The sequence below is a fragment of the Pelobates fuscus genome, chromosome 13 (genome assembly GCF_036172605.1).
Source record: "Pelobates fuscus isolate aPelFus1 chromosome 13, aPelFus1.pri, whole genome shotgun sequence".
NCBI classification, from domain to species: Eukaryota; Metazoa; Chordata; class Amphibia; order Anura; family Pelobatidae; genus Pelobates; species Pelobates fuscus.
In genome coordinates, this window is record NC_086329.1 from 7658645 (window position 1) to 7802823 (window position 144179).

Sequence of the window (144179 nt, forward strand, 5' to 3'; positions counted from 1 at the left end):
ACACAAATTTGTTTTGCATTTTTCACACACAAAGTCATATCACAGCGATGATATTGTCAGTGAAAGTGTGTTCAGCGAAGTCTCCCGAGTAAAACAGTTACCCTGTAACTTTCTATGACACCCTAATACCTGTTAATGGGGGGTAAATACAGTGCTAGCAAATTAAATTCTCTGCAATTTGGACTTTTGACCTGGGTTTGCAGGCAGGTCCCTCAATCAATAAAATAACTTAATTATGTAAAAATATTACACACGTAGAATTTAAATATATATTTGAAGTCTACATAAATATATATGTCCATATACCAAATTATGTATTTTATATACTAAGAATACTAAATATACATGTAATGTGCATATATATCAAAATACACTTATATATATATATATACTTGGGAAATAGTGATCGCAATATAATTTCATTCTATCTATGTATATATAAATAAATACAGTGTCCTTTGAAATAAACTCAAAAAAACAAAAGCACATGGGGTATACTAAAACATATAATTTTAAAAAGGCCAATTTCAATAAGATAAGGGAAGCTTTACAATATATTGACTGGCATCAACTCTTTAGTGAAAAGAACACTGAGGATAAATGGATCATCTTCCAACAAATATTTCCCAATGGTACATACTGAGAAATGTACCTTTCTAATAAGTATACTAAGCCACATTGGTTTTAATTTGTTTCTTTTAGAGAAGTAAAACAAGAGATTAAAAATAAGAAAAGGGCATTTAAAGCATTTAAATCAGACAAATCAGATGCATCTTATAAAAGATATAAGAAAGCAAATAATGCGTGCAAAAAGGCAATTAGACTTGCTAAACTTCAAAATGAAAAAATGCTAGCTAAAGAGAGAAAAAATGCTTTGGGGTTTGTTTTGAAGTACATAAATTCCAAAAAAACCAAAAATGAAAGTATAGGTACACTTAAAACTGAAACAGGGGTGTTAGTTATTTAGAATTCCTGCCTTTTCTTGGTCTTCATTAACTATTTCTCCTCCGTATATATTAAAGAAGAACCTATGGCAATAGATGTGCAAATGATTGCTACTAAAAAATTGCAGAATAATTGTAATTAGTTGCTGCAGCACATTGTCTTGAATTAACCAAAGAAAGTTAATATAAACAAAGCTCCAGGGCCTGACATTTCTACACTTAGTTCCTTAAGTACACGTGGATGGATACCAAGTGAACCTCTGTTTTTAATCTTTCAAGATTCTTTTCTTTCAGGAAGTGTTCCGTAGGATTGGAGGAAGGCAGATGTGGTTCCTATATTCAAAAAGGGTTCAAAATCCTTGCCTGGAAATTATAGACCTGTGAGCTTAATAACCTTTCAAATATTTTACCAGCCACAGAAGTTAAGGGATTATATTCAAGAATTCCTTGAGAAGAACATAATTTGACATGACCTGTGCTTCATAAAACCATGCTGATTTTTGCTGATACTCCTTCGTAGAACGCAATCAAGTTGGTTAAGTAGAAGTATAGATCAGGGTGTTGCAGTGGATGTGATCTATTTGGATTTTGCCAAGGCATTTGATACAGTTCCACACAATAGATTAGTGTTCAAACTCAAGGAAATCGGTCTCGATGAAAATGCTTGTTCTTGGGTAGAACATTGGCTTAAAAACAGAATACAAAGAGTTGTCGTTAATGGTAAATTTTCAAGCTGGACAGAGGTGGCAAGTGGTGTCCCTCAGGGGTCTGTTCTGGGACCCCTTCTATTTAACATTTTTATAAATGATCTTGAAGACAGCATTGAAAGTCATGTTTCAGTGTTTGCAGATGACGCTCACATTGTATTATTTTACAAAGTTTTGTAAGATATTACTTTGCTGCAGAAGGATTTAGATAGACTGGAGGACTGGGCACTCAAATGGCAGATGAAATTTAATGTTGAAAAATGCAAAGTTATGCACTTCGGCGTAAAGAATACACAAGCAACGTATACCCTTAATGGAAGCGAATTAGGGATAACAACACACAAAAAGGACTTGGGAATTGTTATAGACAACAAACTATGCAACAATGTGCAATGTCAATCAGCAGTGGCCAAGGCCAGTAAGGTATAGTCATGCATGAAAAAGGGCATTCATTCTCGGGACGAGAATATCATTTTGCCTCTCTATAAATCACTGGTAAGACCACATATTGAATATGCTGTGCAATTTTGGGCACCTGTTCTAAAGAAGGATATCATGGCACTAGAAAAAGTGCAGAGGCGGGCTACAAAATTAATAAAAGGAATGGAACATATCAGCTATGAAGAAAGGTTAACAAATGTAAACCTATTTAGTTTAGAAAAACGTCGCCTGAGAGGGGATATGATAACATTATACAAATATATTCGGGGCCAATACAAACCATTGTGTGGAAATCTATTCACAAACCGGACTTTACATAGGACACGAGGCCATGCGTTTAGACTAGAAGAAAGAAGATTTCGTCTAAGGCAAAGGAAAGGTTTTTTTACTGTGATAAAACCACTTCTTCAGGCAGAGAATTCCACATCCTGATTGTTCTTAGAGTCCATACAGATGTTCAAACAGCTACTAGATGCATACTTGCAAAGACAGAATATTCAAGGATATAATCTTTCAATGTAGGGTAATAACTGCTTGATTCAGGGATAAATCTGACTGCCATTCTGGGGTCAAGAAGGAATTTTTTGTCCTAGCTTGTTAAAAAAAATACCCAGTTTGAAGCACAATTTTGCGTTTTTTTTTGCCTTTTGGATCAACAGCAAAAAACAGGTGTGAGGAAGGCTGAACTTGATGGACGCAAGTCTCTTTTCAGCTATCTAACTATGTAATATATCTCATATATATATAAAAATACATTTAAAAAAATAACTAAATTACACACGTATATATACAAAAATACAAACATATAAAAATACACTTAAAATATATACAAATAATAAATTATAATTACATTTTTTAATATTAATATTATATGTTTTAAATTACTTGGACATATCATATATAGCATGATATATACAATATATCTATATGAAATTTTATTCTAATATCATGTGTGTGTATATATATTTTTATATATATATATATATATATATATAAATTTTATTTAATGATTTTACACTGCCTGCAGGGAGACTGCAGGGGCACTGTCTGTGCTGACAGGCAGGCAGACACATGGACACCTATTGGGACCATGTGGTCGCTCTGTTGAGCGATCACATGGCCACAGGGGTCCTAATTCGCCATAGGGAGACTGTCTGGGCTGCAGGCAGTCTCCCCACATCGGTAGCAGCGCCGATCGCCGCCAGTGGAATGACAGCGATTGGGTAAGTACATTATCATAACGGTGCAGTCACCGGTCCTCAGTTTTCCATACATGGTTCAGGACAAAGGGATTTTTCCAATGACATAAATGGAATGGTTCAGAACTAAAAGCAGTCGGTAAGGGGTTAAAGAAATATATTTTTAAAACTGTGTATATTGCAAATTATAGCAAAGTAATGTCTTAAGGTGATAACCTCAATGCAAATATTGTAAGTATTAACTTCTTGTATTTCCTCAGGTGCCTGTGTTATGGGCAGAGTGCAAGAACAGCCTCCCTCACTGCCCACAATACAGCAGCCTGCCTCCTGTCCCAACTTCTTACTCCTCCCTCAGTATGCTGTGTCCCAGCATCACACATTTTTGAGGCACACAGCCTCTCTGTGAGTCTATGGACTTTTAACGTACGACATATATTGTATAGAAGGTTTGATCACCAAATACATGTATTGATTTGAATATGTATATGCATAGACCAGGAATTAAATTTAGCTCATCATTGGACAATACAGTGTTAAGAGAAGAAGGTTATTACGGTAATAGGGCCTACCCAGCTGCACATTTCCATTAACCCTAAATCATTTTAATTTGTTCACAGCTTTGAGCTGTATAAAGGCTTCAACCATATGTAGATTGCAATAATATACACATGATCTTACTTTTTATTTATTTATTTATTTCATTTTACCTCATATTGGGAAATCTTGGAAGCCATGTGTATCTAAGAGAAGCCATAGAGGACCAAATAGATTACGTCCATAGATAAACTGGAAAACCCCACTTAACACATAGTTTGGGACAGTAAAATGAAATATATCAGCCTTTATCCTAAGGGGAACGATGCATTAAAGCCTCTTTTATCCGAGCACACAAGGAACAGCAGGTCTTTTTTCCTGATTTGGCTCATTATATAATGGCATATTTACAGATCTGACGACCATGTTTGAAACATCCCTAATCAAATCATGATCCGCTATCAGAAGTGGGTAATCATTTTGGTCTGTTTCCATCACAACATTGGTTGCAGATATTCCTCTAATGCAAATGTTGCATTTCTGATGTTCTTTCAGAGGGATTAACAGAGCTTTTTATGGGACTTCCAATTTCTCTCCAGGGACTTTGTGGAAGAAGAAATAAAGCATAACGATGTTTAAAAAAATAATGTGAGCAGTCATTGCTATTCAAGCCTTTGCACTTTGCTTTGAGTTTTCCAGTCCTCCAGCTCACTTATGAGCAATCATGGGGAATGTCCTTAAAAGGAAATCCACCATTTGTGTAATTACTCGTTACGTCATTGGGTATTTAATTCAAAGAAATGAATTTGGTTTGGACAAGAATCTCCTTTTTTCTCTTAAATACACCACAAACCACATATTGCTTTCTGAAGTCTTTGAGGAAAGTATTTACTGTGTTTCTTAAAACTCTTGTTATGCAGACAGGTTACTTATAAAAAAAAAAGGGGCTTTAGTTACAAGGACCTTATACAAGGCATTTGTAACCAACACCCGTCATCTTGAAATATACGGATACTTTTGGCATCTTTTAAAGTTCACTCTTCATGTCCAAGGCAAGAAATTGTCTTTCTATTTCTACCATGGGAGCATGGAGAAAAGATCATCTATAGTGTTTCCTTAACTTCACATTTGTTCCATAATCAATTATTTATTTTCCAGAGAATGTTTTAAAAAGCTTGGAAGCCAATGGGTCCTGTACAGTAATTTAAGGTTTTCTTTTTAATCAGCAGCTCTGGTCTAGGCAGAGAAGATCTGCACTGCTGACACTCCATTACAGCATTTGGTTTGGGAGTGTTTGTTGGCTCCTTAATCTTGTCATCCTGCGATTGCCCCGAATCTATGGTCAGCATGTCTGTAGATGTGAAAGGGTGGTTTCTGCCACTGACATTTGAAGCTTGTGTGAAGCTTCTGAGATTCGCCCTAAATGCATGTAGTAAATTTTCAGAAATTGAGCAATTACAGGATCTTGTTTCTTCTTCTCCTCTGAGAGAGACAAGAGTCAAGCCATTTGCCATGTGAGACAGGGGTACATAGAAATACACAAGTCCCTGATGAGAGAACTGTGACACTGACTGAAGTCATATGAGTTATTAAGTAGGATGTCCCTGAATAATCGAGACTTGGATGGTGTGATTTAATGACGGCTGAGGAGTCTCAAAAGGTGCACACCTCCATTCCCTTGAGGAATGGCCAGATAAGGACTAGTGAGACAAAGGACCTTTTTGGAGCAGACGTGCTCCTGAAATAATAGGACCCTTCTGAAAAGGGACATTGCTCCAGGAGTAAGTCTTTGTCCAGCCATGACTTACCTGGCATAGCTGCAGGCCTGGCACTAGCCATGACTAAATCAAAGACAGCACCTCTCCCAGTCCAATAGGGGCCTTAATCAAGCCTGACACCATATCTGATTAACTCTTTATCAACAAGAGTGCCAAAGGGATCCACAGCATTGCTGACTGTCCCTAGTGGCCCATTGATATTGGATAGGATGATTCCTGGTTTGACCCCAAAGGAGAAACTGGAAGAAACCATGGCTGCTTCCTGCCTCCAGAAGACCCTCGACTGTCATGGGGAGGAGTCAACTTGAGCACTACAGAGGCATGATCAGAAGAAGCAACAGCCTCAGAAGCTTGGCCACAATGCAAGGTCCACATTATCATGAAGACAGAATGTCCTCTCAAAGCTGGCCATCCATGGGGGATATGTATTTCATCCTATTCAGTTGCTCCTGGATCCCCACAGCAAGGCAGTGGATGCATTTTCCCAGTGAAATATTGATGGATTGCATACACTCCATTTAGATCTCTGGCAGCAACTGGCGGGGACTTCTGTTTAGGAAAACCAGTTCTCCCAGGAGTTATGTTTGGATAATCATGGTGAAGCTGGTCAGGACTTCAACCGGTATTAACTGAAGTGGTCTTGACTATGCCATTTTAGTTCACCTCTTGTAGAAGACCCAAGTCTGGATGTACTGTTGCCATCTCCTCCTTTTCAAGTAATCACAGGTGCAACTTATTGCACTGAGAGTTTCTCCACCCAAACTTGTTCCCTGCTTCTGCCATTTGCAAATGGCAGAAGCAGGGAACAAGTGCAAATGCAGGGTCAGGCAGACAACTGGAGGCCTGGAATGGCAAGGTGATATTTGGCATAGGATTCCATAATGAAATCCAGGCAGGATCCAACTTGGCTTAGATCATTGATCATTGAGGTAGTGGGTCTCAAAGACACATGTCCAAAGCCTGCCTGGAACTCCTATGGTCTCCAATGCCTGGAGTGCCCAGTAATGCAGGGGGACCCAGGAGGAAGGTCTGCAGACAATTGGTTGGGTGTACTGCTTGAGGTTGCATTGAGGGATCTGGCTTTGAACCAGACTGTCAATGGCCTGAATGGGGGATGAAAGCAAATAAACTGAGAGGGGGTTGGCCATCAAAGTCTACTCAAAGCCCAGAAACCAAAATGGTGATGGGCTTCAGCTCTACAGACTAAGAACCTGGAGCATTGTCCATCAGGAAAAAGGCATTATCATCATTGTGGAGAAGCCATACACAGGATGGCAGTATATTTTCACCTGGATGATACAGGACCCTGTCATGGTGGCTCTGTGTCTGCTAACAGAACAGATCCCCTGGATTGTGGACTGAGGACCTGAACTTAGTTCAGCCTCTACACCTGAACTGTCATCCTTGGAGGGCATCTGTGTGGATCTTGCATTCCTGCCAATCTCCTCAGGAAGAAATTTCTCAAAAAGCAAGGGGGACCCCGTAGCCCTTTCCAATGTGTTGAGGGTACGTGGGTTGATTACAGGACTGAAGTCTCCTAAGTCCCTAACTGGTGCAGAGCGGAGGTACATGTTGCCAATGACCCAGAATCCAATGTGGATGCCTTCATGGACCCAGGAGCAGTATAAATACTAGGAAAGATGACAAGACACTGTGGAAACTCTGGACAAGTTTGGAGATCCATGGATCTCCATAGATATCTGGTCCAGAAGAGCATCAGGCAGTGATAGCTGGCCCACAATGGCCTCCCACCAAGGGGGGAAATGAGACCCGATATGGGCAAGACATAAATAGGGAAAGACGTACACTTCAAATATCAGTGTGGATGATGTACTGGTATCGGACCATCTTCCAGGGATCTGTCCTAAGGTGCATCCACTAAGAGAAGGACTCCACAGGCAAGAGGCTGTGCCACCAGCAGAGCTCCCTTTGAAAGATGGAGCCTTTTTACCTCCAGGGCAGGTCGTCAGAATGTCGTGTCACTGAAGGAATTGAGGACCCTCTTGCACAATTCAACAAGGCACAACCGATGTATATGGAACAAGCCGTTTCCATCCCTCTAAAGCAGGGGTTCTCAACCCAGTCCTCAGGACCCCCTACCAGTCCAGGATTTTGGGATTAGAAAAAGGGAAAAAAAAAACACACCTTAGACACACCCAGGTAATCCCTAAACCCTGGACTGGTAGGGGGTCCTTGAGGACAAGGTTGAGAACCCCTGCTCTAAAGGCATCCCCAAAAATCAGCCCTTTGGAAGCAGCCCCTTTGTCTGGGTGATTAAGCATCCATCAAATCATCCCTTTCCTCTGCTGGGCAGCTTGCCATCCAGATGGGCCCATGCCTGGAGGAGAGGGCCATAAATGTAACTGCCTGCTACTCAACTCCCGAAGCAAGGTTCTGTATGAAACATTGGCATCTGGGTTTGTTAAAAAATTGTCAGGGAAGGGCAACGTTGTAGCAATCAGTTCGGTACTATAATTTTGTACCCATTAGTTATATGAACAATGGTTATTAGAAAGGTGACCGGGATTAAGTGGCGACACACACCAGGGGCCGGGTGGTCCAAACAGCCGACCACCCTACAAGCGGAGCATGTCCTTAATTAATCACCCAGAGAGTTGCGGTCTGCGGTTAACCGCAACCTAATTGACGGCCTCAGGGCATTTATGTTTGTGCCCCATCTCCCGAACTCAAAATACCGAAAGGTTCACGAACAAGGACCACCTATGGACTGGCATGTGGCCTCAATTAGAACATTGTTTTTTTGGCAGTTAACCGCAGGTTAAGTACCCCTTCCCAGCGGTCTCCGTTCGTCTCCCAAACAGCTGGGACAACCAGCAACATAGCAGGGATTCGTGCTAAACCCTAGCCATCTCAAGCCTGGGACAAAGTTACCTCGTTAGAATGTCTGTGGGTTCTGAGCATTCTTCGGGGCTACATGAATTGTGCGCTTAAGACCCGGTCTGAACGAAACTGTTAACCAAACAAAGTTAGTTAAAGAATGCATAATTCATTGTTTCATATATAACTTTGTGGGTTCTGTTTCATATATACCATTCATACAGTTTCATATATAACTTTGTGGGTTCTGAGCAATGTATGAATGGTAGTTAAAGAATGCATAATTCAATCTCCAAGCGCCCAAAATACCACATTCTTTACAACCTACAAAATAGGATAGAAATGAATCTTTAGAAATTGTCACCACCCAGCTTGGTTAACCAATAAGAACACAATTGTTTTGTCATAACCGTTGGATTCATTATCTCCACTTGCATTGTCCCTGTATCCCATCAGGTCCATAGGGGTCTGTCCCTGGACCTGAGATTTTGCATAAATACCGATACCTGTGTGCCATTAAAGCCAGTTCTTGCTTAATCTACAAATCGCAGCCTCGACTCGTTTTGTGGGCAAAAGGGTATCCTAGCTGTACTATAGCTAGTGAAATTATTCTACACTTTCTCTACATTAGGATTCTTATGGTCTATTAGCTGGAGCGGCTCTTCTGTCTCTGGATCCCGACTACCGAAGCGGTCCAGCTTCCAACTATCCTGGGAGTAACCGTAACAGGGTTCATTTGGCATTACAAGCAAAAAGACTGCTGCTCATGGGGATCTGCTTTGCATCAGCAGGCCACTGCCACCTTCATGACTAAATTCAGGAAAGAGCCTGGCACAGGGCCTACGGTCTGCCCAGGACAAGCTCTTGACATTGTCCCAGAGTTTGATATTCCTCATGGCACATAGATCCAGGTATGTTGGGGTAAGGGTTGCTTTGGCCCAAAGCTTTGCCCTGACCTCCTTATCCAAATGCCATATCCCATGTTACTGGATAAAGGGCAGTGGAGGGAGTAGCATAGGATTCTGCAAGGTGTGGTGTAAATACATTAAAAGGTGTTGAACCTTGGGTAATACACAGCCCAGACCCACAGAGCACCAACCTTTTGTAAATCTATGTGTCTGGTAACATAGATTAATTTGTGATACATTGATAGACGTTGCCTTCTAATAGTATTATATATTTATATATTAATCCCCTTCCCCACATGTTTGATCTCACCCACAGTTAGGCCTTCACATCTAGTAATGGCTCACTGCTGCAAGTTAAACAGTTCATCTCTCTCCTGACCATGTTATGGTCTGTTGCTTCCTTTTTCTTCCTTGGTGGATGAGAGTGTGCTAAAGCCCACTGAGGGTGTTGCAGATGAATCCTAGAGACACCACTGCTCATGCTGAGTCCATTTTTAGGGGGGCACAGGGTGGGCCAGGGACAAAAGTAAGGGGGGGGGGGCACATTCAACCCCGCCCCTGCCGCATGTTAAGCCCTGCCTCTGACACAGTGTGTTGTGTTTATTCTCCACCAGCGATTATTAAAAAACCAAAAACATTTCCTTTGGAATTTTTTTTCACATGTTGGCAACTATGACACTATCAGTAATTGTATAATATCCCTGGACACAGACAAGGACATTTTGCAGCACAGCTATCAGTCAGTGCTCCCCGTATAGTGCTGCTCTCTGTCTGTGTGTATAATATCCCAACAGATCTGTATTATACAGAGAACAGCACTATAGTAATATACAGATAGCTGGGACATGGGGTATATGCTCAATCTCTAGCCCTGTTACACACGTCTGGGAGCTGCTGTTGACAGGTACTAGTAGCCTAAAGTGCGCGGCAGCTCACACAGATGATTCACTGGTAAAGCGCACTCGCTGGCAGAGCCAAACTGAGAATCCAAAGCAGCCATGGAAAAAAATGTGTGCTTACAGTACAATATATACATATTGACTTGTAGAAATGGCATACAAGCTCACTGACATGCGCAAATAGGCTTACTGACAGACAAACTCATTTGTATAAACACAAGGCTCACTAGTGAGCTTGTGTGTGTCCCTGAACTTCTTTGTAAAGACAAGATCACTGACACAGAAGCTCACTGACACACAGAAGCAGTGTATTTAGTGAGCATATACCATCTTAACAGTGTTAAGGGCCCCCGGGCAAAGCAGTGCACTGGGGCCCTTCCTACACAACAATACACAGACTGCTGAGCCCATACACACAATTATTGATAGGGGCCATAAAATTTCTGATTGTGTTCTGACACAGCTCAAAATCTGGGCCGCCGGGGCCAGCCCCGAGTCCACCCACAAGGATGAAGTGTGTGTAGTGGATGCGGTATGTATAGTGGATGCAGATTGTACGTTTTGTGTAATGTATGTAATGTTTGTATAGTGAATGTAGTGTGTATAGTGAATTCACTCTGTATGCATGCATTAGATGCACACTACAAAAACACACACAAGCACACACTCTGTGTATGTAGTGAATGTAGGTGTGTGTAGTGCAGAGTAAGGATTCTGTGTGTTTGTGTGTGTGTTGTGAAATATACACACCAAAAAAAAAAAATACTCCCCTCCCCCCTATTTTAATTTTATTCCCACCTCCCTGGTTCTTACCGTGCCAGGGCGGGGGGAGTTCACATTCCCTGTTGGTCCAGTGGCATGGTGGAGGGAGCTAGCTGTAGTACATTGTGTGTGCTGCTGGGCCCCCTCTTCAGTCAGAGAGAAGCTGGAAAGGAAGACACACTCTCGCGAGACAGGCCTGCGTGCTGTGCGGAGCGTTGCCATAGTAACGAGCTCAGAGTGTGATGTAATTTGAGCGAGTTTCAAAAACGGAGAAAAATCTACCTTAAACGCATTTAGCAGCTGTCTGCGGTAGAAGGGGGTCTATCCAGCTTCGATTTGTTGTTTTTGTTTTTATTCTGCCACCCCATGCCTGGTGGAGAGCAGACATCAGAGATCTCCTGCGGAGGCCCCAAAACTTCCATCTGAGGCGCCATTTCAGGCCTCTGGAATACCACTCGTTTAGCGAGGCCTCTGAGTCTGAAGAAGATGACTATGGGTTGGTCTGCTCCCCACTCTAGTGCCACTCACCCACAAAATCAACTCTTACAGAGGAGAAGCTCAAGGATATGCTGGGAGAGCTGCGCCGCAACATAGCAGCCGTCATCAGCGCGTTCTGCGACAAGATCAGCAGAGTGGTGGCCCACCTGTAAAACTGTGCGGCGGAGATCAGACTGGTGGCAGTGGAGCAACGCCTCTGGGCCTTTTGCAGGGTGAGGAGTTAACACCAAGACTATATGGCAGCACTAGAGGACAAAAGACGCCGGAAGAACGTCAAAATCCATGGCATGCCAGATGCGGTAGAGATGAGCATTCTGCAGAAGAGGTGCAGTAGCTCTGCTCAAAACACTCTTCATGACCAAACCAGCACGCCAGCTATCCAGTGGCATCCCTTTGGCCTGTTTGTGGTCTGGAAATGCGAAAGCAGAGTAGGGGAAAGATGTCATCATCAGATTCCAGCAAGGCCAAGATCGCCAGACATTGAAATGGAAAGGAGACTTATTGCGCACAGCCACCATGAAAGGCCATTCCCTGACCTTTTCACCTGATTTCCAGTCCATGGTGGCCTTGGACAGAAGGTCCCTGCAACCCCTGACTGCCAGAGCTCCTTGCGCACAACATACCTTACCTCTGGGGCACACCCAGGAGCCTGATTATCCCCAGGGAAACTGGCAACCTAAAGATACAGGAAGCAACAGAAATCCCAGCTATCCTACAGCAGCTCACACTGAACGGGCAAGCACCTGGACAAACCAATCCTGACATGCCGACAACAACCACAGCCTGGAACCCCGCCACAGTGCGTCCTTTCGTACCGGCAGCCCAAAGAGGGGAAAAAGCATCCACTTCGGTGCCATGAACTCCTTGACATCAACAATGCCTAATGCTTTTGTGTTTGTGAAACATTAAAACGAAATTGTAATACATATGGCATACATGTAACATTACTCATAAGTTTCATTTTTTGAGTACAACCAAAGTTTATTTCCCCTCGATTGATCATACAGATACTGCTCCACTTCTCCTTGCTCCCCCCCTCACCCCTCTATATCTAACTGCGTAAATGCTTATATTACTGCCTCTGGAGTTTAATGGCTTCTGCCTGTGTCCCCCCTAGTAAACTAGGGGCTAGCTAGAGAGGCCTAACTCTGTAATCAAAGAGGCACCTGTCACACCCTGCCTCACACGCACCTGCGACATACTTAACTAGCGTGCAGCTCCTGCTTGAGTGTTGCAAGGTATCTAACTGTTTATAACTTGTACTAGTAGTAGCACATTTTATATATTATGGTGTTACTATGATACTGATGCCAACAACTGTTTCCCTTGTTTGAAAGAAAATACTTCCAGTCCAACATTCCTGTGAGCTTATTAACTAATAATATTTATTTTAGTTAAGCTCATTTGTCATGACAAATGAGCTTAAGTGCTACAGATTCTAAACCTGAGTATATTTGGTTAGCAATTACATAATTTAAACCTATTGTTCTAAATGCCAATAATCCCCCCCCCCCCCTTTATCGATTTGTTGGCACTATGAAATATAACTCTGTGTATGTTGGTGTTAATATGGTGTATTGCCATTTGTTTTGAAGAAAAAAAAAAGTGGTTGGAGGTAAATCCGACTAAGACCATAGCTACTCTACAGTTGCCAAAGTACTATTTATGCCCACGGTAGAATACGAAACTCTTGGCCCACTCTTCCCGTTTCACTGGTGTACAGGAGCAATTTATCATGTTGAAGTATCTCGGCATCTGGATTCCAACGAACCCACCAGAAATATAACGGCACACTTTCGCACCACTCACCACGCAGAAAATCAAATTAGATTTAAAAAGATGGGCCTACCCGCACATTACGTGGCACAGCCGCATAGCGGTACTTAAAATGAACATTCTCCCAAGGGTTCTTTACCTATTTCAGACCATACTGGTAGCATGACCGGCGATATTTTTCTCGACCCTGAAGTCGGCGGTTATTAAATTTATTCTGGATCTTTCCCCCCTCCATACATGTCACGATCTATTATGCATGCCCAGACACAGGGGGGGCCCAGCTCTGCCGGACTTTAAAAAATATCACCAAGCCACGACGCTACAGCGAATCCTGGAGTGGCACGAAACAACCAAACAATGGGTGATTTTAGATCGGGATGGGGACACAGCAAAACTAAAGGCAACGGTATGGAGGAGACGGGCAACAAGGGGCAGCAGGAGAAAAGACGAGGACCCCGTAGCACAAACACTACTCACATGGGAAAACCTCAGGGAGACACCACAAGTTTCCCCGACCCCCTGCCCTTTGCTGCCGATAACACACAATCCCAATATAGGGGGTGGACTGCCTGTGGAAGCCTGGACATTTCTCGGCGATGCAGACTACATCCCAATATGCAAAGTTACCCGGGAAGGCAACCTGAAGAAACTGGACACACTGTTGGGGAACCGACCACGGTCCCCAATGGCATAACTCGCTCCCACATAAGGAAAAACTACGAAGAGATCTAATAATGTTTTAGTTACAAATATCAAAAGACCAACGTGGCTTGAAGACCTCTGCTCCCGTGGCGCATCGCTTGGAAAATCTCTGTCTCGAACCTCTACCAATACTTGTTTTCTGAGGTGGAATTGGTCAATAACGCCTTCCGGCGACACTGGGAGAGGGCCATGGACAAAACATTCACACCGACACAATGGGACAAAGCCTTGATAGTGTGTAGTTCACCTCTGGATATGGCAACACAAAAGCTCCTCTAGTTCAAACTGCTCTCCTTGTGTAGCAATACCGGCATTCTATACCACATGATCTTTCCCACTACACCACCAACGTGCTGGAGATGCCAGGAAGATAGAGGGACTCATCTGAACATCTAGTGGGAATGCAGGCACATCGCCCCATACTGGAATCGGATCAAATCTGACGTTCAACTAATCTTCAGAGACGATATTGAATGGTCAGAGGAACTAGCCTTACTACACATTTCCTCACAACCATTGATTTGGCTGCGTTTAATAAGTGGCGCAGAATAGATTTTTTTGTATGTGGACACTCATCCTCAACTCTATGGATCCATTCCTCCCATGTGGGGATGTCTGCTTTTTTTCCAGTACACCGGTATATCAGGGCAGCTGAGGCACTTCAGGCAGAATTGACAGGCAGGGAAGCAAAATACGCAGAATCCTGGGCGCCATGGTTTACCTTCTGTGCGGGACCGTGGGGGGTTGGGGCCGGGGGACAGTGCAGCCCTTGCAACATACCCATACCATACATTGTGACCCGTAGCCACCCTCTGACACTAGTGGACACGAGCACTACACCTCACACACCGACCACAGCGGCTTAGTCAGATAGAACAAACAAAAAGACACCCGCGGAAGGTATACACACAAATAACTAGCCGGAACAAATTCAATCTGTTTTAATCCCCTAACACTACCCCTACACAGGCTATGCAACATGGTGACGGGACAGGAGATCCCCACACAATTCAGAAGCAGGACTTGGATCCCAATAAATCCACAGGTATGGGGGGACATAACAAGATGGGTCTAACACTCCCATAGCGGTCACGGCCAGATAGTTAGCTGTTATTGTCTTTTGCTGTATGGTTGAAGTCTTAGTATGGAGACTAGGTCATGTTGGCATACACCGAACATCTGACTGCGAAGGAAACACAAAACACAAGATTGTAGGGGTGATATTGGGTCAACCAACAAACGTATACGACAACCCCATATCTCCACACCCCTTACCTACACACAGCAAAACATTATTCCCCTTACAAGGAAACCTGGAACACACACACTCCATACTCCCACCAATACATGCAACCCACCAAGCAGCCCCCCTCACACATTGTCCCTGAAACACAACACCCTGGCAACATACGGACCAGCCAGGGAAATAGATAGGACGCTAGTTGGACCATTCGAGTCACAGGGGAAATCACGCAACATAGAAGGGGAGAAGTCTCGCCATGATAACCCAAGAGATAACCCTCACTGGAGTTGTCACGCTAAGTAAAAAGGCTGCAGTACGGACAGGGATACCACATACGGAAGATCATACAATAGGAGGGGATATTTAGTACACTCTAATTTGAATTATTATGGCCCATACTATTTTATTTTCTTCCTGTTGTGGAAATGAAATATTACCCTAATTTTAGATATTGAATAATACTGATTATAACTAAATGGAGTAAATCAGCATTTTACTAAGTTACTAAAATGACCACTAGATGTCACTCGGGAGTACCCCACCCATCGACCAAACACTCTCATTTCCAAGATGGTGCTGGAATCCAGGGGAGAACTTCATGACGACAGTAATGACATAAGTGGTTCATTCAAAGCACGTCCTACTGGGTGTGCCATCTTAACAGAATTTTACATCGTAAGCATTGTCAGAGATAACACTTACCCAATTACTGATTTATTTGTGCTTTATAAGGGGTCGCCTGCCCCTCTGAATAAACATTCCTCAAGTTCTTCATTAACCTGAAACTTGTGTCTGGTGTGAATTACTTCAGGGAGCGTGCACACATTGTTTCTTAATGTGGCCAGGGGCAGATACACAAAATCAATTTATTGATTGATTTCCACTTCACTTTCCTCTTATAATAGTTGTGTTATGGCCCAAAGGGGTCTGTTTATAGGTGGTGGTAGTGTGTTGGCATGGCACAAAACAACTCAACATGATACACCACACTCTCACACTTATCAACAAAAATTGAAGATATTAATGTCCATAAAAACCTTGAGGTTGCGAGTTTACAAACGATTAGTATGTCCACATTAATCTAGTTCTTGATGGACTTAATACTATGTGTAACCAATTAACACAACACAGCATTGCAATTTCTGTTGAGGAAAGCAGTTACAACTGAAAAATGATATTTGACGTAAACTGACATTGAAACTGTCTCAGAATGCAAGAATACAATGTAAGAACAGTATATATTCATAAAGTTTAGGCTCACAGGCCCATATTAATAACTAATAAAAACTATCTTATTCACACATTGAATAATCAAAGAGATTACATTCAAAGTACTACTTATGGGTTTTTACCTTGAGACTAGATTCATGTGATTCAACTTCAAACAAATTATTGGTTTACATTTATATATAAAACTCACCACTTAAAGACCAAGTGCCATCGGAGATTATTTTTCCCATAAATTGTATAGTGCTGCTGAATAAGCTCATGTGCCGGAACTTTAAATTCCTATAAGAAAATTAGGTTGTAATGGAGATACATTCATACAAACTTTTATGCACAAGCAATGGACACACAAAAGGTTTCAGCACTGTGAGTGCTCGGTGATTTCCCAGCCTATAGATACTAACCAACCAAGTGACATCAGTGCTGGATTCAGGTAAGACTCCACCTTATCCCAGGTTGCTGATGTCCTCATGCACTCTGGTCCCTGACATCAAACAAGAACCCCATACGAACTCACACATTGCATTAATGCTGACATGGCTAGTGTCTCAAAGTCAACCATCACCAATACTGCACCCAGAAGAGTCTCTAATGGCTTAGTAAAGGGGACTAAAGTGATCAATCAATGGTTGAGGTAGCCAAAACACTGTGGTTGTAGTCCTCTTATTAAATTCTGAATAGAAATATTCCCTCCTCTCATGCTTTGTACCTATAATGTTGTGACAAAGAAAACTGATATCTCTCTCTCTCTCATGATTATTTGATATCCAAACTTACATCAGGATATAAATCTAACTTACTTTTTGATCAGTTTAATTTCAAAAATCAAAATAGCGCTTTAGGGACTTATTGCTTTTAAACATTGATTTCATTTTTCACCAGGCAAGTACACGCGTGTGTGCGTGCGTGCGTGCGTGCGTGTAACCAGGGGGCTGCACGTACCTGAACATGTATAAAAATGGGTCCATAGCAGCACCCCATATATGTAATACACAAGATCCAGCGCACTCACCTACCCACTAAACTGCAACTTCAATGTTGACACATTAGGTGATCACACCATGACATTCTTTTATCTCGGCAATAAAATATAAGCCTGCCACATTATTAGATTTAAAAAATATATGCTCTTCTGTGTGTATACAAAGTATAGAAATAGTGGTAGCAAAGAAAGGGGAAGAAGTATGGGTTTACTGGATTTTAAACAAGAACAGAAAAATTTTCAATAAAATCAACTCGAATTTGATGTTTTTGCAATACAATTATTACCGATAGCTACAAGTGGCATGGTGGCATGGTGACAGGGACCCCGGAGTTCCAACACAAGGAAGCAGACTTGACACAGGGACCCTGGAGCACTTCACAACCAGTCACCAATAGAGTACCTAAGGCTTGACTGGGATCACAGTAGCCTGGTCCAGGGTGGAAAAGACCTCCAGTGTTTATATTCCTTTCCATCAGGAATGTGTTTATCGCCTCCAAGTGTCCAGGGCAATAGATATGTGTGCTCTGTCTAGTAGAGTAAGGTTATGCACCCTATTGTATGTAAATGAGGCTGTTAGTTGTCGTTTTAGAGTACTAACGTAAAGGAAGGGTGGGGTCAGACAATAGCAAGGGCTGATGGTAGATTGATGAGGGACAGGGCAGTTTGGCATCCCAGGGACCCTGCCAGACCACTTCAAACACCCTGCTGGGAAACAATAGGACTGAAAAAGGGGAAGAAGCACAGGCAAGCAATACATTAAACATACCCTACACCAATAGTGGGCACAGGGGGACCTAAACACAAAATTAATCTAGGGACCCACACATTTGTCTTCCGTGCCCAGTGTCAAATGCAATTAAATGTGGAAGATTTTTAATCACCTACATGTCAAGCCATTGACCAAATTATATTAGAAACATATTCTCTATTTACTTAAACACCAAATAATTTATTACAATAAAAGCATTGGACATTTTATTTGATTTTATTATGGACTGTCAACCAAGATTACGTCTGACTTGTATTTCCCGTATAACCGAATGTAAATATCCCTGACTTATTTCAGGAGCTGCTTTAGACAAATTAAAGGGACTTAGCCCCACACGTGAAAGAATAAGTTTACCTTTTAATTGTATGAATAGGGTGTTCAATTTCCATCTTAAGTGAATTGCTCAAAATGAAAATGTTCATATGTGCCCTTTCAGATAACTTCAAATTTAGACTAAATATAATTCACCTGATCATTCAGATCCCAGCAAAAAGAGAACCATTTCAATTTGCTATATCATATTTAAATCGCATTTTTTGTTACATCTTATTCCGAAGCAAACATTAAACATTAAATAACAATTTTTACACCCCAAAGGTGAACCCCAGATTGAAAGATTTGTCTTAATATTTTCGATTGAGTCATCATTTGCAATGAAGAAGTGGGAAGTCTCTACATGTTAAAAAAATACAAGATGCATCTGAAATATTTTTACATCCAAAAAATATTCTTTATTAATATAGATCATTAAAAATATATATAGGTAGAACATACATTTTAAGTGACATTGTGTATTCAGAATTCGGCCATGTGGGCTAAACAACAATCCCACAATTGAAACAAAGTAAAAAAATAAATTATAATGTTAGAAAACAAAACAAATTGCCATAGTACTATTGCCCAGGCCCACAAATCATATACATCTGAAATGGTTTAGGAGGGTGAATTAAAAAAACAAATAAAAAAATAAGTATGAAGCACTCAGACACTGAAAATCGTCACTTAAAGAATTCCACATATACTATTCAATACCCCAATATATATTTAGATATATTCTTTATATAGCTACAAATATCACCATATAAAAATGGTACATTATCTCTGTACATATACATTGATTCACATTCTGCAAGTCTGTCCAATACGCATGCTGTTGGATAGAAAGGACAGTCTTCAATAAATCTTTAATTGATCATTTCATACAATAGATGGGCACTGAAACGTATAGCCCCATATACTACCCTAATTCAGCCATCATTATCTTTGTTGTGCAACTATATACGGTTTGTCGTACACCCTGATCATTAATCATTTTTTCTCATTAGTGGATGTGCAGGATATTTAAAATCTCTATATAAATAGTAACTACATTTGAAAACAAAACCATTGGGACCTGGATAAGAAGTACATATTGCCTCTGATTAGTGTAAAAGGTTTATTCTTGAAATATTGGTTTGGTCAGATAAAAAGTGCTGCTATGATAAGCAGAGAACCAATTTTAGCAAGTTAGTGTGAAACAGCATGCAAGTTAGTAGTGTGTCTACTATCATCTCCTTTTAGCATTAATCACAGAATATTATACATTGTCTAGCTCATTTAAAATGCCAATGAAATAGATATTTTAGCATTAACCATTCTTACACAAATCTTTACACATTGTATGTAAAATTATAATTTGAATTCAGTTAATGCTCAATTTTTATAATTGCTTTGAGATTGCAGGGGCATAATCTATACATTCAATTCACTGCCGTTTAGGAATTAAAATAAAGTTTGAAACTACCCCAGTCAGAAACACAGTCTGTTGAGACTTATTTCCAGAGTGGTGTGGCTAGGACAGAATATACTAAATTCCTTGTGTCCGCATAGGCTGTATGACCGCGCTCTCACCTCCAGCTTACTAAATCTATGTCTTTGCATTACAAGATCCCACCCAATGCAGCTCAAAATACATGTATCTATTGGTCTTAATTAATACAAAGGCTGCAGGTAAAGACTTCTCCTGAGTTTCGCTCCACTCTGATAGCCTTCATTATATGCAGGGTTTTAATTGCATGGCAGAAACAATGGCAATAGGCGTTCTTGGCAGGTGGGCTTACATCTGTTTATTTAGTAACATCAGAATTACCTGCGCTTTAGCCCAAATCCCTAACAACCATTTAAATAAGAATAGGCAATTACATAACACAAAAAAGATAAACTAAATTTAACAAGGCACCACACTGCCTGCATATTAAATAAACCTGTCAACCAAAAGTAAAGCACCATATTTAAATATATAAAATCTCGACATAGTCATTAAAATAATGAGATTTATTTTTCAATTATCATTTGTAAAGATCAAACCAAATTATGAGTGCTAGGAATCTCTTTGAATAATGTAGCGTAGAATCAGGCTGCACTGATAGTATACGGATACTGCAATGTTGAATATTTGTTTAATGTCATGTAAATACTACTACAGTTAGCTAACACATTAATTTAATGGAAATGGAATGACTTGAATATCACAAATGTTTCATTGGAGAGCAGCACAGATGTAGAGCACATTGATTTAATATAATATCTGTAACTATTTTATAGTACTTGGTATACAAGTCCTGTGAGTTTGAGTTTATTTTAGGATATCTTCTTCTAACATGTTAAGGGATTAATGCTGACTTTGCTGGTATAGTAATAGGTAGGATGCACATTCAGTTTTAAGTTAGTATTTGTAATAATGTTGAATACAGGGGACTAAAGACAAGTCCTCAAATGCTGTCTTACACAACTCCTGTTACAAATATTTGTCTGCAAGAGTTAAAATATATTTAATTTTTACACATTCGCTTAGTTGAAGTTAACTAAGCAGTGCTCCACATAAAACGTTCCTTTTTAGGCCCTATAAATGATAAATTCAAGAATTGAAAAGCAGACTATGGTATTTAACACCCCAGTATCTATAAAAAGGAATGACTCCTCAACTGTGCAAAGCATGTTCCACAAGAACAATTCATTCTGGTGTTACATGGTGTTCAACTCACAATCTAAATTTGTGATCTTTCCATAAATGTCTTTAACATCCCCCTAAATGGAGAGCTAATTTTAGTGATTACTATGGTATTTCTTTGGTCATCATAATAAATTATTTGTGATATTGATGTGAAACTTGGCAATCTAGAGAATTGAAACTCCATTTATGCAGACTGCCAAAAGTGCAGGAGTAACAATGGAAAATTATTAATTTATTATACCAGAGCCCATATAATTAAGTGATTGATTTATGCATTTCAGAAAGTGGTTGGAAACCAACTATTGGTTCTGCCCATTATCAGGGATGGCATGATATTCAGCATAACAGGCACCCTTTGGGAGACAAATGAAAATACAAGGAAATAAGAAGGGACAGATGTTGTGGCGGAACCAACCTCGTCACTGGATAAGCCTGGTTGCTCGCCTGCTCCCTTTAACACTGTTCTTTTTCCCTGCAGAAAGGCTGGTTTGTGCCTTTCTGCAGACTGTTAAACATGGGGCCATAGTTAAAGTCACAAACACCGCTGAGCCACCGACCTCCCTTCTCCTACCTGCAGACAAATTATCCAAACACCGGTCCATTCGTTACTTTACTGTTTAAACCATGCTACCCCAGATATCCATGCCATGGAGCCCAGCCATATACTGAAAGACTGTATGAAATACTTTGTATGTATGTTAGCTTAGATCTACCAGATGGTGCTCAAATATCTGGGGATAGGAAGAATGTGTATGTTCTATGTGATATAAATGTAACAAAAGACAAAATTACATACTGTCTTTTATTGTCTGCCATGTGGTTAATGGAGTTTTGTCTCTGTCCTGGAGATAATTGGGAAGTAATGCATTGTGGGATCTGTTTAAATGTGTAAACTTGTGATTGGGACACAAAGAGTAAAAGGACCAGTTTCCCTAGAGGAATGTCCACCAGGTGGGACACCAGCATAAAAGCCAGGCAGATAGCCCCAGTAAATCAGTTCTGCTTGACCCTCAAACAAAGTGTCATCTCGTTCTTGGGGGGAATTGGATTGTATGCTGTTACAGTGCGACTGCCAGGAGTGTAAGCTGTTCGTATGGTTTTTCCTGTTTGGCTGTTTAACAGCATTCATGTGTTCAGGAGTTGGTGAATTTGTGTGTTTCCTGTTCGGGAGCTTGGTGCTTTCTGTTCATGAATTTGGTAGGGGAATAGCGCCTAAACCGATTTTAACCCCTTGTGTGCAGAAACAGTCCGTTTGTATGTTTATCATTCCCTAAGCAGGGTGGATTATATATATAAATACATATAGTCAATCCTTGGGTATATATATATATATATATATATATATATATATATATATATATATATATATATGTCATAGACACATTTGTGTAATTAATTATCATGTCTGTGTATGTTGCACAAGTGGACTATATAGATATCCACTCAGTGATTATAAATTACCAGTTTTGTGTGTGCGCATCTAGATAGTGATATATATATATATATATATATATATATATATATTTTCATTGCTGTGTGTAATATATATATAAAAATATTGTAGCCAGAGATTTGAAACGGTCACCAGCAAAACTAGGATTTTACAGGAGTCCTCATTTCATTTAGAATAGCGATGTTTATGAATGAATGATTAGTTGCTATGCCCGCTAATTAGCCAGAAATAACCCTTAAAGTCACACCAATAGAATCAAAGTATGGAAGTGACTCTGCACTTTGCTTGGAATGCAGTGTCCCTTTAAAACAAAACAGCCAATACAATAGGAAGCAATATATACTACATTATCGCAATGATCAGTGTAACAAAGTGCAGGGTTAAAGAGGAGGAGTTGCACACTGAAGGAGAAAAGATAAGTAAACTCACCTTTCTTACTCAATAATGCTATAGGGCCCTTGGCAACAGGTGCATGGTGACAAGGTTACAAATGTGTATTCCTATTTTCAAATCTTTGTAAAGGACCCCTATAGCACTAGCATTTGTGTCATGTACCATGAAAAGTCTGAGCAATCTTTCTCCATCTCTGCCACACCACTAATTGTTTCAGTTAAATTGGAAAAATGTACAAAATCATACCAATGTGCATTTACCAGGGGGATAATCCTTTTCTGCTGTTGAATGCATTAAATCAACTCCAGCATATCTTGTGTAATTTAATTTATAACTTCCCCTGATAAGCATGTTCATAGACATCTACAAAGGAATAGAATGGAAGGTCTTCATAGTTGAAAGCCATACCAGGTCCCTCTAAGGAAAAAGAAGAAAATGATATGCATCAGAAAAACCATTTACAAAAATAAAAAGTAGTCACATTTGTTTTAGTCCTTGACATGCAAAATTCACATCATCTATCACTATGCACAAAACAAATGTTAAAATATTTGTAAAGAAACATCATTGGTGTCGTTATTTGTAACTCATCGGAACATTGAAAGTATTACACGTTATCCAAGCATTGTAGAAACATATAAAACTGCAGTCATCCAAGCTGTCACTCTTAGCTGTGTATTTGTGATCAGAACATAAACTTTCCTACCTTTTGTGCTCAGGCACGAGCAGTACAAGATAAGGCTGCCGCTTTGAGGCTGCTAACACTACCGTGATAGGATCGTCTTCCCCGGGCGGACGGTGTATCGTGGATCTCACCAACTCCCTGAACATAAAACACAACACTTGATCTGTGTTTATTGTTATTTGAATATGTTGCATCCCAGTGCAGTAAATGGATAAATACATGGTCACACACAGCAGTCTCTGTTAAATATCACAGGAAATCTATGCATTGTATTATAGTTTCTCTACCTTCTGTTGTATGTTTCTGATTAAATCCCTCAGGTATGGCAAGTCCTTGGTGGGAATGTACTTCTCCAACATTTTGTCAAAGTCAGGATGTGACATGAGGAAATGAAGCATCTTTCGTCCAAAGAACCTGCAAGGAAACTACAAATATCAGAGGGAGAAGCAGATTGTAAGGTCTTGTAAATTGCAGAAATTCTCAGCTGGCAACAAACCTGGTCTCCTGGGCTCCATCCTGAGCAAACTTGGCTATAGCTGGTAGAGCACGATCTGTAATGTCCTTTATACCAGATAACATGCGTCCTGGTCCCATGCGCTCCACCAAATCACACATATGCTGGGCAGTGCACCTTTTAACTGCATTGTTCAAATGGCTGTGGGAAAATGAGGACTTTATTAGGATAGATCGTGATTGTTTTAAAGTCCAATGTTAACACAATTTTGTGAAAAAAAGGCAGATCTGTCTAGTTATTTATTTATAGATCTATATTCTTTTATTAGTTTTAAAGCACATAACACTATCTATAAGAGAATTAAGAAGATGATGCAGCTCAGAAGGCAGCCCAATCAACAAATCCAGGTCACTCTTGTATGGTAGGAAATAAAAAAAAGCAGAAAGGTAGGTGTAGAGCCGAGGGTGTATATATTAAAATAAAAAAAAAAAGAGAAGGAAAAGAACAAATATTTTGCATAATACACCATGTTGGAGAAAGGATAAAAAATATATTCATCTCCAACTTGAGCGTTTGGGCATACTACACTAAATATAAAAAAATAAAATAAAATGGTAAATATTTTATTTGTTTTCACAAGCATTGTTACATCAAGAACAAAAAGAGTTACATAGCTGAAAAGAGACTTGCGTCCAAGTTCAGCCTTCCTCACATTTGTTTTTTGATGTTGATCCAAAAGAAGGCAAAAAAAAAAACAGTTTGAAGCACTTCCAATTTTGCAACAAACTAGGTATATATTCCTTCTTGACCCCAAAATAGAATATTCAAGGATTTAATCTTTCAATGTAGGGTAATAACTGCTTGATCCAATGATAAATCTGACTGCTGTTTTTGCAAGTATGCATCTAGTAGCTGTTTAACCCCTTAAGGACCAAACTTCTGGAATAAAACATCTGTACGGACTCTGATAAAACCACCTCTTCAGGCAGACAATTCCACATCCTTATTGTTCTTACAGTAAAAAAAAACTTTTCTTTGCCTTAGCCCAATAAAGAATTTAAGATTACATCCAGGTGAGTAGATATAACAGTACAAAATGCTTCAAACTTAACAATATTAATAATGAATGGCAGCATATACTCACAAGTAATTGAGAATGACCATATCATAGTTGGGTTATTGCAGCAGCGATCTGTTAGTAAAATATCAGTAGTGGTAGGGGGGTTTTGGAAATACGCACTAGACCAACCCTAGAAACTAGACTTAAACCATGTACATCAGAGGGTCTGTTGGGGTCAGGGGGGAAGGGGGGGGGGATAGGGTGGAGCAGGTTATACTACACTACCAATTTTATATACTACCAACATTATATCCCTAGGCCAGTGTTCCACCCAAACGCTCAAGTTGGAGATGAACCTATTTTTATCCATTCTCCAACATGGTGTATTACATAAAATATTTGTTCTTTTCCTACTTGAGGGTATATATATATATACCCTCAAGTAGGAAAAGAACAAATATTTTATGTAATACACCATGTTGGAGAATGGATAAAAATAGGTTCATAGGTTCATATACAAATATAAATGGACACCCAAGGCACTACACCCATCTTCCTGTGCATTAAAACCTGATTTTCTTTAGATTGGGTTCTCTTACAGTAGCAATACACAATTGTAATATTTGAATTGGATTATTTTCATTAAAGAGAATAAGTTAGTTGGAATTACAAAATTGGATATGCACATTTATTTTCATTAGCTTGTCATCTCTTATCTAAATTTAATATTTAATAAATGTTTACATTTGTATGAATGGTAAAGACTTATACATTCTATTACATTCTTTTATAACAAGTACTGTAGATTATCCTTTGACATTCCAGACCTGAGTTCTGAAATGGAGTTTATATTCCATAGAACTGAATATCAAAAACTGCTATCACTACTTGTATATTTTATAACTCACCCGAGTCCTCCATTTAAAAGAGCTACAAGGGCGCGTACTGGAGTAACACTTTGCACCATGGCATCCAGGGCTTTATCTATGTCCTCTCGGATAAAAACATTTGGTTCTCCGGCTTTGCGTAAGAGAACCCTCACACCGTTCTCGAGTTCGTGATCCATGTTCTTCTTCAGGTGGGTAAACATATCCCCCAAGCAGGCAATTGCAACACGAGACACACTGGAGCGTAAATTTTTCACCTAAACAGTAAAGTGTGACTATTAGCATTTAGCCCTTAGTAATATTGCATAATAACAAAGTTGTTCCCAATGAATTCCTGAATATTATTCCTTAATAACCTTTCAAATACTTTCACAGGTCTATAATTTCCAGGCAAGGATTTTAAACCCTTTTTTAAATATAGGAACAACATCTGCCTTCCTCCAATCCTCCGGTGCAACACCTGAAACAAGTGAACCTCTGTATTTAATCTTTCAAGATTCTTTTAGTTCCCCACTTAGCTCCTTAAGTACTCATTGGTGAATATCGTCAGGCCCCGGAGCTTTATTTACATTAATTTTCTGCTGTAGCACCTTGTCTAAAGTCATCCAATCACAAGTTATGCAAATGATATCTGCAAGTTTTCTGCAGCAATCTCTTGCCATAGGATCTTCATTAATATATACTGAAGGAAAATAGCTAATGAAGACCAGGAAAAGGCAGAAATCTTAAAAAACTAACAGACCCATCTCTGTTTCCAGTGTACCTACACTTTCATTTTTTTTTATTTATTTTTTTTAGAATTGATGTACTTGATAGCCAAAGAATGCAAAATCAACCCCAAATTTTTTTTCAATTTCTCATTTAACCACTTTAAATGGCCGTTTCTTATAAGGAAGCAAATAATGCTTTAAAAATATCTTAGAGGCATCCTATATAATGAGATTGCCTTTTTGCAAGTATTTAAATTGGACAAATCATTGTTTTACATCTCTACTAAGCCACATTGGAACATCCAACAAATATTAGAAAGGTACATTTTTCAGTATGTACCATTCAGGTAATAAATATGAAAGAAACAAATGGAAACCATTTATCTTCAGTGCACTCACACTCAAAACAGTATTTACATGGTGAGTATCTGGACAAGACCACTCCTAAAGCTCATCCCACTGTTTCTGTACTGCCACTATATTAATGATTGTAATGCTAGATTTTTTTGCACAAAAATTCAATATTGTATTTCTAATTCTCTGCAAAATATGAATTTATTGTTAGGACTATAGTGAAATTGACCTCCATGTTTTCCTCACAGTATTTTGTGAAGAAAGCTGTACTGCCACTATAATAAGAAGATAAGGATGAAACACATACACTATAATTCCAGAGCTATGGTGTTTAACTTACTCGTAACTTCTTATCTAATGAATAATCTGTGATAACAGTGCAATAGAACATTTTATTGATTGTGTCTGAAAGGGGATACAAACCATGGAACAAAATTCCCTCACTCCTTGGATGCCCTTTCTATTCTTCCTTGGTCTTCCACAGGTGAAACATGTTGCCATGAGATTTACCTTACTAGAACCAAACACTTTTAAGCAGGGCTTAATGGTCACAATTATCATGGCAGATGATTTGAGTGCAGGGTCCTTTCCGTTTTCCATACCTTTGATATGTGTCGCTTTTGAGATATTCCCACTTATGGCCTGGCCATAGAATGATTTGAGAAAATAGAAAGCATTTTCTGACCCTCTTTTGGCATTCAAGGCTCAGTTGGACCTCTTCCTCCTTGTCCAACTCTCACCTATTAGTCTTTGAACATACAACATCACTCACATATGTGCGCATCTTCTGAGTTGCCTATTCGGATGACATCTTTCAAGTTGTGGATTGCAATCATCCAATTACACAGGCCAAATGTCCGGCCAAAGATATGTATGAAGATGTGCACCCCAGTCAAACTTTTATCCTACTATCCAACAGAATGAGGTATCTGTTGTAATAGGGCGTCAACCCTTGTCTAGGAAAGAAGAAAATGTAGATGCAGATTTAAGTCTGTGCACCAGCTTCGGAATCGACAGTCATGACGGATTCAAGGCGAGATTCTAATAAATTGTCAGCAAAGTAGGCAAAAGCAGAAATAAGACAGAAGGGATGATGAAGTGTGATGCCAGTGAGAACACCGAGAATACTTATAGCCCTCCTATTAGGTGCAAATTGCAATAAAGATTTGCTCTACATGTTCAAAGATAAAGAGATGAATGCACTAAAAGACCCAAAAACTGAATATCTTTTCTGAGGGAGCCTACAACATCTGACCTGCTCGAAAAAACAAGTTATTAAACGAGCACAATAGGATCATTAACTAGTTGGAATGTTTCATTTGCAGTTGACTTGATATGTGAGTCCGCCTTGATGCACATAAAAAGACTATTTTACATTGGAACATCCTGATAGATTCTGGTTGTTTAAATTCTTGCCGCTATAGTCAGACTGCAAATCTCAGGAATCTTATTGAGTTGGCTGCCTCTGTAATGTGTAGTCAAATCAGGAATTGGAAGATGATGATCTTCTTTTAAGGACTTTCATTTTAAATAGGTTACAAAAACAGGCATCTTTCAAGGCCAGCATTGCCCGATGGTCATGAGTGTGACTGTGAAAGTTGCATTCAATACCAGGTTTCTTATGGAGGCTATACGGTATACCCTCTTGGGAACCAGAACTGGACAAAATAAAAATAGGGAAAAAAAGCAAAAACTTTCACTTATTCCAACAGACTTAATTTGGGATGAAAAGAAGAATGAAAAGGTCAGAGGCAACAGAAGTTCCAAGGGTCATACTCAGAATTATGGATTCTGATTTAAATGTCATGTCATTTAATGACAAGATTTTTTTATTTTTTTTTTATAAGAGCCATACCAAAATTCCTAGGTTCTTCATACCCGTTCAATGCGTTTTCCTTTCACTTTTCTGGCGTCAAATAATATTTGAAGATTTCAATTTCAAACCTCAGATTAACAGCAGAAAAGTTTAATTTTGTAAGCCATTTCATTTTAAACCAAAGTAGGAGGTTTGGTCATCATACGGTCAGTTGTATTGTCTACTTTCTGAAACCCATGCATATGTTCTGTAACAGAAAGTTGATTCTTTGTCTCATAAGTTGACGAGATAGCAATATTTCGTGTCTTGGGGAAGAGCCTTCTAAACAAATGTCTCTCTTTCAAAAGGACAACCAAAGGTAATACAGCATCAAAGTCTGCGTTATGTGAATCTGCCGTCCATGAGTTGAGCCAAACAAATAAATTCAGTTCTCATTGCTTCAGAACCTCACAGTGGCAAATAAAGGACATTAGATCTTTCCATAATCCATCCACAAGACCATCTTCCCAGCAGCAGATTTTCAGTGCAAAGCTCCATCTGCAGTCATATATTCTGTGCTTTAGCAATGATCTATGGAAAACTCTTTTGCAGGAGGCTTCTGCCCATTCATCCATTGGGTCTTTCAGACCTGATACTTTAAAATAAACCACTATTGGCAGAGAGTTGAGAAGATTTGCCTACAGTGGAGGTAGGGATACTGCTGGCGCATTTCTCCTCATCCTGCATCTTTAACATTTATTTAAAGTGTTTGGAAATGAAGGTCCTTTTCTCAGGGTTTTTCCCTGCACCAATTCCAGGAGTTGGGAAAAGGGAAAGTAGTTCCCATTCTAGAGGGTTTATCTTCCTGCAGCATAGCTGAAACCACAGAAGATGACCTGACTTCTGCATTTGTCTGGGACCAAAATCAGTGCACTGGATTTTGCAGCAGTATCTTTACAGGATTGAAATGTCAAAGCAGAAGGAGATTGTAATTTTTTTCTTTTTCAGGAACGTGGCAGAACATTGGTTGCATGTCTTCTAGAGAGTGTGCTGTGCCACTTCCAGATGCTATTTTTGGATCAGGAGAGAATGCCCAACCCTGCACCGTAGTAAATCTTGCATGTTACAGATAGTCTTTAAAGCAATTGTTACAATATGTAGTTAAATAAAATGCCGATATTATTCTTGTTAATCTAATAGTGCCTCACCAGACAGAGGCCAACAAAATTAAAACCTCATCTCACAGACAGCAAGGGTGCTTCCCAGGATAGGTTCCTCATCCAAGCAATCCCCCCCTCCCCCCCATGTCTCCCCCCTTGGATTGCCAGCATTGATAAATGGTATAAACCTTTTTCTAGCACAGGCATAGGCAACATTCGGCACTTCAGATATTGTGGACCTCATCCCCCATAATGCTGGCAAAGCATCATGGGTGGTGTAGTCCAAAGCATCTGGAGTGCAGAAGGATGCCTATACCTGTCCTAGCATTTAGTGGCATTACAGAACCAATGGGATAAACTTTCTATATCCAGACAACCAAGTGCAAAAATACTTTAAGTCCGTTTTTATTGTAGCATTCCAGCTTATTCTTAAGATGTTTTGCTAAACGTTTAGATCTGATTTCACATATGACCCCAATTTTGGATTCCAACCAATATTTTAAGAATAGGTTACATTTACCAAAAATGGCCAATTCCTTCAAAGTGTCCATTGTAGATGAGTGAACAACATATCAAGTGAAATGGTAAAACCTATGGACCTAAATCTCGATGTGTCGTGGGCTAAAAGAGATTGCTTTGTCCCTTTTCATGGGAATTCTACCAGTTTTGTGACCGTATCTGTACATGTTATTAGAGTGATAACATTCACTCACCTCATTAGTGATAGCAATGCTAATGTCATGGAGTCTCTCAATAACCACATCAGAATGGAAGGCACACAGTGATCGAATTATACCCAGTCCTTCAATCTTCTTCTCCCTGTATAATGACATTAATATCAAACACTCACATCGGTTTATGTTCTCCAGATCTTCCACTAACATTGTGAATATAATGCATAAAGTGAAGCAGATACAGGTATTAGCCTGTGATAGAATAGATCCAATCTGTGCATCTTTGGACCATTATACAAATGGTGTATTCCACTTGTGTTTGCTCCTTCTCTTTCAGATTTACTTAGTTTTTGTAAACATACCCTTAATGATTAATATTTTACAGTTAGAGGGAGGTGTGTGGAGGGGGGGAATGGCACTTTTATTTTCCCAGTTGGCAGAGTTTAGGCTAAACTGACCCGTTTTAGTGAATAAACCCTACTTAAATAAACCCCACAATTTGTAAACTTATAATCCTACGTTAAAAGCTATGCTGCCTATGGCTGATGCTGGACTACAGAATTCTGATTGCTCACTTCCGAGTGTGAAAGTGTCCATATCATGTAGCACACATGTCCTATTACTGTGCGCAACCTTTGAATTGCTGACTTTGTGAATAATCCATAAGACTGTACAAGTGGATGCACAATACACAAACTTGTTCAATTTTGGAAAATGTACTCAGAAAATATGGCCTGGCCTGCAGCCTTACAGTTGTGTAACATACATTAAAGGCCATGAATGCAGCCTTGATGCACTGCTAACACGGAGTATGCATGTCAACAGAAATGTAGGCATTTGGCACCAGCTAACTATAAATGCAGCCTTTCATAATATCTCTATGCAAAGAAATTGGGTTTCCTGCTAGATTAAACTTATGTGAAAAATTTTAAGCACAAAAAAAACCCATATGTTGCACGAAGAAAATAAGTTGATAGAGGGTGTGGGATCTGCAATGAACACTACATCCCACAGGGCATAACTTGACATTTATTATCCATCACCAGGTAGAGGTTACACAACTATAAAATACAGGATTAGAGTAGGAGGTAGAAAAGGAAAGAAAAAAAATAAGATTTACCAGTCATCATCCTCTAAGAGTCTAAAAGCATCCGACATTGAGCTTTCAGGCCTGGCAAGCTCCTGTATTCCTACAGGATCCATTAACTCTGAAGTGCGGCTTGCTGATGATCTCTTGTCTTTATAATGGCTTCTTTGCACTGTAAAGATTCAGATAACACACTCATTTAAAATCCACAACAAAAGGTATTTTACTTCAGTGAGAGATCACCTGACTTGTTTGGGATTTAAACAATTTCCCTTCCAAGGTATGCCAGTAGTTTTACCTAATACAGTTACAGTCTAAATCCTAGTTACCTTGCCAGTTCTCCATTTAGGGGAATAAACAGTTTCCAAAAACATACAAATTAACTAAAAAACAAGCAGTGTTCAGCTTTATGAGTGAGCTTGCAAAGGTTATGCAAAAACTTTTCCAACTGAGCCATTCCAATCTTAAAAACTAAAATAAAATCAATTGAATAATTAAAAAATATATATTTTTAGCAAAACCAAAACCAAAAAAACAAACATATTGTTCTATATGCAGTTTGTTTGATCATCTATTTGATTAGCATAGGATGAAAGGACATAGAGAAAATGCATGAATGTTTAGGGAGGAAAAACATTTTGGTTTTATCCCCAGAGTAACTTGGCATTCCGTAGCCATTTCTGCAGGTCTTCTCCTTGTTGCTGTGGTAACCAGGCAGGTTAATTAACCGTTGTGGTTGCCTTAGGAAAGAAGATCGGCCTTCGTATTAAGTGTCATAGGTGCCCAAAAAGTATTGCCATTTCCCACCCCCCCCAAAGCTAATCTATGGGTGGCCAGCTTCGAGACTAGTCTTCCAGCCATCTCACCCTTTCTGATATGGGGCTGCCTGGTAAACTTTCAGCTGCTTTCTAGCAGAATTACAACCCCAGTAATGAGTACTACAACTCTAGTAGTGACACAATTTGACCCGTACTGATTAAAGCACTCATTGAAGGGACCATCCTTGCGCCAGAACTATATTAAGCTGTAATGATTGTACACCAGGAGGGACACATCTCTGAGCACCATTTTCAGTTTTGTGAAGATTAGACTTGTAGACAAATAAATATAATGGGGGCACCCCTATATATGTGAACCAGACACAAGGTATTATTGTTTATTCATAATCAAAGTTTATTACCAATACTTATCTATACCTAAAATCCATCAAAATACACATCCACAAACCAAAGGGAAAAATAACAATACACACCACACATAAAGTTAATGCTATAGTTTCCCAGTTTAGCGCTCTATTAAAGGGACACTATAGGCACCCAGACCACTTCAGCTCATTGCAGTGGTCTGGGTGCACTGCAGTTCCATGTTTACATTGCAGCACAAAGTTCAATAGGGACATTCTGCCTCCAGTGGCTGGCTACCACACAGCAGCCAGGAAGCGCCTCCAATGGCTAATGGACTTTGGATGCCTTCACCCAGAGCATGAGGACGTCCAGCATCAGTTATCCAGTGTCGGCAGTGTCTGATTTCCCCAACCAATAGCATTGATTCAATATATTTTGCAATATCTTTTATTATGGTTTTAATATAAAAATGCAATAAACAAGAAGACAAAATCAATGGGATATCTAATATAATTTGTATGCCTTTTCGCCCCTAATGGCCGTCATGTTTCCCCTATTAATATGGCTGTTACAAAAAAAATGCCATTCTTGTCTTAGTTTTCAGTATTGGTAAGTGGGAGATGACCAGCTTTGCTTTAGGACCGACTTTCGGCTGACCACTCCCCTTAGTGTTGACGTTGGCAGGTAAACCACGCCCACTGACATTTTGTTACGACTATTACCTATGGGAAATGTCCATCAAACCCCACAAGGCATTAAGGGGGTTAGTCATGCCAGCCAACGCCTCTTAGATGGCCAGTCTCTATTTTCCTGGTGTTGAGGTCAGCAGGTTAATCACGCCCACCAACGCCATGGTTACACTACAAGCCCCAAAATGCTTAACAGCCATTGAGCGCGACGCACAAATCGTGCGTGTCAAGTGTTTCGGCAATATGTTATTATTAACTTTTAATACAATGTTTTTATATTTGAGTTTTAAACGAGAGTTAGATAAGTTATATTGCTGTATTGAGACACTTTTATAGGTATTTTAAATATGTACAAATGCAGAAAGAAAAGTCCTGCGCTCAACTCCCATCACTACTGGGCGGCTGCAATGACTACAGTACACATCAGCCCCAATACATAGTAAAAACCAAAGAAAAACATGTTACTTGCGCTCTATCCTTTATCCCTATGTATTTTTAAAACAAATGGAGGTCTTTTAGTTACCTCCAATGGCCATGAGAGGATTGAGCCCACCTGCCACATCAAGGCAGACCCCCCTAGGTGGGTCCTAACTCTAACCATTCACCTTGCTTCCTTGAGCCTCTGGCAAAAAATCTCTAATGAGACAGAAAGGGGTATTTATTTATAGAGGCTCAAGGAAGCAAGGTGAATGGTTAGAGTTAGGACCCACCTAGGGGGGTCTGCCTTGATGTGGCAGGTGGGCTCAATCCTCTCATGGCCATTGGAGGTAACTAAAAGACCTCCATTTGTTTTAAAAATACATAGGGATAAAGGATAGTAAAAACCAAAGAAAAACATGTTACTTGCGCTCTATCCTTTATCCCTATGTATTTTTAAAACAAATGGAGGTCTTTTAGTTACCTCCAATGGCCATGAGAGGATTGAGCCCACCTGCCACATCAAGGCAGACCCCCCTAGGTGGGTCCTAACTCTAACCATTCACCTTGCTTCCTTGAGCCTCTGGCAAAAAATCTCTAATGAGACAGAAAGGGGTATTTATTTATAGAGGCTCAAGGAAGCAAGGTGAATGGTTAGAGTTAGGACCCACCTAGGGGGGTCTGCCTTGATGTGGCAGGTGGGCTCAATCCTCTCATGGCCATTGGAGGTAACTATCCCTATGTATTTTTAAAACAAATTGAGGTCTTTTAAAGGATAGAGCGCAAGTAACATGTTTTTCTTTGGTTTTTACTATGTATTGGGGCTGATGTGTACTGTAGTCATTGCAGCCGCCCAGTAGTGATGGGAGTTGAGCGCAGGACTTTTCTTTCTGCATTTGTACATATTTAAAATACCTATAAAAGTGTCTCAATACAGCAATATAACTTATCTAACTCTCGTTTTAATACAGACACTTTTATAGGTATTTTAAATATGTACAAATGCAGAAAGAAAAGTCCTGCGCTCAACTCCCATCACTACTGGGCGGCTGCAATGACTACAGTACACATCAGCCCCAATACATAGTAAAAACCAAAGAAAAACATGTTACTTGCGCTCTATCCTTTATCCCTATGTATTTTTAAAACAAATGGAGGTCTTTTAGTTACCTCCAATGGCCATGAGAGGATTGAGCCCACCTGCCACATCAAGGCAGACCCCCCTAGGTGGGTCCTAACTCTAACCATTCACCTTGCTTCCTTGAGCCTCTGGCAAAAAATCTCTAATGAGACAGAAAGGGGTATTTTTTTATAGAGGCTCAAGGAAGCAAGGTGGAGGTCTTTTAGTTACCTCCAATGGCCATGAGAGGATTGAGCCCACCTGCCACATCAAGGCAGACCCCCCTAGGTGGGTCCTAACTCTAACCATTCATTTGTTTTAAAAATACATAGGGATAAAGGATAGAGCGCAAGTAACATGTTTTTCTTTGATTTTAAATATGTAATCAATTACTGTGATATGATTGGATTCTGAAATATTGGCATCAATTTTAATTTGTTATACATACTGGCAGGTCAGATTTTTTTAGAGGAGTAGGTTTTACTCCATTTGAAGAAGCCATTTAGACGAAATGCGTTAGGGACAATTGGTACAATAGACTATTAAAAATCCAAACCAAAAAGATCTTTTGCTTTCTACAAACATCCATATTAATCACTTTTATCTTCTACTCCAGATACCTTGGCATTTTTTTTTTTTTTTATTTTTTTTTTTAAATCAAAGTAGCCAAGCTGGGGATCATACCACCAAAGCCGGTACCATAGAGCTGTGAGCCTTCTCTATGTGAGTATAATTTTTTATTACTACTATGTATTTTAGTGAGAGCACTATTGTTGCCTTCTTATCTCCTCCTCCTTGAGCCCTAGTTCCCTATTACATCAAAGACACTCGCACCGTATCCTATAAATGGGGATTGTACCACTGTACATGAGCGTGAGTTTATTACCTTTTTTTTTTATCTTGTCTATCATTCAAACATTTTACACTATAGGACTTTTCTACCCTTTATATCTGCATATGTTGTGTACATTTGAGAACATTGGAGCTACACCTTGAGGTTAAGAGAACCATGTTTATACACACCACACGAAGAATATCTCACATGTTCAAATAGCCTTCTACCACTCTAAATAAACAATGTGTAAGTCCAGAACATGGAAGGTAAAAAGTTCCAATCAGACATTTGTGTGGTGTAGCCCTCTTATCTTATCCTCTTATCTAATTTATCCTTCTGTATTTGTCTTTTTTAAAGGGTTTGGAGAGAATCCTTTTCTCATGGTTGCTGCCTTTAGTTATGTGTTTTAAGCGCTGACTTATTTGTGTGTTTTTATTTCCTATGGGGAGACCTAATGCTCCCACGAAATTTGCAGCACATTAGCGCCCACTCATCACGGGACGTTGGCACTTGGTTGTGGCTCCGCCTCCTCCAAGGGACATTCGTGCTGGGTTTAGGTAAGTGGCACTTTATTCACATTGGAGGGGGAAATCAAAGTGCCAGGGATATAGTGTATCCCTTTAATATATCCTAGCTTATATACAGCTCCCATATGTTTTATTCAACATACTCAATAGCTCGGTAGGATAGTTTCAAACTAAGCATGCAACACTGTTAAAATACTCACAACAGGGGCGTGGCCTGGAGCTCAACCGGACTAGCCCCACGCTTGTGAAGCTCCTGTGTCTAATGGCCTAACGGGCTACAAATAACCTGTATACCGAGCAGCATTGGACTCCCACTGCTAATACCTACCTTCCTGATATCCCAGAGGACCAAGAGAAAAAATGCCAAAATGGACAAAGCCACTTTCTTCCTGGCACAAGCTCCGGCAGAGAAGAGCAGGGAAGGCCGCAGCCCGAGCCAAGATGGTGGTGATTGCCGCTCGAGGGAAGCATCACCTTCCCCCCCAGCTCCGTCTCAGGAAAGGGACCCCTCACTGCAACAGGGATGAGAACCCTCATGTCTGAACTTTGTGGCTAGCATCTTGTCCATCTCCAAGCAAATATATGCCCTAACCACTGACCTCCGCAGGGAACTGTTGGATATTGGGCACAGAACAGCACAGGTGGAACAGAGTGGGGTGAAAGCAACCTTGCCACTTGTATTTGGAGAGTCCTGCTTGCCAGCCTTTTGCCCTGTGACTATGGCCCCTGGGATGTGTTGCCCTTTAAAAGCTCTATTTGGGCTTATTGTATTGTGAAATACTCTGAAGTGGCACTTCAGATACAGCCAAAGTAGTCGAAGTGGCCGCCATTCGACAAACGAACACGTAGCGGCAGCCATTTTAAGTCAGTCGAATGCGTTCAGTGGTGTCATGGAACTCAAATCGGACACGTGACGGCACAAACACCACTGAACTTTACCTTCTCCAGACTTCAACTCATTTGACTGGACTCGAACAGCACTTTGACATTTGCACAAATTGTTGAACGTTGTTCAACGGTTTCCGTTCGTCTTTTTTAACAGAACTTAACATTGGAGATAGTTTCAGAAAATATGGCAGTGCGGCCGGTCTGTTTTGAGCATGAAAATGTGCGTGAAGTCAGTCAAATGTGACTTCCAGGAATTTCCTGAACCCCTGCTCTGATCTGGGTGATTTTTGGATATGTTGTTCACCCAGATCAATATTGTGGGGATATGTTGAGTTTCAGGGTGTTTTCTATACTTTGGGGAAAATATGTTTGTTTCTGCCTGTGGATAATTCGGTTATTGTATTAGCTATTTTAATTATATCCTAGGCAGAGGGGAGGGCTTGTGTGCTGTATGTAGGAGTGTCGGACACTGTTGTATTGTTTTGAATGGTTTATGACCCTTGTGTGCCTGTGTACCATTGGTCCAGGGGGTGTGCCTCTGACCTGAAAAACTGTATAAATTGTGAATGCTTGCTTGCATTAAACAGACCTGCTTTACCCCTTTATGAAGCCTTGGCTCATGTTTGGGGGATGGGATAACCGCACTCTTGGGGATTGCTATAATCACAATACTCCCCTGAGTATAAGCTGTTGTAAGAGCTTGTTCCTGCTACGCTCTCTGGAGTAGGAGAGGTCTACCCACTGGAAGCTGGATCCTGGTCTTTGGTCCAGAGTGGGTGGAGGACAGCGAGACCCCGGAGTGCTTGGAGTCCTCGGCAAGCACTAGGAGCATCGATTGGCAGAGGTCAGAGTTCCAGCGGTCCATCACACAGAGGGTGGAAGATTTTGCAGCCGCCCACAATGGCCTGGCAGACAAATTACAAGTACTGGAGGACATGCTGAAAGCACAAAAGTGCAAGATCGCTGACCTGGAGGAACAACCTCTGCTTCAAAGGTGTACCAGAGACTGTCCAAAACCCCGACCTCTCCAACTATCTGATGGATCTGTTCCAAGAGCTGATACCAGGCACACACCCTGATCTGCTAGTGATAGACAGGGTCCACCAACTCCGCAGACCCAGCCACAGTCATGCAAGATGTGATAGAACACATCAATTTTTTCCACGTGACAGAGCGCATCACCAAGGCCTGCAGTAACACTGCACTCCATGAACCATTCAGCACCATCACAATTTTTGCAGACTTGTCAGCAAATATGATGCAATTTCAAAAATCATTGTCAGAGATCACTGCCACGTTCCGACCCAACGACCAGGCTTACAGATGGGGATACCCGGCGAAGCTACTCATCCAGAAGCAGGGGGTGACCCACGCCATGGCAACGCAAAAGGAAGGCCTGCAAAAGTTGAAGGACTGGGGTATACCATTGCCAGAACTCTCTCCAGCCACCCCGGCTAAAGTCCCCAGGCTGTTAGCAGAATGGTCCCAAGCCTGAATGCATTGTATATATTATATATGCCTCTTATAACTGTTTTGTAAGGTTAACCAAATGTCTAGATCCCTAGGTTTTGGAAGATCTATTTGAGTTTACAATACAGGCGTCAGTTTCCGTATAACATGACTGTATAGATTTACTGTCTACTGTGGGTGTGCTAAGACCCTTACCGCTACCTGGCTAGATACAGACACTGCCAGAGAATCTCCTTAAACGGTCATGCCACCAGAGCCAATTGACACCAAGAACTTTTGTGCTTTCGGTCTAAGTCAGTCCATATAACAAGCAGCCCTCTGACCTGAGGTGTCCCACAAAACAAAACATACAAATTAAAAAAATCTAAAAAAAACAAGTATACTGCTGAACAGGAGCAGTGGGACGGAGGTATTACTAAACAACCCTTTCGCTACCTATAGCTCTTATTGGGCCTTACCAACTGAGCAACTCAGAGACCACCCAAGATCACATGGTCTAACCATGGCCCGGTCCACTTAGCCTTAAATTGAAATTTGTTGTGTATGACTAAGGGACATTGGCGTCTCAACAAGTCGCTGCTGTCCGATGGTCCGTTTTGGGAGTCAGTTCAGTCTGCATTGACTGACTACTTCCGAAACAATGAGGTGGGCGAAGTAACAGAAGTGGGGGGGTGGAATGCTCACAAGTAGTGGTCAGAGGGCTCTTTATTAGGAGATCCTCCTACCTCAAAAGACAAAGCCATGCCAGACTGACAGGTACCTATAAAAAAAATTGGCAAAACCTTCAGCACAAAGTAAGACACAACCTACACAGGCACTACTGGCTGAGATTAATGCCCTACATACGACCATAGACGCCCTACAGGCAGAAAAAAACAACTGCCTACTACATAAACTGAAGAACACTATACCACACCTCAGGCAAAGCCACCAAGTGATTGGAGACTAGGCTCCGAGCTAAGATGGCGCAGTCCAAGATCCCCCATATCTAGAAACACATCGACCCCCAAGTGATGAAATTATACAACCTACAAACACCTGACTAGAGTAAAAATCTGCAAAGCGACACACATATAACCCACATTACACCATTGGATATCGAGCGATACCTTAATAACGTCGCACTGCCTAGACTTACGGAGGAACAAACACGATCCCTCCTACAGCCTATAACCATCCCCGAAATCATACAAACTACTGAGGCTGGCTCCAAGGTATACAGCCCCAACCATGCACTAGCTTTTACACCACCACTGAGGGTGTTTTAGACAAGATCTTAATCCCCCCTCTCCCCACAGAGAAAACAAAAACAGAGATCAGGGTGGAGGGATAGGACTTGTGCACTGGTCAGCTACATTGTGAGAGCTAGTTAGGCAAGTAGAACATACCCTACGCGTTTTTCCCTAACATTCAGTTAGGCAGCAGCCAATGTAAATGCAGTATTTTTTCAGTTTATCAGGGGCAAATATTACCTTTGAGGGACAGCCACCTGAGGTGGCCTTAGAAATCCCTAGACCAACTTCATGGAGCGGTCCTGCAATCTTTGCAGGACCGATTTTTGGTATTTTCACACTCAGAGATGCATTGAGTCAGTGCAATGTCCTTCATCCAATCAGGAGTGATCGAAATCATCTCTAAGAGGAGATGCTGATTGTTGGTAAATCCACTGCTTCCCCGTAGGGCATTGGAGGGCTAGTGTGCATGCACACTCAATGAGACAGCTGCTCTTCCTTTCCGGTCTGTCTGAGGTCAACTTGTTCACAGGCCCATAAATCCAGATAGTCACCTCTAAACTATTCCTTTAGCTGACGTTTAGTGCTGTTACTCCAACACCAACTGGGATGTGATCACAGAATTTCTGAAATCTTTGGAGACTTGAGACAGCTGCTAAGGTAAGGTTAGACATTACAAGCAGATCTGCATTGGAAAGCATGCAGCTGGGAATTAGTAAAATAGACATTGTGCCAAATGAGTCTGGATAGCACACAAAATATGTCAACCCTCTCTGTGAGGGTTGACATATGAGCCTGATGATTGAATAGCAAAGAAAAAAAGTTACCTGCGTTCTTCCCAAATCCCTATACATTTTTATACAAATGGAGGTTATTTTGTTTCTCCAATGGCCATGAGAGACTTTAGCCCGCCTGCCACGTCAAGGCAGACCTCTCAGGTGAGCCCTACACTAACCTTTCATCCTGCTTCCTTCAGCTTCCGGCAGAGACACCACGTTCTGTCTTATTAACCCCTAATAAGGAACACATGGGATGGGCGGCAGCATTGTAACATAGCTGTGTGATACAAAGTAAATACAAAAAACAAGTCCTGCACAGCAGCAACAACCATAGTACACATTACTTCTAGAAGCCTGACACAGCCTGATGCTTGGATAGCAAACACTAGAACAATGGATTGGCTTAATGCCCTACCTGATGTCCTCTTCAGACTGGATGCTCTCCTTAAGGATGGAGGACTGCCAACCCATTCCAGCTTGTCAGATGCCGATTTATGTGCTGAATAAAATAAGAAGACATTTACAAAAAAAATTTCAAAAGGAGTTTCCAATCATTTAAGAGAATCCATTATCTTCTCAGCTAGACCTCGGCTTACGCCAGTAGGAGCATTTAACAGAATATGAAATTTTTCATTTCCAGCATTTTTTATGATGAAATAAGTTACATAAATACATGTTGAAATGCAACCTAGTAGTGAGTGCCTGTAAATCCCTTTTTTCTATTTTGCAATATGCATTTCGCACTATTATTCACTCTGTTTATTTATAAAGTTTATTATTTATTTTTGGGAATTCCATTATTACATTTGGAGCGGTAACAGGAGACTGTACACCTTACAGGATATTCCAAATATAAAAGGACCTCAAATAAAAGGATGGTAGAAACCTTGGATCTACCTATATCCTCAGACAGGGATTATACTGTCTTTGCCTTATCCAGCAGAGCTCTTGGGTAGCTCTGGAACACATGTAAGACAGTATAATCCCTGTCTAAGGATACAGGTAGATCTTGATGGTAGAAACATTGGTTTGATGGTTTATCCTTTTATTTGAGGTCATTTATATTTGGAATATCCTGTAAGGTATACAGTCTACTGTTACACTATTACATTTGGCACTATGTTTCTCTCGTTCTATTTGAATATAGCAAAATGCAGGGACTTGCCTTCAGTTAGCGACGGGCCAGGATCGGTATGAGACAACCGTTCCCGTGGAATCTCTTCTTTCCTATCAGATCCCTTGTAGTCTACCAGTTCTTTGAGGCTGGGCTCTCTCTTCAGTCTCATTTTGTCACGAGCTGATTTTGAAATGGTTACTTTGACCTGGAAAAATTTTGAAATTAGATAATAAATCAATACCAATTCAAAATACCCACTAAAAAGGCACTGTAACATTTTCCCCATTGTCCAAACCCATCTCTAAACTTGCAACAGAGGGGGAGTCTGAAGATATGGACCAGTTATATCAGGGCTTGACAAAGTAACTTTTTTTTTTTGTCTCCTAGATTCCAAAATAATTAGAGAATACATTTTGTTAGTTTTTTTTTTTTTTAAACTAGCAAAGTTTGTCTCCTACTTAACGAGAAATATGTAATTGAACAGGATACAGGGACAGGTTATATAGTGTCCCTTCAAGAATTTTATAAGTCACTAATCTGTAGTGGTTCTAAACCCTGGAACAATGTAAATGCTGCATTTTCAGAGAAAAGGCAGTGTTTACATTGCTACCTAGTAACACCTCTAGTGTCAGTCACTCAGACGGCCCCTAGAGAGTTCTGTGTCAGTGCTGCACATTGTGCAGCACCAATGATCTGCATGGAGGCGCTGAATGTTACCCATAAAGAACATGCGCAATATCCTCCCAATGCTTTTCTATGAGAAAGTATTTCTTACGCTAGATTATAAAGATTGAGGAGCTCAGCCATGGAGGCAGGGACCAGCACAGCATGGGGGGAAAAAAGGTGAGTGATCGGAGGGGGGCAGGTACCTAAACTGACAAACACACACAAAGTGACATTTTCTATTTTAATCCACCCAGTCTACCTTTGGGAGAGTTGAATGGATCCTTCCCTGGGGTCCAGTGGGGCTGCACTCTCCTCTCACGAGAGGAAGCAGTAATCTACCTGCAATCCCTCTCTGCTCCGTCGCGCTCTCTGACGTCACTCCGGCCCCAGCATCACTACATATTCTGGCAGCATCACTATACAGCGCGAGGAAACAGAGGAGCTGCAGGAAGATTACTGCTCTCTCACACACTGCCCTAGCTGGCCGCCTCCATGCAGCCAAGGGCAACACTTCAGCCAAAAGACTAGAAATTTCACCCCTGGTGCCTGTGATTTGTCAGTCGCCGTGGCACCTGGGATTTGTTAATCCATGAGTTATATTATTTAGGTTATTCCTGTAAATAAAATAAAAGCAGCTGAGCTCACCTCACTCTCTGTGGTGCTATTTGTCTGCTGTACAGCCCGTCCATAGATACCAGCCAGAGGCTGAACGCTTTGCTTCAGGTTAACAAAATCGCTAGGAGCTGCGAAGGAAGACTGATACTCCTCTGACGTCTTCCCAGACACACAGCCAAACACACCTTGAAAAATAAGAGGAAGTGACGTTAATGAAACCAAAGATTACCTTATAGAAAAATTGGTGGCCCCTCTTGAATTACAGTAGTCCATATGTAGATAATAGAGCTTGTAATGTATACAACAGCAGAGAATCATGGGAAATGTAGTTTATGAACGAGTGAAGAGCTGCATACTAATATGACAGAGGGAAGATGGGTATTCTGCTCTCCCAGCTCCCTCCTTCCAATGACAAAATTATTGTTCAGAGTTGCTACACATGGGTTACGATTTTGTCTAATTTAAATCATTGGAATGTTTTGTCACCATTTCATCTCACCACAACTTTAATAGAAGAGAAAATAAAACACATAAATGCGAACACTGCAAAATATGGACTGGAAATCAAGACCAAAAATAATGCAGTGTTCTCTGGGAGTGACACGGACACCCTTTGCCATTATGGCGGTGTGATCATGAAACGTAATGCATTCATTTATCTGAGATTTTATCCATCTGTGAGTTAAAGCAATGTCCACACCTTTTCCGATAATGGCTACAGAGTCTTCTGCAAGGAAGCTGCTCAATTCAGTGTCAGAGGCGCCAAGCTGCTGAAAATTTGAATATGACCCAGGGATTCCTGGAGATAAAGAAATAGAAATCAGATTTTGTATGTTAAATAAGAAATATATTTATATACTTTATTCATATACACACATTTTTTATTTTTAAAAAAAGAAATAAATAACAATAAACTATTGGACTTGTGTGTGTCTTTTTGTTAAGTTTGCATTTTAAAGTGGAAGTATTTGGGACCATGACAACTTATGTCGATTTTACATAAATACAAAGTGTCCCTTGAAATGAGAGCCATATTTGGTTTATTGGAATAAAGCTGTTCTGGTGAGAATAGGTGGCTGTGATTTAGCTTATGAACAAGCACCAGATTCTGCACTTTGGGGTTAAATTGTTCATTTAAACAGTTTAAATTAGGTAACAGTGCAAGGAGGTCCATGGGCACTGACTTCAAGCAGTTAATTATATTGTTATGGTGCCAAGAGAATTCCTTTAAAAAGTCTTCATCAAAGCAGCAGGTTATAAGTGGAAACACTGTTTATAGTACAGCACAATGTAAAAGCATTACACTGCCATTGACAACGGCACGGTTACATCACACGTAGGGGATCTTTACTTGCAAGATACTGTTAATTTCAGTCACACTAATCATTGGTGTTATGCTGTGGACTGTAGCTCCTTTGAATTATGTTTAAAAATGCCCACTAACCCCAAACTTGCACATGGTGCTCATTAACCCACAGCATTGTCATTTTGCTGGGACACCATAATGGGTTGTTATTACAACAATATTACCATAAGTTTTTAACCGCAGCCAAATGTACAAGTTGTGATCCAAAAAAAACGTAAACAAAACCTGGCATTTGCGCTTTATGTCTGTCCAACCGTAATTCACCTCTTTCATATTAAATGCACCCACACTTATTATATATCATTTTATTCAGGGGAATTGATTTAACATCAATTATTTAGGTATGGAACATAACTTAATTTGAATACAATATAAAAAAATGAGAGAAAATAAGATTTTTTTTTTTAATTTTCTTAGTTCTATGTGACATTCTAACTGTGAATGTCATAATACTGTTTGCTTTTACTGCAATAAAATACACATATTTGTATTCAGCGATGTCTCACGTGTAAAACAGTACCCCCTATGTACAGGTTTTATGGTGTTTTGGGAAGTTGCAGGGTCAAATAAAGCATGTTACACTTTTCAGGATTTTCACATTGAAATTTGCCAGTTTGGTTACGTTGCCTTTGAGACTGTATGGTAGCCCAGGAATGAGAATTACCCCCATGATGGCATACCATTTGCAAAAGTGGACATACACCATTTGCAATACCTTGGGTTGTCTAGTCTTTTTTAGTAGCCACTTGGTCACAAACACTAGCCAAAGTTAACGTTAATATTTGTTTGTGTGTGAAAAATGCAAAAAACTAATTTGAAAGCCAATTTTGGCTAGTGTTTGTGACCAAGTGGCTACTAAAAAAGACTGGCTAGTGTTTGTGACCAAGTGGCTACTAAAAAAGACTAGACAACCCAAGGTATTGCAAATGGTGTATGTCCAAAGTTAACGTTAATATTTGTTTGTGTGTGAAAAATGCAAAAAACTAATTTGAAAGCCAATTTTGCCCAGTGTTTGTGACTAAGTGGCTACTAAAAAAGACTGAACATACCCCATTTGCAATACCTTGGGTTGTCTACTTTTGCAAATGGTATGCCATTATGGAGGTAATTCTTATTTCTGGGCTACTATACGTTCTCAAAGCCAACGTAACCAATCTGGCGAATTTCATTGTGAAAAAACTGAAACACAAGCCTTATGTTTGACTTTGTAACTTTTGAAAACACCCTAAAACCTGTACATGAGGGGTACTGTTATACTCAGGAGACTTTGCTGAACACAAATATTTGTGTTTCAAAACAGTAAAAAGTATGACAGCAAAAATATCGTCAGTGTAAGTGCCATTTGTGTGCGAAAAATGCAATAAATTTCACTTTCCCTGACGATATCATTGTTGTAATACATTTTACAGTTTTGAAACACAAATATTTGTGTTCAGCGATGTCTCCCGAGTAAAACAGTACCCCCCATGTACAGGTTTTATAGTGTCTTGGAAAGTTATAGGGTTAAATATAGTGCTAGCAAATTAAATTCCCTATACTTTCGGCATGGGTTGTCAGGCAGGTCCCGCTAATTGTAATTAATTAGGATACCTAATTATGTAAAATGATTACATAAATATATATGTAAAATTATTATATATACACGTGTGTGGATATATATATGTATATAATTTTTTTACAATTATTTTTATTTATATATAGGTATACATGTAGTGATGTATACGTATATACTTAGGTATATACATATATATATTATTTCGTTCTACGTGTATTTTTATATCAATATATATATATTAATATCAAAATACAGTTAGAACTAAATTACACACATATATATATTTTTAATTATTTTTTTTTATTTTTTTATTTATTTTTTTAACGTATTTATATATTTTTTATTATAAAATATATATATATATAATTATAATTATGTATATATTTAATCAATATCCTTCTACGTGTATTTTGATATTAATATATATACAGTATATATAATTATATATATATATAAATATTAAAATACACTTAGTGTATGTGTAAATGTGTGCGTATATATATATACATACTTAGATCATATATATAATATATATATATAAATGATCTAAGTATATTTGATGTGTAACTGTATTTTATTTTATTTTGTAACATTAAGGGGTTAAGAGGGGAGCAGAGGGGCAGAGACAGTGTCAGCCAGTGATTTTACATCACTGGCTGACACACAGGATCAGTGATCACAGTGACAGGCTGTCACTGTGATCACCTCCTGCAGATCACGGTAATTGGCCACAGGGGGAGTGCCTGGGTGGCCAGGCATGCCCCCCACCGTGATCTGCAATGGGATCCTGCCTGCAGTTACTATGGGTCAGCCAATAGGCTGACACATAGTAACTCTGATCGCAGTGACAGGCTGTTACTGCGATCAGATCGCAGGGAGAGGCTGTCTCTGCATTCAGATCGCAGAGACAGCCTCTCCCTGCGATCAGACTCTGCAGATCGCGGTCACTGACCGCAGGGGGACTGCCTGGGGGGCCAGGCATGTCCCCCGACCGCGATCTGCACAGTGAAAATGCCGAGGCTCCATGTGTCAGCCGATTTTAAAATCGTCTGACACATGGTAAATACCGATCGCAGTGACAGCCTGTCACTGCGATCGGAAGCTGCAGACCGCGGTCCCCAGGCACAGGGGGGCTGCCTGGGGGGCCAGGCATGCCCCCCGACCGCGATCTGCAGCGGCCATGTGCCGCCGGCCACGTGGGAGGTAAGACCGCCCAGGACGTACTATGCCGTCCTGCGGCGTTTAGAGCCGCCCAAATAAGGACGGCATAGTACGTCCTGCGGTCTTAAGGGGTTAATAGAATCTCCTGCAGTAAAGTAAAAATGCAGATTTCTATCTGCAAATCAAAAAAAAAAAAAAAAGCTTGCTTTACTTAAAGCGGCACTGTCATGCCGAACTTACCTTTCCTCAATCTCTTCCTCTTCTCCCCCTCTCTCAGGATCTGTTCTCCGTTTCTTCCTGTCTGCTATAGTTTTCTTTAAAATCATAAGACAAAGTAGGGACTCTTTGCCTAATGGAGGATTTCTCCGCTTGACCAGCTCTGACCAGAGGAGGAGCAAAGTGTGCTTCATTTCCGCTGGTCAGAGCAATTTTCCCATAATTCTTACCTTTCCTCTGTGTTCCAGCGATGCTTCCTGTCATTTTAGACTAAACTGCCGAATTGCTCTCTAACTCAATGAAAACAGTATGTTCGTTTCTTTTAGAACGCAATTCGGCACTTTGTTCGTGTCAAATTTCATTCGAATGAATGAAACTCCAATCCTATTCGTGCTGTGGCTGCATCTTGCAGCCGCTTAGTAGATAGCTCCCTAATTCCCACGGTATCAGGGAGCTATCTACTAAAAGGCTGAAAGATTACTTAGTATTAGTAAATAATATGCCCCTACTCGCTATACCGCGAGTAGGGGCATGTCTAGTAACCTGTGGCTGCTCACTGTAAAAAAAAAAAAAAAAAAATCTAATAACCTCCCACCCTCCCTGCGCGGCTGGTGGGGGCACCCTAAATAACAATAAAGGGGGGGGGGCCTACTGTCCTCCCCCCCTGAGCGGCGGGTGAGGGCCCTAAATGAAGATCCCTCCCCCCAATCAAGGTGACTAGGGGTCCCAAGCCCCTAGTCACCCCCCCACCCAAATCAAACTATCCCCTACCTACCCCCCTCACCCTAAAAATTGTGAGGGGGGAATAAAATAACTAACCTGTTAAGAAAAATTAAACTTACCATTAAAAAGCCGTCAAACCCAAACTTAAAATAAAATTAAAAAAACAAGCGCAAAAAAAAAATCCCGACAAAAAATAAAAAATCCGACGCTAAAAAACCATAATCCGAGGGCGGAGCCAACCGCGAGCCGAGCTGGACGTGCTGTAGCTGAGCTCTGACAGGGACCGCGGGTAATCCACAAACATCGGGCGAACAACGCAATATGGGACACCCCAGAAAAGGTACCAACACAGCTCAAACCTCCCAGAAGCAGTCCATAGCAAAAACGGGCGCTCTCACCAAATTTTTTAAAGATAATCCGGCGAAAAACGCTGATGAAGTAGGCCCCAAAATGGCGGCGGAAGTATTAAACGAGCACTCTCCATCCTCACCCCCACTAAGCCCAGCCAGCTCGGACACAACTTCCACACACATAGATGCAGATCTGAGAGCTATACTGAACAATCTGCCAACAAAGCAAGATATCCATGCTCTGATTCAGAAAATGGAATCCTCCTTTCAAAATAAACTAGACAATATGGCGGCCGAAGTTAAAGGGGTAGAAGAAAGATTAGAAGCGCTTGAAGACAACCAAGACCACACACTCACTCAAGTTCAGCAAGTTCATCAGGCCCTGGAAGCTCAAAATACACAGATGGCCATGATGTACAGAGCTATAGATGATATTGACAATAGGGGAAGGCGCAACAATTTGCGGCTAAAAGGCATACCAGAAGTTGAAGGGGAAAACCTTCCTAAATTGTTACAAGAGCTATTCAATTATATACTCCACAAAGATCCAGCGGAGCACATTCTGTTCGACAGAGCTCACAGAGCACTGAGACCACGAGGCCCAGCCTCAGACGCCCCAAGAGACATAATTTGCCGTCTACATTATTTTGGGACAAAAGAAGAAATACTTCGAGAATTACGAAAAACATCCCAACCACTGCTCTTTCTGGGGGCCCAAATACAAATCTACCCCGACCTTTCATGGATGACACTACAAGCAAGAAGGCTTCTTAGACCCCTGACAGATTTACTACGTGCCAGAAACATCAAATACAGATGGGGATTCCCCCTCTCATTAACTGCCACACATAACGGAACCACCGCTACCGTGACCACGGCAGAGGATATCGCCATATTTACGTCAACTCTAAACTTACCCGAAGTGCAGATTCCCGATTGGTACGGCCCGATCCAAGCACCTCATAACTACCCCCGCCCTCAGAGATCGAGATGGCAAACACCACCAAAGAAGCGTCGTAATGACATCCACCTTCCTCAGCGGAACTCACAAAAGCAACAAACAGAACCTCACCGAATCTGACCAGATCTCGCCAGAGAAGGTCGGAAAACCACGTTAAAGACCAATGAGACTTTACCTATTTTTTGCCTACGGACCACCATCTTGTTTAGGACCGATCCAGACAATCCGCAAAAAGGGACTCAGACTTTGGTTTCGCACTATAGGAGGTCCCCCGTACCTCCCCCCATCGGTAACAAGGACTCCAGCACCTAGATTTGTCAAGAGACTCACAAGGGGACTTTGCCGCTGGGGAGGGTAATTACCCTATGCCACGGAGACGACAAGTGAAAAGGTAGAGGATTTCCGACCACCACACCGAAAGACAAGACTGTGCAACATCAAAATGACCTACCAAACCAATCCAGTGACTCTCACCGCTAGAATGGGATAGGTAACACACAATTTGTAAACGGCAATGCCTCCCCCCCTCTCAGCATATGCCTGAGCGGAGAGCCGAGAATGCATATTTACCTAAGAGTCTCCCGATTGTGTTAAATCACTTTAACAGGTTATTGATCAACTCTGCATCTGTATTCACTCTCCTACCCTCCCTCCCTCTGGCTAACCTATCACCCCCCCCCCTCTGAACCGCTTCCCCCGCTTGCTTTGACCCTCTGGGGCGTCGGGGGGCGGGAGGGACCCTCGGGGGCGACCCCAGGTCCTCTCCCCCGCGACATGCTCTTTTTCCATCCCCACCTTTCTATCTTGGTATTGTACAATGTATTGAAGAGGTACTGGTGGGCTGAGGGTAAATGGGGGCGGGGTGGGGACCAGGGGATACTACAACCAAGAGAGAGCGAGTGAGAGTGCTATTATAGTGTGAAACCATATCCAACTCTGTATGGATGAACGGCTCTAAAATTCCCTACGGGCCCAAGATGCCCGCTCGCAGCGCGTAAAGTGGTCCCACTTCCTTACAGTACTACTACGCCCGACACACATACCCAATCATAACAACTCAGGTGGATTACCCGCCACCACCCCTACCTCGCATACGCCACCCTAGACTTCCACCCCCCCCCACCACAGATAGACTGTGGAATCCTCTGTAGCAGCAATACAAGCCCAAGCGGTGCCTTACCTGTCTCCCCGTGTTCACTCAACACGCTAGGAGAAAGCCACCGGCTAAAAGGGCTTACCCATTCATAAGATTAAAGCACTCTCATTCGCTAGCTCCAGAGTATATCCTACGTATTTGTATATAGTTTGGATTCAATCCGGTTTATTTCTTCTTATTGTTACGTTGATATTTGCACCCACTGTAACTTTCTTAGAGTCATCTCTTCACACACACTACTACCTGGACATACAGCACTTACACAACCCCAATACTACACACTCTTGGACGCAGGGAGTCTTTCCCCCTCCCGGACTAACCCACCATGGCTACAATCCGTATAACGACCCTAAATGCGAGAGGACTTAACTCCCCTCTCAAAAGATCTATAGCTCTCAGGGAACTTCACGATCTTAGAACAGACATAGCGTTTCTACAAGAAACACATTTCAAAGCAGACTCAGCCCCAACCCTACGCAATAAACACTACCCGACAGGTTACTTTAGCAACTATGAAGGTTCCAAATCAAAAGGGGTAGCCATCCTTATCAATGCACATATACCCTTCACGTACATGTCACACCAATCGATCGCAGATGGCAGGCTTCTGGTAGTCAAGGGAAAGATAGGGAACACAGTAGTGACTCTCGCCAACCTATACCTCCCCAACAACAAACAATGCACACACACCCGCAAATACCTTACAGCAGTAGACAAAGTCACGGAAGGGATCCTTATTTTAGGGGGAGATTTCAACATCTCAATAGACTCGGACTTGGACACAACCTCCAAATACACCAAATACAATGCAACCTCCAGGTCCAGAATTGTCCAGCTCCTAGACGAGCATCATCTCTTCGACTGCTGGCGTGTGACACACCCCACCTCCCGAGACTATTCCTTTTTCTCAGCGGTTAAACAAACCTACTCGAGACTAGACATGCTATTTCTCCAGCATAGACACCTGCACCTCATACAATCCTGTGAATATGGCCCTATAACATGGTCAGACCATGGCCCCCTCTCCATGACAATCCAGATACCAAACTTGATCCCATCAAGATCACAATGGAAACTTAATGATACTTTACTCAACGACCCAACCCACGTAGCCTCACTACGGGAGACACTTACTAAGTATTTTGAAGAAAACTGCACCCCGGCAGTATCGCCCACGGTTATCTGGGAGGCCCACAAAGCTGTAATAAGGGGACACATAATCGCCCTAGCTTCCCGACAAAAGAAAGCGAGGGAGGCTCAGATTACATCCCTCACGACAGACATCAGAAACCTAGAACGCACCCACAAACACCACTTACGCCTAGATACCTACAAAGAACTAGTAGACAAGCGCTCCTCTCTCCAGACACTACTGAACGCAAAGGTCCAGAAATCACTCTTTTACTCCAAACATAAATATTACACCCAGAGCGGAAAATGTGGCCACATGCTAGCCAGGGCGCTACAAAAAGAGAGGCAACATTCATACATAACCCACATCAAAAACTCTACAGGGACTGTGACTCACCTATTGCCAGACATAATGAAAGAATTCCACTCCTACTATACTAACCTATACAATCTCAGGCCCCAGCCACCAGACCCAGAGGACATCCAAAACTTTCTCACCCAAAGACTAGCACAAACGATTCCACCCAACGCCAGACAAATACTAGACTCCCCAATTACACCCGAGGAATTTTCACTAATCACAAAACAGTTGCCGTTAGGAAAAAGTCCGGGGCCTGATGGCTTCTCGGCCAAATACTATAAAACGTTCTCCGCAACCCTGAACAAACCGTTTCTACAGGCCTTTAATTCCTTAAACCAAGGACACACCCTACCGCAAGAAACACTTGAAGCCCATATCACACTCATACCCAAACCAGGCAAAGACCCAAAAGAATGTGGCAGCTATAGGCCCATCTCCCTAATTAACGTGGACCTAAAAATCTTTACAAAGATATTGGCGGTCCGTCTCAAGCCCTATCTGCAGGGCCTAGTCCACCCAGACCAATCAGGGTTCGTGCCAGGCCGAGAGGCCAAGACTAATACCACCAAAGTATTGAATCTCATATACCAAGCACAGATGGAAAAGGACCCGAGCCTTATCCTCACGATTGACGCCGAAAAGGCGTTCGACAGGGTGGACTGGGCCCTGTTAAAGTCTACAATGCAGGCAATGGGCTTCGGGCCCAACTGGCTAGCTTGGCTCTCAGCCATTTACTCCAGACCGGGGGCTAAAATAAGGGTTAATGGCCAACTCACAGACACAGTTCACATCTCCAATGGGACGCGACAAGGGTGTCCCCTTTCCCCCCTTCTGTTCATCCTAACACTAGAACCCTTCCTCCAGGGAATCAGAGACAACCCGAATATTCAAGGTATTCAAATAGCGGACAGGGAGTATAAGGTCTCTGCTTTTGCAGACGACCTTTTATACACGATACGGAACCCCGAGACCTCGTTGCCTCACCTGCTACGGGAAATCGACCAGTATAACCTAGTGTCCAACTATAAAATGAACAGTAGCAAAAGTGAGATCCTGCCCTTAAACATCCCAGAAGAGCTAGGGTCCCGACTTAAACAGACATACCCCTTCCACTGGCCACAGACCTCAGTAAGGTACCTAGGAATACAACTCACAAATACACTTAGCAAAACATACGAACTCAACTTTCCCCCACTGTTAGCCAACATAGATCGGGATTTAAAAAATTGGAACAAACCCCAATTCAGTTGGCTATGCAGAGTACACATACTAAAAATGGCCATCCTACCAAAATTCCTCTATGCACTACAAACACTGCCTATAAAAATACCAGCCGCTTTCTTTAAAACGGCGAAACACATCCTCTCCACCTTCCTATGGGCTGGTAAACGCCCGAGAACCCAATATTCACAACTGACGAGACATAAGTCACACGGAGGCCTAGGAGTACCAGACATAGAGACTTACCACAAGGCGGTGGTCCTCTCCAGAATTTATGACTGGACTAATGCCGGTAACCAGAAACAATGGGTACAATTAGAAGCGGCAAGCCTAAAAGTTCCCATTAGCACAATACCCTGGCATGAAACAGGTCTGACATTGATTAGACAAAACCACTCAGACCACCCTACAGTAACCCCCACGCTGAAATATTGGAACAATATCAAAAAACTTGAAAACATTGCCCCCTACCCCTCCCCACTATACCCAATAACTAACAACCCATATTTTGAACCGGGCCTCTCAAAACACGCCTACCGAAACTATGGGACCCAACAAGACCAACTATGTCTAAAAGACGTAATCGATGCGGAGGGAATAGTCCCATTATCAAACCTAATCCAAACGCCCACACACACACCTATGCAATGCTACAATTATGCTCAGCTCTCACATTTCCTACAAACGCACCAATCACTCTCACAAGGTACTAGACCACTGTCCACATTTGAGCACAGGGCCCTCTTAGGGACAATGAAAAAGAAACACATCACCGTGTTCTATAAAATACTTCAGATGACCCTTCATGCCCAACTCCCAGATTTCACAAAGTCCTGGGAAAAGGAACTAAAATTTACATTAACATCTGACGAATGGGAAATGATATTTAAAAACACCTTTAAGTCCACTACTAACACTATTGCCCAAGAGAGCAATTATAAGCGCATTTCGAGATGGCATTTTACGCCAACCAGGTTACGAAACTTCTTCCCGAACACAACCAACCTATGTTGGAGATGCAAAACGGATATAGGGTCTCCGGGCCACATCTGGTGGTTCTGCCCCATAATTCAAACATACTGGAGCAAACTAACCACCATAATGACGCTTATAACGAAATATGCAGTTCCGCAAACCCCCGAGGTCCTCCTTTTCATGCTATATCCCACCCCCCTACCAAAATCCACACGCCTTCTGCTCCACCACCTGCTTACGGCAGCTAATGCCCTAATTCCTCTCAAATGGAAGCAAAACACACCTCCATCCATTAGGGAATGGATCAACAAGGTAGACTCCATCAGACAGATGGTGGAACTCTCTCATTCTATAGCGGGCACGTATGATGTATTCACGTACACCTGGGCACCATGGGATAAATATATCAAAGACTCGGCACTATCCCCTCTCCACGATACTTAGTCCACAGTAATAACTACGGGCGAGATCGCCGAAGCTCCTTCCGGGCAGTTGTCACCTCTTAGAACAACGATATACTTACCGTTATCAATATTGTAACAGTGGTGTTTAAAAGGTTTATCATTCTTTAAATATGCAGTTGTACATAAATGTCATTTCACCCCAGAACACTGTAATATGGTACTTGTTCTGCAATGTATTGACTCATTTATTCATTTATTGTAAAGTGCAAAATTGAATAATAAAATTTTTTTTGAAAATTAAAAAAAAAAAAAAAAAAAAAAAAAAAAAAAAAAAACCATAATCCATCTTCACCCTTCGAGGGCCCGCCGCATACTGAGCTCCGCAGGGCGAGTCAAGGCTTATAAAGCCTTGCCCCGCCCTGCAATTAAGCTTAGAACACTCTGATTGGAATTTTCCCATGCTGTGTAAAATTCCAAAGAGCACTCTGATTGGCTTAAACCAACCAAAGAACTTTCCCACGCTGTGTAAAATGACAAAGAGCACTCTGATTGGCTAAAACAAACCAATCAGAGTGTTCTTAGCCTAATTGCAGGGCGGGACAAGGCTTTATAAGCCTTCCCCCGCCTGCGTAGCTCAGTCTGCGGAGCCCTCCATGGGTGAAGATGGATTATTTTTTTGCGCTCGGGTTTTTATTTTATTTTAAGTTCGACGGGTATGATGGCTTTTTATTTAGCTTTTTTGGGGGCTGAAAAATGAAGATTTTAGAAAAAAAGATGATGTCAAATGGTAAGTTTAATTTTTTTTTTCCAGGTTAGTTATTTTATTCCCCCCTCACTATTTTTAGGGTGAGGGGCTAGGTAGGAGATAGTTTGATTTGGGGGGGGGGGGGGGGGGGGGGTGACTAGGGGCTTGGGACCCCTAGTCACCTTGATGAGGGGGATTTTCATTTAGGGCCCCCACCCGCCGCTCAGGGGAGAGGAGGACAATAGGTGTCGTCGTTTCCCCCCCCTTATTGTAATTTATGTATTTTTTTATACAGTGAGCAGCCACAGGCTGCTCACTGTTTAGTAGATATGCCCCTACTCGCGGTATAGTGAGTAGGGGCATTCGGGAGATTGTAATCTCCCCTGTGCTATTATGGGGGTCATACTGACCCCCATAGAGTGAGAGTGGGACCTGGGGGGCTTATGAAGTGGCGGGGAGCACTGCTCCCTGCCGCTTCTATCTTTACATATTACAAGGAGGGAGCTGCGTGCTGGTAGCTTCCTCCTTGTAATAAACTGAACGAACAAACGAACACTGATATTCAGTGTTAGTTTGTTCATCTGATTTTTGCAGTTTATTGATAAGCCTTCTATGTGCAACAGTGTCAAAAGCCTTACTGAAATCTAGGTAAGCAATGTCTACTACACCACCCTGATCTATAATTTTAGTTACCCAATCAAACAAAATCAATAAGATTAGTTTGGCATGATCTCCCTGAAGTAAACCCATGTTGTCTCTGATCTTGAAATCCATGTGTTTTTAGATGTTCAACAATCCTATCCTTTAACATGGTTTCCATCACTTTCCCCACTACTGAAGTAAGGCTTACTGGCCTATAGTTGCCCAACTCCTCCCTATTACCTTTCTTGTGAATGGGCACAACATTTGCTAACTTCCAATCTTCTGGGACTACTCCTGTTAACAATGATTGGTTAAATAAATCTGTTAATGGTTTTGCTAGTACACCACTAAGCTCTTTTAACAGCTTTGGGTGTATTCCATCAGGTCCCATTGACTTATTTGTCTTTACTTTTGACAGTTGAAATAGAACCTCTTCCTCTGTAAACTCACGTGTAATAAATGACTCATTTATCCTTTTTCTTAACTGAGGTCCCTTTCCTTCATTTTCATCTGTAAATACCGAACAAAATATTAATTGAAGGAAGGTATGTAGATGAGGATAAAGGTCCAGCTGACTGCCTCTTTTGTTTTTAATCTAACTAATCCTTGTTTTACTTTTCTTTTCTCATTATATATCTAAAAAAAGTTTTGTCCCCTTTTTTTACTGACTGTGCTATTTTCTCTTCTGTGTGTGATTTAGAAGCTCTTAGAATGACCTATAAGATTAGGCAGAAAGCATTTAGTAATTATAAAAAAAAACCAGAGTGAGGAAGACATAACTTGCTTAGCCTCTAACTTTTTGTTTTCTACTATTTTGGCCACATCTGCGGAGTACCACCGTGGTTTCTTGAATTTTTTGCTTTTACTGACAAGCCTAATGCAATTTTCTGTTACTTTCAGTAGTGCAACTTTTAAATAATCCCATTTCTTTTGGACTCCATTTAAATTGCTCCAGTCTGATAATGACTCCTTTACACATATTCTAATTTTAGAAAAGTCTGTTTTTCTAAAGTCTAAAACTTTTGTTTTTGTGTGGTGTGACTCAGTCACTGTTCTTATATTAAACCACACTGACTGATGATCACTGGATCCTAAACTTTCACCTACAGTAATATCGGATACCAAATCTCCATTTGTTAACACTAAATCTAGTATGGCCTCTTTACGAGTTGGCTCCTCAACGACTTGTTTTAGAGACAATCCCAGTAGGGAGTTTAGAATATGTGTGCTCCAGGCACAAGTAGCTATTTTTGATTTCCAATTCACATAAGGAAGATTAAAGTCACCCATGATGATAACTTCCCCCTTCATTGTCATTTTAGCTATTTCTTCAACTAGTAGATTATCTAACTCTTAAATTTGTCCTGGGGGTCTATAAATCACACCTACACGAGTTACTGTGTGATTACCAAATTCTAACGTAACCCAAACGGACTCTATATTCGCCTCACTAACCTTTATTAGGCTAGATTTTATGCTATCCTTCACATACAGGGCCACCCCTCCCCTGTCTTTTCTATATAAAGAGTACCCTGGTATTGCTATGTCCCAGTCATTTTTCTCATTATACCATGTCTCAGTAACAGCGACTAAATCTACACATCAGTTGCCATTATTGCCACAAGTTCATGGATCTTATTCCCTAAACTGCAAGCATTTGTAGACATGACTCTAAGCTTATCATTTTTTAACACACTTGCTACAGGCACCTTCTGTCCTTGTTTTGGGGGACAATTGGATTGATGTTTTATCACCCTTTTGCCCCCCCCCCCCCCCCTCCTAGTTTAAATACATCCTAGCAAAACCTCTAACTTGTGGCTTGGTGAATGGTGTCGGGAGCAAGAACTTGGCTTTATTGCTCATGGTAGCTCTGTTTGGAATGGAAATAAACTGTACAAAAAAGATTGAACTGCTCACTGAGAACATTTGTTTCCTTTTGAGAAAGATGCAAACAAAGTCCCTAATACGCATCCACCTGTCATTCTGAGTGTTATGCACAGGCAGAACTTCAGAGAATGACAGTGTGGAAGCAACCTGCCGTATATCATTGGCAAAAACACTAAAAACGTCCTTAACCTCTGAAACCTCATTGCAAGCCAAGTCATATAGTTTAATCTTATAAAATACATTACAATAATTTATAACAGAGTTTACGTCTATATTTATATTTTTATTTAATAAAATATCTAAAAGACAAAACTTTATTGCTTCCAAGACAATCCTTCTTTTATATAGTATTTTCAATTATTTATATATTTTAAATAGAGGATCTCATACTAACTATATAATATTATGGCTAAAGAAATCTGTATGGTTAGCCCTGTTAAGTTCTATGCTTTAAGACGTTATAGTGGTAAATAATGGAACCAGCTGCGGTTACACTATGAAAACTATTAAAGGAACACTATAGTCACCTAAATTACTTTAGCTAAATAAAGCAATTTTAGTGTATAGATCATTCCCCTGCAATTCAACTTTAATCCCATACAGGAGGCTCTTGCAGGGTCTAGCAAGCTATTAACATAGCAGCGGATAAGAAAATCTTAATTAAACAGAACTTGCAATAAAGAAAGCCTAAATGGGGCTCTCTTTACAGGAAGTGTTTATGGAAGGCTGTGCAAGTCACATGCAGGGAGGTGTGACTAGGGTTCATAAACAAAGGGATTTAACTCCTAAATGGCAGAGGATTGAGCAGTGAGGCTGCAGGGGCATGTTCTATACACCAAAACTGCTTCATTAAGCTAAAGTTGTTCAGGTGACTATAGTGTCCCTTTAATTTATTTTTTATAAATGTCAACATTCAAGCACTGGGTGACGGCCTAAACTGCACCAGGCATTTGGGTAAATCAAAGAATATCCCTTAAAATAGGGACCAAGATAACATGCAAAAGACATCTAACCTCTCGTAGGTTTTACAGGCTTCGGAGGGTCTTTGGACGGATATCTCATGGGACCAGGAGAAATTTGTTTGAAATGGTCGTCCTCTGTGTCCATAGCACCGTTTCTGTAGCTCATACGCTGACCAATGACGCTCACCGGCTTCTCCATGGTGTCGAACCCTGTGTAACAGACAAAATGTCAACAAACACACACAAGTTACTAAGAAGGTGACAATTCTGGCTGCTCATCACATGTCCGAACCAAGAGTGTGAAATGTTAAGGCCATATGGTAAAGTCATCAAATGGCTATTTTACCTTCTGCTATAAAGCTGGAGATTTCTTAATCCTTTCAAATAGTCCTATTTTTAATTTGGTGAAAACGAACATCAAAGAGTTGGAGTAAGAATGATCCAGTATCATTTAAAATTAATGTATTTAACAATTATCCTCTCATCCAGTGATCAAGGTGACATGTTATTTGCTGATGGAATGGTGTAGTGGGAAATAGAGAGGAAAATTGCTCTTATTAAATGATCTCTGTACCCAATCAGATGAGACGAGGAAAGGATGGGTTGACTGCTCGCAATTCTTAATGAACGGACAGAATGCTTCAGATTGTGTGAGTTGGATGACATTATCCACACACACCGACACATACCGTAAATCACACATTTTAGCGTCGTACACAAAAAAGCTGCAAAGTTTAAAATAACGGACTGCTCAGCACTTCCAGCCAGGTACTGGAACACACCTGCCACAATGCCAATGTGCCCCATTTTTGGCAGGTCCTATCCTAGCAACTTATACCTGCGCTTATTAGATTAAGACACTTACTTGGGAAATGCTCCCTCCTAAGACTCCCTACTTGGGAAATGCTCCCTCCTAAGACTCCCTACTTGGGAAATGCTCCCTCCTAAGACTCCCTACTTGGGAAATGCTCCCTCCTAGGACTCTCTGCTGAGGAAGCATTTCAATCACATGGATTTCAAGATAAGAGACAGCATAGGTTTACTTCAGGGAGATCATGCCAAACTAATCTTATTGATTTTTTTGATTGGGTAACTAAAATTATAGATCAGGGTGGTGCAGTAGACATTGCTTACCTAGATTTCAGTAAGGCTTTTGACACTGTTGCACATAGAAGGCTTATCAATAAACTACAATCTTTAAGTTTGGATTGCAATATTGTTGAATGGGTAAGGCAGTGGCTGAGTAACAGGCAACAGAGGGTTGTAGTCAATGGAGTATATTCGAAGCTTGGGCTTGTCACCAGTGGGGTACCTCAGGGATCTGTACTTGGACCCATTCTCTCTAATGTTTTTATCAGTGATATTGCAGAAGGTCTTGATGGGAAGATTTGTCTTTTTGCTGATGATACTAAGATATGTAACAGGGTTGATCTTCTAAAAGGGATAAAACAAATGGCAAATGATTTAGGTAAACTGGCAAAATGATCAGAGTTGTGGCAGCTGATATTTGACCCCTTAGGGACTGCGACATACAGGATACATCAGACAAAAAAAGGTTAACAACCGCTGGCATACCCTATATGTCTGCAGCAAATATGAACGCTGGAAGTGATCTGATCGCTTCCAGACGCTCTAAGGGTATTGCAGGGATGTCTCAACGACGGGCCGCCGGGCGATCAATTCTGGGTTGCTCCACGTGGCGTCCGGCAGTGAGGCGGAGCATCGGAAGCCATCAGACTGCAGGTCCCCTCTCCCTCCCACCACCCATGCCCGATTGCTGAAGGGGTGAAAACCCCTTCAGTGACTTACCTAAGACCCCTGCCGATGTCCCTCGGCGGTGGTTTCAGGCCGCCGCCGCTCCTTCCCTTCATTGCGTCAGCCGGCGGGGGAGACTAATTCCGCCCGCTGGGTGAGGAGACCTAATGCACATGTACGGCAATGCCGCGCATGCGCATTAGAGCTCTCCATAGGAAAGCATTGAAAATGATTTCCTATGGGGAATTGAGCGACGCTGGAGGTCCTCACGCTGTGTGAGGACAACCAGCAACGCTCTAGCACAGAAAACCTGTGCTATGAAGCAGGAAGTGCCCTCTAGTGGCTGTCTAGTAGAGAGCCACTAGAGGAGGAGTTAACCCTGCAAGGTAATTATTGCAGTTTATGAAAACTGCAATAATTACACTTGCAAGGTTAAGGGTAGTGGGAGTTGGCACCCAGACCACTCCAATGGGCAGAAGTGGTCTGGGTGCCTCGAGTGTCCCTTTAATAACAAACCCCTACCTCCCCCACCGAACTACATCCAAGGTAATCCTTCTTACTTTCCCGATCGCCACCAATTGGGACAAGCATCTGCAAGATAGGTCATTAAGAAAAGTACATCCCCCTTTACCCTATAAAGGGCTTCCCCAGCAAACTCACCTCAGTTGTAGCAAGAATACACACCTAACTCACACACTGTAAGCAAAATTGTAATTAAGAGGGAGGGAGATTTGTACTGCCACCATAGTAAGAAAAAAAGAATTTACGTAGAGTAAAAAATTCAGATTTTTGTGACATATGGTGGCAGTATGTATGTATGTATGGGATATAGCTAGATTCCCAATCAGGTGGGCATTATGCATAAACAGCTTGAAGTACCTACGCCCTAACACAATTTTAGAGGCAGAGAGTAAATCTAGCCTAAAAATACTGGACATTTTGTAAGGTGATAAAAGCTGACCAAGAAGCAGCCATGCGGATTTCTTCGTGTGAAGCAAGAGTTTTTCTCAGCCCACGAAGTGGCCATTGCCTTTGTGGAATGCGCTGTGAAAGATGCTGCCGAATCAAAACTACTGAAGCATAGGCAATATGATTAAAGGACCACTATAGTGCCCTGAGGGTGACCCAACCCTCAGAGTCCCCCTCCCACCAAGCTGGATGGAGAGGAAGGGGTTAAACTTACCTATTTCTCCAGCGCCGGGCGGGGAGGTCTCCTCCTCTTCGGCTGAATGCGCATGCGAGGCAAGAGCCGCGCGCGCATTCAGCCAATCCATAGGAAAGCATTATCAATGCTTTCCTATCGACGCTGGCGTCTTCTCACTGTGATTTTCACAGTGAGAAGCGCGGAAGCACTCTAGCGGCTGTCAATGAGACAGCAGTTTCTCTATATGTTTATAAATGGGTTAATCCAGCCTCTAGTGGCTATGTTTATAGAAAAAACGGTTAATCCTAGCTGGACCAGGCACCCAGACCACCTCATTAAGCTGAAGTGGTCTGAAGTGGTCTGGGTGCCTATTGTGGTCTTTTAACGAAATAACGAGAAATAGAATCCCGTCTCAGAAAGAACTTCAGGATTACAATTTGGTCTTAACGTTGAAACACCCAACCTGTGGAAATCTCATGAAGGATGTGTAAAATTGAACCAACGGAACAAATGAACTAGAAGATAATGACGTTCCTTACAACAATGTAGACACTACCCAAATCCTCATGTAAAGGCTAGAGGCAGAACGACTAGAAGATTATACGCTACAAGTGGACTCTGACTCATGAAGACTCAGGAGATGAAGGATCCACCATGCAGTGCCCTACCGTCAAAAGGAACCTTTTCAACACTTCCAGTATGATAGCCTGTCTTCCAAAAGTGTTTGAGATCGTAAGATCCCCAAACTTGAAAGTCATCTCCACCAAGGCCAATATCTGGCAGAACCACTGTTCCCAAGACTTCTTCAAACAACCAATCTTTCCGTACTGACCAAAGAGGTAACAGACAGAGCAGTCTACAGGAGAAAAAAGGTAAGCCCAGAGAAATACCCTTAGATAATTCACGTTGAATAGTTGGTCTATCTGTCCTGTACAGGGAGACAAACCTGAGAATCTTCATGCTCTCCCTCTTTGCCATAAGGTCTATCCGGGCACTCCAGATCTATAGACCCTTACTCTTGATCCCAGTGAGATTTGATCATGTTTACGGTCTACAATTTCTTGTGCCGAGGTTGTAGGTGATGACATTGTCGACATCATGAGTGGAGTGGAGAGAGGACCTCCCAGAGATCCTGAGCCCAGTACACAGTTTTGGTACATAACAGACAGGGCGATGCCAGAGGCAAGGTCTGTTTCAGCTGGCGTGAGGGAAACAGTGTCGTGGTTGTAATAGGTCCCTCAATCAACCAAAATCTGAATCGGTGAGGGGACTGAAGAACTGCCTTAAGAGCTCTGAAAAAGTTGACTTTTTCTTAGGACCAAGAACGCTGGAACATTAAGTTTCACCACAGAATGCATCTAACACAGGCTGGGTCGCTTGTCTAAATTCTCTACTCATTCTATAGGCAGAAAGGACAGCTTCTGCCTTTTTTTTTTTTGGTCTAGGAGACAAAAGTCCAAGATTTCCACACTTTGACCCAGAGGGAAGAATTTTCCACTGTATCGGCCAAATCCAGATTTAGCCCAGTTAACTGCTGGGATGTCTGACATCTTCAATTCATGCAATCTCATTTCCTGTCCTTATGGAGGATTTTTCGCTTTATTAATAATTGGACCTTTCCTTCATGAGTGTAGTAGATGCAGAGGTAACATTTTAAGGTTAACACAAACCTCAAAAAACCCTAGGTTTAGTGGAGAAGAAGAAAATACTTTATAGTATCCGTATCCAACCGTGTTGCTGTAGCGCTCTGCAAGCTACCCAAACATACTTAAAGGGCAAATGTCCCGATTATCAATAAGTAGCCCACATTTTACAGACCCGCCGGCGCCCCCATTTCACAGACCCGCCGGCGCCCCCATTTCACAAACCCCCGGCGGCCCGCATTTCACAGAACCGCCAACGCCCCCTTTTCATAGACGCGCCCACATTTTACAGACCCGACCGCCCATATTTCACAGATCCGCCCGCATTTTACAGGCCCGCCCCCTTTTCACAGACCGGCCCGGTTCTCACAGACCTGCCCACAGCCATTTTACAGACTCTCCCGCCCTCATTTTACAGACCCTCCCTCCTCTGCGACCCGCGACCCCCCCCCATTGCGCACACCCACCCGCGACCCCCCCATTGCGCGCGCACACCCGCGACCCCCCCATTGCGCGCGCACACCCGCGACCCCCCCATTGCGCGCGCACACCCGCGACCCCCCCATTGCACAGACCTGCCCACAGCCATTTTACAGACTCTCCCGCCCCCATTTTACAGACCCAACCACGACCCCTTTTCACAGACCAGCCCCCAATTTCACAGACCCCCCCACAATTTACAGACATGACCACCCGCATTTCACAGACCCGCCCTCCCCCATTTTACAGACCTGCCCCCATTGCACAGACCTACCCGCGACCCCCCCCCACTGCACAGAGCCACCCGCGACCCACCCCCCACTGCACAGACCAGCCCAGATTTCACAGACCCTCCCACCCCCATTTTACAGACCCCACCCTCCCCTCAGACCCGCCCACACCAGCCCCCAATTTCACAGGCCTTCCCACAATTTACAGACATGAACGCCCGCATTGCACAGACCCACCCGCGACCCCCCCCATATTGCACAGACCCACCCGCCACCCCCCCCCATATTGCACAGACCCACCCGCCACCCCCCCCCATATTGCACAGACCCACCCGCGACCACCCCCCCATATTGCACAGACCCACCCGCCACCCCCCCCCATATTGCACAGACCCACCCGCCACCCCCCCCCATATTGCACAGACCCACCCGCCACCCCCCCCCATATTGCACAGACCCACCCGCCACCCCCCCATATTGCACAGACCCACCCGCCACCCCCCCCATATTGCACAGACCCACCCGCCACCCCCCCCCATATTGCACAGACCCACCCGCCACCCCCCCCCATATTGCACAGCCCCACCCGCGACAACCCCCCCCATTGCACAGCCCCACCCGCGACAGCCCCCCCATTGCACAGCCCCACCCGCGACAACCCCCCCCATTGCACAGCCCCCCCATTGCACAGCCCCACCCGCGACAACCCCCCCCCATTGCACAGCCCCCCCGCGACAACCCCCCCCCATTGCACAGCCCCCCCATTGCACAGCCCCACCCGCGACAACCCCCCCCCCATTGCACAGCCCCACCCGCGACAACCCCCCCCCATTGCACAGCCCCACCCGCGACAACCCCCCCCCATTGCACAGCCCCCCCATTGCACAGCCCCACCCGCGACAACCCCCCCCCCCATTGCACAGCCCCACCCGCGACAACCCCCCCCCCATTGCACAGCCCCACCCGCGACAACCCCCCCCCATTGCACAGCCCCCCCATTGCACAGCCCCCCCATTGCACAGCCACACCCGCGACAACCCCCCCCCCATTGCACAGCCCCCCCATTGCACAGCCCCACCCGCGACAACCCCCCCCCCATTGCACAGCCCCACCCGCGACAACCCCCCCCCCATTGCACAGCCCCACCCGCGACAACCCCCCCCCCATTGCACAGCCCCACCCGCGACAACCCCCCATTGCACAGCCCCACCCGCGACAACCCCCCCCATTGCACAGCCCCACCCGCGACAACCCCCCCCCCATTGCACAGCCCCACCCGCGACAACCCCCCCCCCATTGCACAGCCCCACCCGCGACCACAGCCCCCCATTGCACAGCCCCCCCATTGCACAGCCCCACCCGCGACCACAGCCCCCCATTGCACAGCCCCACCCGCGACAACCCCCCCCCATTGCACAGCCCCACCCGCGACAACCCCCCCCATTGCACAGCCCCACCCGCGACAACCCCCCCCATTGCACAGCCCCCCCATTGCACAGCCCCACCCGCGACAACACCCCCCCATTGCACAGCCCCACCCGCGACAACCCCCCCCATTGCACAGCCCCCCCATTGCACAGCCCCACCCGCGACAACCCCCCCATTGCACAGCCCCACCCGCGACAACCCCCCCATTGCACAGCCCCACCCGCGACAACCCCCCCATTGCACAGCCCCACCCGCGACAACCCCCCCATTGCACAGCCCCACCCGCGACGACAACCCCCCCATTGCACAGCCCCACCCGCGACGACAACCCCCCCATTGCACAGCCCCACCCGCGACGACAACCCCCCCATTGCACAGCCCCCCCATTGCACAGCCCCACCCGCGACAACCCCCCATTGCACAGCCCCACCCGCGACAACCCCCCCATTGCACAGCCCCACCCGCGACAACCCCCCCATTGCACAGCCCCACCCGCGACAACCCCCCCATTGCACAGCCCCACCCGCGACAACCCCCCCATTGCACAGCCCCACCCGCGACAACCCCCCCATTGCACAGCCCCACCCGCGACAACCCCCCCATTGCACAGCCCCACCCGCGACAACCCCCCCATTGCACAGCCCCACCCGCGACAACCCCCCCCCCATTGCACAGCCCCACCCGCGACGACAACCCCCCCATTGCACAGCCCCACCCGCGACAACCCCCCCCCATTGCACAGCCCCACCCGCGACAACCCCCCCCCATTGCACAGCCCCACCCGCGACAACCCCCCCCATTGCACAGCCCCACCCGCGACCACAGCCCCCCCATTGCACAGCCCCACCCGCGACAGCCCCCCCATTGCACAGCCCCACCCGCGACAACCCCCCCCCCATTGCACAGCCCCACCCGCGACAGCCCCCCCATTGCACAGCCCCCCCATTGCACAGCCCCACCCGCGACAACCCCCCCCATTGCACAGCCCCACCCGCGACAACCCCCCCCATTGCACAGCCCCACCCGCGACAACCCCCCCCATTGCACAGCCCCCCCATTGCACAGCCCCCCCCGCGACAACCCCCCATTGCACAGCCCCACCCGCGACAACCCCCCATTGCACAGCCCCACCCGCGACAACCCCCCATTGCACAGCCCCACCCGCGACAACCCCCCATTGCACAGCCCCACCCGCGACAGCCCCACCCGCGACAACCCCCCATTGCACAGCCCCCCATTGCACAGCCCCACCCGCGACAACCCCCCCATTGCACAGCCCCACCCGCGACAACCCCCCCATTGCACAGCCCCACCCGCGACAACCCCCCCATTGCACAGCCCCACCCGCGACAACCCCCCCATTGCACAGCCCCACCCGCGACAACCCCCCCATTGCACAGCCCCACCCGCGACAACCCCCCCATTGCACAGCCCCACCCGCGACAACCCCCCCATTGCACAGCCCCACCCGCGACAACCCCCCCATTGCACAGCCCCACCCGCGACAACCCCCCCCCATTGCACAGCCCCACCCGCGACAACCCCCCCCCATTGCACAGCCCCACCCGCGACAACCCCCCCATTGCACAGCCCCACCCGCGACAACCCCCCCATTGCACAGCCCCACCCGCGACAACCCCCCCATTGCACAGCCCCACCCGCGACAACCCCCCCCATTGCACAGCCCCACCCGCGACAACCCCCCCATTGCAGTCCCACCCGCGACACCACCCCATCGCACGCACACACACACACGCACGCACGCACACACACACACCACCCCCGCCCCCCCCCCAAATTTCAGACCACCCCACCCACATTTCACAGGCCCGCCCACGCCCCCTTTTCACAGACCCCGACCCTTTTTTTAATAAACCCGCCCACATTTCACAGACAAACGCCCCCCCTAGTTCACAGACCCACCCGCGGCCTTTTTTCACAGACCCCACCTCTGCCTTATCACAGACCCACCCGCCCCAATTTCACAGACCCGCCCCATTTCACAGACCCCCGTGCCCCCTTTTCACAGACATGACCGCCCGCATTTCACAGACCGGCCCAGATTTCACAAACCTGCCAACAGCCATTGTACAGACTCTCCCGCCCCCATTTCACAGACCTGCCCTCCCTTCACAGACCCACCCACACACATTTTACAGACCCAACCGCACCCCCTTTTCACAGACCACTGCCCACATTTGACAGAATTGCCCTCTGTTTATAGACCTGTCCAATTTCACAGACCCGCCCTCCCCTCAGACCTGCCCACGACCCCTTTTCACAGACCCGCCCTCCCCTCACAGACCCACCCGCGGCCCCATTTCACAAAAGCCCGTCCCCCCCTTTCACAGACCCGCCCGCCCCCACCCCCCTTTTCACAGACCCGACCGCGACTTCAGACGTGCCCCCTTTCCACAGACCCAACCGCGCCCCCTTTCCACAGACCACTGCCCACATTTTACAGAATTGCCCATTGTTCACAGACCTGCCCCATTTCCACAGACCCGCCCACGACCCCTGTAAAATGAGGCCGCATCCCCTTTTCACAGACCACCCCTCCTTTTCACACACACCCACCGCCAACATTTTACAGAACCGCCCGCTTTTCACAGCCACGACCAAATTTCACATACCCGCCCTCCCGCATCCCCTTTTCAGAGACCTGCCTGCATTTTATAGAATCGCCTGCTTTTCACAGCCCCACCCCCATTTCACAGCCCCACCCACACCCCAGTGCCCTTTTCACAGACCCACCCACTTCACAGCCCCAACGGCAACCCCATTTCACAGCCCCGCCCCCATGTCAGAGCCACCCATTTCACAGCCCCGCCCCCATGTCACAGAGCCACCAACACCCATTTTACAGACGTGCCCTTCTGCTTTTCACAGGCGTGCCCGCATTTCACAGACGAGCTGCACTATCTGAGCCACTTGTGTGGGTTGTAGACTCTGTCTCATGCTACTGTCATGATATTTATATCGGTAGACATTTTGTGGTATGATAGAAATTAAAAGTGTATATTGCCTGAGTCACTCAGAACAGAGCAGACTCCAGATTGGATTTCAGGCTAACAAAAATACATAAAATGTCTATCCTTTCTGTAACCAGCCACTGAGCCTGAGCTAAGGAATGCGTTATATAAACAAGCCAAGTGATAGAGCATTCCATCCCCCTGCTTCATTGCTTGTTTAAATGTTAATGGAAGAGAAATAATTTTTAACACAGACACTAGTGACAGAGAAGACAAGTAATTAATTTTACAAGGTCCCATTGTAAGTAAAGGGTAAAATTGAGTTTAGACATGTCAATTCTAGAAATTACGATCAAAGTCGTTGCCACAAAGACTGAGGCAAACGCTTTGGTCCATAGAGGGCAGTCTCGCCTCACTAAACCTTCCTATCCAGGAAAGAGTTAACTTTTCCTGATGACGATTTTGATGTCATTTGGCTTATGTAAAATAACTACCATAACTTAAATTTGCTGTCAGTTCAAATACCTAAATTGCAATCTGCAGGTTGACTACACCTTCAGTTTCCTATTGGCCTTATCAACTAATGATGTACAGAGAGTCTGGCCGTTTAAAAGTTAGGACAAAGGGAAGAGAGAAGTTAAGTGGAGTTTTTGGGCTTTCAGATTCGGACATTCAGAGAAATCCAGGACAGATATTCACTCTGGGACTAACAACACTTAAACTCTCTTGGACCCAACTCAAGAAACACTCCTTGACACTTACTTTTTACTATTACTTACATACCTCCATACAACCAATCATACATGCATTCAAGTTCCTTGGACTACCTACTCATCTGATGAGAATATCTACTTAAAGCGAAACTCCAGTGCCAGGAAAACTATCCGTTTTCCTGGCACTGGAGGCTCCCTCTCCCTCCCACCCCCCAATCCCCAGTTGCTGAAGGGGTGAAAACCCCTTCAGTGACATACCAGAGGCAGCGACATGTCCCACGTCGCTGCTGCTTCCTCCTCCCCGCCGCTCCTTCTGCTTAAGTCGGCCGGTGGGCGAGACTGATCCCGCCGGCCGAGGAGACCTAATGCGCATGCGCATTAGCGCACCCCATAGGAAAGCATTGAAAATTAATTTCAATGCTTCCCTATGGGGAATAGAGCGACGCTGGAGGTCCTCACACAGCGTGATGACGTCCAACGACGCTCTAGCACAGAAAACCTGTGCTAAAGAGCAGGAAGTTCCCTCTAGTGGCTGTCTAATAGACAGCCACTAGGGGAGGACTTAACCCTGCAAGGTAATTATTGCAGTTTAAAAAAAAAAAAAACTGCAATAATTACACTTGCAGGGTTACGGGTAGTGGGAGTTGGCACCCAGACCACTCCAATGAGCAATAGTGGTCTGGGTGCCTGGAGTGTCCCTTTAACTGGTAATTATGCTGGTTTTATTTAATTAATCCAAATTAAAAATCTAATAGCATGATATATGACTGGATAAATCTTAAACTGGATATATGACTGGAGAAATCTTGGTTAACTAAAGAATATATAGTTATAAACATTCCATTCTGCAGGTGGAATTAAGAATAATTATATATTAATGTGATTATTATCACGCGTTAGCATACCGCTGTTTTTATCCAGGTGTACGGATTTGCTCTTAATAAGATGAGATTTTTTAGGCAAATTAAAATTCAGCTTATAGAACCTGGTAGATTATTCTTATTAGATGGTTCCAGGAAATGATTAATGAGCTGGTTTAAATGTTATTTTAATTGAAAATAGGATATTTTATGCCTAGGAGGATCTAGCCAGCATTGAAAGGGTTACACAGTTGATATAACTGTTAGCCAAGGTTTTACGACTTTTCGCTGGAAGTTTAGCTTTTTGTCTGTGAAGTACCCTCATAAATCTAAAGTCTTGCCCGTTGATGCTGTTAGCCATTGGAACGCGTTTTAACATTGCCATTGTATTGCATACTTATGTTATACTAAAATATTCACTGATTATTATTATGCATGCTGCCTAATATTATTATATCACAATAAATTATATCTATTTTTATAACAAATTGTGATTTTATTTGTATGGAATACATTTCACTTACAACGATCTCTAAGATCTGAGAGAATTGAAATAGTGGGCAATTCTCTACGGTTTATTATTATCATCCCATAAATATCCCCACACTACCACTAGAGTGAAAGCACCGCCAGCATTCTAAAGTGACCAAAACATCAGCCAGGAAGCATAGGAACTGAGAAGTGGTTTGTGGTCACCACCTGCAGAAACACTTCTTTATGTCCGCCTGTTGTCTATCCCATTTGCACAACAGCATGTGAAACGGATTGTCACTCAGTGTTGCTTTTTAAGTGGACAGTTTGATTTCACAGAAGTTACATTGTGTTGTTTAAGTGTTCCCTTTATTTTTTTGAGCGGTGTAAGTATATAAAGCACTAGCACATTTTATAGTTATAATATATAGAAAGAAATCACCCAAGTTAACCTAAAGTGTAATACAATAAACCTTTAAAGCAATTTTCTTAAATTTGACATTTCAATAGATAACTCCCTTTTTTGTTGGGTACACCTGCTCTATCACATGTATTACAGAGGCAATAAAGTCATACTTATAAAGATATTATCACACCAGCCATGTCAAATGATAAACACTAGGAATTTAAATGAATAAAATACAAAGTAATCCCCATTTCTGGTACTTTGCATTACTGTATTCCACTCCTGTTGGAGGCAGAAAGATTTTGTGTCACCGTGATTTTTTTCTATTTTATTCATATAAATGGATAGTGTTATCTTGTTTTCCATGGCTAGAATAATAAATCACAGATAAAAGTAAGATGTTATTGCCTATGTAGTACATATGATGGGTAAATTACTCTATTAAAAAATCTATTTGTATAGGATATATATTTATTTCCTATTAAGCCAATTTACCTTCTGTATAATTAACAGTTTATTTGTGTTGACACTGACTGACACACACACACACACACACACACACGTTTGCAGAGGACTGAGGACATTGCAGCTTCCATTGTACGTCAGGTGAGTACGGGACTAAATACGACGCTGAAAAGCTGATCGCTGTGGCTTCTCCCTTCAGGTCTCAATAGAACGTGGGAAACCTACCTTGCTGGGGACTGTCAGTCTTCTTAGGACCATCCTTGTTCCGTGAGGAAGGCAGTCTAGGAGGGCGGACTTTGGGTTTCGAAACAGCAGCCATTTCAAAACTATTGGAAAAGATTTGTCAGTAATAATTTGTCAGTAATAATCTATCAGAGGAGATGCATAAAGTAATTAACAGGCTAAAACTGAACGTACGGAAGAAAATACCCAGCCCCGTCCAATGAGCATTTCATAAATGCCAAGTTGGTATTTCACTGAAATTTCAACCCAGTTTAAAGGCATCATAAGACAAAGTAGACAATATTTCCTATACTTGACAAGCCCTCACCCATCACCAATGCACAGCACTGACAACTCCTTGCAGATAAAGTGCCAGGAGCCAATGATTCAGGCAAGTAAAAAACGTACTATCCCCAACTACCCGGGCCAGTGAGGTCAACATTAGGGATCTTAGCAAAAGACTACACATTCTGTCATCTTTTGGGATCTCTACATGTTTTGCAACTAACCAGTCCTTAAAGCTGCTCTAAACCCTGTCCATTTGTTGCAGGCAACAGCCAATGGCAGCACATCCCCTCCCCCTGCCACATATGTTTAAACCCCTTCAGCAACTTGGGATGAGGGGTGGGAGGGAGAGGGGCATTGGAGAGTCCCTTTAAATAGAATTTTCGCTATTTTCTTTCTACTTGCCATTCCTTTGTTCCATTTGTTATTTCAATCCTGACAGAATTTCTAATAGAGGCCATGGACTCTGTTTTAATACATTTTGGATAAACTTAAAACATCTGTACATTTTTAAATATTTAGAAATTTCTTTTAAATATATCTAAAAATAATAAAATCATGTAATTTCTTAAAATGTTTTTAAGTTTTATTTTCCATGGAATTGGCAAATTCCCACAACACCATCTGAACAGGAGGAGAAGAAGCTACACATGCATCCATTCTTGACCTTTGTATTTTTTACCACGGCATCAAAATATCCAATTACTAAATTTTTCGCTGAGTTCTTCCTTCTCCAGCATTGCCATTTCTGATTTACATATTTTTATTTAAATTTTCCCAAGTAATTTTGATAAAGCATGTGCACTTATATATTGTGATGAAACTACCCTGTTTATTCGGTACTTTGACTTTCTTTTGTTTGGTTGTTGAAACTACCGAACACCAACTGCAAAGAAAACCATGAATTAAGTGCTCTCCCTGTAGAGTTGAACACCACGTGAAGGAGTAAACCGCAGCCATCTTGTTCGGATGAAAGGACTTGGTCGTCGAGTGTCTGGAACTAAAAATCGGACACTACTTCCCGAACACCGGTCAAACTTTGCGAACGCCGGCTTCCTTTCCCAGACCAGCCAGGAAAGTGCTATTTAGTAGTTTTGTTCCACGAACTAGGGGAACTAACGCATCTATGAGCAAGGGGGTACCGTTCGTGGATTTGTTCGGTTTCAAGACTTACCGAAATAGACCGACCGCACAACCTAAACTCATGGAACTATTTTTGGGCAGGAGCCTCGTGTGCGGTCGGTCAAATTAAGACAGCCGTGATCTGGGTGACCAACATATACAAAAATCACCCAGATCAGTTCAGGGGTTTAGGAATTTCATGGATATCAAGGGATGCAACATTTATGGGGATTGTGTGTGTTTTGGGGTACTTTTAAAGTTTTTGGGAAAACGTGTTTTTTCTGCCTGGAGATAATGGAGTAGCTACAGTATCTGACTTCTCACAGGCAGAGAGGAGGGATTGTATGGTATATGTAGGAGTGTGTCATACTTTGTAACTTTGCTGTTATTGGTTTGTAACTTGTGTTGTAGTCCCCCACAAGGTCCATATGGGAGTGCCCCTTGCATAAAAGCCAAGTGTGGCACCATTAAAAATCATTCCTGTTGTACCATTCATCTAGTCTAGGCTGATGTTTGGGTAACTGTCTACTTGCTTGCTGTGGAAAAACTGCTTGTATGCTGCATTCGTCTGGGAACCGTTCAAATCTACACCTGAACTGCAAGCTATAATCACTCAGGCTTCATCAGTTCGGGAGGAAATAGGCAAACGGGTATCTACAATACCAGCGTTCATAACATATCCATTTCCCAATTGACACCTGTTCCTCTCTTCACAATTGTCTATTCTGTATTCTTTAAACAAGACTTCCATTAAACCATAAAATTCTATCTTCATTTAAAACTCAAACTGGATGGTTTCATTGGAATTTCTTTGGACATCCAATACATTCATAAACTTTGTGCAGGTTTGTAGTATAGATCAATGTAAGAGCCATCAGAAAAAAACGCAAGGTTTTACTTAAGGCCAACCACAGTTCCTGGGAGATCTAGTAATCAGGAAGAGAAGAAGCAGTAATATGGCAGTGTGCAGGGAGGAAGAGCTTAACCCCTTAAGGACACATGACGTGTGTGACACGTCATGATTCCCTTTTATTCCAGAAGTTTGGTCCTTAAGGGGTTAAAGGAGAGTTGCGCTCCTGGGAGCCTGTTCTATTAAGTGACAATATATAGATTAAAATGTGGTGTGTTTATTTGGTTTTTTTTTGGCGTGCGCACTGTTCTTTAACATTTGCATGGCTCTATGAATTTAAAAATAAAATTATATGAGAGATTTCATTACTCCGTAAGGCCATAGTGTATTAGCAAACCAGTACATCACTACACTAATGTAGGTGTGTCCACACTAGATTTAACCTGGGAAATAAAAAAAAAACCCACTGCAATGCTTCCAGAGACTCTTCAAATTATGCTTTCCTGTGGTCACCACCTCACAATAGGAACCTGTACTGGTGGGGTGTGATGCTCAGCACAACAGGAATCCGGTCTGGATTCCCAATATACACAGAAAACAAGGAAACGGTGGGGCACACACCTGGGACATCTATTTCTAAGCATTGGTGCTGCCATAAAGCAGACTGCCCACTTATTCTGCTCTGGTACTGACAGAGCCAAACACATTAGCAGTCTGCCGTGTCAGTACCAGAACAGAACACAGAAGGAGCCGAACACATTGGCAGTCTGCCGCCCTACCTCCTGTGTTCTTCTCAGGTACTGATATAGAGCACAACACATTGGCAGGCTGCCGCCCTACCTCCTTCTGTGTTCTGCTCAGGTACTGACATAGAGCCGAACACGTTGGCAGTCTGCCACCCTACCTCCTTCTCTGTGTTCTTCTCTGGCACTGAAATAAAAGGTAGGGCGGCAGACTGCCAATGTGTTCGGATGTCAGTACCAGAGGAGAACATGAAAAAAGGAGGTAGGTGGCAGACTGCCAATGTGTTCGGCTCTATGTCCATACCAGAGCAGTAGTTCACCCAGTATCAATCAATGAGTAAATAGAAAAAGGATTTCTGTTATATCTAATGTAATGGGACAGAAAGTTCACAGCCCCTCTGCTTTCACAGACTTTATTCACAGGGATTAAAAAAAAAGTTAAATACTAATAACCATGCTGGACTAGATTTGAGTTTGCTTTTCCTTTAAGAGGTCTGCGAGTTCCTCTGAAAAAGGTCACCAGTAGTTACTGTTTAACATCGGACAGGAATTTCACATAGTTTTAAACTCACTGACAAATCCTCTGCTATGTAAGAGCTGGATAATTTCCAAAGTCCTTGAGGAGGACGCAAAGCCTTTAAAATTTCAACATAGTTGTAATGTTAGAAGCCATTCCATGCAGGAACTAATCCCGCTCTGCTTTGATAAGGCATTGTGGAAATATACATATATTATATATTTTACAGTCATGTTATACCCATCAAGGATGTAAAATTTAAGGAAGTGGCACCTCAAACCTGTACTTACGGTTTCTTGATAGGAGGAGTTGGCGACAGTGGCGTTCTAACAGATTCCATGCTGTAAATGCCGCTCTCCCTGTACGAGCCAATCACTGGAGAAGAAGTCAGACTTGGGGAATCCAGATTTAACTCCATTTTGGTGGAGTCTGGACTCTCCAGGTCAGACAGGCTGCCGCTCATCTTGGCTCTCTTCTTAGCTGCGCTATTCCGAACATTACGAAGAGAACTAATCATCTAAACATGAAGATACGAGGGTTAGATTTGCTATCAGAGGAAACTAAATAACTCAAAAAGAAAAAGGGAGAGCCTAGATATAAATATGAGGCACGAATATAGGTAGACAAAAATGGGGGGGTAACCCCTAAATGGTGAATTTATAAAAAAAAAAAAAAATTCTAAATGCTATCAGAGGAAGGAATAACAAATTAAAAAAAAATATATCATTTGTCAGCCATTAGCAATTCAGCTTTTTGTAAGGAAAAAAAAAAAAAAGACTTAAAAAAGCAAGAGCTAATTAAACCCAACACAGAAGGACAGTCAATGTGCAATGTTTGAGTACAGCACAGAGTCTCCTTGTGGATTAAACACCAGGAGCTGAAGACAGAAGATTCAGACATCAGAGGACAGCTTTAGATTAGTAGATCTACATTCCACTGCAGCGCCAGCCCACCACACCCCAAGCAAAGATGGCGTTGAACTACTCCCTTGTGCTGGCTTTAGTACATCTTTAGCCAACATCTCATGACAAAGAAAAAAAAAAAATAGAAAGTTGTTTTGGGGAAATGTTAAAGGACCACTATAATGCGAGGAAAACACACTCGTTTTCCTGGCACTATAGTGCCCTGAGGGTGCCCCCACCCTCAGGGTCCCCCTCCCGCCCGGCTCTGGAAAGGGGAAAAGGGGTAAAACGTACCTTTTTCCAGCGCTGGGCGGGGAGCTCTCTGCCTCCGATCCTCCTCCGATCCGCCCCGTCGGCTGAATGCGCACGTGCGGCAAGAGCTGCGCGCGCATTCAGCCAGTCGCATAGGAAAGCATTATCAATGCTCTCCTATGGACGCTTGCGTGCTCTCACTGTGATTTTCACAGTGAGAATCATGCAAGTGCCTCTAGCGGCTGTCAATGAGACAGCCGCTAGAGGCTTTGGGGGAAGGCTTAACCCATTTATAAAAACATAGCAGTTTCTCTGAAACTGCTACGTTTATTAAAAAAAAAAAAAAAAAAAAAAAAAAAGGGTTTAACCCTAGCTGGACCTGGCACCCAGACCACTTCATTAAGCTGAAGTGGTCTGGGTGCCTAGAGGGGTCCTTTAATGTTTACATTTAATATAAAACAGCGCTAGTTACCATCATTAGAGGCATTTCATTCTTCAGATATTATTAAATCAGAGTTTGATGACACTGAACACTGTTGAGGCTTCTCATTAAGAAACAGTGGATTCAATGGTTCAATATGAGGAGCATGTTATTGGTGGAGCATGGCAAATTGGCAAGCATGTGTCCCATGTCTATGAGAAGCACTTCATTGAAGAAAAATCATGAATCCTGAAGACATCATGGAAAGCAGAGCAGAGAGAAATCTGTCCCAGCGCCGGATTACAGGTACATTTAAAGTGTTTATTTTGCAGTTTATTGGGGGAGGGGGGCTAAATGTAACAGATTATGGGAACATGCAAAAAGGTAATATTTAAACAGATACATATTTAAAATGTATGATTTATTATTTACAGAAGCAACCTACCTCTTCTCGATCATCATCGTCGTCATCTTTCAAACTTAAGTCCAAGAGGTCAAGGACGATATTTTCTTCATTACTGAACTCATCATTGACCTGGGAATCATCCAGCACATGGCTGGTGTGAATGCTATGAATGTCTGGCAATGATCTGGCTGCTTTTGTGATTGGTGGCATCGGTTTGGATCTGTTTAAGTCTTTCCGTGTGGACGGGACTCTCACTAAAGCAGCTTTCAGTATAACTGGAGATTCTTCCCGAACTGGATAGGAAAAAGCACATGAGCAAAACATTTTAAGAAATCCTACAGAATTAGATACTGTGTTATACTGCAGGTATATATTGCAAGAGACACTACTATGGGTTAATTTTTTTTTTAATGCTTTTATCAGTAAAGTTTTCACTATTTTGAAATAGTTAACGGTGGCAACATAATTTCTTGTTTATATCTCATATAGTGGGACTTACTCACTACATTGGCTTACTGTTTGGATGTCCTCTTACTCCACACCTCTTTGGGAAATAACCCAATTAGACTTAGAGACACTATAGTCAACCAGACCATTCAGCTCAATAAGTGGTCTGGGGGCCAGGTCCCTCAGGTTTTAACCCTTCACATGTAAACATAGTTTTAGATAAACTGCTAGGTTTATATTGCAGGGTTAAGACAGCCTCTAGTGGCGGTCTTCCTGACAGCCGCTAGGGGCACTTCTGCAGCGCTGGATGCGAAATTCGCATCCAGCGTGCAGAACGTCCATAGGAAAGCATTGAGAAATGCTTTCCTATGGACGGTTAGAATGCGCGTGGCTCTTGCCGCGCATGCGCATTCCGCTCCACTCGGGAGCCGACTTCGGCGTGGAGGAGAGGTCAGCTGGAGCCCGGCGCTTGATTAAGGTAAGCTGCTGGAGGGGTCTTCAGCCCAGCGGGAGGGGGGTCCCAAGGATGATATAGTGTCAGGAAAACAAGTTTGTTTTCCTGACACTATAGTGATCCTTTAGTATTCAGCTGTAGGCAGACTGCTCCTGTACCAGGTTCAAGTCTCATTCTAGTCTACGGTGTCTGACCATATCACCAAAAAGCAGTTCCACATTTATCACGTAGAACTGCTCTGTATATTTACAGCAACCATGTCACAGCTGCTACCAGTTTACCCATTGCCCTATTCACCGCAACAGATTGTGCATGCGCGGTTTGTGGCGGGGTTAACTCTTCTGGGAGGAGAAAATGATAACACCATATTGTGCATGCGGACATCGCAAACAACACTTTGAAAATTGATAGAGGCAGGTATGGCTACTTTGTAAAAATCCCTGCAAGTTGCAGGTAGACCCAAAAAGGCTTTTTATAAATTGCTGTAATACTAAGCTGTTTTCAGAGCTGACAGTATACGAAGAGTCATCTATACACCATGTACAGTGTCGTAATGCAAAGTTATGCTGCTTCAAGAAACATTAAAGTTACACTAGAGACCAGAACAACTACAGCCTATTGTATTTGTTCTGGTAGGTAGAATTGTTCCCTTCAGGCTTTTTGAACTAAACACGGTTTGTTTCAGAGAAAAGGCAGTGTTTACATTACAGCCTAGAGATACCTCCTCTAGCAGTGGCAGAACTACTAAGCTAGCACTTCCTGTAAGACCGGGAACCGTGGCGAACCAGGTACAGGAGGGGAGGGGAGGAGGGAGAGGGGTAGGAAAGGTACACATGGAGGGGGAGGAGGGAGAGGGGTAGGAAAGGTACACATGGAGGGGGAGGAGGGAGAGGGGTAGGAAAGGTACACATGGAGGGGGAGGAGGGAGAGGGGTAGGAAAGGTACACATGGAGGGGAGGAGGGAGAGGGGTAGGAAAGGTAAACATGGAGGGGAGGAGGGAGAGGGTTAGGAAAGGTACACATGGAGGGGAGGAGGGAGAGGGTTAGGAAAGGTACACATGGAGGGGGAGGAGGGAGAGGGGTAGGAAAGGTACACATGGAGGGGAAGGAGGGAGAGGAGTAAGAAAGGTACACATGGAGGGGAGGAGGGAGAGGGGTAGGAAAGGTACACATGGAGGGAGAGGGGTAGGAAAGGTACACATGGAGGGGAGGAGGGAGAGGGTTAGGAAAGGTACACATGGAGGGGAGGAGGGAGAGGGGTAGGAAAGGTACACATGGAGGGAGAGGGGTAGGAAAGGTACACATGGAGGGGAGGAGGGAGAGGGTTAGGAAAGGTACACATGGAGGGGAGGAGGGAGAGGGGTAGGAAAGGTACACATGGAGGGGAGGAGGGAGAGGGGTAGGAAAGGTACACATGGAGGGGAAGGAGGGAGAGGGGTAGGAAAGGTACACATGGAGGGGAAGGAGGGAGAGGGGTAGGAAAGGTACACATGGAGGGGAGGAGGGAGAGGGGTAGGAAAGGTACACATGGAGGGGAGGAGGGAGAGGGGTAGGAAAGGTACACATGGAGGGGAGGAGGGAGAGGGGTAGGAAAGGTACACATGGAGGGGAGGAGAGAGAGGGGTAGGAAAGGTACACATGGAGGGGAGGAGAGAGAGGGGTAGGAAAGGTACACATGGAGGGGAGGAGGGAGAGGGGTAGGAAAGGTACACATGGAGGGGAGGAGGGAGAGGGGTAGGAAAGGTAGACATGGAGGGGAGGAGAGAGAGGGGTAGGAAAGGTACACATGGAGGGGAGGAGGGAGAGGGGTAGGAAAGGTACACATGGAGGGGAGGAGGGAGAGGGGTAGGAAAGGTACACATGGAGGGGAAGGAGGGAGAGGGGTAGGAAAGGTACACATGGAGGGGAGGAGGGAGAGGGGTAGGAAAGGTACACATGGAGGGGAGGAGGGAGAGGGGTAGGAAAGGTACACATGGAGGGGAGGAGGGAGAGGGGTAGGAAAGGAGGGAGAGGGGTAGGAAAGGTACACATGGAGGGGAGGCGGGAGAGGGGTAGGAAAGGTACACATGGAGGGGAGGAGGGAGAGGGGTAGGAAAGGTACACATGGAGGGGGAGGAGGGAGAGAGTGAGGAAAGGGACACATGGAGGGGAGGAGGGAGAGGGGTAGGAAAGGTACACATGGAGGGGAGGATGGAGAGGGGTAGGAAAGGTACACATGGAGGGGGAGGAGGGAGAGGGGTAGGAAAGGTACACATGGAGGGGAGGAGGGAGAGGGGTAGGAAAGGTACACATGGAGGGGAGGAGGGAGAGGGGTAGGAAAGGGACACCTGGAGGGGAGGGGGAGAGAGTGAGGAAAGGGACACATGGAAGGGCTTTGTGGAGAAGGGAATGAGACACATGAAGGGGCTGGGGGTGAAGGAATGAGATAAATGGGAGCGCCCAGAGAAAGTTTCCCACCAGAGCCCGGTGGTTTGTAGTTACGCTGTAGCTCACTGGCCACTCCTCAGATGGCGGCTAGAGGGGCTTCCTGGGACAATGCTGCACACTGTGACTGACATTCAGTGTCTCCACCCTCTGCATGGAGACATGGAAGTTTCCACATAGAGATGCGTTGATTCAATTAATCTCTATTGAGAAGATACTGATTGGCCAGGATAGTGTTTGGCTCTGCTCCTTGGCCCAGATCATAAGAATTGATCAGAGCACATGGAAGGTAGCCTTTTAACTGATTACGTGTCAATTAACCTTCTGCACGCTGCCCATAATATAGCATGTTAGCAAGGGTTAACAGACCTAAAATAAAAATATTCAAAAAAAAGGTCAACTGATCTCCATGTGCTAAAACATGCTGCAACCTCAGGAATCCTCTTCACACAGGTACATGCTGGGGAATCTCATTTACAATGCTCCATGACAACAGATTTTTGGCATACATAATGGCTTAACTTGATAATGCATTTTGAACAAATACAGAAACACTTTACCATTTGTACGTGGTACCGAGTGCATAAAGTTATCTCTAACACCTCCACAGTTTGTTGCTGGATTGAGTGACAAGACCACGTGTGCGGATCAACTATTTTGGAAGTTGATACATTTGATTACATGACAAGTGACGGTATTTCCCCTGAGAGTTACATTTTATCCCTCTTGTGAAACAGAATAAAAAATAAATATATATATATATTTTTTATTTATTTATTTTTTTTAAAGCCCATCGACAACATATTGTTAGACTATGGATGGAGTTAAAGGAGACTTTCACACATTGTGGTTCGATATGTTGATGAAATGAGCATGTATTAAAGTAAGACTTGAGAATTTATACCCCCGGTAGTGTTGGAACAGGTGAGGTGCATGGATATTGGGATCAGTTACGTCATGCATATTATTCTTATGCTATCCACCCAATATGAAAATCAAAATGTTAAAAAGTTAAACAAAATGATATATTTTCCAGAAGACATTCCTCTGTTAACCAAAGAGAGTGTCAGTGCCTTGTGCAACATTAGAGAGGTTTTAGAAGTGGAATTTCCACACCCATTATGAAGGATTGCTAATGACGGGTTCTTTTTGTAATTAGCAATATTACCGTACTTTAACACCAGCAAGATGAAAGGACTGAAAGCCAATGAATCAGTGTGCTGGGAGGCATGGAAAGTCGTCCCTTGGGGAGTTTACATTCATTGCCAGCACCAAGATACAAACTAAACAAGCTGCCTCGTTTATTATTCAAAGCATTCATGTTGTAGTCAGCACAGCTTTTGTCTATAGAGAGCTGTTGCTAGGGCTGGAAAGGAAATCCAAGTAACTCATCTCCAAGACTGTTCAGCAATAAAACAGGAATTGACAAAAAGGTTTAACTTCCCCCAAGTTGTTGTAAAACTACAAATCCCATGCTCCTTTTCCAAGACATTGAAGCAGTAAAAACAGTTGTGGCTACAAGGTAAACGTCCTCAGTGTATAATGGGAGTGGTCGCATTTCCACTAACCCTTGCCACAGCTGTCATTATTTTTTAATGGTGTGAATGTTATACTGCTCCCTCCCCTGTGATTGCCCTCTGTCAGACATTCCTTCCCTCTATCACTTCACCTCCCTACATAAAATTGTGACCAATAATACATTGCTTCCCCCCACGTCTTGCAGCTCGCTGTAATATTATGAAACCGCTGTCGCCCTGCCATCCCTCATTAAAAGTAGTCAAGCCGTTTTGGAACAGTTTAACTTATAACCTGGGGTTTATCTGACGCCACTCCCCACCATGCTCTGGCTGTGAGTGACCAGGCCATCTTCCTGCCCGCTTCTTCCACCCTGCCATGTTCCATTTAGGTCAAAGAAAATAACGCTGTGCATGCTGGTATAACTGAACTACAACTCACAGAAACCCTTGTAGTGCCATAGATATACGTATTTTTTTGATATAATGAACTGAGAGAGAATGGTTCCTTTAATGATCAGTGATGGGATTTGAATACTTAAGCGTTGGTGAATTATATTAATACTTTAGGTTCTGTGCTCTCGAAAAGATTATTAAACTGTATTTGTCAGGGTACACACAGCTGCAAATTAAATCAAAGCTCACTAAAAATAACACAACTGCAAATTAAATCAAAGCTCACTAAAAATAATCTATACATTGCACTGGCAGGTTTCCTAAAAATGCCTTTTAATAAAGGTGTGTGGAGTTCTGGGATATATAAAAATAAAAGCAGTGTCATCTTACCAGTAACCGCAGCTGGTGGATCGGGAGTTATGCTGTAAACGCTGTTAGATTGATTTAGAACAGAATGCCTAGTTTTAGCTGTGGGAGTTTTCACAACAGGTGTGTGGTGCATGTCAAACCTCGAGGACAGCTGAAACGGATTAAAAAGACATTTGTTAGATACAAATGTGGCACAATTAAAAACTCATAACAGCTAAAAGGACACTCCATTGCCCAAATAGAAGAACAAAAAATAATAATAATAAATCACTATTTAGCACAATAACCCCAGCATTTAATTATATTTTCTGTCCAATCACAGACTCCCAATGCAGCTCAATGAGAAGTCTTTGCAAGGCAGGTGCTCTGGGAAATTGCTGCCTCTAGTTTATCTCCACTGAGCTAACCAAACCAGTAACAGGACTTGTTTTCCCTTTTTTTTATTCAAATCTACACTTTTGTAAAATGAAAAAAAATAAAAAACATTCATTCAACACAACTAAAGTGTTTTAGCAGTTTGAAGTGTCCCTTTAACGGTGATAGAAAGATCCTCCATCTCTCTACAAACTGGAATAGCGCAGGTTGTCTTTGTACGCAGCACTGGGCACCCTCATCCTTCTTTGCGGCAATCAGATGGAGTATCAGAACGGAGTAATACAACATAAAATACTCTGAGCGCTGTCTATCAAAATATTGTGCACAAGTACAGAGAGGACCAAAGCAGGGATAGGCTAGTACCATCTGCTAGACAAGAATTACAGTGATGCAGACCCCACCCCAGCTCAAACAGATGATAAGTAGGGGGAAGAGGAGAATTACTGAATGGGAAAGGGTCGATTGTCAATACTGAGTTTGAAGGGTTACTCCAAGAACCATGACCACTTCCTGGAGCCTGCCTGTGCATCTTATTTTGAAAAGCTGCACACTGCATGTTTAACCCCTTTGCTACCAGAGGTGTAACTCAACTTTTGGTAGAGTCATAGGGCAGCATTAGCCAAACCAGAACTAGAATTCCAGGCTGGCCAATGACAATCTTGTATGCACGAACACTAATTCAAAGGCTGCGAGCAGTCAGTGGACACTCCCAGCCAATAAATAAGCAGCGGGATGGGCATCTGGCCGTAAACAATGCTTCAGAGGACCATCAGAGCGAAGCAGGACATTACCAGGAAACTGTGCCAGGGTACTCCAATCATAACTACTACAGCATGTGTAGCTTAGTTAAATGGACAATTGCAAATTGAAAATTATTATTTTTTGTTGTTTTTAATAGGATAATCATTTCATCAAGTTTTGAAAGAAAATGGATTTTAAAATTAAGTATATGGACCACATACATGTACCTAGTTAGTCTCTATGAATGAAGCAGGGAAGACCATAGGGACGGTCAGTTTTCCAACACTGTCTGACCCAAGGTTCATTTATTTGGCTGAAGGATCGGGTCACATACTAAAAATGTAGGGATAGCCCTGATAATGAATTGGTCTTGGACACTACGCAGATCTCATTGTCTGCAGTAATGTATGCAATCAGTGCATGATCCTCTAGCGGATGTAACTTGGCAACCACACACCTTGTAAATCATATGTTGGACAAACCTTGCAGGCAAAAATAATATTTAACTACGGTCACAAAAATCTCACGTCAAACATGTCTGTGTAAAAGAAATAGCGGAAGAAGTCAGTTGTGGAATTAATGCTGCCTGGTTACAGTCTGAGGTCTTTACATGTGTTATGGAATAAATAACATGCTTGTTTTAAATGGAATCTGTTCAGCTCGTGAAATTGTATTTACATTTAAAACACAGTCTTGAGTGGTGTAGCGTAATGACTTTTCGACAGGTGAAAATTTACATACAAATTTTGGGTGGGTGGGATTCAAATTCATATCTCAACAGTCCCTTTCAAAACAACCCTATTTAAATTGATTCTGCAATAAAATAAAAACCATGTAAGTTAAGGAGTAAAAAAATACCAGAAGTCAAGGGTCCTGCAAACTTTGCTGTGGGTGGCTAAATGAGAATTTTACATAAAAATGTAATGGTAGTGGATCCTAAACAAAATATTCTACTCTACAGGGAGAGTGTTAATTTGGCATAGAACGGATGTTGCGTTTATTCACTCATCACCACTTTGTGGAAGACATTCATGTATGCATTATCAATAAAATATACTAAATCCAGCGGTTTTAAGTCAGCCTGGAGTGTCCCTTTAAAAGAGGACACTGTAGGCACCATAAACGCTACAAGGGATTGAAGCAGTTATGGTGCCTGGAGTCCATGGGCGTCCATTCTTGCCTTGCCCCCAATGACAATATGGTTGAGGTGGAGATTGCGCCAGACTAATTCATATCAGGGGCAGTGATTGGCAGATATCACCAATGAAGGCCAGGGGTTCAGGCCGCGAGGGACCAAGAATCTCTTCTAAAAGGTGTTCGTTTAGTAGTGAAGCAGTACCGGGTGACCCCACAAACTGAAGGCACCATAACCACATAAATCAGTGGAAATGGTTATGGTGCCCGCAGTGTTCATTTCAAATATTAAAAACACACAAATCAAAAATGTTCGTGACTAGCACACATTCATTTCAGAAGTAGTGAGATATTTCGTCATTCACGAATGATTAAAAGATTTTCATTAGCTGGTCACAAAAGCACCCATGAGGTAAGCCCATTCAGTGAATGTGTTCCTCTGGCACAGGAAGCACATGAAAATTGGCCAAACGGTAAATTACAAATATCACACACAGAGCTACGTGCATACGGACTACACAGACACAAAGCTCTTTAACATGTAGGAGGATATTGGGTAACTAACAAAGACCAATTAGAAGGGAGCTAAAAGTTTAGAAAACTTCAAGTGAGATCAATTTCTGTGCTGCTCCTCAGAATAAAATGTGCCATGTCAACACAGTTTTGTTTTTAGAATTAACACTACATGGAAAGCCTCATCATTCGTTAATAACAAGCTCTCAAATTTCCCTATTATTATAGGCAGCTAATGGTCATTAAAAAGGACTTGGTGGCAATTACACCAAAGACTAAACTTGCTTAAAAGGGAACGGTTTAAAAGAGCCAGAGAAAAAGACAAAACAATGTCAGGAAGCTACTAAGCAGCTATGTCACCAGGCCATAAATATGGAGTATTTCATAAAACATGGAATCTGTATGAAATAATGCACATTGACTGCGTCGTAATCAAAATGTAATCAAAATATATTGTAACACAAAAACAGGGACTACTATATCTTATGGTCAAGAAAAAAAAATTAAAAAAAAAAAAGTTGACAAAACTAGGAGCCAGGGTTTTTATTGAATAATAAAAAAATAAAATGGAAGAATAAAAGCTTTATTTTTATTAACCAAAATAAAATTCTCAAAAGGGACACTATAGTCACCAGAACCACTACAGCTTAATGTTGTGGTTCTGGTGTCTATATCCTGTCCTTCTAGCCAGTACTTCCATTGCTAACTAGTAACACCTCTAGTGAGTCACACAGACAGCCGCTAGAGGCACTTCTTAGGCACGTTCTCCATCTGCACACTTTGCATGGAGGCGCTGAATGTTCCCCATAGAGTTGCATTAATTCAATGCACCTCTGTGAGTTGATGCGGACAGGCACCAATGCTTTTTTCAAGATCGATTATCTCAGCCATTAAGGAGGGGCCAGCCAATGCAAGACCGGCACAGCATGAGAAACAAAAAGTAAAACAAATACCTTTCCCATGCCATCGGATGGGGGGACAGACACACTCACACAAATTATTAAGTCCACCCAGCCTCCCTACCTCGGGAGGTGGAGTGGATGCATTCCTGAGGTCAAGAGGGGCTGCTGTAATCTTCAAGCTCTTGCTCCACTCCCTGGTGCACTGTTTAGGGACGTCGGGGCTGGAGTGATGTCATATTCCAGCAGGTGAGCAACCCCCTTGCAACCCCGCGGCAGCCAGCTGTCTGCTCCCTAGGGTGACGCAAGGGAGCAGAGCAAGAAGAGCTTAAAGATTATAGCTCCCTCGCCACCCGCATGCATTCTCCTTTAGCCGGCCAACACGGGAATGCAGTGGGGCTCAATATGTAGATCCTGAATGGGCTGCCAAACGGTTTTCCTGGCACTGGAGTGTCCCTTTAATTCAATGTAAAACCCATTTGCAACCAGAGGATCCCTGATCATCAAGCAATGTTAATTCTAACAGCAAATTTCTATTTAGTATAAGTCGTAGTCTTTTGACTAAAAAGCTGTTTTGGTTGTATTTTAGTCAATGCGACTAAAATCTAATGGGTTTAGTTAAAGCCTCTCTCTCTTTTGCCAGTTCCCCAGCTCCAGTTTTGCTATAGCTGGGATAGGCTGCAAATCTGCTGCTGTTTAGGGTTCACCTGGAGCCATTTTCACACAAACCTCACTGCCTCCATACTGTACCGTTTCAGTCGAACCAGAATACAGTGAACCCAAGAGAAACTTTGCCAGCCAAACCGAAACAAAGTGAGCTATACTAAACTGTCTCAACTTTCAGCCAAATTTGTGGCGATACAACCACTTTGTTTAATCTCCTCCTTACAGTGTGTTTAAAAATGGTTTCTAAATTAATTGATAATTAGAAGGGAACTTTACAAACACACACACACACACACCTCATCCTTGATCTTAGAAAACATAAAATCGAAACACCAGATGCAATAGAATACCAACAAATGAAAACACACATTTAGCACATTCACTAGCAGAGATCTGCAGTGTTTTGAGTAACAGAATTGAAGGTAAAAAACCTCTACGCATATTGTGCATTGCTGAGCACTTTAAATGATATCAAGGCCAAACTAATTAAACTGGAAAAATTCTCCAACCCTATGATTATAATCTAAATTGTGCATTTGCCTTATCAATTCAACACGACTCAGTGAAGTTATTCAAAAGTGTATTCCTGCATTACGCTGTCCAATATCTGCTGGCTGCACCAGAAAAATGATCCTGTCAACAAAATGTAAATAATAGCCTTCTGCTTTAAAGCATACACTCTACACATAACATTTACAGTCTGCTTTTCTCAGGATTTACAATTTGCATGCACATTGTTAAATCAGAAGGGAAAACAAAGTATTTTTAAGTCACAAGTGAAAACAATTTAAAGTGACATTTAGAGAGAGAGAAAGGACAAAACCATGAGAGAAAAATGTAAGTCAAGTTAATGTAAAAATAGGTACCTGGTCAGGTTCCAGCCCACTAGGGGTTTGATTTCTTGGAAATATCTCCAGGACTTCAGGGTGATGATTATCCCACGGGAACTTATTTTTCCCTTTACCTGCACTCAACATTCTGCGAGCGAGTGGGTCAATGTGGGGAAGTGTAGTTCTGCCATTATGATCACCATATTGTCCACTCTGTGTTCGACTCTCTGGCAATATCCAATCTGTATCTGCCCCTGGTAAGTGGTGATTGCCCCTGATATGAGCAGACGAAGGGCATGGAAGTGCATACTCTACCAAACCAAGAGAATTGACTTTTGGAAGAGTTTTACGTGCAAGTCTGGCCTGGACAGCATTCATTAACCCATCTCCGTTCTCTTGAAGCTCAACTTCATCCACGGCTTTAAGTAGGCTGCTTTTACCGGCTCCTATGGATGCAGCCAAGACTGCAAATGCCTCTAAGGCAGCATGACGAACTTTTCTCTTGCTGTCTATTAAACAAGGGGCAATTTCACATGCTAAAAAAGGCAAATCAAAGTCTTCACTTGGGTAAGTCAAGAGTGAAGCGATGCAAATATTCACAATTTCTTCCCTTACTCGAGAATTTTTGTGCTTAAGGTTTTCCAACAATATGGTTAACACTTTGTAAGGCCCAGTCAATTTCATCAACTTCATATATATTTTCATATACTCTTCTTTAATAGTTATCTTGCTATCCCCCAGGAGTTTGACTGTTGAGGATATAACAGGCCTAAGGAACTTACTAACCGCATGTCCAAGGTTTATTACAAAGCAGTTAAGGGCATCCAGAGTAACAAGCACAACTGTAAAATTCTGATCATCTAGTAATGTACGTAGAAAGCTAATAAGTCCAACAACGTCATTATGGGATATGAAGCTAAAATCGCACTCTTTGATTAGATATTTCAGTTCTTCTATGGCATGTGTTCTAGCCTTGTAATCCTTCATATCTAGAAGTCTGGAGTGCAGTTCTGCAGGGATAATTCCACAACGAAGATTACCGTTATTAATAAGTGGTTCCTCTTGTGTAGGACCTGTTTTTCCAAAACAGCTTTTTGGGTTATAAGAAGATGGTCTAGAGTGCAAACTACCTTTTCTGCAGGACATTTCACCTTGCAAATCAGAATAAAAACTGTCCTGAGTGCATGATCTTCTTCCAGCAGAACCATTTGGTATCTGTGCAATGCTGTCACCTTTCGATCTAAAAGGAGCCACTCTAGACATGTGGACCTCCATGTTTTTTGCCTTCAGATCAAAGTACCTGTGCATATCACATGGTGACAGATTAATTTACTGAGATACAACCACAGACCTAGCTATATGTTCCAAACATCAGATTATTTACATGCAAAAAGAATCAAACGACTATAAAAACTGTCCGTTTAGCAACGATAAAGGTAGCTGTTAATGGCAAAAAAAAAAAAGTCTCAATCTGTCTTACAGGTTACTATTATTAATAAAAAAAAAGTGTATTCTTAATTTCATTGGTGATTGCAGTCAGGAATGAGACACAAATTCCACATTTATCCCTCTGTCAGAATTCTCTTGGCAAAAAAAGAACTGAAATTTAAAGAAAAAAAACAAAAACAATTAACATTACTTAACAGCAAATGATTCACATCCAGTTAGCCATTACAAGTTATATGCAAAACACATATAATCAACTAAATAACTATCCTGTAGAACCTAAATGGAGCAAAAACAATTCATAAAACACTGATAAATATTTAATCAAGGGCTGCTGTGAGTGACCGTAACTTTGCAATAGTTTACTATATAAAGCCTCTATCCATAGAGAGTGCAAAGCAATTAAAAATACAAACATTATAATAGAAATTATTAGCTTATGTGTAAGGATGTAAATATAAACTTATCAATAAATATTCTATTATGAGCTCCAGTTACAGACTGTCAATACAAACATTCTATAAATATATTACCATATGATGTGTGCAACTTGCAGCCACTGGGCCCATTTACAGATTGTTAATACAAAATAAATATCTATTAACAGCCCAATATTAACATATATAAATATATTAACAGTCTGTGGAGGGGGGGGGGGGAGATATATATAGATAGATATAGATATAGATATTTTAACAGACTGTAAGTGGGGGTCACATATTATTGGGGCTCCAGGCTGTTAATATATTGATATAATGTATCTATAGGGCTGTTCTTGGGGTTCCAGGCTGTAATAGATTGATACAATGTATCTATGGGGCTGGTATTGGGGTACCAGGCTGGGGATAGATTGATGCAATGTATCTATGGGGCTGGTATTGGGGTTCCAGGCTGGGAATAGATTGATACAATGTATCTATGAGGCTGGTATTGGGGTTCCAGGCTGGGAATAGATTGATACAATGTATCTATGAGGCTGGTATTGGGGTTCCAGGCTGGGAATAGATTGATACAATGTATCTATGGGGCTGGTATTGGGGTTCCAGGCTGGGAATAGATTGATGCAATGTATCTATGGGGCTGGTATTGGGGTTCCAGGCTGGGGATAGATTGATACAATGTATCTATGGGGCTGGTATTGGGGTTCCAGGCTGGGAATAGATTGATACAATGTATCTATAGGGCTGGTATTGGGGTTCCAGGCTGGGGATAGATTGATACAATGTATCTATAGGGCTGGTATTGGGGTTCCAGGCTGGGGATAGATTGATACAATGTATCTATGGGGCTGGTATTGGGGTTCCAGGCTGGGGATAGATTGATACAATGTATCTATGGGGCTGGTATTGGGGTTCCAGGCTGGGGATAGATTGATACAATGTATCTATGGGGCTGGTATTGGGGTTCCAGGCTGGGGATAGATTGATACAATGTATCTATGGGGCTGGTATTGGGGTTCCAGGCTGGTAATAGATTGATACAATGTATCTATGGGGCTGGTATTGGGGTTCCAGGCTGGTGATAGATTGATACAATGTATCTATGGGGCTGGTATTGGTGTTCCAGGCTGGGGATAGATTGATGCAATGTATCTATGGGGCTGGTATTGGGGTTCCAGGCTGGGAATAGATTGATACAATGTATCTATAGGGCTGGTATTGGGGTTCCAGGCTGGGGATAGATTGATACAATGTATCTATAGGGCTGGTATTGGGGTTCCAGGCTGGGGATAGATTGATACAATGTATCTATGGGGCTGGTATTGGGGTTCCAGGCTGGGGATAGATTGATACAATGTATCTATGGGGCTGTGATTGGGGTTCCAGGCTGGTAATAGATTGATACAATGTATCTATGGGGCTGGTATTGGGGTTCCAGGCTGGTGATAGATTGATACAATGTATCTATGGGGCTGGTATTGGGGTTCCAGGCTGGGGATAGATTGATACAATGTATCTATGGGGCTGGTATTGGTGTTCCAGGCTGGGGATAGATTGATACAATGTATCTATGGGGCTGGTATTGGGGTTCCAGGCTGGGAATAGATTGATACAATGTATCTATAGGGCTGGTATTGGGGTTCCAGGCTGGGGATAGATTGATACAATGTATCTATAGGGCTGGTATTGGGGTTCCAGGCTGGGGATAGATTGATACAATGTATCTATAGGGCTGGTATTGGGGTTCCAGGCTGGGGATAGATTGATACAATGTATCTATGGGGCTGGTATTGGGGTTCCAGGCTGGGGATAGATTGATACAATGTATCTATGGGGCTGTGATTGGGGTTCCAGGCTGGTAATAGATTGATACAATGTATCTATGGGGCTGGTATTGGGGTTCCAGGCTGGTGATAGATTGATACAATGTATCTATGGGGCTGGTATTGGGGTTCCAGGCTGGTGATAGATTGATACAATGTATCTATGGGGCTGGTATTGGGGTTCCAGGCTGGTGATAGATTGATACAATGTATCTATGGGGCTGGTATTGGGGTTCCAGGCTGGGGATAGATTGATACAATGTATCTATGGGGCAGGTATTGGGGTTCCAGGCCGTTATTCAGACCGGGGGCTGGGGTAGAAACTCTCACCGTGCTCGGGGTTCTCCCGCCGGCCCCCGCCATGCTCCCACTCCCGCCTGGAGACCGGACAGCCTTATTTTGTTGCCGGTTGCTCTGGGTCGGCGCTGACCATGTGATCTCTGTGACGTCAACAAATCAACAAACTACGGCAGCGCGGTGGGGACACATTTCGCAGGGAGTGTGATACAATGTATCTTATTATAAAACACAGACTGGGAAAGTCACAACATAATACATCAGCTCACCTGCAGGGCTATGCACTACAGTGGGGGATTGCTGAAAATATTAGGTGAAATTCGAATTTTAATCCAAATAGCTAACCTGAGATATAGCTAAAATAAAAAAATAAATATATATATATATATATAAAACTGAGACATATCTAAAATAAAAAAATAATATATATATATATATATATATAAAACTGAGACATATCTAAAATAAAAAAATCTAAAATATGTAAAAAAAAAAAAAACAGACATAGCTAAAGTAAAAAAAAAAAAAACTGACAGCTAAATTAAAAATTAAAAATTAAAAATAACAAAATATGACACATAGCGAAAAGAAAAAAGAAAAGAAAAAACACAGTAACAGCTAACATCAAAAATATTACAAAAAACTGAGACCTAGCTGACATGTTCTGTGACTCCAGATTGACTATATGGTTCTAAAATGTAAAATTGACTTTGAATTCACAACAAATCACTTTGTGTTTCTCTTTAGGTTATCAAAGAATACGAGCTAGCACACAAGGGTTTATCTGTTAGAAACATAGAAACATAGAATGTGATGGCAGATAAGAACCATTCGGCCCATCTTGTCTGCCCAATTTGTTAAACGTCAAACCGTAACAAATTAACTGAACCTAAACATTCTGTTTAAAATAACAAACTGTGACTATATTAAAGCTAGGGAATTTATCCAAATCAGCCATTTTGATCTCAATATTGAAATTCAGCTTTGTTATGTACAATTTGGCTTTTAGTGAATAAACCCCAGTTGATAACCCCCCCAGGAGGAGAGAACTTCCAATTAGCCTAATTTAGAGTTCTACTGCACTAGTCCTAAACCCTGCTTAATAGAATCACATAATTTATTTATTTTGTGTACATTTTAAACTCCGGTGCCATTAAAATCTTAAATTGTAAATATAATTTTCTTAAATATCCTCCTGATTTCCAAAAAATACTGCAGTTTTTTTTGCCCAAAAAGCCTTCCCTCAATATGTTTTCATGTAGTAACCCTATGAATAGAACGATATCAATAGCTCAGCCACTTCGCACTTGCCCAGTCAATAGCTAGTTAAACATAGGGCACAGATTGCTCATTATTATTATTTTTTTATTATTTATATAGCGCCATCAGATTCTGTAGCGCTGTACAATGGGTGGACTAACAGTTATGTAATTGTAACCAGACAACGGGACGTAACAGAACCAGGGCCGGCGCGTCCATAAGGCGGCACAAGCGGCCGCCTTAGGGCGCACTGGCTCTGGGGGCGCCAGATTTTAGTGGCCGGCAGGAGGGAAGCGCTCCCTCCTGCCAGGTCACCTTCTGGACCCCCGGCGGGCGGCAGCGTTCTAATGAGAGGCGGCGAGGGAGCTCTAACCTGTCTGCTCAGCTCCCTCGCGCGCTGTCTGCTGATTCTGCGGGAGCCGGAATATGACATCATATTCCGGCTCCCGGCATCAGTAGACAGCCCGCGAGGGAGCAGAGCAGACAGGATAGAGCTCCCTCGCCGCCTCTCATTAGAACGCTGCCGCCCGCCGCACTGAAGCCCCACTGGACCCCAAGGACAGATCCACGCCAGCTCTCCAGGTAGGGAGGCTGGGTGGATATTATTAATAATTTGTGTGTGTCTGAAAGTGTATGTGTGTGTGTGTCTGTGTATGTGTTTGTCTGTGAGTGTGTGTGTGTGTCTGTGTATGTGTGAGTGTGTGTCTGTGTGTGTATGTGTTTGTCTGTGTATGTGTTTGCCTGTGAGTGTGTGTGTCTGTGTTTGTCTGTGAGTGTGAGTGTGTGTATGTGTTTGTGAGTGTGAGTGTGTGTATGTGTTTGTCTGTGAGTGTGAGTGTGTGTATGTGTCTGTGTATGTGTTTGTCTGTGAGTGTGTGTCTGTGTATGTGTTTGTCTGTGAGTGTGTGTGTGTCTGTGTATGTGTTTGCCTGTGAGTGTGTGTGTGTATGTGTGAGTGTGTGTATGTGTGTGTGTGTGTATGTGTCTGTAAGTGTGTGTCTGTGTATGTGTGAGTGTGTGTCTGTGTGTATGTGTGTCTGTGAGTGTGTGTCTGTAAGTGTGTGTGTTTATGCATTTGTGAGTGAGTGTGTGTCTGTGAATGATTGTATGAATGTGTGTGTCTGTCAGTGTATGAGTGTGTTTTGTCAGTGTGAGTGTCTATCCGTGTGTGTTTGTGAGTGTCTGTCAAATCAGTGAGAGTATGTTTGTGATTGAGTGTGTGTCTGTCAATGAATGAGTGTGTGTCAGATCAGTGAGTCTGTGTCTGTCAGTGACGTCTGTGTGTTTGTCATTGAGTGTGTGTGGCTGTTAGTGTGTATACACCACTGAGTGTAGCGTGGCGGAGCGGAGCGCAGTACAGGAGCTTCTGTTTCCTTTACCTGGCCAGACTGAGAGGAAGTGCTCACTGAGAGAGCACTTCCTGTCAGTCCAGCCAGGTACAGAAAAATGAAGCTCCTGTAGAGCATCTGCTCTGCAACGCTACAAGACAGGTAGGATGCACACCAGGAAGGGGAGTGTGACCGCTAAGAGGGTGGGGGGTGCACCAAGGGACAGAGAGGGGAGAGAAACACCAAGGGACAGGGAAAAGAGGGGGGGGGGAGAGAGGAACACTAAGGGACAGGGAAGAGTGAGGGGCTGGTTAGGAGGCACATAGGTGAAGATGTTAATTTTAGAGGAGGGGAGTGGGGGGCGGAAAAATGCATCTTTGCCTATGTACCTAAAAACCCTTGCACCTGCCCTGAACAGAACAGAGAGGTGGAGGGCCCTGCTCAATGAGCTTACATTCTCCTTGAGTCCTTACTGTTAAATTAGTTTGTGCATTTTTAGTCCCATCTAGGATTAACAGGGTCATTTGCTAGACTGAGAATTCAAAGTGAATTTCAAATTTAAGGTCAGAGTAGCTGGACTGAGAGTCCACCTAAAGAGAATATTTCCAGTTTGGCTACTTTGACATTCATTTTGAATTCCCCATGAATTCTTATGTTAATGATTAAGCCTGTAAGTATGGAATTTGCACATAAAACAAGTGAGGTGGTGAGACTTCTTCTGTGTGGCTGAGGCCTAGCTGTATCCTGTGAATGGTTTTGGATCTGCCACGCAAGCTGTTATTGCTCCTGTTAATCTGTTTTGTATTGAATGGAATGTCAGGAATCACTCAGGATAGTATAGCCAAGCTTTAAACATAACTGACTTAAAGAACTGAAGTCTGATATCCCGACAATATACACATAAAGGGTCCCTTGCTAAAGTGTAAATTGTCAGGAATTCAAAACGAATTTAAACTTTTAGGCAAAAACAAAAACCAAACCATAAAATGGAGAAACTCATGCAGGGCAATTTTCATAGATCTACTGTGGTTTCCTGGACACATAATTTCTTTATTGCTCTAGATCAGGCTTCCCCAAACTCCTGCCCTCCAGATGTTGCTGAACTACAACTCCCATGATTCCATGAATGAAATAGATAGGCAGAGAATCATGGGAGATGTAGTTCAGCAACATCTGGAGGGCCGGAGTTTGGGGAAGCCTGCTCTAGATAAATAGCTCCCAACCCAGTCCTCAAGTACCCCCTACCAGTCCAGGATTTAGTGATTACCCAGTTGTGTTAAAGGTGTTTTTAGAAGAAGAAAAAAAGACACAACAGGTTAATCCCTAAATTCTGGACTGGTGGGGAGAGGGGTGGGGGTACTTGAGTACTGGGTTGGGAACCCCTACTCTAGAGCACTACATGAAAAGCGTTCTCTTGTACTACATTGAATCCACATACTTCAAGAGTAAATTAAATAGCTAACCAAGAAGGGAATCTCAAAGGAACCCCCTTGAATTATAATCGAATTTCCCTTCTCCTGAAGTAGTGAATAATATTTTATCCAGAGGAGCACTCCTCATGCACTGCTCATCATCATGACTCCATACCATCCTACATTCAAGGGGGCATCAGCAGTGATTCAACTTGCATCTGTGGTTGACACCTATGAAATGGGCATGCCTGCCCACTGAAGAACGCCAGGCTGATTAGCAGCCTCCTGGCCAGCCCCCAACTTACCGGATCATGCAAAGGCTGCTGCTGAAGTGCTTTCTGCATGTCCTAGCACACGCTGCACTGTGTGTCTAATGATAACTAAGTTCGCACTCCGCTGCATTGAGACATCTTGGTGCTCCCTGGAGCAGGACACCAAGGAACTAAATTGGGGCAGCACTCCAAAAATCAGGGCTGATCTGCCAAAATTGGGACAGTTGGAAGCACTGTGAATAATTGATATATAGGAAAACATTGTTAGATCTGGTAACAATAACAGATAACCGTGTCGCCCCCTAAAAGTCTGTTAACTACACTTCCCATGATGCTCAGCTAGCCATAAAGGGACACTAAATACCAAAATTATCTCAATGCAGTGGTTCTGGTGCATAGTCGCTGAGTGTAAAACAGTGTGGTTTCTGAGAAATGTGTAAATGTTTGTCAGAGGACACACCCCTAGCAGCTTTCGGACAGACACACTAATAATAATAATTAGTATTTACAACGATTGATTTTCCAAGGACGTCGCGTCCTGCTACGTAGAGCAAGGCTCTGACAGAGAACACTATTAATAATAATAAATAAAGCAAACAACGCAGAGCCAGTATGGTAAACTCAATGGAAAAAAGGTTTCAGGGAGCCTGTATATGGGAAACACTGGCTCCGTATAAAGGCTTGTGTGCTGTTTTGGTAGCACCACCCTCCTACTTCGGCTTGGAGAATTTCTCGGGAATACAAAAAGGAAAGCAGACCAATGTGTAGATTTATGATGATAAATAACACAAATATGTGTTTAATAAATGTGGTGCTCACCTGGTCCTGAGCCTACGGATCCCGGCTCTGGGTGTATAGGTATTGTGCCAATTTGCATGGGGAGGGCACTACCCCTGTGAGGATTCCTTGGAGGCTCCAAAAAGAACTTGAGTGAGGTCTTAAATGAAAATGGTAAATTTATTGGTATAAAATCTATATAAAAACAAAGATGATAAAAGTCCTCAAATAAAAGTCCTTTAAAAATGGCCAATACGCGTTTCACTCTCAAATAGAGCTTCTTCAGTCAGCTGTAATGTTGGTCCTCTGAATCCTCCATTTTAAATGTCATTTGGGTCTTCCCCTTTAATGAGTTAAGTGCATATTGTCCAATCAGATTCAATTTTACATATTGTGTGTGCAAGGGGGTATAGGGGGTATACCTTTAATAGGTTACTACTGTTGGCGCCTTTATTTGTCTTTTCCTTCATTGGTGGACAGCGTTGGTTGGCGGAAGTGTTTGCTTCCGACCGGGTGGTTGGTGGAAGTGACGTCACGCAATCACGTGATCGTCACCTAGCCGCCGGTAAGCGGAAGTGACGTCACGCATCACGTGATCGTCACCTGACCGCCGCCCGGAACCTCTCAGCCCCTCCGACCCTGCCGCACATCTCCCATGCAAGGCATGACAGCACGTCCGCTTGGCTCCTCCCCCTCCGAGATAATTAGAGAGATGTTGGAAAAGCAAGTTAGGCTTGAGAATAGTAGTGACAATAAAGTTATATAGTTATATAATACTAGTATTAAAGTTTAAAAGAATCAGAGGGATATAGTATAACTTTTGTGCATTTAAACTAGTATATTTGCATTATTGAAAGTGCATACAGTGCTAGTGATACATATATTAAAAAGGTGATATTGCATACATATGTGCTAGAATAGATATCCTTGTTGGGTATTTACCCAAAAGGTGGTTAAATCAATATTCTTTAAATGGTATTCACAGTACTTATAGTGATGGGGCATAAATAATATGCCACCAATTGGAAAAGTGGAAAAATTATGAGAAGCTGTGGAAAAAGGATATATAAAAACAGATGGTACAAAAAAGATGTAATAGGTTACAATGGATAAATTCCATTGGACCCAAAAAAAGAAAAAAAAAAAAAAAAGATACCCATTTTAGATGAAATGGCAGAGTTCGAAGTCTATATTCAAACCCCGGGGTTTTAAAGTCGCGAGGTTGAATATCCACATCATCTCACTCTGTCCCAATAGCTTATTGAGGTCACCTCCCCACCAATTCCCCCTAACCTTTTGTATACCCATAAAAAGTAGTTGGGTGGGGTCACTATTGTGGGCTAAGGTGAAATGGTGTGATATGCTGTGTCCTTCAAATGTTTTCTTTATATTTCTAGTGTGTTCCTCAATCCTAGTGTGCAGATTCCGTTTAGTGCGTCCCACATATTTTAAACCGCAGGGGCATTCCAATAAGTATACTACGTTGTTTGAGTGACAGGTTATGAGTTCTTTAATGGGGAATTCCTCATCGTTATTAGAATTCTTAAATGTCTTGATATGCCTTTTTTTTATTGTTGGTGTTCCTGCATGCAAGACAAGTACCACATCCATAGAAGCCCTTTCCTTTATTTAGGAAGGTAGTGGTTTTAGTTTTTTTGATGTGGTTCTTTACCAAAAGTCTGTTTAAATTAGCTGCACCCCTGAATATTATCTTGGGTTTTGTTGGTAAAATCTGGGATAGGGCATGGTCCTAAGGTTAAATAGGCCAATGTTTGTTTAAAATGTTCCTTAATGCCTTATTGTTATGGCTATAATTACATACCATGGGTAAATTAACTTCACATTCATTTTGTGTTTTGTTCTTTTCTTGTAATAAAGTGCTCTGTGAAATTTTAAGGACTTGTGTAAAAGTGTTGTTTAATGTCTTCTTTTTATAACCCTTATCCAACAGGTCAATAATTAATTTGTCTGCTTGTTCTTTAAAGGTATCATTATCCGTGCAATTTATTTTAATTCGTATAAGTTGTGATTTAGGTACACTATTTAGCCAAGGGGAAAAGTGACAGATTGAAGTGTGGATAAAGCTGTTCACATCCACATCTTTAAAATGTGTTTTGGTCTTAACCTTTTCATTATCAATAAAAATATCCAAATCTAAAAATGTAACCATATGTTTACTAAAATTAGTGGATAAAATAATGCCCCATTCATTATTATTTAATTGGTTTAAAAAACTTTGTAACGTGTCTTCTGTACCCTTCCAAATAAAAAAACAGGTAATCTATGTAACGGCGATAGGTCACCAGGCCCTCTACCCAGCCCTCATTGAGTTGTAAATGTTGGCGCTCGCAGTCTGCCATGAACAGATTGGCGTAGCTGGGTGCGAACCTGGTGCCCATCGTCGTCCCACATGCCTGTAAATAGAAAGTATCATCGTACCAGAAATAATTACTGGTTAAAATTAATTGTATCCCTTCAATAATAAAATCGATTTGATCGAATTTATGAGATTGTTCTAAAAAGAATTTTACCGCTGCACAGCCCTTTTGGTGTGTAATAATGGTATATAGAGAACTGACATCAGCAGTTACTAGGTAGTAGTTATGTTCCCATTTAATGGTCTGCAGATGTCTCAGAATGCTCCCTGTGTCTTTAAGGTAACTAGGGATGCCTTGCACTATAGGCTGGAGGCATCTGTCCACATACTCCGAAAATCTACATGATATGGAGTTGATACCTGAGACAATAGGTCTTCCAGGTGGAACTGCAGGGTTTTTGTGGACCTTGGGGAGGTAATAGAACACAGGGATCTTAGGGTGTATTACATTTAGATATTCAAATTCTTTTTTATTTAAAATCTCCTTTTGTAAACCCCTGAAGACCCAAATTACATTTAAAATGGAGGATTCAGAGGACCAACATTACAGCTGACTGAAGAAGCTCTATTTGAGAGTGAAACGCGTATTGGCCATTTTTAAAGGACTTTTATTTGAGGACTTTTATCATCTTTGTTTTTATATTGATTTTATACCAATAAATTCACCATTTTCATTTAAGACCTCACTCAAGTTCTTTTTGGAGCCTCCAAGGAATCCTCACAGGGGTAGTGCCATCTCCATTCAAATTGTGTCAGGATCGGGACAGGGATCCAACACGCAGAGTACAAACAGTAGCCAGATACGTATACCGGACCTTAGAATGGCCGGACTAACGTAAGTAGTACAGTATAGAATGGTCAAAGACAAGCCGAGGTCGAGGGTAACAGAAGACAGGTAAGCGAGAGACAAGCCGAATCAAGGGTAACAGAGATAAGCAGAGTAAGGTAAACAAGCCGGGTCAAAACCAAAAGGGATAATAGAATACACAAGCACTGAGTGACTAGAACAAGCTAGAACCACGACAGGGCAATGAGCTAATGAAAGAAGCTCTGTTAAATACCCTGTTCAGAGCAGTAACCACGCCTCCGAGGCGTCCTGATTGGTCCTGCAGCAATTGACTGACAGGTCGTTCCGGGGGAGTGTCCTGATGACTACTTCCTGCCTAGATGCTGTAAAAGGCAGTCACTCCTTCGTGGCCGGCCTAGCATGACCGGATAGACCGCGGGGAAGGGAGCCATCAGACCGTCTGGATGGAGGAACAGCTAAGTCTCTACCTCTTTCGGAGGTAGAGACCACAGGTACCCTGACAAATTGGCACAATACCTATACACCTAGAGCCGGGATCCGTAGGCTCAGGACCAGGTGAGCACCACATTTATTGAACACATATTTGTGTTATTTATCATCATAAATCTACACATTGGTCTGCTTTCCTTTTTGTATTCCCGAGAAATTCTCCAAGCCGAAGTAGGAGGGTAGTGCTACCAAAACAGCACACAAGCCTTTATATGGAGCCAGTGTTTCCCATATACAGGCTCCCTGAAATGTGAGTGTAATATTCAGCACGATATTATCATAATCACTGCAAAGCCATTTAAAGTACCATCTACACTATATTGTATTTTTTGTATTTTACTTTGACATGTAGTCCATATTGTACCATTGAATGAGACTACGTTTTGGTAAGCCATATATGTGTTTGAGCGCTCCACTTATAGGTGTAGGTCTTTGTCACATACACCGCACCAATATTTACTAAATTTGTTCAGTGGAATAGAGGGTATTTCCACACTAGTGTATTGAGCTGCCTGTAAATCACTTTTTGACTCTTCTGAGCACTTTTGTCATACACACTCCTCCGTAAAAAGAGGCAACCTTTGATTGGTATTCATAAACACAGGTTACTGGCTATGGGGGGGTAATGTATAAAAAACACAGGTTACTGGCTATGGAGGATAATGTATAATAAACACAAACACAAAAAAAAAAAAAAAAAAAGAATGCAGCTTCAGAATTAATTTAAATTGTATGCTGTCTAGGAGGTGGGAGGGTCTGCTGCTGATTGGCTGGAATGTGTCTGCTGACTGTGAGGTACAGGGTTAAAGTTTACTCAATGATGATGAATAGGGGCGGACCGACGTTCGGGACATCACTATATATATATATATATATAGTCAGAGTTAATAAAATATATATATTTTGATCCTGTTGGTTGATCCTGAAGAAAGCCCCGGACGAGGGCTGAAACGTTGATGCTTTTATGGAATAACTCCGAATAAAGAAAACCCTATTTTTACGTTATAAGACCGTGATTGCAAGCCTTTTTTCATTACTGTATTTTTGTTGGCTATGGCTTAGAGTGCACTCGGCATTTAAGTATCTGGGTTAGTCTGAGTACAAGGACCTTGGTGCCTTTTTATATATCTATATATATTTATATATATTAATTAGGGTTAATGAAAGGTCTATATATAGTTATTTATATTAATCAGAGTTAATTAAAGGTGTATATATATATATATATATATATATATATATATATATATATTAATCAGGGTTAATTAAAGGTGTATATATATCACCCAGGACATACTTGAAAATGAGAGAAATCTTAATGTATCTTTCCTGGTAAAATATTTTATAAATAAATTAAATAAATAAAATATAATTATACATTAATCAGAATTAATGAAAGGTTTATATATATTTAGATTTTTTAATCAGAGTTAATGAAAGGTTTATATATTTATATTTTTTTTTATCAGAGTTAATGAAAGGTCTATATATATTTATATATTTTTTATCAGAGTTAATGAAAGGTTTATATATATTTATATGTTTTAATCAGAGTTAATTAAAGGTTTATATATATTTATATTTTTTTATCAGAGTTAATAAAGGTTTATATATATTTATATTTTGTTTTATCAGAGTTAATGAAAGGTTTATATATATTTATATTTTTAATCAGAGTTAATGAAAGGTCTATATATCTATATTTATAAGAGTTAATGAAAGGTTTATATATATATTTATATTTTTTAATCAGGGTTAATGAAAGGTTTATATATATATTTATATTTTTTAATCAGGGTTAATGAAAGGTTTATATATATTTATATTTTTTAATCAGGGTTAATGAAAGGTTTATATATATTTATATTTTTTAATCAGAGTTAATTAAAGGTTTATATATATTTATATTTTTTAATCAGAGTTAATGAAAGGTTTATATATATTTATATTTTTTAATCAGAGTTAATGAAAGGTTTATATATATTTATATTTTTTTAATCAGGGTTAATGAAAGGTTTATATATATTTATATTTTTTAATCAGAGTTAATTAAAGGTTTATATATATTTATATTTTTTAATCAGAGTTAATGAAAGGTCTATATATATTTATATTTTTTAATCAGAGTTAATGAAAGGTCTATATATATTTTTTTATCAGAGTTAATGAAAGGTCTATATATATTTATATTTTTTATCAGAGTTAATGAAAGGTCTATATATATTTATATTTTTTATCAGAGTTAATGAAAGGTCTATATATATTTACATTTTTTTTATCAGAGTTAATGAAAGGTTTATATATATTTATATTTTTTATCAGAGTTAATGAAAAGTCTATATATATATATTTATAAGAGTTAATGAAATGTTTATATATATTTATATTTTTTAATCAGAGTTAATTAAAGGTTTATATATATTTATATTTTTTAATCAGAGTTAATGAAAGGTTTATATATTTTTATATTTTTTAATCAGACTGCTCCTACAAGGGATGGACATATCAGGACGCTGTAGCACCCGCTATATCCATGGCAACAGCCACACCCTCCCACTCCCCGCCCACTCTCCCTGTGCTCCGGAAACGGAAGTGACGTTACGTCCCTGACTCTGGAGCTGCGTGAGCGCGCCGGAAGTGAAATCTGGTTTCCTCTGTGGAGGCGGGTTTGCCGAGCGGAAGTGACGCAGGGTTGCCCCCGCTGTGTTTTGGTTGTGACAGGAGAGGGAGGCTCGGCTGTTCGAGCGTTGGTTCCGCTGTCTCCGAGTGACTAGATATCGGTGACTCAGGTACGGCCTGTGCGAGGCCTCCGGGGGGGCCGTTCTATGGCTCGTTCGCATACTGGGGGGCAGTGTGGGGGACGGAGCTGGGGGACAGTGGGGGACGGAGCTGGGGTACAGAGGGGGAGAGGGAGACTGGGGAACAGGGGGGGTAGGGAGCTGGGGAACAGGGGGGGTAGGGAGCTGGGGGACAGAGGGGGAGAGGGAGACTGGGGAACAGGGGGGGTAGGGAGCTGGGGGACAGAGGGGGAGAGGGAGACTGGGGAACAGAGGGGGAGAGGGAGACTGGGGAACAGGGGGGGGGTAGGGAGCTGGGGGACAGAGGGGGAGAGGGAGACTGGGGAACATGGGGGGTAGGGAGACTGAGGGGGAGAGGGAGACTGGGGAACAGAGGGGGAGAGGGAGACTGGGGAACAGAGGGGGAGAGGGAGACTGGGGAACAGGGGGGGTAGGGAGCTGGGGGACAGAGGGGGAGAGGGAGACTGGGGAACAGGGGGGTAGGGAGCTGGGGTACAGAGGGGGAGAGGGAGACTGGGGTACAGAGGGGGAGAGGGAGACTGGGGAACAGAGGGGGAGAGGGAGACTGGGGAACAGAGGGGGAGAGGGAGACTGGGGAACAGAGGGGGAGAGGGAGACTGGGGAACAGAGGGGGAGAGGGAGACTGGGGAACAGGGGGGGGTAGGGAGCTGGGGGACAGAGGGGGAGAGGGAGACTGGGGAACAGAGGGGGAGACTGGGGAACAGAGGGGGAGAGGGAGACTGGGGAACAGGGGGGGTAGGGAGCTGGGGGACAGAGGGGGAGAGGGAGACTGGGGGGGAGAGGGAGACTGGGGGGGAGAGGGGGACTGGGGAACAGAGGGGGAGAGGGAGACTGGGGAACAGAGGGGGAGAGGGAGACTGGGGAACAGAGGGGGAGAGGGAGACTGGGGAACAGAGGGAGACTGGGGAACAGAGGGAGACTGGGGAACAGAGGGGGAGAGGGAGACTGGGGAACAGAGGGAGACTGGGGGACAGAAGGGGGGAGGGAGCTGCCAGACTAAGGAACAGAGGGGGAGAGGGAGCTGGGGGACAGAGGAGGGGAGGGAGCTGGGGGACAGGGGAGGGAGCTGGGGGACAGAGGAGGGGAGGGAGCTGGGGTACAGAGGAGGGGAGGGAGCTGGGGTACAGAGGAGGGGAGGGAGCTGGGGTACAGAGGAGGGGAGGGAGCTGGGGTACAGAGGAGGGGAGGGAGCTGGGGTACAGGGGAGGGAGCTGGGGTACAGAAGGGGGAGAGGGAGACTGGGGAACAGAGGGGGAGCTGCCAGACTAAGGAACACAGGGGGAGAGGGAGCTGGGGAACAGAGGGGGAGAGAGAGCTGCCAGAGTAAGGAACAGAGGGGGAGAGGGAGCTGGGGAACAAAGGGGGAGAGGGAGCTGCCAGACTAAGGAACAGACGGGGAGAGGGAGCTGGGGGACAGAGGGGGGGGGGGTAAGGAGCTGGGGGACAGAGGGGGGGGGGTAAGGAGCTGGGGGACAGAGGGGGAGAGGGAGCTGCCAGACTAAGGAACAGACTGGGAGAGGGAGACTGGGGAACAGAGGGGGAGACTGGGGAACAGAGGGGGAGCTGGGAGACTGGGGAACAGAGGGGGAGCTGGGAGACTGGGGAACAGAGGGGGAGCTGGGAGACTGGGGAACAGAGGGGGAGCTGGGAGACTGGGGAACAGAGGGGGAGCTGGGAGACTGGGGAACATAGGGGGAGCTGGGAGACTGGGGAACATAGGGGGAGCTGGGAGACTGGGGAACATAGGGGGAGAGGGAGCTGGGGAACATAGGGGGAGAGGGAGCTGGGGAACATAGGGGGAGAGGGAGCTGGGGAACAAAGGGGGAGAGGGGTCTGGGGAACAAAGGGGGAGAGGGGGCTGTGGAACAAAGGGGGAAAGGGAGCTGCCTGACTAAGGAACAGAGGGGGAGAGGGAGCTGGGGGACAGAGGGGGAGAGGGAGCTGGGGGACAGGGAGCTGGGGGAGAGCTGGGGAACAGAGGGGGAGAGAGAGCTGGGGAACAGAGGGGGAGAGGGAGCTGGGGAACAGAGAGGGAGCTGGGAGACTGGGGAACAGAGGGGGAGGGGGGAGATGGAGACTGGGGAACAGAGGGGGAGGGGGGAGATGGAGACTGGGGAACAGAGGGGGAGGGGGGAGATGGAGACTGGGGAACAGAGGGGGAGGGGGGAGATGGAGACTGGGGAACAGAGGGGGAGGGGGAGATGGAGACTGGGGAACAGATGGGGAGAGGGAGACTGGGGAACAGATGGGGAGAGGGAGACTGGGGAACAGATGGGGAGAGGGAGACTGGGGAACAGATGGGGAGAGGGAGACTGGGGAACAGATGGGGAGAGGGAGACTGGGGAACAGATGGGGAGAGGGAGACTGGGGAACAGATGGGGAGAGGGAGACTGGGGAAAAGAGGGGGAGGGGGGAGAGGGAGACTGGGGAACAAAGGGAGCTGGGAGACTGGGGAACAAAGGGAGCTGGGAGACTGGGGAACAGAGGGAGCTGGGAGACTGGGGAACAGAGAGGGAGCTGGGAGACTGGGGAACAGAGAGGGAGCTGGGAGACTGGGGAACAGAGAGGGAGCTGGGAGACTGGGGAACAGAGAGGGAGACTGGGGAACAGAGAGGGAGACTGGGGAACAGAGAGGGAGACTGGGGAACAGAGAGGGAGACTGGGGAACAGAGAGGGAGACTGGGGAACAGAGGGGGAGAGGGAGCTGCCAGACTAAGGAACAGACGGAGAGAGGGAGAATGGGGAACAGACGGGGAGAGGGAGCTGCCAGACTAAGGAACAGACGGAGAGAGGGAGACTGGGGAACAGAGGGGGGGGGGGGGGAGGGAGCTGTCAGTCTGGGGAACAGAGGGGGAGAGGAAGCTGGGGAACAGAGGGGGAGAGGGAGCTGCCAGTCTGGGGAACAGTGAGGCAGCTGTCAGTCTGTAGAACAGAGTGGGAGACTGGGGAACAGAGGGGGAGAGGGAGCTGCCAGACTGGGGAACAGAGGGGGGGAGGGAGCTGCCAGACTGGGGAACAGAGGGGGGGGGGAGCTGGGGGACAGAGGGGGAGATGGGCAACAGAGGGGGAGCTGTCAGTCTGGAGGACAGAGAGGGAGCTGGGAGACTGGGGAACAGAGGGGGAGAGGGAGCTGCCAGACTGGGGAACAGAGGGGGAGAGGGAGCTGCCAGACTGGGGAATAGAGGGGGAGAGGGAGCTGCCAGACTGGGGAACAGAGAGGGAGAGGGAGCTGCCAGACTGGGGAACAGAGGGGGAGAGGGAGCTGCCAGACTGGGGAACAGAGGGGGGGAGGGAGCTGTCAGACTGGGGAACAGGGGGGGGGGGGGGGGGTTGGAGCTGCCAGACTGGGGAACAGAGAGGGAGCTGCCAGACTGGGGAACAGAGAGGGAGCTGCCAGACTGGGGAACAGAGAGGGAGCTGCCAGACTGGGGAACAGAGAGGGAGCTGCCAGACTGGGGAACAGAGAGGGAGCTGCCAGACTGGGGAACAGAGAGGGAGCTGCCAGACTGGGGAACAGAGAGGGAGCTGTCAGACTGGGGAACAGAGGGGGAGAGGGAGCTGTCAGACTGGGGAACAGAGGGGGAGAGGGAGCTGTCAGACTGGGGAACAGAGGGGGAGAGGGAGCTGTCAGACTGGGGAACAGAGGGGGAGAGGGAGCTGTCAGACTGGGGTACAGAGGGGGAGAGGGAGCTGTCAGACTGGGGTACAGAGGGGGAGAGGGAGCTGTCAGGCTGGGGAACAGAGGGGAAGAGGGAGCTGTCAGACTGTGGGGTGAAGGCGAAAAGGGGGCTGTCAGACTGTGGGGTGAAGGCGAAAAGGGGGCTGTCAGACTGTGGGGTGAAGGCAGAAAGGGTGCTGTCAGACTGTGGGGTGAAGGCAGAAAGGGTGCTGTCAGACTGTGGGGTGAAGGCAGAAAGGGTGCTGTCAGACTGTGGGGTGAAGGCAGAAAGGGTGCTGTCAGACTGTGGGGTGAAGGCAGAAAGGGGGTTGTCAGACTGTGGGGTAGAGGGGACTATCAGGCTGTGGGGTGAAGGCAGAGAGGGGACTATCAGGCTGTGGAGTGAATGCAAGTAATCTGCTTTATCAAAATGAAAGATGTTTATTTTACTCATGTATTTGCAAAATACAGGCTTTTATATAGTTTTCTTGGATTTAGGCAAGTAAAATTAATATTGGCAATGAACAGACTTTATTGGCTACCTTGCTCACCAACCCACATATATAAATGAATTCCTTCATACAGACACATGCGTGCACACGGTTCCCAGCTGTGATAGTTCTCCCTGTTGCTCACCTGTGTCAGCAGCAAGTTGGGTAAAAATGATTAGGATATCTGATGTGTTCTATACTGGTGCTTATTGTGCTGTCTCTGCTTTCTTTGGCAGGAGAAGGTTTTAGGGTCACAACGCCAATTTTATTAGCAAACACAATTTTAGGAGAGGCTTGGAATGGATGCAGCCACAACAATCGGTATAAAATACAGTAAAATGTTGAATAATGTCCAGCTTTTCTAGGAACTGCGAGAATGTTTGTATGATAAAAAGGAGTGTGTGTGTGTGTGTGTGTGTGTGTGTGTATTTTTTCCTTTTTATATATGAAACGGGGAGGAGGCTGCACTCACCTAAACATGCATAAATAGGGTGCCGCTGGGGGCAAAATTATACAATACACAAGATCCAGTGCACTCTCCTATTCACTAAACAGCAACTTCAATGTTGACAGATTTTATTAGTTTTTTTTTTTTAAAAAACACCTAATCTAGGCAAAAATAATGGAGTTTAGTTACACTATATGATCATACATTGCATAAGCCTGCCACAACGTCAATGTACCCCATCTTTGGCAGGTCCTACTCTAACAACCTAATGTCTGCTCTTATGAGATTAATCCATTTACTTGGGGGAAAAAATCCATCTGGGGCTCTTGTACTGCAGAGGTACAAGATCATATAATGTAACTAAACCCCCATTATTTTTGCCTAGATTGTGTTTTTTTCATTTTATTTTTTTAAAAACTAAAAATCTGTCAACATTGAAGTTGCTGTTTAGTGAATCGGTGAGTGCGCTGGATCTTGTGTAATATATATATATATATATATATATATATATATATATATATATATATATATATGCAAAAAACAAAAAGTTATGGCTTGACTGGTGTGCAGATATCTGTTTAACGTATTGACTATATATATTTATTTATTTTTGGGGGGTAGGGGGCTTAAGCCTTGGATGTCGGTGGTTGCAATGATGATTAGATCTATGAACACCCAACAACACATTTTATTGTCACATTAGCATACGTTGACTATGCAAACATATGATTATCTATTAATCTACAAGAACTGGGTCAAAATAGAATGATTAAAAACAAACAGTGTACATTCACCTGTGTGTAGATAGCAAACACACTTAATGGGTATTGGGTGAAACACACACACAAATTACCCTTAAATTAACTGTATTGTAGACAAAGGATTCCTCTTATATCCTCAAGGCAATAACAACAAAGTACCAAAGAAATGGCAATCTACAATACAGAAATAATAGAGAAGGACATAGCGCAATATTGTTGCAGAAAAATAATAAAATTGTGGTTTAAAGGATTGCACTCACAAAAGGCAGTTTGATTGAAGGCACATCAAATATACTGCTCTGACGAGTTCAGGACTTGTAGACCATAGAATTGCAGTGTCAAATAGGCACATCAAGTTTTCAGATGAAGTGATACATCCCAGTGGAGAAATCCAAAGGAGCATGCATGCCTGCATTTGGAGGACTTCATATCTGATGCCCCTGAGGAAGTTCATTCTATGAACGAAACGCGTAGGGCTTTTTCCTTTAGTGCTAGAGTTTTTTAATTTTTATTATATTGTTGATTTTATTTATGCACCTGGTTTTTTTGCTCCTTTGGATTTCTCCACTGGGATGTATCACTTCATCTGAAAACTTGATGTGCCTATTTGACACTGCAATTCTATGGTCTACAAGTCCTGAACTCGTCAGAGCAGTATATTTGATGTGCCTTCAATCAAACTGCCTTTTGTGAGTGCAATCCTTTAAACCACAATTTTATTATTTTTCTGCAACAATATTGCGCTATGTCCTTCTCTATTATTTCTGTATTGTAGATTGCCATTTCTTTGGTACTTTGTTGTTAAGAACTGGGTCAGCAATGGTGAAAATCATTGCATTTTCCATTCAGATGAAGGTAAATTTGATGATTTCCACCAGGCGAAGGTAAGTTCTACTTAACTGAACTTGTCCCTTGCGGCTGCTACCTTCTTCCAGTGGATACTCTTTAGCACTAGGAGTTAACGTCACTGCTGTTCTGTCGCGCTATGGAGGATTCTCCATAGATAAAGCCAATTCCAGCTGGGAGATTGACACTTCTAAACGGTGGTAGCTCTGTCCAGTGTCTAGAAGTGTCAGGTGGAGGAAATAGAGTCCCTACTTTGTCTTAGTATATTAGACTGGATTAGAATGTCAGTAAAATTCCAACACCGTTGGTACAAGTATTTCATAAGGATTATATCTTTAAACCAGAGGAAGTGCCAGTGCTGCTTTAATACAGATCCGCTGTTTGGTTTAAAACTAGTAAGCCACTCGTGCGTAGTCTATTCAGATCTGCATGTCTACCGCACACCGTGTGTCTTATTTAGGGTTAAAGGACCACTCTAGGCACCCAGACCACTTCAGCTTAATGACGTGGTCTGGGTTCCAGGTCCATCTAGAATTAACCCATTTTTCTATAAAACTGCTATGTTTATGTTAGGGTTAATCCAGCCTCCAGTGGCTGTCTCTTGACCAGCGCTAGAGGCGCTTCCGTGCTTCTCACTGTGAAAATCACAGTGAGAAGACGCCAGCGTCCATAGGAAAGCATTATGAATGCTTTCCTATAAGACTGGCTGAATGCACGCGCAGCTCCTGCCGCGCATGCGCCTTCAGCCGAAGAGGTGGAGGAGAGCTCCCCGCCCGGCGCTGGAGATAGATAAGATTTTAACCCCTTCCTCTCCCCAGAGCCCGGCGGGAGGGGGTCCTTGAGGGTGGGGGAACCCTCAGGGCACTATAGTGCCAGGAAAACGAGTATGTTTTCCTGGCACTATAGTGGTCCGTTAATAAGAATACCGTACTCCTTTTTGTCTCATTAGAGATTTTGCGTTTTAGTTGAAAGCAGCAAGGTGGATTGTTAGTATTTTCTATGGATTTTGCTGCTTGGTAGCGTAGCCATTTCTGTCCCCCAGGAGCGCAGGGTTTAATTTTGTGTTTGTCTACTGGGTCTACCTCAGCAGTATAGATTTACCTGTGGCAAGCTAGCCAGGTGAGATGCAATACTGATTGTTCTTTCCCTTCCTGCTGGAGTGACTGAATGGCGCACCTCAATCTGTAGTTTAATGGACAATGTAATTCTGGTATAGCTGTATCTTTGGTTTTGCTTCTTCATTCTAAAGGTTTAGGATGAAACCTTCCTGTGCCCACATAGAGTGAGTTATTTTCAGAAGTAGTGCTATGTGTAATGTGCACTGGGCATTTACTGGCATGTTTACAGCGCTACGGCATTTGTTGGCGCTATATAAATAATATAATAATAATAATGTTTATAGAAAGAACATGTGCCTACTTATATATTTGGGTTCTCTTAGACTGCATGTGCTGGCAGTAAGCCTTCCTCTTACAGTCTACAGTGGCTTTATTGCTCTAAAAATAGCAGATGCTGCATATAGTGAAATCATGTGGCCGAATAGTTGTTGAATGGTTAAAGCAGCAGATCACATCAGCCTTAAATTCACAGTGAAAACATGGGTAAAAGATTATATTACCAGAGATTGTGGCAGATTTAGGTGTCATGACAATGGTAGTCTCTGATTACTGGGTTTATTATTTAATTCAAGAAGAGACATGAACCCAGCAAATCAGTCCTGCAAAATTGGAGTGTCTTTTAATCTGGCCCTATCATTTCCTATAAATGTGGGAGGGGTGCAGTCACTAGGAAAGAAATGTCTCTTAATTGGTCCAAATTAACCATTGTTGCTGTAGTCCTGTTTTTATAATCATGGTCCGAAGCGATCTTAAGGTTTCCATTCAGTGAGAGCTGTTTGTTTAATAAAGTACACAACTTTATTCAAATCTCTTGGGCGCACAAAACGGCCCCACAGTTTATGTCAACAAGCGAGTGCCTGGTGATTATGTAACATGTTACATATGCAAACAAAGCTATTAAAGTCTAAGGCTAATTTCAAGCATGAGCTCTCCAGTGTTTAAATCCCTGCCTGCCCAGGCTGTCTAATGTAATGTGTTTTCCTAAAATAGAGATTGCATGCCCTCTTGGCAAAGCTACTTGATCCATTGCTTGCACTAAGCTGGCATACACATTATTTTCCATTTCATACCATGTCTAAGACACATTCTTATGTTGTAAGATGTTTCACAGCAACGTCTAGTTTAAGATTCAATGACATCTTTTTCAGCTGTGAAATTAGAAATTGCAAGGCGTCAGAACATAATACATTTGTTGAAGTGCAAATCAGCTGGGTTTTAATGTAATCTTGGCAGGTGCAAAGGAATGTTTAACTCTGAATACTAAAAGAGGAAAATAGTTTATTGTTCAATTTAATGTCAACTCACTTGTGCAAAAAAAAAAGTTTAAAAAAAAAATCCAATCTACTTGTCCTGTGCTGTGACACACTCTTCCGGCCTCGGCTCTGTTTTCCAAGGGACACTACAGTGACCCTTCTGGTTGCCCGTGGCAGGGCTAAAGACCAAATAAAAACTGCATGGCCATCCCTGCTAGTGATTTTTTTTTTTTTGTCATTCAGTTTGAAAAGATAGAGCAAGCTCCCTGACGCCCAAAATCTGGGATTTTTTCATGAGGAATATTTTTATTTTATTTATTTTTTTTACTTCTCATTATGCATTAAAGTATTTGGATTGTAAAGGAGATTTGTCTGCACCAAATTATCACTAAACCTTTCAGCGCTACCTAGTAGGAATGCACCAAAATTAAAATTTTGGGCTGAAACAGAAAATCCAGGACTGGGGGGGGGGGGGGGGGGGGGAGGGAGGGGTGACTGAGGGAGGGGGTGACTGAAGGAGGGTTATAGTAATACCTTTGTTTCCCTGGTGGTCCAGTGTCCTGGCTCCCTGGTGGGCTGTCTCTTTAGACTGCAGCTCTGCTGGGTGTGAGCCCCCTCCCGATTTTCGGCAGATTTTACCCTTATTTCGGTGCATCCCTACTACCTAGTAGATATAGGGAGAGCAGAACAACTAGGTGCAAGAGAGCACTGGACAACAGTTAAAGTAGCCTGTCTTCCGGTGGGTACCCGCTCAGATTTCAAGATAGTTTTAGCATATGCATATCAGAGTGATCCTGTGCAAAATGGCGGTCCATATCTGAAATACAGACCCCCACATCTCTCTGCACGAGAGATACATAAACCCCAGACGATCGTTTCAGCCTTTTTAGGCCTCGTCAGTGAGGTATAGCCGATACCCTTCAAGGCACAGTGAGCATGGGGCACCAAAATGAGGTTAAAAGATTTTGTTGGTTAAGCAGTGCCAATAAAGGCTGCAGGGTCACTCTAAGCACCATAACTAATGCAGCCAGGTTCCACAATTATTTATTAAACTGGCACCCTCAGCCAGAACTGTGCAGTTGGAACATAAAACCCACGACTCTTCAGTTTAGGCTACCTGGTACTCCTTATGTCCAATATAATTCGAGTACACTATTCACAACATATACTGATACTGTTATATACAACATATACTGAAGTCAGCACATTATTTTGGCTGTCAACCTTTTCCGAAGAATATAAGCTAAAATCTATATTAGACCACTAATTTTTGTGGGTCGACTTACAGACTGGCATTTAAAAAATAAAATAAAAATTTAGAAGCCAAGTTCCTACCAGTGAGCTTTCTCTAACGTTTAAAGGGCGTTCAGAAAATAGATTAGCTATTCACAAGGCTTTAAAATTCCATCATCTCGTTCTTCTTTCGTGCTGCTACATTTAAAAAGCTAGGGAAATAGTCAGTCTCTGCTTGCTGTACCTCGTGATTAATGCACACTGGAGGTACTATTGTGATTGTATTTGATGAAATAGGAATTGTGGAGCATTAATGAAAGAATTCCACATTTTAGACTAAAATAGGCAAATTGGAAAAATTAGCTGATTTTGAGAATGTTTCATATTTGGCACTCTAGTCATTGGAATATAGACTTTCAACACTGATTTTATTTTTCCTCTTCTGTTAGATGGACCAGTCCTCTCAGTCCTACACGCTTGCCAATTTAACTCATTTGCACTCAGAACAACTTCTCCAGGGTCTGAACCTTCTCCGCCAGCGACAGGAGCTCTGCGATATTGTTCTTCAAGTCGGTGATGTCAAGATTCACGCCCACAAAGCGGTGCTTGCCAGCATCAGCCCTTACTTCAAAGCCATGTTTACCGGGAACCTTTCCGAGAAAGAGAACTCGCAAGTGGAGTTTCAGTGCGTTGATGAAGCCGCCTTGCAGGCGATCATCGAATATGCTTATACAGGGACAGTCTTCATTTCCCAAGAGACAGTAGAATCCCTTCTTCCGGCAGCAAACCTCCTCCAAATCAAGCTCGTGCTGAAAGAATGCTGTGCATTCCTGGAGAACCAGCTGGATGTTGGTAACTGCATTGGCATCTCCCGCTTTGCTGAGACTTATGGTTGTCATGAACTCTACCTGGCGGCCAACAAGTTTATTTGTCAAAACTTTGAGGATGTTTGTCAGACAGAAGAATTCTTTGAGCTTACAAATACGGAGTTACGTGAAATCGTCTCAAACGACTGTTTGAATGTTGTAAACGAGGAGTCCGTCTTTTATGCACTGGAGTCCTGGATTAAGTATGATGTGCAGGATCGTCAGAAGTACTTGTCTCAGCTTCTGCATTGTGTCCGACTGCCATTGCTAAGTGTCAAATTTCTTACTAGATTATATGAAGCAAATCACCTTATACGCGATGACCACACATGTAAACATTTGTTGAATGAAGCTCTGAAATACCATTTTATGCCTGAACACAGACTTTCCCATCAAACTGTGTTTAAAACACAAGCCCGCTGTGCTCCCAAAGTGCTCTGCGCAGTGGGAGGGAAAGCAGGACTGTTTGCCTGTCTGGAAAGGTAAGTGCACATTGTTGTGTCAGATATTGCTTACTAAGAAATTGTAACCCTTGCACTGCCACACTGTCTTTAGTGTGTGTGTGTGTATAAAAACCTTGTGCAATAATGTATGTTGCCAGCTGCTTGTCAACAGTTATGTAGAAATTACATAAGGATAGCACACCAAGTACTTGATATAAAGATAATACTTAACTTTTCTTAGTTTATTAAAGCGTCACTGTCTGGGGACTTTGCAGAATTTGATGATGACATCGCCACTGGTGGTCGGGTGCAGGAGTCCATCTACTTCTAGCAGGTCCTCTACAGCTCCTGGCGATTCAGCGCATGGAGCCGACGTCACACCTGTACTCATGGGCATGCGCAAGAGTACCCCATTAATTTCTGTGGATGTGAACGTGGCATCCTCCATAAAATGCAATGTCCTGCAGCGTCACTGGTGACAGCTGGGAAGATTGACACTTCTGCACGTAGGTAGATCCGCCCAGTCTCTAGACCGGTCAGGCGTAGGAAAAATACATACGACAAAGTAGTCCCTACTTTGCCTTATATTTTTAGTTAGAAATAGATGAAAAATTTAAAAAATAAAGACCGAGTAGGAACGAGGAAGAGAAAAGGAAGCAATTGGGAACAGGTAAGTACAGCGTGACACTGCCACTTTAATAAAAAAAAATATATATATCATTTATTTGGAGCGTGGAATGATTAACCGTACAAAATTTTGCATTTCTTCAATGGGTGGTTAGTGATAGGCTGAGATTGTCAACGGACACCCTCGACCTGTCAGCAGAGCTCAAGGAGACACGGCCACGCAGACAGGTGTCAGGAGGACAGCATAGGGGCTGAACAGTTCGTAAATGGTTTAAAGGAACACTAGAGTGTTAAGTATATAAAACTGTTCCTAACGCTATAGCGTCCCTACCTTAATTCTGTAGGTCTGCCCCCTCTCTCCTTGGTGTATAAAGGGTGAAAATCTTTTAACTTGCTTCTTTCCAGTTTTTGCCCTGGCTCTGTCTCCTCCTGCGAGACATCATGCTTATGGGAAAACCTATTGCGCATGTGTGGCGAGCAATCAATGATGAAATGGTTGTCTGTCAATATTTTTTTTTCTAAAATAGATATTTTTATGGAGCATTTGTAGACTACTGAATTTTGCCCTGTTCCCTACCGACAGCCTTATGGGCAGGTCACTTACAGCATTATTTACTAAAGCAAGTATTTAATGTGAATTTCAATTTTTAAGGACACTTTAGCACCAAAACCATTTCATATTATTTCAATGATTTGATTATAGTGTCTAGATCATTTAGACACTTTACCTCCATTCAGTGTCAAACTGTTTAAAACTGAACTAACAATTGAAGAAAGGTAACTTTGGGGTGACAGAGCTGCTTCAAATGAACATTCCAAATGCTTAAAGCACTTTACCTTGGTGAAGTGCTTTGTGTTAAGTGAGTTTGTAAAAGGTTTACAAAAAGTGTGGATTTCAAAAGAATTTTGCATGTTTATAAATTAACCTTGTTACACCCCCTGTCTGTGCATCAGACAACCGTTCCTGTTACTCAGTGAGCTATACTCATTGCTCAGAGCACCTGCCTTGCAAAGACTTCTCATGGAGTTACATTGGGAAGATAGCCACAGAAATTCTGGGCGGGGTTAGAAGGGGAGGACTTACAAAGGCTGCAGACAAGAGATCTGCAGATTTTCTAAGCTATTTCTAGAAATACCCCAAATGGGGAAAAAAGGCATGATTAAATGCATGCACGTGCTCATTGGGAATCTATCTGCTAAATTGTGATTTAATATATATATATATATATATATATATATATATATGTGTGTGTGTTTATTTAGGCATTCTAGTATACCTTTAAGGAAAATGCTGGCACTATAAGAGAATAACTAAATGGAAATGGGGGTAATGGAAAAGCGCTAGGAAAAATGTCACAAAGTAAACCTGACACAGTTTATGCATAACTCATATAGTTTCAGAGATTCCTGATATTGCACTGCAATCTATAATATTCATGAGACAAACTAGATACTACAAATGTTTTCTCTGTAAGAATACTGGATAATGCCCTGTTTGACATTACATGGTTATGTTTTTCAGCATGGAGATGTATTTTCCGCAGGACGATTCATGGATAGGTCTGGCTCCTCTCTCTTCCCCTCGTTACGAATTTGGCTTATGCACTCTGGACCAGAAGGTCTATGTAGTAGGTGGGATAGCGACTCACATGCGTCAAGGTATCAACTACAGGAAGCATGAGAGTTCTGTAGAATGCTGGGACCCTGTGACCAACACATGGACTTCTGTAGAGCGAATGATAGAGCCTCGAAGCACACTTGGAGTAGTTGTTTTAGCAGGTGAACTGTATGCCTTAGGTGGGTATGATGGACAATCTTGTTTACAGTCAGTGGAGAAGTACATCCCAAAGGCCAAGGAATGGCAGCCTGTGGCACCAATGATCAAAACGAGGAGCTGCTTTGCTGGGGCTGTGTTGGATGGCATGATCTATGCCATTGGTGGCTATGGTCCAGCTCATATGAACAGGTATGTCCCCAAGGGCACGTGGTTTTTATTGCCAGGTGACTGTGTCAGCAAGAGCATTTCGATTCTCATGGTAGCAGTCAGCAGGGGAATTAATTATCCATCACTTGTTACTATAAATATGCTGTTGTTAAGGAGAATTGTTTATTTTCACAGAACCCTTTAATGGAAACCACAAAGTATACACGTACTTTGAGGCTGAAATGTATCCTCTTGGTGCCTTGTGATTTTTTTCTCTCTAATGTAAAGTAAATGAACACTTATTTTTATAGCTGTTAACATTGCAAACAAAATATATATACACACACACACACACGTATAAATATTTATTTATAGTATTATTATATCCTTCATAGTGAAAGTATTATTATTATATCCTTCATAGTGATAGTATTATTATTATATCCTTCATACAGTGATTGTATTAGTATTATATTTCCAATTTTATATAGACTTTAATAGAGTTGGAAATGTAATCAGCCACCAGTGCATTGGTAAACCTACCAATCAAATGTAATTTATCTAGCATTTACTGTTTTGCATATAATTTTCTAGGATTATACTTTATTTGGATAATTGGTTAAAAAAAATACTTTAAAAAAAATAAAAAAATTTAAATCTGATTCGGTTACATAGAACTGAATGAAGAATGTATATTGATATTAAATTAATATGAACAATGTTACTCTTCAGTCCTATATAACAAACAGATTTAACAGATTTTTATTTATATTGTTATTTTCTGTCCAATTTTGGTGTCACTCTCAAAGTGTGATTATTTATTTTATTGACTTGTATTTTTTCATATTAGATTAATGAAAAAGTCTAATATTAAATTATAGAAAAAAACTATTTTTAAAATCATTTGGGGTGGGGGGGAGAACAGTCATGTTCGGTTTCGGTTTTCGGCTAAGGGCATCCTTAATTTTCGGTTTCGGCTGAGAATTTTCATTTCGGTGCATCCCTACTTTTTACATGACTTGACCAGTTATATCACAACTTATTTTGTTATATACAGTGCCCCTCACTCATATTGGCACCATTGGTAAATATAAGCAGAGAAGTCTGTGAGAAATAGCCTTTATTGTTTATAACCTTTTGACCTTTGGTTCAAAATATACAAAAAATGCTCTCATGGATATCAAACACAACAACACAGGCTTATTTAAAAAAAAAAAAAAAAAATACTTGTTAAATATACGTGTGGCACTAATATTGGGACCCTTTTGTGCTGCCTCCCTTTAACAAGATATCAGCTCTGAGTCTTCTCCTTTAATGGCTGATAGGTTTGGAGAATACATGGTAAGGGATCTGTGATCATTCCTCCCATACAGAAACTCTCCAGATCCTTCAAATTTCAAGGTCAATGAGGATGGACTCTCCTCTTCAGTTCACCCCACAGGTTTTCTATAAGTTACAAGTCAGGGCACTGAAATGGCCGTGACAGGACCTTGACTTTGTGGCCAGTAAACCATACAGTGAACAAAATATAAAATATAACCACTAGATGCAAACATCAAATAGAATCAGGCCCATCATCCTTAAATCAGGTATATGAGATGAATCTGCTCCGAGATGTAGATAATCTTCTTCAACTTCTTTTTTTTTTTTTTTTTTTGTAAATCTGTTTATTGAGAGATCTACGAAGGTAACAAAATCAAGCGGATAGGACTAGCAGGTCCAGCATTGCCGATTAAACAACATATGAAAACAGTTAGACATTATTAATGAGTGTTTATCAGATGATCAACAGCGATCTATGCAGTGTCATATAATACAGTGACTGGACCCGGCCTTACATAATCTTAACTTCAACAAATGAAAAAAAGGAAGAAGAAAAGAAAAAAAAAACCAAGCGTAGGTAACCCCGCATAATAAACTCTTTATACACTGAATCCCGGGGTGTTATGCAATATTCATGAACGGGTGATGTCCGGGATCGACCTGCCCTTGTGTCTTCTTCAACTTCAAGAAAAGCAAAAATAGTGCAGCTTGTATAAAACAAATATTTATTAAGATTTCACTTGCAAAATAGATGATAAAACAGGCTTGCCTTCACCCCCAGTGGATATGGATGTTACTGATGATAAACTTGTCTGGCGACTGACGTACTAAAGGCATTGCTGCAGGTGGAGTTATACCTCTAACAATATAAAATATCTCTGAATCTGCAACTTTATAATATGAAACTCTGCGCATACGAACTCCAGGCACCATGACCACTTTAAATGACTGAAATGGTTATGGTGCTTGGAGTAACTTTGTTCATTGTGTATTGATGGATTTGCATTCTAAGACTGGGATTAAGGTTGGTTTCTGTGCTTTGTGTGCTTATTTTATAACATTTTTGCAGTGAAAAGGTTCCTGTTATCTCTGCAGGCGCAAGTTCAATTAACTTGGGTTTATGGAATTAATTTACCAAAAACGTACTAATTGCATAATTATACAGGCACTATAACCACTAGGCTGTGAGGGTTATAGTGCTTGGAATGTCCCTCTCGTCATTATGCCTACTTTATGGAAGTGTGTATATAAGTTAAATCTTTGTTAAGTTTAATGTAAGAGCTATCTTATTGTCATTGTGATGAAGGGAGGATGTCCATGGATAGAATAATGTAGGCTGAAGTTCCAGATATCTGCATGTGAGAAGCTGGGGCTAGTTTATGTGATAAATTCATTTTCACGGCGCTGTATTCCACACTCCTGTTGCACCCGAACCTGTTGCAAATATGTTTTTTTCTGAAACATTTGCTGAACGACTTTTTATTTTTCTATATAGTGTGGAGCGGTATGACCCAAGTAAAGATTCCTGGGAGATGGTGGCATCAATGGCTGATAAAAGAATTCATTTTGGGGTCAGCGTGATGTTGGGCTTCATTTTTGTTGTTGGGGGTCACAATGGTGTGTCTCACCTATCGAGTATCGAGAGGTACGATCCCCATCAGAACCAATGGACTGTTTGCCGGCCTATGAAGGAACCTAGAACAGGTGAGAAGTATTAAATATTAATGTATTTGGACACTGTTTAAAGACCCGTCTTATTTACATATGAAAATAGCCGAGAAATGTGATGCAAGAGTGTCAGTCATTAGCATTTTCTGTAGATAAATAGCTTCCCTCATGTTTACATTGTGCTATGTGCAGTACATGCATCCTTCGGTATGTGGATGTGCACAGTACTTGCTGTAGTATTCATTGTCACTTTTGACCAGATTTTGCAGACCGATTATTTTTGAATCTGTATGATTTGGAATAACTCTTGAGTCACTTGCCAATTTTTTTTTTTATTTCTTCTTCACCAGGCTAAAGTTTATTCCAAATTATTGGTATGTAGGAGCAGACACAACACACCATAGACCAAACCATCAAACAAGATATACTACAACGTGCAAATCTAGATACATTGTGAAGATATAAAATAAATAGGACTGACTGCACATTAAAATATGCAAAATACATTTTATTCTCTTTAAACAAACTCAAACCGTGTAAAAAATCTTACATAGTGAGAATATTGTTATAGCTGATAATAGCCATAAATGCCCCATAATTTACCATGACGTACAAACAAACTAACAAAATAATAAAAAATCCTAACAGAAAATCAAACAATACTTGTCTGTGTATAGTACGAGCTTTACAAAGACAATTAGGAGGGATCCCTTTATAAAGGCTAGTTGTAGCCGCTGGAAGGTCAGGTGACTTTTCTCTGGTTCATCATTTGTAAAGGTAACAATAGATACAAACCAGTATTGCTTTGATTTTATGCTAGATAATTTTTATTTGTTAGAAACAGAAGTACCCATTTATACATTTCCTAGATAATTACCCCTTGTAATTACCCCTTGTGCAACCAGCAAAAATGAAATATTGAGAGTGTGTTTTTGTTTTACACAGGTGTTGGCGCTGCTGTCATTGATAACTACATCTACGTTGTGGGTGGACATTCTGGGTCATCTTATCTTAACACTGTGCAGAAATATGACCCTCTTTCTGACACGTGGGTGGACTTGGCAGGGATGGCATATTCTCGCTGCAATTTTGGTCTCACTGCTCTATGATGGAAAGCGTGAACACAAGCACAGTGTCTGATTCTATCGCTGCATGAGAGGGCGTACAGGGGTTTTCAAGCCAGGCATGGCTCCCAAAAGGATTGGAGACAGGCTGAGGGTCAGTCCTATAAAGATCAGAATGGTTATTCCTAGTCAATGACTCTCAGCCAGCATGACCACATGTCCCCAAAATGACTGCAGTAAAATGTAGACAAAAGTAAGAGTTTAAAATAAATGTCTTAGTGGCAATTAGAGGTTGCGAGGATTCATTGTACATTGTCAAACCTCAACATTTTAGTTTATGAGAAAATGTTCTGGTGCTTTAAAAAACAACTTGAAAATAACAGTTTATTTTAGAGCATTAAGCAAAAAAAATATGTAAAGGGATTGCAGTAAGTTCTGAGATGGGAGCATACTGTCCCTTTAATTTACAAGCAGTTTCTAAAAGATGCATCTCGCACAGCATTAAGTATCTGAATGCAGCCCTGTAGCATGCATTTTCCATAAGAGGCCCTAGGAGGTGAATCGTGGACCCTTATCTGGAACAGATGCTCTGATAGTTTTCAGTTATCCTACATGTGCGACAGTTTCCGGAAATGTTGAGAAGTTCTGGTTTCATTTTCAGCACGTTTTCTATCTGATCTCTGGGTTAAGCTGCAAGGTTTTTTTTTGACCAGGAAACAAATTAATTAATTGCGCTGTCACATGCATCATACAGCCAAACAGCTCCACTGTGTGTCAGTTTGGCTAATAAAATACACAATTGTCAGCATGGCCTATGCGACAGCAATATTCAATGTGTTTTAAAAGAAAACCCTTCTTTCACAGTATGATATTTACCTAAACCACATCTCTTGTCAGTGAAGTGCACAATGTTAAATCTGTAATCTGCAGAAAACCATGCATTTAACATGGGCAATATGGTGCGCCAGTCCTCACTTTAACAATAATCAACTGGAATTTAAAGACTGCAACACTGGGGCTCCCTTGTGCTAAAACAGGGAGATCAGAAATGTTTGCCAGCAGCTGAAAGAGAAACTGCTTTGTTTAATATTAAGATGGGATCCGTTTCTGGCTGCTTCATCAAGGCAGTAAACCTTGCAGGCAGTTAGATTGTAATTGTATTTTTCATTTTACATTTGCAATATGTATTATTGCATAGGAATCTGTGATGCTCATTTCTGAGAAACAACAGGAATCTAGGAGTTACGCCTAAATTATATAAACTTCCTATGGGAATAGAAAAAGTTTTAATGGTAGATGTTAAAGTGTTCAGTTAATGTAGCCATTCTAGATCTGAATCCATGCAAGGCCTCATTCACTTGGTACAATGTTACACCAATTCATGGTCTAATAATTTACTGGGAGCTGGCTAAAGTCAATTATAAGACACAAGCGTGCCTCTAGTAATTGAGTAGATGTCAGTGGAAGAATATTTAATTACCAGCATTCACCAACTCAGCTATTTTTTTCCCCAAATTATTTATTTTTGGTTAACATTTTGCATTCCTTTTCCATCATTCATGAGTCCCAGTTTAGTGAATTCATCCAAAAGTCTTTTGCTTAGTTTTAGAATATTTTTGAACAAAGCAAGTATTGTTAGTATAACTTTTATTCTTATAACCTAACTTTTTTTTTTAACAATTCTTCAATTTAAAATGCAAGAAAGTGAGTTATTGGTGTAGATGTTCCATACATTTAGCTTGTTTCACTACTGACATTGGAACAATTCATGTCAGGGGTTTACTGACGTGGCTCAATATGCAGAGATTAGCAAGCCCTTGCAGTGGTGCCACTTACTGGAAGACTTGGTTATGTGACTGGGCAACCACAATGTTGAATGGCCGCTCAGGGGCTTTCTGTTTAAAATAACTGCTCAAACAAAGTCCAAAAATAGTAGACCTCATACAATAGATTTGTACAGGGGGCATAGTTTCATAGTTGGTGATAAAGGCTGGAGTTTTGAATACAATATAAACAAACTTGTAGCATAGACTGTGATAAAATGCACAGGGATGTCTGAGTGATGTTCTAGTGCACCAAGAGGCTTTATGTAGGAGAGAGAGTGTTGAACATGCCAGCTCCTTTACCAGTCCGCATCACCAGCATCTTCAAAATACACCCCTTGTCCACTGCCTTATTTGGGGATAAAAGCAAGGTGAGTGTGTTATTGCCGTGTGTCTAGATGGAATCGCTAGTACAAACCTTGATGTGGATGCTTTGGAATAGCTACTGCCACTTGAATTGTTGTAAATACAGCTGTGCACTTGGACAGTGGCATGGAGAGAGAGACCGACAAGGACAGTCTACCTCTCCAGATCTGGTATGTAACACTGGTAGGGCATTGAAGATGGTGGAAAGGTGGTTGAAGCACTAGTAGGGCATCTTCCATCCTTAGACCAGTATGTTTTGTCTGACCAAAGCAATAAGAGTATACTGCATTTATTAAGTCTTGATACATTTTTCTTTATTCCCGTGTAATTTCATAGTAACACCACATACAACTTGCACATGTCATTGGCTAATCAAGATGTTCTTTTATTTCACACTAAAGGCATATAAGCAAAACATAATCTGTATCCACTTATCCTCAGTTAGCAACAATGTGCCCTACAATTATTTTTGTTTTCCTCCCTGTGAAATGCACTTGCTTTGAGACTATTTTTTTTCAATGTTAACCAATCTGTCATTCATGATTGTCAGTGAAACTCTGACCATGTGAATGAGGCCTAAGTCACACTCCAGTGATGCGCATGGGCTTCTAAACATTGGTAATGTCTCCTTCAAACTCGTACATCAGCAGTTGACTTACAGCACTGCATTGCTCTTCATTTAGTAATTTGGGCTTTGTGAAACTGGTCTCCAACTCAAAACGAACATTCGTTAATCACATTTGGCTAACCCCCCCCACCCCACCCCCCCTCTTTCTGTATACTGTGCTGGCTAGATGGGTCAACGATAGTGTGCAGTGATATAGACATTCCTTTGTATAGAAAATATGAAAAATCAGTGCTTCTCAATTTTATATTTAACAAAAGGGCTGCTTTTTCCTGTGAATAGTAAATGCCATAGTTTACTGCCTGTTTCATGTTACTGTTGAAATGTTTTAGGGCTGGTTTATTTACCAATTCTATATTTACAGTAATAATGTTATAAGAAAACAGACCCTATGTATAGAGAGGTTTTACTTATTAGAAATGTAACAAAAAACCATCATTCTTCAGAGTCGAGTGTAGCCAAATCTGCATTTCACATTGTATCAGGTTTAAATGTAAATGGGTTTATCTATCGTATGCAGTTGGCCACAGGATTTGGGACTGGTCTATACAAGCTGTATATTGTTCTAGCAGACGTCCATCCGCATGTAGGGTTTAAAATGACTCTTCCCGTCGGTGGTCAAAGACAGATGGGAATAACCCCTCTAGATCTGTACATGTGTTTGTAATTTTTCTTTTTGTTCTTAAAGGGGAAATAGTCAAATTTTTCAAATAAGAATATTTTTTAAATAATTTAAAAGTAGCTACTTTTTTCATTATATCTGGTAAATACAATTATATCAACCGTACAACTGCCTTCCTAAACTATATACAAGTCTATTGAGTTACACGGTGAAAGATTTTTTTTTTCTTTTCCTGAAACTAGTTTGGAAATTCTCCCTCTGGTCTATAGTCATAGCTTGGCTATCTGAGCCTGAATTTTGCAATGTGCTTTTTGATTCACTTATACCTCAGTGTTGATGAAAATCCCTGGAGACATTACAGTTGTAGTGAGGTAGCTTTTCCCATGATCCTCTTGTTCTTTTGTTTCTTTGGAATTGCTGAAGCTGCTTGGCTCATTTTGACTTTGACTGGTCACTCAATTGCAAGGTTCCACCACACTGAGCTATCTAGGCAGAGCTTATATATAGATACTAGCCCAAAGCTGCGATTCACTCATGTGTCTCCTCAGATGAATAGGGCAATAAGGTAATTTTAAATGTTCATTGGCATTTCTTATTACGCTTTGCCTTCGGACTGATTACAGGGGCACTCCATGCACTGTTGTGGCAATGGTGATAGATGTCGGTGGGTGACTTTCCAATTTACTTTACAGTTTCACAAATTGAAGCCTCTCCCAGCACCCATAGCCCAGATTTCTTCAGCCACACTGATAATGTAGAAGGTGAAACCATTCTTCTACATGGTGATGTGTGATCCCATCTAACCTGGATGGCAGTGGTGTGCCGAAAGCACTGAGGACGTGTTGGGGACAGCAATTGACTAATAGAATCATAACCCCCACAATGAACTGTAATATTTATTGTACTTAAAGTGCCGCCTTACTATCAGGGGGATTTTGTTTTAACATTGGTGCTTCCTTGGGCTGTATATAATGCATGCAATGTAGAAAATACCCAAGGGGCATTATATGAAAATGACAAATAGCTACTTTTATAAAGTTACAAAAATATTCTTACCTAACGGATGACTGTCACTGCTTGAAATCAGAAACTGCCTCTTTTTAGTTACTTGATGCCCAGTCTCACTGCTGTTTAGCAGAATCTCCTATTTTTGCAACTTGCAAAGGCTGAGAAGCTGCAGTTTAATGTATACTGTATGAGAAAAATCATCGGAAAATTGCTTTGTATGTGTGTACAATATACACCTTTTCTGTTCTGTTAATACAAGGTTGCACTTGGACTTCAATTTCCACTGGCTATCTTTTTATTAAAACGTGTGGGAAACCAAGCTATCAAATCCGTTTATTTAATCATTTCAGTGCCATGCTTTAAATAAAATGAGAGAACTTAAAAAAAAAAAAAAAAAACAACCAGTCCTTTTAAATCCCGGCATTTTTGCATTGTGTGACAACTAAACTCTGGTGCTATTTGTAGGACTGAAGACTGCTGTTACAGGGTTTAATTAAACGATTCATGATGTTGAGCTTATATTTTGTTTATTGTGCCTGTAAATTATGTTTCTAATTATAATCACTCAATGTCATATATTCTTTTGTCTCTTTCGATTTTATTTTTATAGGGTGTGTGTTTTAAACAACATATACCCAATCTGCTTACTGCTTGTATGGTATTGATATTATACTGAAGACAACATTGTTACAATTAGGCTTTATTTTATTTCCAGAAGAGAAATCTAACTGGCTAGATTTGTGACATGTTAACGTTTGGCCCTGATTTTTGTAATCGTGGTAGTAAGTATTTGAATGCGTCATGCCATGATCTACGTACATTTTTCTCAAACTTTTACAGAGAAGTACCTCTGCAGGTCTAAAAAGAAAGTGTCTGAAGTGATTTAAATTCCAAATAAAATGTGTAGACACTGATATTTAAGTCAATCCCATATTGGAGAACAGGTCTGATTAGAGATAGTAAAGAATGTCTTTTTTAAAAAATGACATTTGAATATTGTGTATGTAAGGAGGTGTGTATGAACTATTAATTTTGAAGTATAATAGTCACAAAATGGAAATATAATACACACAGAATAGTTAAACATAGAGAACACTGACACACAGTTACCTAAAGATATGAATTGCATAAAAGACATAAATGACTTGGCGCAAACCTGTTTTTTCTTGTTTTCTACCTATTGTTTTCCCTTGGATTGTTAGGGTATCCAATTAACAGAATCTGCTGCCATTTGAGTGAGCGCTGTATCTCCCCCTCTCTTTGTTACATAAAGAGTACACACTGGGGCAGGAGTGGTGTCATAACCCGGCTCCCGCTATCACCACAGGGCACACGAGGGAGCAGTGCTAGACGATCATTAAGAGAACAACTTTCTCTCCATCTCCACACTCCTCCAGCCTGCCGCTTCCTGGGGGTACCAATGTGACCAGCCATCCATCTCTTGGCATAGCCTCTTCCTTTGGTGCACTTGTTCCCAGTGTATTTCTACCACTGGTTGAGAAACTAGTTCTACATAAATTGTAATACAGTCCGTAGCTGATTGGTGTGTGAGTAATGCAGATTCATTTTAAATTAGTCGAAAGTCCAAACTTGCCGAGGTCTGATCTTGACTGAGTTAACTTCAAAATTATGGGATGGATCGACATTAGTAGAATTGGCTTTTCAGCAGGATACCCATGTGCAAATTTCCATTTTTGTGTATAGGGATTGGCTTAACCATGTGTTAGTACATACTAAAAGAAAGCAAAACCCAAAAATTCAAGTTTGAAAATTGGAAATGGGTCCAGCATGCATCTCAGATGTTGTGGCCAACGCCTGCTTTGGTTCCAGAGACATCTAAGAGTGGAGCATTCAGTCCATGGACTGCACACTACGTTTGCATGGTCAAGACAACATAGCTGTGGAGTTAACAGCTGAGACTCATGGTACATGCATACGAGTAGGTTATTAAGACGTCTTATTGCCTATCCTTCTATGTTGGCCTTGGCTACCTTTTGACTTTCTTTGGTCAGGGGCAGCATTTGGTTATCTGCATGTCTTGTTTGGATAAGCCCAAAAAGGACTCCATGTGCAAGAGTAAACCAGAAGATGCCCTGAAAATAGTTATATGTATGCACACAGAGGCTTTAATACATATATTTTAAATAAGAGATTTTCTTTAACTTTTTTTTCTGTCTTAATGTCATACATATACTTGTGAAATGGAAAGTAAAAAGCAAATTAGTGGTGGGAGTAAACATGTTAAAATATTGGAGAATCGGTTATGTCTGCCAGTTGCTAAAAGTGATTTTTGCCAAAGTATTTCCAAAGTCCAGCCATCATCTTGGGTCGGAGTACAGGTTTAGTTTTTCTCAGATTGTTTATTCTTTGTTCTATTGTTTTAGTAATATTTGCAAGACATTCTGCCTTGAACTCCTTTTATTGAATTCTGTTTTGGTCTTCGTATGTTGATATTGAACAGGTGTTTTGTTTGTTTTTCTTTGTTCTTTCCTTGTGTATGAATTTGTATAATTTCTAGACGGTGATACCAGTTTTTGAGGAGCAGTGTCTTTTAATATTGTTTTTATAACTCCTAGTCTATGTGCAATGCCTAGGGATTGTATTTTCCCTCAGGTGCTTGATTAAGGGTTCCCTCTTCTAATCTGCAAAATAAATGTCTAATATCACTCATACTATTTTTCCACGTAGATGTAGCATATTTAATAAACACCCTGAGCTGTTTTGATTAAACGCGTTTTTCAACAACACACAACGGCCTAGTTTTTATTATTTTTTTTTTTTAAACGGTAACCAACTATGCACACATTTCAACAATTTGTGGTCGCTTGGGACACCGTCAAAATAAAATAAACTAGTAGAACGTCTGTTTTTATTTGACCTTGTTCCCCATTCTAACTTCTACTCCGTAACCGCTTTACATTCAGCCCAAGATCTGTTTTTGGTTGTAACAAGCTACAGGTTCAATATCCATCACTTATGAACACCGTATAACTGGTCTCTGAGGGGGAAGAAAACATTAAACACACTGTCTGGGATGAACTGATAACCTGCTCAATGACATCTTGTCAGTAGGTGATTATTGTCTGGAACAAAGCTCACTTTTTAGTCTTTTAAATGCCCATGGTACAGGCAGCCACGTGGGTCTTCGGCAATTATAGCTCAGAAGCGAAGGATCATGGGAATTGCAGTTCAAAAACTATCTGCCCCTAACATTGGGTTGATAATGGAAGCGCTGCTTTATTAGGTTTGTATGGTTTTTTTTTTGGTAGGTGTTAACAATAGAAAATAACTTTATCAAATAATTGGCTTGCTTACATCCCTTTAGGTAATTGTTCCGTGTGGTTCTATTCATTTCACCAATAAACAATGCAAAAAGTTCCAGGTTTGCCTTAAATTCCGAATGATACCCTACTTTTCTTTGCATAACTGGATTTCCCCCTTTATGTATGCGCTGTTATAAACCTTAACTCTAAGAGAAGTGCTTTTTTTTTTTTTTTTTTTTACACCAGCTTTGTTAGCCCTTCCAGTGTTGGTGGGTGTTAAGCAGAATATTTCACGAGCGCTGTATTTGCACTCAGATGAAGGGGTTTTAATAACATTCTAGAAATAAACCTTTGTGTTTACAGTGATGTATATTCCTTTTTATAACATGTTTTTATGCTTTGTTTACATCATAGAATTTGCTTTGGCGCTTTGAGTAGCAGTGGAGTGTGAAATGTTTTCTCACTCCCCGTGCTCAGTTTATTTTATTTTCATCCTGTGCTACTGTTGTTAAGTCTCTGTAATGATGGTGCAGGTCATTTACTGTGACGTGTTTACTAAATAAATAATAATTTCCCAGTTTTTCGTTGTCCTGTTTTCAACTTCTTGCAAAAAACACACAACCGATAGACAAACATTAGAATGAAGAACACTGACCTATGTAAATCATGGATGGCGACACTGGCAAGCCTGACTGCAGGTTTAGTCCATAGGAATGATTGTTAATTGCTAGTGCACAGGTAACACTTTTTCAGTTGACTGAATCGGGAATGTAGCGATTGTACGGGTTCGGCGGCAATGGCTGCCATTTATTCTTGCTATAAAAAGTGCATAACCAATAGTGAGCTTACATCTCTATATTCCCACTGCAGACACTGACTAAATGAAAGGAATGTCACTTGGAGTAATACTGTACTTATTACAAAAAATCTTGCAAACATTTTATGCACTGATTAGCAAACCTGTATAGAGCAGGTGAGCTAACGTGTTGTATAGAGCTTCCAGCTGAGCCATCTGTGTCACAGAATATGTCAATTCTCTGGAAATGTAATTATTGAGTAAAACATCGGAAATCTCCTGTAGCTTAACTTCTTCAGTTTAGTCCTGGACAGTCAGGGCACATGGTGCATTGGAGAAGGAAGAGAAACACAAGTAAACAATGTGTTTTGCCCATCACTATACTGTAAGGGAGTCACAATGTTTAGTCTAATTGCACGTGGATTTCATTTTTCAGACCTCACAAACATATTTGTTAAATAGTGGGGGATACGTAAGTAACAGAGTTTACAATTGTAATATAATATGCAGACAGATTTCTGCTCACTCTGTTTTATTTACTGAGTAAACCCAGATGCCGTGTTATTGTTTTCATATTTAAAACATAAGTTAACATGAACCTTCAATGGCCCACTCACTAAACGGAGAATTGGCAAGGCAAAAAAAGCTAAACTGTAGAAATTCTCTTAATGTAAACACACATTGTGTTATTTTACTTTGATACGGATAGTACAAAAAACAACCTAATAAATGAAGTTATATGGTATCCTCTGTCTGTTTTGTAAAAGACAAACCTTCCTGTGTATTCACAGTGCTTGCATAAAGTGAATGCGAAAACAGAAAAAAGAACAAAATACTATTTTTTTTTATTATACATCAATTTCTGCATGTGTATAAAAATATAACCAGTACAAAGAATTATAAAGTATTGCATAGCTTTCCTCCTGGTTTTTTTTTTTTTTGTCCGGAAGGTTTATTTCCTCCAGACAGTTATAGAACTACTGTAGTTCAATCAAATCACCTTGGATGCCAAGTCAACACACACGAGGAGCCCTTCATATTGCTTGGGCGAGAACAATTTCCCCTCTTTTTACTAATGCTCCTTCTCTGCAGCACGCACATAGACTAAAGAAGAAAGCAGAAGCAGCTCTGGAGGTTTGTTTAATAAGATTAAGTTGACGTTCCTAAGGCCGTCGTAATGCATCCAATAGCCATCAATCTGGAAGGCTGCGGAGTAATGGTGTTCGTCTTTATTGAACAGTGTGGCACCTTCCAACAAATACCTGAAAGGAGAAGGGATGGACAGCACTGTTACCATCATCTTACATTCAGCCATCTGATGTGCCTCTATTTAGTATACAGAAAATGCCCAGCTCAAACTACAGACAGGGCTTTCCATTAAACAAACTCATCCATCTACTACTAAGACACATGATGGTGTGTAAATAAAGATTTGAATTCTGTTCATTTCCCCTTCTCAATCCTCACATTTTCTCCAGGAAGTGTATTGTGCTTACAATAGCAGTGGTGTGTAAACCTGTGCTTTATTGGCATTAGAGGGACTTAGAGAGTTGCAGTGACATTAACAGCTTTCTACTGTGAATGACAGTCATTATCTTATGTACAGAAGTGTCATCGGAGCAAATGGTAAAAACAGCAAGATGGGATTCATTTTAACAAATTATTAAAATTGAATGGGGGAAAGAAAATAAAACAATCTTGCCCAATCAAGTTATTGTAGCCTTCCTGCACATATTGCCTGAAACGCCTTCTACTTGAGATGGTGTAAAATGCAGGATGTGACTATCTATATCAGCTCTGCACCCTAGTGGTTATAGCTATAAACACAGGGAAACCTGTTGACTAGTTTGCTACAGTACCAATCTTACATCAGTCTTAGACTTTGTTGCTTTTTCTTCTTTGATAAGAAAAGTCACCATCAGGTTTTGCTTTTTCAAATCGTAATTCACGATTCCTCCTCTCTTTATCCTTTTAAGTAACATGAGTCCTGTATATAGCAACTAATAACATTTATTTTCTTACTTCTGTCCACTCATATATATATCAATCAGAATCTGAGTGCACCTGGACACACTGATATACCGTGGGTAGCATAAGATTCTATCTTTACACCCTGCAGACAATTTGCCAACAGATAATTAATGAAACGTTATTTGGCATTTTGCTACTGGGATGCTATCTGCATAGTAGAAAATACGGCACCTACGGGTGGTGATCTTCAGATAACTAGATCTTTTAATGAATACACTATGGGGAAATTATGCCAACACAATGTATACATTATAATAATATTTACACAATTTGTAGATAAGTTTACAAAATATCATAGAAATAAAAAGCACACAGTGAAAAGCGTTCTATCGTTTATTTCTTTTGATCTGACACACATTATTTTATAATATAGCACTAAGAACCCTCTTTTTAGAGGATATTTTATATTTGCCAATATGGCTAAACGTTGACATTGCAGCTGTGGGTCCTACAGATTCATGTGCAACACTGCCCAGAACGACAAGCAATAAAAGGTTTTAAAGTGCTCCACAGGTTTCTGTTCCCTAAAAGAGCTAGTCTTTGCATCACAGATTGGCTGGCAACTGTCATCAAATGTTCTCTGCTCGTTATAATTATTTTTTTAATCAGTAAGGGAGGGTTAAAAATGTCAAGATAGCATCCCCAAACTAAAACACAGGCAGATACTCTAACAGATAAACCTGAGAATATTGTTGTATACAGGAATTTTACGGTCAGTGCTGATTTCAAGTTGTGACTCAATCACCTGCCCATTATACTTACTTCTGCTCTGATAGATCCAAATAATAGGGTACGTAAGCCAACTCTTCTGACTTCCACTGCTCCATGTTTAATATAACAAAGGGAGGGGGCCCGTGGCAGAAAATTCGAGCTGAGTACTCCCTCAAGCATCCACACCTACGAGAGAGAGATGCTTTACATGCAAGCACAGCACATCCACTCCCATCAACTAAGTGTTGTTTGGGGCCTGAATCACCTACCCGACCTCTTCACACAGTTCAAACTTGGAGCAGAAGAGCTCATCCACTGCCATCTGAATCAGGTCCCCGTGGGGTATATCATGAGGAGGGCTGAAAATTAAAGTTATACAAGATTAATGAGACTATTCATTAAACCTTGCTGAATTGGGGGTTGTGTTTCTTTTACCTCAATCTGGTTTCTGGTTGCAATGTTATCATATTATATTGAAGAGGAACATGTACAGACAAACATTAGGCCAAAATAGCGAAGTTAGAAACCTAGCTGACGTGGCAAATTCCTTATTGTTTGTCAACTTAGATTTTTCTTTAAAATTTTTATGAATTAAAAAGCAACAATAAAAACATACACTGTATTTTCACTGTAATATTTGGGAGCTGCTCTACGAACACTCACTTGATAAGGACTGTCTGCACACTCACTTGATAAGGACTGTCTGCATGTGTTTCTCCTGAAAACGAGTGGGACATTGCGAGTTTGAACAGTAGCTCTCTTGAATTGTGGCCATCAGATGCTCGAGATTTCTAGTAAAGTTCTCGTGTTCGTTCCCAAACAAGTCAATTTCTAAGGACGCTTTGTGAATTCCAGATCTGTATTGGCGTTTCTCCATCTTGTCCCAAATCCACAGCAGCTTGACAGATGTAAAATTGTAGGAGTCCATCAACTGAAGGAAACAGTCCACAAACTCACGGCCAAGGTAGTGGGACAGTTCTCTGGGGAAGTTCTCATTTTCCCGTAAAATGACATAGAGCAGCATCAGAAATCCATCTATTGTGCAGGTGTTTTTCAGCTTTATCTCAACATATAGAGGTGTGCACGAGACCGCTTTACGCCCCGCTTTTATAGTGAAAACCCCTCCCCAAGGCAGCACAGGTCTCCAAAACGAGCGGTCATGATCAGCATTGTTTTTAATTGAAGCCTTGATTTCTTCAAACAATGTCTTCATCCTGAGAAAGCCAACAGGGATTATTAGTGTCAAACACAAAATGTTAAGTAAAAGTGGGCCCTTTCATGATACATATCAATGAAAAAAACATAATAAAATCATCCACAGAGGATTACATCAGTACCAGAATAACTGCAAAATATACAGAGATTCTGTAAATATAATTCAACTTGTGCTACCTCCCTTCAATGGTCAATAAATCATCAGGATGGCCCTCTACACCAGAAACATTAAGGTCTATGCCAACAAATGACTGACAAGAGGGAGTAGGTGAACCATCCTACATGGGGTTCTCATGCAATCCATCATTGATATAATTCAAGTCACTGATATTGTAATAATCTGCCATTTACCTATAATACCCCCTCGCTGACACCGTAATAATCTGCCATTTACCTATTATACCCATCGCTGACACCGTAATAATCTGCCATTTACCTATTATACCCCCTTGCTGACACTGTAATAATCTACGATTAACTTATTATACCCCTCGCTGACACGGTAATAATCTGCACATTTACCTATTATACCCATCGCTGACACCATAATAATCAGTCCATTTACCTATTATACTCCTCGCTGACAACGTAATAATCCAACATTTACCTATTATACCCCCTCGCTGACACGGTAATAATCTGCCATTTACCTGTTATACCCCCTCACTGACACCATAATAGTCTGTCATTTAGTTATTATACACCCTCACTGACACCATGAATAATCTGCCATTTACCTATTATACCCCCTTGCTGACACCGTAATAATCTGCCATTTACCTATTATACCCCCTCGCTGACACCGTAATAATCTGTCAATACCTATTATACCCCCTCGCTGACACCGTAATAATCTGCCATTTACCTATTGTACCCCCTCGCTGACATCGTAATAATCTGCCATTTACCTATTATACCACTTGCTGACACCGTAATAATCTGCCATTTACCTATCATACACCCTCGCTGACACTGTAATAATCTCCCATTTACCTATTATACCCCTCACTGACACAGTAAAAATCTGCCATTTACCTATTATACCCATCAATGACACCGTAATAATCTGCTATTTAGTTAATATACCCCCTCGCTGACACTGTAATAATCTACGATTTACTTATTATACCCCCTCGCTGACACCGTTATAATCTGCACATTTACCTATTATACCCATCGCTGACACCGTAATAATCAGTCCATTTACCTATTATACTCCTCGCTGACACCGTAATAATCTGCCATTTACCTATTATACCCCCTCGCTGACACCGTAATAATCTGCCATTTACCTATTATACCCCTTGCTGACACTGTAATAAGCTGCCATTTAGTTATTATACCCCCTCGCTGACACTGTAATAATCTACGATTTACTTATTATACCCCCTCGCTGACACCGTAATAATCAGCACATTTTCTTATTATACCCATTGCTGATACCGTAATAATCAGTCCATTTACCTATTATACTCCTCGCTGACAATGTAATAATCCAACATTTAACTATTATACCCCCTCGCGGACACGGTAATAACCTGCACGTTTATCTATTATACCCCCTCGCGGACACGGTAATTACCTGCACGTTTATCTATTATACCCATCGCTGACACCGTAATAATCAGTCCATTTACCTATTATACTCCCCGCTGACAATGTAATAATCCAACATTTACCTATTATACCCCCTCGCTGACACCGTAATAATCTGTCATTTACCTATTATACCCCCTCGCTGACATCGTAATAATCTGCCATTTACCGATTATACCCCTAGCTGAAACTGTAATAATCTGCCATTTACCTATTATACCGCCTCGCTGACACCGTAATAATCTGCCATTTACCTATAATACCCCCTCACTGACACTGTAATAATCTGCCATTTACCTATTATGCCTCCTCGCTGACACTGTAATAATCTGTAATTTACCTATTATACCCCCTCACTGACACCCTAATAATCTGCCATTTACCTATAATACCCCTTCGCTGACACCGTAATAATCTGCCATTTACCTAGTATACCCCCTCGTTGACACCGTAATAATCTGTAATTTACCTATTATACCCCCTCGCTGACAACGTAATAATCTGCCATTTACCTATTATACCCCCTCGCTGACATTGTAATAATCTGTCATTTGCCTATTAAAACCCCTCGCTGACACCATGAATAATCTGCCATTTACCTATTATACCCCCTTGCTGACACCGTAATAATCTGTCATTTACCTATTATATCCCCTTGCTGACATCGTAATAATCTGCCATTTACCTATTATACCTCCTCGCTGACACTGTAATGAACTACCATTTACCTATTATACCCCTCACTGACGGAGTAATAATCTGCCATTTACCTATTATACCCATCAATGACACCGTAATAATCTGCCATTTAATTATACCTCCTTGCTGACAGCGTAATAATCTGCCATTTAGTTATTATACCCCCATCGCTGACATTGTAATAATCTATGATTTACTTATTATACCCCCTCGCTGACACCGTAATAATCTGCACATTTACCTATTATACCCATCGCTGACACCGTAATAATCAGTCCATTTACCTATTATACCCCGCGCTGACACCGTAATAATCTGCCATTTACCTATTGTGCCCCCTCGCTGACACCGCAATAATCTGACATTTACCTATTATACCCCCTCGCTGACACCGTAATAATCTGTCATTTACCTATTATTCCCCCTCGCTGACACCGTAATAATCTGTCATTTACCTATTATACCCCTCGCTGACACCGTAATAATCTGTCATTTACCTATTATTCCCCCTCGCTGACACCGTAATAATCTGCCATTTACCTATTGTGCCCCCTCGCTGACACCGCAATAATCTGACATTTACCTATTATACCGCCTCGCTGACATCGTAATAATCTGCCATTTAGTTATTATACCCCCTCGCTGACAATGTAATAATCCATCATTTAACTATTATACCCCCTCGCTGACACGGTAATAATCTGCACATTTACCTATTATACCCATCGCTGACACCGTAATAATCAGTCAATTTACCTATTATACCCCTCGCTGATACTGTAATAATCTGCCATTTACCTATTATACACCTCACTGACACCGAAATAATCTGCCATTTACCTATTATACCCCTCGCTGATACTGTAATAATCTGCCATTTACCTATTATACACCTCACTGACACAGTAATAATCTGCCATTTACCTATTATACCCCCTCGCGGACACGGAAATAACCTGCACGTTTATCTATTATACCCCCTCGCGGACACGGTAATAACCTGCACATTTATCTATTATACCCATCGCTGACACCGTAATAATCAGTCCATTTACCTATTATACTCCCCGCTGACAATGTAATAATCCAACATTTACCTATTATACCCCCTCGCTGACACCGTAATAATCTGTCATTTACCTATTATACCCCCTCGCTGACATCGTAATAATCTGCCATTTACCGATTATACCCCTAGCTGAAACTGTAATAATCTGCCATTTACCTATTATACCCCCTCGCTGACACCGTAATAATCTGCCATTTACCTATAATACCCCCTCACTGACACTGTAATAATCTGCCATTTACCGATTATGCCCCCTCGCTGACACTGTAATAATCTGTAATTTACCTATTATACCCCTCGCTGACACCGTAATAATCTGTCATTTACCTATTATTCCCCCTCGCTGACACCGTAATAATCTGCCATTTACCTATTGTGCCCCCTCGCTGACACCGCAATAATCTGACATTTACCTATTATACCGCCTCGCTGACATCGTAATAATCTGCCATTTAGTTATTATACACCCTCGCTGACAATGTAATAATCCATCATTTAACTATTATACCCCCTCGCTGACACGGTAATAATCTGCACATTTACCTATTATACCCATCGCTGGCACCGTAATAATCAGTCCATTTACCTATTATACCCCTCGCTGATACTGTAATAATCTGCCATTTACCTATTATACACCTCACTGACACCGAAATAATCTGCCATTTACCTATTATACCCCTCGCTGATACTGTAATAATCTGCCATTTACCTATTATACACCTCACTGACACAGTAATAATCTGCCATTTACCTATTATACCCCCTCGCGGACACGGAAATAACCTGCACGTTTATCTATTATACCCCCTCGCGGACACGGTAATAACCTGCACATTTATCTATTATACCCATCGCTGACACCGTAATAATCAGTCCATTTACCTATTATACTCCCCGCTGACAATGTAATAATCCAACATTTACCTATTATACCCCCTCGCTGACACCGTAATAATCTGTCATTTACCTATTATACCCCCTCGCTGACATCGTAATAATCTGCCATTTACCGATTATACCCCTAGCTGAAACTGTAATAATCTGCCATTTACCTATTATACCCCCTCGCTGACACCGTAATAATCTGCCATTTACCTATAATACCCCCTCACTGACACTGTAATAATCTGCCATTTACCGATTATGCCCCCTCGCTGACACTGTAATAATCTGTAATTTACCTATTATACCCCCTCACTGACACCCTAATAATCTGCCATTTACCTATAATACCCCTTCGCTGACACCGTAATAATCTGCCATTTACCTAGTATACCCCCTCGCTGACACCGTAATAATCTGTAATTTACCTATTATACCCCCTCGCTGACAACGTAATAATCTGCCATTTACCTATTATACCCCCTAGCTGACACAGTAATAATCTGCCATTTACCTATTATACCCCCTCGCTGACAACGTAATAATCTGCCATTTACCTATTATACCACCTCGCTGACATTGTAATAATCTGTAATTTGCCTATTAAAACCCCTCGCTGACACCATGAATAATCTGCCATTTACCTATTATACCCCCTTGCTGACACCGTAATAATCTGTCATTTACCTATTATATCCCCTCGCTGACATCGTAATAATCTGCCATTTACCTATTATACCTCCTCGCTGACACTGTAATGAACTACCATTTACCTATTATACCCCTCACTGACGGAGTAATAATCTGCCATTTACCTATTATACCCATCAATGACACCGTAATAATCTGCCATTTAATTATACCTCCTTGCTGACAGCGTAATAATCTGCCATTTTGTAATTATACCCCCATCGCTGACATTGTAATAATCTATGATTTACTTATTATACCCCCTCGCTGACACCGTAATAATCTGCACATTTACCTATTATACCCATCGCTGACACCGTAATAATCAGTCCATTTACCTATTATACCCCGCGCTGACACCGCAATAATCTGACATTTACCTATTATACCCCCTCGCTGACACCGTAATAATCTGTCATTTACCTATTATACCCCCTCGCTGACACCGTAATAATCTGTCATTTACCTATTATTCCCCCTCGCTGACACCGTAATAATCTGCCATTTACCTATTGTGCCCCCTCGCTGACACCGCAATAATCTGACATTTACCTATTATACCGCCTCGCTGACATCGTAATAATCTGCCATTTAGTTATTATACCCCCTCGCTGACAATGTAATAATCCAACATTTAACTATTATACCCCCTCGCTGACACGGTAATAATCTGCACATTTACCTATTATACCCATCGCTGACACCGTAATAATCAGTCCATTTACCTATTATACCCCTCGCTGATACTGTAATAATCTGCCATTTACCTATTATACACCTCACTGACACCATAATAATCTGCCATTTACCTATTATACCCCTCGCTGATACTGTAATAATCTGCCATTTACCTATTATACACCTCACTGACACAGTAATAATCTGCCATTTACCTATTATACCCCCTAGCTGACACAGTAATAATCTGCCATTTACCTATTATACCCCCTCGCTGACACTGTAATAATCTGCCATTTACCTATTATACCCATCAATAACACCGTAATAATCTGCCATTTACCTATTATACCCCCTCGCTGACACTGTAATAATCTGCCATTTACCTATTATACCCCCTCGCTGACACTGTAATAATCTGCCATTTACCTATTATACCCCCTCACTGACACAGTAATAATCTGCCATTTACCTATTATACCTTCTCGCTGACACCGTAATAATCGGCCATTTACCTATTATACCCATTGCTGATACCGTAATAATCAGTCCAGTTACCTATTATACTCCTCGCTGACAATGTAATAATCCAACATTTAACTATTATACCCCCTCGTTGACACGGTAATAACCTGCACGTTTATCTATTATACCCATCACTGACACAGTAATAATCTGTCATTTACCTATTATACCCCCTCGCTGACACTGTAATAATCTGCCATTTACCTATTATACCCCCTCACTGACACAGTAATAATCTGCCATTTACCTATTATACCCCCTCACTGACACAGTAATAATCTGCCATTTACCTATTATACCCCTTGCTGACACCGTAATAACCTACCATATACCAATTATACCCCCTCGCTGACACTGTAATAACCTAAAATGTACCTATTATACTCCGTCGCAGACACTGTAATAACCTAACATTTACCTATTATACCCCTCGCTGACACCATAATAGTCTGCCATTTACCTATTATACTCCTCGCTGACACCGTAATCATCTGCCATTTACCTATTATACCCCCTCGCTGACACTGTAATAATCTGCCATTTACCTATAATACCCCCTCACTGACACTGTAATAATCTGTCATTTACTTATTATACCTCCTGTCACCCCCTAGTTGCTCTGGCTCCTTAGTTGCTCTGACTGTGACCCCTAGTTGCTCTGGCTGTGGCCCCCTAGTTGCTCTGGCTGTGGCCCCTAGTTGCTCTGGCTGTGGCCCCCTAGTTGCTCTGGCTGTGGCCCCCTAGTTGCTCTGGCTGTGGCCCCCTAGTTGCTCTGGCTGTGGCCCCCTAGTTGCTCTGGCTGTGGCCCCCTAGTTGCTCTGGCTGTGGCCCCCTAGTGTCACGGTAATATACCCCAACACGCAGGAATAGTCCAGATAGTCAAGAGACAAGAAACCAGGATTCGTCTTACCGGACCTTAGAATGGCCGGACTAGACGAGTACAAGAAAAGACAGAATCCAGAACAAGCCGAGGTCAAGGGAACGGAGAGACAGCGTAAAGTAGAACAAGCCGAGGACTGGTACACAGAAGACAAACCAGCGGATAAACAAGCAAGGATAAAGAGAGAGCGGAGTCAGGAACAAAGCCACGGTCAAGCACCAAAAAACCAACTGAACGATACAAGCACTAAAGGGAACTGGACAGAAACCACGATAGGGCAAGGTGCAAAGGAACAGGTGAGTATAAATACCCTAATGTTCACTTTGATTGGCCCCTGTCATATCCACGCCACCAAAACGTGAGTGTATGGGGAACGTGGCATGACAGGGGCCAATGGGAGACTGATTCTAATTTTGTCTCCCACTGTCACTTTAAGAGCGCGCCCGAGACGCGCGGCGCGCTCTTAGTGTCAGGCGGGACACGTGACCGCTTCTCGCGGTCACTGCCCGCCCGACTGATCTCGTCGTTGGCTGAGCCGCGCGCGGCTTGTGCAGGAGCAGGACCGTGCGCGGCGAGAAGAGAGGACCCCGGCCGGCCCCTGGAGAGGGTAAATACTGCTACAGTACCCCCCCCTGAAGACACGCCCACCGGGCGGGGAGGAGCAGGCCTGGCAGGAAAGCGAGCGTGGAAAGAACGCACAAGGCGAGGAGCGTGAACAGCGCCAGCGGAAATCCAACTGCGTTCCTCAGACCCATAGCCCTTCCAATGTACCAGATATTGCAGGCGACCCCGAAGAAAACGAGAGTCAATTATAGCAGCCACTTCAAATTCCTCATGGCCCTCCACAGAAACCGGAGGAGGAGGAGGGACATGCCGAGTATAACGGTTGCACAGGAGGGGTTTTAACAAGGAGGTATGAAACACGTTAGGAATGTGTAGATTCCTAGGAAGATCCAAGGCTTACGAGACAGGATTAACCACATGCAAGATACGAAAAGGATCAATAAAACGAGGAGCCAACTTCATAGAAGGAACACGAAGACGAATATTGCGAGTAGAAAGCCAAACCCGGTCCCCCACAGCATAGGATGGAGCCGCCCTGCGATGCTTGTCTGCCTGAACCTTCTGGCGAGCAGCGGAAGCCACCAAAGAACACTGAACCTGCTCCCAAGTATTACGTAAACCAGTCAAATGTTCATCCAGAGCTGGCATGCCCTGTAAGGAGAATGCAGCTGGAAGAACCACGGGATGCCGGCCATAAACAACGTAAAAAGGGCTGTTACCGGAGGATTCATGAGCAGCATTATTACGAGCAAACTCAGCCCAAGGAAGAAGGTCAGACCAATTGTTCTGATGGTGGGACACGAAACAACGAAGATACTGCTCTAGAGATTGGTTGGCACGCTCAGCAGCTCCATTAGACTGGGGGTGGTAAGCGGAAGAAAACGAGAGGGAGATACCCATCTCTGAACAAAACGTTTTCCAGAATCTGGAGACAAACTGGCTACCCCTATCGGACACGATCGAAGTAGGAATACCATGCAACCGAAACACCTCCCTGGCAAAGATAGAGGCAAGTTCCTTGGATGATGGCAATTTGACAAGAGACACAAAATGAGCCATCTTAGAAAAACGATCCACAATCATCAGGATGACAGTTTTACCATTCGAAGGAGGTAATTCAACAATAAAATCCATGGATAGATTGGACCACGGCCTCTCGGGTATGGGCAACGGATGCAACAACCCACAAGGAACTCTGTGGGAGGACTTCATACTGGCACAAGTAGTACAGGCATTAACGTAATCGGTGACGTCCTTGCGTAAGGAAGCCCACCAGAAATATCTAGAAACTGCTGAGAACGTTTTAGAAATACCAGGGTGTCCAGCAGTTCTAGTGTCATGATATAATGACATAATGTCTCGTCTCTCGGGTATATCAACGAACAGTTTATCAGCAGGCCTCTCCCCAGGAGCCATGTTTTGTTTAGCCTGAATAGCTTGTAAGAGGGAAGAAGAAATAGAAAGAACAGTAGTAGCTATTATTCTGTCGGGAGGAATGACAGGGGTAACATCAATTTCTAGTTTGTCAGTAGTCTCGAATTGTTTGGACAGAGCGTCAGCTTTAGTATTACGATCACCTGGTCTGTATGTGATTATGTAATTAAAACAAGACAAAAACAGAGACCACCTGGCCTGCCTAGAAGACAATCTTTTTGCTTCACTAAGGTAGGAGAGGTTTTTGTGATCCGTTAAAATGAGGATGGGATCCCTAGTACCTTCTAGTAGATGTCTCCATTCCTTGAGCGCCAAAATGATAGCAAGGAGTTCACGATTGCCTACATCATAATTCTTCTCTGCTTTGGACATCTGTCTGGAAAAGAAGCCACAAGGGTGTAACGGCTTTTCAGGTGAATCTCTTTGAGACAAGATAGCACCTACCCCAATCTCAGAAGCATCAACTTCAAGAATAAAGGGTAGTGAAGGGACAGGATGCTGTAAAATAGGGGCAGAGGCAAATGAAGCCTTCAGGAATTCAAAGGCCTCAAGTGCTTCTGGTTTCCAGACATGAGTATTACCATCCTTCTTGGTCATTCTGGTTATAGGTGCTACAATGGCAGAAAACCCTTTAATAAAACGCCTATAATAATTTGAGAACCCCAGAAAACGCTGAATGGCTTTCAAACCCTGAGGTAGAGGCCATTCCATAATGGCAGAAAGTTTCTTGGGATCCATACGAAAACCCTTGGCAGAGATTATATAACCCAAGAATTGGACTTCTGATTGATCAAATGAACATTTTTCGAGTTTGCAATAGAGACCGTTAACAAGAAGAGTTCTCAACACTAATTTAACATGCATGTGATGAGTCTGTAAATCAGTAGAATAAATTAATATGTCTTCCAAGTATACTATTACGAATGTATGTATATATTGACGTAGGACATCATTAATAAATTCTTGAAAAACTGCTGGGGCGTTACAAAGGCCAAAGGGCATCACAGTACATTCGTAGTGACCACTCCTGGTATTGAATGCGGTCTTCCATTCGTGATCCTTTTTGATACGTATGAGATTGTAAGCACCCCTAAGGTCCAATTTAGTAAAAACTGTGGCATGTTTAAGCCTGTCAAATAGTTCCGTGATCAAAGGTATGGGGTACGCATT

General features: G+C 42.3%; 3 protein-coding genes across 4 annotated transcripts in view; 1 reads left to right on the forward strand and 2 right to left on the reverse strand.

The window, feature by feature from the left end:
* Positions 1–23300: 23300 nt before the first annotated feature.
* TOGARAM1 (TOG array regulator of axonemal microtubules 1) lies at positions 23301–89851 on the reverse strand. Its single transcript, XM_063439457.1, has 17 exons — positions 88295–89851; positions 83122–83251; positions 77536–77789; positions 75806–76032; positions 72002–72102; positions 59261–59419; positions 44094–44192; positions 43424–43578; positions 42161–42317; positions 41411–41494; positions 31948–32086; positions 30867–30972; positions 26156–26391; positions 24230–24388; positions 24021–24147; positions 23755–23871; positions 23301–23465 (listed from the first exon to the last, which is right to left on the reverse strand). The coding sequence occupies exons 1-16, from the start codon at positions 89564–89566 to the stop codon at positions 23764–23766; spliced, it is 3513 nt and encodes a 1170-aa protein (XP_063295527.1). The 5' UTR covers positions 89567–89851; the 3' UTR covers positions 23301–23465; positions 23755–23763.
* A 13768-nt stretch (positions 89852–103619) lies between these two features.
* KLHL28 (kelch like family member 28) lies at positions 103620–121814 on the forward strand. Its single transcript, XM_063440184.1, has 5 exons — positions 103620–103776; positions 114064–114962; positions 117073–117516; positions 120293–120501; positions 121411–121814. The coding sequence occupies exons 2-5, from the start codon at positions 114064–114066 to the stop codon at positions 121572–121574; spliced, it is 1716 nt and encodes a 571-aa protein (XP_063296254.1). The 5' UTR covers positions 103620–103776; the 3' UTR covers positions 121575–121814.
* Positions 121815–130900: 9086 nt separating this feature from the next.
* The window catches only part of C13H14orf28 (chromosome 13 C14orf28 homolog), a 17094-nt gene continuing 3815 nt past the window's right edge, over positions 130901–144179 (reverse strand). Inside the window, exons 2-5 of one of the 2 annotated variants that reach the window (XM_063439741.1) lie at positions 133464–133988; positions 133044–133133; positions 132826–132960; positions 130901–131294 (exon numbers count right to left, since the gene is read on the reverse strand). In XM_063439741.1, the coding sequence (XP_063295811.1) occupies positions 131105–131294; positions 132826–132960; positions 133044–133133; positions 133464–133987 (939 nt within the window). In that variant the 5' untranslated portion in view covers position 133988 and the 3' untranslated portion in view covers positions 130901–131104. Of the gene's footprint in view, positions 131295–131335; positions 131608–132825; positions 132961–133043; positions 133134–133463; positions 133989–144179 lie in introns of those variants that run through there. The other variant, XM_063439742.1, reaches the window with a different exon arrangement.

Excerpts from the sequence above, each read along its gene's own strand:
- TOGARAM1 (XM_063439457.1), bottom strand. The coding sequence starts at position 89,566 with ATGCACAGGTACTTTGATCTGAAGGCAAAAAACATGGAGGTCCACATG. Across the intron at positions 30,973-31,947 it reads CTCTTAGAGGATGATGACTG|GGAGAAGAAGATTGAAGGAC; the intron begins GTAAATCTTATT and ends GTCATTATACAG. Across the intron at positions 24,148-24,229 it reads GATGGAGCCCAGGAGACCAG|GTTCTTTGGACGAAAGATGC; the intron begins GTTTGTTGCCAG and ends GTTTCCTTGCAG.
- KLHL28 (XM_063440184.1), top strand. The coding sequence starts at position 114,064 with ATGGACCAGTCCTCTCAGTCCTACACGCTTGCCAATTTAACTCATTTG. Across the intron at positions 114,963-117,072 it reads CTGTTTGCCTGTCTGGAAAG|CATGGAGATGTATTTTCCGC; the intron begins GTAAGTGCACAT and ends TATGTTTTTCAG. Across the intron at positions 120,502-121,410 it reads TATGAAGGAACCTAGAACAG|GTGTTGGCGCTGCTGTCATT; the intron begins GTGAGAAGTATT and ends TGTTTTACACAG.